Source organism: Gymnoscopelus microlampas (assembly GCF_963454915.1).
Source record: "Gymnoscopelus microlampas genome assembly, chromosome: 3".
Classification (NCBI taxonomy): Eukaryota; Metazoa; Chordata; class Actinopteri; order Myctophiformes; family Myctophidae; genus Gymnoscopelus; species Gymnoscopelus microlampas.
This window is the reverse complement of record NC_139940.1, coordinates 23,814,239-23,958,417: the sequence shown is the minus strand read 5'-3', so window position 1 is coordinate 23,958,417 and position 144,179 is coordinate 23,814,239. Positions and strand designations below refer to the sequence as shown.

Genomic DNA, 144,179 nt, shown 5'->3' with positions numbered 1-144,179 from the left:
ACATAACTAAGGTGAGCCTCTATTAATACTTATCCTGCCATGTGATTCTCAAGCTTTTTCATTTCAAGGACCCCCAAATTATTCTATATTTGGCCGCTGCCCCCCCCCAGTGCCAGGGACCCTCATACAAGATTTGTGCTAGATCGGCTGTTCAAATAGCCGATGTACTGTATATAGGGTTAAAGTGCTTAAACTGATTTTTATGCGATATTTTGCTGGGGACCCTGTGGAACCCCATCAAGGACCCCTGGGGTCCCCGGAACCCACTTTGAGAACCACTGATCCATGCCATGTTTGACTGACTTCCTTCAGTAGCCAGGTTGCTCACAGTGACAGTTTATGAAGTACAATTTGTCATATTCCATTCCGATTCCGAGTTTACTGAGACCCATTATACGGGTGCCACAAATGCTACAAATGTCACTGTTTGTTTAAACATGATTTATTTTACCCCTACCATATTAGACACGTAATTTTTGAGTATCAAATAAATATATATATTTGTGATTGATGTTTGTTTGCCTGTATTTGGCTTTCAAATTTAGTGAAAGGAGCCTATTTCTTACAAAAAACGCTGGATGTCATGAACTTAACATTCAATCAACCCCAAATTGGAATCGCATGTTGAGGGACCTCTATAGAGCACACATCCAAAAAGCACTTTCACTTGCCCACAAATGTGCAAAGTTGCACCGTATGTTGTGGAAATACTATTTACATCTGCAGCTTCCTAGAGTCCTGACGGCTCCAACCAATGACTTACATTTAGCAAGATTATATTTTCTAATGTTTTTTACATCTAGCGAATTAAGGCTTCTTTCTGTCTTACCTGAAAGACATGGAGAACCAGACAGCCATCATCATGTAGGTGGTACGACGATACTCAGGAGAAAAGACAGTCAGGAAGTTACTCCAAACCTGGAAGACGAAAACCATAAAGAAAAAAAGTGTGTCAGAACATCAGTAAACAGATACGAGACAGACAGAGCAAGTCTGTCTCTCTCAGCAACAATAAATAAACAAAAAGTCGAGTAGTAGAATCCCTTTCTCAGTCCACCGTAAACATACTGAGATATCCTCAGCAGCCTACCACACTGCATGTTTAACACACAGCAGCTAGGAGCAACAGTATAAGACATAAATCACACAGTCACTGTGTAGACAAACTGATACCCAGGGCATGGGCAGACAAATTAAAACACTCCAGAGTTCATTGCTCCCACAGTTCAACTCATCATTCAGGGAATGGTGTCATTATAGTATCCTCCCATTTCTGCCTGCTATAAAGCCTTTCTGCACATGTTGCAGTAAGTCTATTATAAAAGGTAGCATACCGGTGGTGGTCTGGCATGTTGAGCCCATTGACTATATGACTTATTGGATTCTGTTCATTTCAGTATGTTGTGAAAATCAACAGTATTGAAGCTTGCTTGATACAGGTAGGTAATCCAATACATTAAATATCAATGTGCGTACATTTTTTGTCAAGGTTTTGTTAGCATTGTATTTAATGCAAGTTTTAAGTGTATTGATTTGAAAGGTCTAGTTTGTTTATGTACAATATTTGGCTCAAACTGTAAGAAAACAATGGCATATATTGAAGCTGGTATCAGACTTTAATTCTCAAAAAGGTATTTGGCAAATGCTTTAAATTTCTCTAAACAATTATACAATATAGAGATTACAAATTTAATTAAATCTGATCGACTTGGGTATCATCAGAAAACAGATCTGCTTATCCTTGTGGCAACAATTCCACATAATTATATATTTTTAGAAATATCTATCTATAAATGTGAGAAATATCTGCAAGTCCATCCGCTGCAAATCAGTCCGCTGCTCCCCACATACAGTGTCACACAACGAAGTATAAATCGACGTTACACTCTCCAATGTAAATAAAGCAACAACAACACAAAGAACACTTGACATATACACCACCTGATGGAAAAGAGTACTGAGTTTCATCCTCCACTTGTGGTGCCAGCTGGTACCTTCTCCCATGTCCACCAGCTCATCCATCGGCTTCACTGTCTTGATGGTGGTCACCTGAAAACATACGTGATCATTCAATCTCAGTGACTTGTGTACAGATGATTCAAAATGTCCTACTTTTGTCCTATAAAGTTAGTAAATACAGTTCCATGCCATAAATGTCTGATATTGTTATTGTATTATTATTATTATTATTATTACATGTATACAGTATGGATGTTACTTTCTGCTTGCAAGATTAGTATTAAAACTGATATGTCACTTATGTAAATTATACAAGAATGAACACAAGAGCTATTTAAGAAAGTCTGATAATAATTGCTCATTCAAAATGCATAGTGCATATAGTAGTGTTCTATTCCATGTTAAAACAGCTTCAACTGCATAGCGGCACTGAATCATTAACTTTGCCCTCAGATTTCTCTGACAGCCAAGTGGTGTTCACTTATGAAGGAAGAATGATGCTCAGCATAAAAGACTGCACAGCAAGGCTAATCTACTGTATAGTCCCATGATAACACACAAATTCCCTCAAAAAATGTGATGACATACAAACTTACAGTTGCATACAAGTTTATAAAGTGTGATGGAAAGTGATTGTTCAGCGTGACTACTTACAGAGAACACCCTCTCGGGGTAGCCTTTGGCCCTCATGTTGGTGTCATGCACCTGCTTCAGAATCATCCATGCCTCATCGTGCTTCCCGTTCTATAAAACACAGGCATTGCTATTAGCTCCACCATGAATATATTAGTCGGAACTCATTAAGTTGCAGACATAAGTCTCTCAGCAGGGAGAGTGAAGGATACACAGAAGGGGGGTGATGCAGACACACAACAGCAACTCTGAAAGTCATATACAATTTTAGCACCTCTCTACTTAAAATGTACCAGTAGCCTATGTTCCTGTCAGTGTGAACAAAGACAGAGTGACAAGATTACCATTGTTACGACTTACGATTATTCTTCTGTGGGGTAGAGTATCTATCTATATAAGATCATGATGGTATAATTTCTTTTAAAAAAATCTGATGAAGGTCCAGAGGGACCGTAACGTCCATGCTTGAATAAAATTGAAGCCACTGAGCAAGAGCATTGTGCAGGACTTTTCTTTGTGAATATTTCTTCCTGAATGGTCATTAGATAACTATAATAACCTCGATCCTGTGTACTGTTAAATGATTTTTCAACAATGTCTCCTTAATATAGCAGTGCAGTTTAACATGCTGACCTCCAGGTAGAAGCGAGGACTCTCAGGCATGGTGGTGAGAGCACAGATGGCTGCCACAGAAGGGAAGGCACACACCAACACAAAGACACGCCAGCTGTGAAACTGGTAGGCTGAACCCATCTGGAAACTCCACCCTGCGCAGTGGGAGAGAGGGACCATTTTAGGGAACATTTGCATTTTGATTTTGGGCATTTAGGGAAGTTGGTCTGTTTTGCCTGCCAACCAAATGTTTTAGCTCTTATTCTATTCGACAAATGCAATTTGGCTGCAATTTCGCAATGGCTGGTAGAATAATGAAGGAAGCCTGTGGAATTTTGGAATAGAGTTCTTAACGTGCCTGAAAATTAAGGCCCAGCCTTTTTTACAGAACCCGAGGCTTGGCTCGGCCCGACTAATTAGCATAATTGTTTGGCCCGGCCCGAAAACGTTGGGTCGGGTGGGGTCGGGTTCGGCCAGAATTTGAGAACTCTATGTTGAGTTGCTGGCCAATTGATTGTATTTACCAGGGCAGACATTTTGAAGTAAGAACATGAACAAAAAACGAAAAGGCCAAATTGTGAATAATGGTCAATGGTGGACCATTTCTCACCGTAGTGTGGGATGATAGCCCAGGCCATGGCTGAGGCGTAGATGCCACCAATCATCCAGAACATGCAGAGCCAACTCAGGTGTTCTCCTCGTTTCTCCTGGGCCAGGAACTCTGAGTAGTAGGAGAAAACGATGGGGATGGAGCCACCGATGCTGAAGAGAGGGAGCAGGGAGTGGACAAGAAATAGAGGGAGGGAAGGAGGGAGGGAGGGAGGGAGGGAGGGAGGGGGAGAGACAGAAAGGAGGTAAGAGAAAGTGGTCAATGGTATACTCAACAAATACAGAACAGTCCAAGCAGAATTAACCCATTCAATCCGGGAACGCATCTGTGTCATTTTAGATTTCTTTGGCTATTCAAAAATAGCAGATATACAAGTTCATAGAGCGCCACAAGTGCCAGGCTATGAGCTTGTAGATCTGCTATTTTTGAAAAATCGTGAACATTTTTGCAAATCTTTGAATATATACAAATTAAAGCGAACATTTGTAACTGTCAAATGTCTCAACAAATGTCTTAATTTTTCTGAAAAACTATTATTATTATAAATTACATGTTTTTGGCCGCCGATCCCCATCAAAATATGTTGTTCCAGGGACCCCCCAGAAGCAAAGATTTGAGTTAAAAATGTTGTTTAAAAAAACTATGTATTCAACACAAACACAAAATATCTTTCAAAAATAGCAGAGCTACAAGCTCGTAGCACAAGCTTGTAAATGAGAGGCCTCAGCACGTATTTCATCCAAATAACTTGTAACCAGCTCTAGGGTATTGTAGTCAAAAAGAGACTCCTGGAGACGTATCACGCGGTACACTGAATTTGGAGCATTTGCAGTTTCTGCAGATTATTTCTAGCGGTGGAAGGCAGAGGTATTCCCCCAGGGGTACAGAGGGGGAAAGAAGTTAAGTATCATACAACAGAGACCTAGACAGTAGACACTACTGCTAACGCAGTACAGGATTACACAAGGGTTCCCAAACCTTTTAGCTCGATACCCAAAAGAGAAATGTGATGTCTCCTCGGGACCAAAACTAGAGAAAATAGCCCATCTACAAGCTTGTAGACGTAGAGCCCAATCAAGGCAAACTCCCATGTACCAATGTGTGTTATCCCTTACCCGACACCGGAGAGCAGACGACAGAACAGGAAGGAACTGTAGCCCTGGACAAAGGAGGAGAAAAAGGCAGCAACGCTGTTGATGGAGAGCGAGATGAGGAGAGTCTGGCGTCGGCCAATTCGGTCAGCCAGGCCGCCCCACACGAAGGCCCCGACCATCATCCCAAGGTAGACAATCAGCCCTGGGGGAGGTAGAAAGGAAGAGAAGGATGTAACTCTTGCGTGAAAAGGAAGCAAAAGGAAGGAATACAACAAGTGAAAGGAAGCATGTTTAATAAAGGCCTGACAGAGGAGGAATGGGGTTGTCCAACTTGTCCATATACCCAGAAAATAAGTTTTAAAGGGCAGAAGCATGGAAATATAGCGGGAGGAAATTGTGAGGAAGGGAGAGAGCCAAACAATGATAACAATAATGAGTTATTATGCAGCATCAGTAAACTCATTTATTTTTCACTTTGCCCCACTCCCAATCTCTTTCGATCTTCACTGTCTAATGAGTGGCTCATTTGGAAACCTTATTGGAATCACAGAGAAATAATGGGAGAAAAAGAAGACAGATTGGACAGAGGGAGGAAGGTATTGAGAGCGAGTGAGAAATCAAGTTTCTCATAATTTCAAAGATGGGGTGGTGAGATCAAACCTTAAATAATGACTTGATTCTTTTTCTACATTTAAGCCTTCATCCATCACAGAAACTTCCTTGTCAGCATCATCATTTTATGTCCTTGTTAACATCTGAAATCACACTAGACAGGATGTCAAGGCCAGACCAATTGTCTTCTCCCGTCAGGAAATCCTTGGCACTAAGGACAGATTGGCAGATAACGGAAACAAACAGCACCTCTGTCAACCCTGGCTCATGATGTGAGGCGCCAATATGACTCACAACAACACACTGAACCTTGCCAACCTCTATGTCTGCCTCTCACTATTTTTTCCTCCCTCTCCCTTTCAACACTGATGTCCCCCTGCAGGTTGCTCTCTTGCAATCAGCATCCCATGGACTTTCTGTCAGCAGCATTCACTCTCACTGAGCATCCTGCACTGACACAGCTTATGGGTGAGAGATCACTGTGAATATCAACTATAGAGGGGAGAGGGCGAGAGCTCACTGCTTGATCGTGACATCTGTTTGAACACCGTTGCACCCTTTTGGGAGAGATTTAATTTTGACTTGGTATAGATAGATAGTGTGATAGTTTGTACTGAATGTTACATGTTAAGATATACAATTATACAGTATTCCGTATTCATTTTCACTCAGACGACACAAATACAAAGTGTGGGGACATCTTTCTCCACACTGAACGTCAAGGAGCTGAAGGGCAGCCATTTTGTGCCACAACACTCACCAGTAGTGTTAAAACAACAACAGTAATCACAGCAGAACAGCTGAGCTGTGATTACAGCAAATGACAAAAGAGAATCCTTGACTATAACAATATTGTTAAATGGTGCAGTATTGGTCTAGCCAGATAAGACCATGTGGACTCATTCACACCGTAAAATAAACAGCAAGGCTTCCCACAATGGCTTTAAAGAGATCTGTTGGATCAACAAGGCTAATCTATCATGCACTCTAACAAGCTCACTGGCTGGATGACTGAATTGGGTGGGGATCGAGCATTAGTGTGATTTAAAACACAGCTGGAAGAAAAAAAGGGGGACATCTATCTATAAAGTCACAAAATCTATGTCCGACTGTCTGCCTGTCCCGGGAATAACTTTGGTGCTGACCGATTCACCTCAAATATGGCGTGTGTCCCATATACCCGTGTGCAGTGCAGAGTGGGAATTCGGTGAGACCAACGGTTTCCGAGAACCCAAAAACCTGACTATCTGTATCTGTCAGTCCACAGGTCTGTGGAGGACACACTGCATCTCTGTGTCTGTGATGGGGTGTAGGCAATGGCATACCTGATGGGTCAATCCAACCCATCGGCTTCATGGATTGGCCGAGCTTTGTGTCACAATTGTGCCACTGCACCAATATAAGTGGTGGTGCACAATAGAACTGCGTACTTGTGTATGGGTTTGCTGATTATTCTCTGTGTAACTCACTGTCTGTCTAAAGCCTAATTTGTACTACATTGCACTCATCGGAAAGAACAGATTTTTAAGTGATGAATAAGTTCTCAGTGAGGCACTGTTGTATGATGAAATATAGATTAGGCTTAACACACTGCAGCTTTGTGTTTAGACATGAAGGTGACTTTGTACCCCTTGCTGAGTCCAGGAGATTCTCTCTCTCTCTCTCTCTCTCTCTCTCTCTCTCTCTCTCCCTCTCTCTCCCTCTCCTCTCTCTCTCTCTGTCTCTCTCTCTCTCTCTCTCTCTCTCTCTCTCTCTCTCTCTCTGTCTCTGTGTATGCCCATAAGCCCTGACAGTAATAGTGCGTGTGTGTGCGTGTGTGCGTGTGTGCATGTGTGCATGTGTGCGTGTGCGTGTGTGTGTGTGTGTGTGTCCACATGTGTGGTGGACGGTGCTCCCATGCCTACAGTATCCATGCGTGCCTCCACCATGGCAGAACGGACAGGCAGCTGTCAGCTCCTGCTATAGACATGAAGTGCTGAGGAGCAGCATAGACCTGGTAATAATAACGACAGGGCTCAGCAGCCATCGCCGCAATGCAGCAGTAGCAGAATTAGCCATAGTAGCCATGCCTGTCTCTTCCTGAGTAGTCTCGCGAGCCAGACTGTTGCTTCCGTCATACAGTCTGGAGCACGGAAGAGCTGAAAATGATCTGGGGATGAAGCGGATGTGACGCCTACTCCGCACTTCCGTTTCGTCTTTACAGTCGCGCAAATGTGTGCTAATATAAATCTAAATAATCAGAACCTATTGCTTGCTGCTTATCAGGAATGGAAATTCTAAAATAAAATTTAAAGATATTTTAAAATGTATTTTCCTGAACGGAAATTACAAACTGACCGCTTCCTTTCTTGGCATTCGGGAGGTGTAGGTCCAGACTCTATAGAGCATTCGCAGATTGTGGCTACGTGTGACCATAGATATAGAAACCTAGATACCTCATTGGCCTCTGCAGTTCATTGGAGAGACCTGTATCGCAATACAAGGCTCTGGCGGCCACCATAGAAGGCAAGCTGCCACTCAAAGTGACTACTGGCCAATCACAGCGCGTTGACGACTGGCCAATCACAGCGCGTCTAACTGACTAGTTGCTGTGCGGCTGCCTCTTACGAAAAGACCCGCCCCCACCTGCCTCTGATTGGCCTACCGAACGTCCCCTTCTGTGACGCACGCGGGTGCTTGCCTTCTCTAAAATGGCGCCCGAAATACAGCTGCCTCAGAGCTGGAAGAGACGTCTACCTTTATATGTCTATGGGTGCATCCACACATGCGATGCAAGTTGACGCTAGTTGTCGCAAGCCCTTGTTCCGGTTCCGGCCAATTCTGGGCGTTACTCAAGGAAGAGCGGAACCTGGATATACGCTTCAGACGCGCACCGTGGCGGTCTTTTCGTTTTTTCCTATAACATGGGAGTGAATGGGACTTCCGTACTTGTACTTCCTGAGCCACACTGCCTTATCCTCCTGCCTACAAGCTGGGGGAACTGTCCATGGTGCTGACCATTGATTTCCCTTTCAGCACCAACTCTCACTGGCTGGTAAAGTTGCCTAGCAACTTTGGTCTGTGCATCATGGTGATTGCCCTGAATGCATGTAAGTGGATATAGCTCAATCATTTGGAGAAAGATTTCATTCTAAATATGTGGCATCAGTAGGAACTACAAACTGTGCCTCTCTTAAGCACAACACATGCTCCTTCCGAAGTTATCGGAAAGGGAGGTGATATAACTTGAAATTGACGTAATTCAGAACTTCTGATGGGAGGTCTCTGAACTTTTTCTCAGAACTCGTGCACCCCAGATGTCCTGAATGTCCGATTAAGCCCTTTAGCCTTAGAGAACTGGACTTGACAGCTTTTTTACATCTACACCAAATCTCTTCGCAAAAAATAGACGATCCACAAGCTAACAATGCGTCTTATTGTCAGCTTGTAGATCTGATATTTTGGCAAGTGTTCTCCCCAGAACTTAGACTTATCAGGATTGGTTTCCAAAGCAGTAGGCAAAGGTTTGTTGTTAGCGCTTATTTCTAAGCCTTTCTAAGCATTTAGAAGATGGATAATTACTGAACCCACAAGGCATAAGGGAGCCACAATATCGCACACGTATACTGCTGCCGTTTTGTTTTCAGTTTACGGTGGTATTATGTCATAAATAGCATGCTTGGAAGGTGTCTGTGTGCTGAACTTAGCATGTCTGCTAATTGTGCAGCCAAAAAATTGCTGTTGCTAGTTGCAGTTGGACTCTATACAAACCCTGTGCCTGACGCCCAGTGCAAAGGGTTGAGGACAGACTAGGAGAGAGAAAGAGAGAGAGTGAGAGTGAGAGTGAGAGAGAGAGAGAGAGAAAGAGAGAGAGAGAGAGAGAGAGAGAGAGAGAGAGAGAGAGAGAGAGAGAGAGAGAGAGAGAGAGAGAGAGAGAGAGAGAGAGAGAGAGAGAGAGAGAGAGAGAGACAGACAGACAGACAGACAGACAGACAGACAGACAGACAGACAGACAGACAGACAGACAGACAGACAGACAGACAGACAGACAGACAGAGATGGAGGAAGAGGCAGAGATGAAGACATGTACTCTAGGAGTGAAAGGGTGCGAGCGAGAGAATTAGAAAGAGGTGGGGAAAGATAGGAAGGAGGAGCCTTCAGACAACAGAGCTCCACAGTACTCTGGAGAGGAAATGGGGGAGGGGAGGAAGTGTAAAGAGAGTGAGAATGAAAGAGAGAGAGGCAGAGAGAGATGGAGGGAGGAGGGGATAGTGGGTGGCCACAGTCTAGAGACTGTAGAGAGTGAAAGGCAGTGCTGTGACAGCGCTGAGGCTTCAGGCTCTAGAGAAGGACTATGAGTGTGTGTGTCCTTGTGAATTTGTCTGTGAGTGAGAGAGAAAACGTGCATTGGGATTTTGCATGTAATGCTGTGTATGCATGTATGTATGTATGCATGCATGCATATCTGTGTGTGTGTGTGTGTGTGTGTGTGTGTGTGTGTGTGTGTGTGTGTGTGTGTGTGTGTGTGTGTGTGTGTGTGTGTGTGTGTGTGTGTGTGCGCGCGCGCGCGCGCGTGCGTGCGTGCGTGCGTGCGTGCGTGCGTGCGTGCGTGCGTGCGTGCGTCTATTCGCATATGAGTGTGTATGGGGAGGGGAGGACGATGGGGCTGCTATAAATAGCCGGTTTTCCACTTTCTGTGAGAGCAGGCAGGGCTTTTTGAAAGAGCCAACGGCAGATGCACATTCAATGGAACAAATTTAGCTGGTCAGCCATCAAGAGTCCCCAACCACCTTCCACCAAAAGGTGTAATGATAAATGATATGTGTGTGTACAATGGCCCCTATGCAGCAACATGCGATTCCAATGTGATTGGATGTTGCGTTCATGATATATGGTGTTTTTGCAAGAAATAGGCACCGCCCACAAATCAGTAGTATCAAAATTCAGTTTGATGGTCATTGTCACGTCACTCATGAGACCATTAGTGCCTAATTTGGTGGAAGAAATCACATTTAGGCAACAGTGACATTTCTAGCAATTTTTGCACCCCCTATGGGTGAAAGCGAAATTGCCTTGTTTTTAGGCGAAGATCGGACTTGTATCATGTTTTGCTAAATGGGTCCCTCACACACTTTGGAAGCCAACCATAGACAATTGGAATGGAATTTGAAACATCTGACTGATCTTGATCATATAACTCTAGTGATAATGTGTACTGAATAGTGATGTGTGGAATTTTGAGACAGAATTAGAAGGAGTACTAGCAAAAAGTGTGTTTTGAAGAAAAAAGCAAAATGGCGGGTGTCACTCTAGCAAATGGTATGACTATAGATAAAACTATCCCTCTTCCTGTCTAATCCAGTATGTCAATACTATCTTTTAAAACATTTCTAGAGTAGTGTAGCTTGGAGATATCATGTGAGGTGACTATGAATGAAGCCTTCAATTCAATAACCACTCTATCCACATTTTTCAAATAGTGGATGTCTCATTTTGCAACAAAATCCTCCAGTTATTATTACACGTCCGCAATGGATGAGGCTGTTCTGTAAAAGTGCAGAGTGTTGCATACTGAAGGCAACCGTCTTGACAATGTGAAATCTATTTTGACAGTTAGAAAAAAACTACTTGTGCTCATCCAGCACTTTTCCTGGCATCTCGTTCCTGTGTGGCAGTTACTGCAACCACCGTCCCTCCAATTATGATAAAAAACAACCACACTGCAGCTGTTATCTCCGGAGCTTCACAACAAGGGCAAATCAATGACACAGTGCGCTGCTGTATTGCTTGCACATGTCTTGTCTTAGCAATTCTCCAACAAAACGACTGGACCATGCACAATGCTGCTTTAACCGCCTAGCTCTGAATGATTGTTCTACACTTAAATCACTGTTATGTGCAAGCGCACGCTGAGATTAATTACAGAATCTTAACCACACGAGAGCTGACCTTTTAGATTGTACACATTTTCTTCACTGACATGTTCCTCTTTCTACAAATCTGCTTATACACACATGCACTCACATACACAAACAAAGCCAGTCTAAAGAAACTCTGACAATGTGACAGCAGAGAGTGTTCAGTATTTGGACTGCTGTTCCAATAGCAGGAAGGGATGGAGGGAGGGGAGAGAGAGAATGAATGGGGACACTAGGACCCATGGGTGGTGGAGCAGGATGAGTGAGAGACGCACTCCAGCATGAGTCAGGCATGTTGTGTAACAGGAAAGAGAAGACTGGGGCCCATGTCTTCCTACTGGCTCCCTACAACATGGCATAGACCCAGTGAGCGTAGGGGGATACATAAACACACTGTGTATGCATGTCAGTGTGTAACCTATGAACACTGGGCCAGGCACTAGCATATGCAAGCAGATAAATCACACAAACCCCATGTGGATGCACGTGGGTAAACAGAACACACTGACTCAAACATGTAGTTGGTCGTAGGAGGTAGACGTTGATGATCAAACCATTTGTGTGCAACATAAAGTCACCATGTTTACCAAAACAAAATGTAGTCAATACTGTCCCCTATTCAATGGAAAGTAAGTAACACTGTTTTTTTATTACAAGGTTTATGTCTACTGTATCACCTGTAAAGTAACTCAACGGTCTACTTTAGGCTCTATTTAATTTAATTTATATATGCTCCCTTTGGGGTCTATTCTTCCATAATATTTCGTACCACTCTTATGCTGATTGCTTAAAGGACATAAGCAATCAGCATAACATGTTGGATGGCAAAACATTTCCTCCAGTTAAATGTGGGTAAGATGATTTTATATTTTATGATACCCGTTTCTTCCTGTATTGATTACTGTAATCACCCGTACATGGGAGTCTGTCAGTCTCCCTCAAATGGCTTACAGATAGTCCTCAGATCCTCTGATCAATTACTTTTGTCCATCTGATGGTCACATTTAAAGTGCAATTGCAAAGGGCAATTGTACCTTGGTACCCAGAAGCCTTGAATTAGTTTACCAGTTTGTATTAGGTCTTCCCATAATACAAACCTTTTTTCCATAGTTTGTGAATTTGCATAACACTCATGTTTTAGTGTTTATTGACTTGACTAGAACATTGTGCAGAATGATAATATAAGAGAAGACTTAAGCCTGAGTTATATTTGGTTGGTCAAGAACCCAAAATAGCAGATCTACAAACTCACAATATGTCACGCTGCAAAGTGTTGTGAACTTGTAGATCTGATATGTTCAGTGCACAACATCGGCATGCAGCTAGAATCACCCTTTAACCACTTGAACCCTAGCGTCCCTATTCTGGGCATGTCATAATAAGTGAAGAATCCGCGAAAATAGCAGATGTCCAAGCTCACAATGTGTCACGTTGCAATACATTGTGAGCTTGTAGTTCAGCTATTTGCAGCGAGGAGATTTAACGTAGAGGGGAAAAAGGAGTGGGCTAAGGATAGACCCCTGGGGGACACCAGTCAACAAAGTGTATAGCGCTTAAGTCGTTAAGTTTCAAGAAGCAGGCTTATGTCTTGAATGCTGCTGCACTGAATCCTCAGACATCAGCAACTGCTGTCAGTCGATTCCCAGTTGGTGCTATATAGCTGTAAAGTGGCCTGCAATATCATAACATAACAGAATCATTTGTGGTTGCATTGGAGAGCTCCCAGGTGCATGGTGTGTAACTTGATGAATGTGAATTTGAAACACATTTGCCTGCATAAATAATTATCAGTTAAAAAGTAATGTCCCCCTTTGCCCATATGTAGATACAGTTCATACAGTACAGCTATTACCCATTGGCAAAAGCAGCAATGTTAATTGACGTGACATTATGATCAACACCCAAGGGAAATGATAACAGCATGGGCATACTGAAGCTACAACTAACATCAATGTTATTTAACTAAACACCGACCGTGTTTGGCACAAAGCATGATGTTCAATTCAATAAGCTCTCATGTTAATCAATGTGAAAAACAGAATCAGGCAGTACCAACCAGTCAACCAGTCGAGTCAATCAAGACACAGGATCTAAATGTCTCAATAGAAGAGCAGGGAGACCAAATACAATTACCCCAATTGAACAAGTTATGTTGTATTAACATACTCTACCATACAGATATACTTTGGATATCCAGTTGTCCAGAACCGCCGATCCAACCAATATGCCCATACTGTATATGGGCATACCAATATATGGGCATATAATGGTGACATCGGGGATCCCCATATATGGGCATAAAAGGGACAAGGACTGACAGATAAAGACATCTCCAGATATGGACATCTCCAGATATGGGCACAAAAGGGACACAGACAGATGGGTACAAAGGGTACTCTGACAAAGCCCCCAACACTATGACTCAGACATATTGGTCAGATCGGCAGTAAGTGTGAGGGCTGCAATTAAGTGGTGGAAAAAGTATTCAAATGTTTTACTTAAGTAAAAGTATCAATACTGCAATGTAGAAGTACTCTGTTACAAGTAAAAGTCTGGAATTCAAAATGTACTTGAGTAAAAGTACAAAAGTATTGGTATCTAAATTTACTTCAAGTACCAAAAGTAAAAGTACTAAATGTTTGAAAATAGCAGATCTACAAGCTCACAACGCGTCGCGATGCGACGCGTTGTGAGCTTGTAGATCGGCTATTTTCAAATAGCCTAGGTATACAATAGGGCTAAAGTGGTAAATGTATGTTCTATAATGTAATAATTCATATCTGCAAAGTAACTAGTAGCTAAAGTTTTCAAATAATTGTAGTGGAGTAAAAGTACAATATTTGCCTCTGAGATGTAGTGGAGTAAAAGTAGAAGTATAGACAATTGGAAATACTCCAGTAAAGTAGAAGTGCCTCAGAATTGTACTTAAGTACAGTACTTGAGTAAATGTACTTAGTTATTTTACACCACTGGGCTGCATAGCGGCCAGAACCTCTAGTACAGTAAAAGCAATTACTGGAGGATAAGCGGCCAAATGAAATGTCAAGATGGAAGGGGAGGGGTGGAGTTTTAATGGTAAACTGTCAATATGTGGTAGAGAGACGGCTGAAAGAAAAGTAAAAAAGGAGATAAAGGAAGTAAGGACAAGACAGATATATGTAATGGTAGCCTGAAGACCAGAGAATCTGTGATTAGGAGTCTCTATACTCTGGGCAGAGACCGGAAACATTTAGTTATTTTGACTGATTAAATGCACATTAAAGGCCCAGTCCTGCAACGTATGTGAACACATGAATTATATATATATATATATATTTGCATACATTCTTGAAGAGCCTGATTTGTCGATGGAAAATAATTTAGGTTACCTGTTGTCTGTCGTGTTAGTCATTTCCATCGAGAGCCGAGTCAATCATCTATTCTAGAGGATAAAATCATGTCTCTACTGCTACAGTATTTCTTATTTTGGGTGGTGGGGCCCATTTGTTTACATTTACATCACTGATTGGGCCATGTTGAAAGACATACCTTTATACAGTATATAGTATATAAGAATTTAGAAAGTGAAATGGTAAAATTAGGAAATCCACTTACCCAGCATGCCTTTGTTGGGCTCAGACAAACACATGTCCTTCTCTGCACTGGGCAAGACAAAACCCACCACGAATATCTCCACACCATCCGCCATCAGCGCCAGCCCTAACACGAAATATAATGTCCACTGGAATTTCCCGTGGCCACACTCCTGCAGGATGGTCTCATACTGCTGTGCTAGCTCTTCCTGGTCCTTCCGTCTCTCGCCTTCATAAGCCGACAGGTCCCTGAACTGTGCCTGGGTAGCAGTGACTCCATCCAAACCAGCAGCTTTGCCTGAATCAGCCCTTGGGATGCCCTGGTACTCGCCCTCATAGATCTCATCATCCTCATCGTGCCCCTCAGTTGAGTCACTGTGGCCGCCCTCATCGTCATTTGCCCGGCTGTCATTGCGGTAGTAACCGCCATCGTTACCGGTGCCGGGCGCTCCAGCATAATCATCATCGTCATCTTCCTCCTCAAAGCGCTTGTAGGAGCGTTTGGTGTACTCATCTACCATTTTGTCCGCGCCGCGGCCTACTTTCTTGCCAACCTGCTTCTTGGCCACCTTGGCAATGTCCTTGGCACCGCGGATGAAGTCTGTGCGGTTGTCTCGGTAGCGTCCATCGTCCTCCATGTTGGATGAGGAATTGGTGGTCAGTTGCTACTTGAATTGGGGATATCAGGAGTGGCCCAGGCACATGGATGTGCGATGGGGATTTCTGCTGACTGTGGAATTCAGCACCAGGGACAGCTCCCTTGTTCCAATGCTATTTTGGCCAGTATGTGCGCTTGGGTGCAGAAACCTATAGATGACAAGAAGATTGTGTCAGCATGATTCAGTATATTTCAGGCAAAAACACAGGCTGCAAGGCCCTTATTTTTTAAAGTTCAATACCAGTGTCAATTAATATAACCAGACAATGGAACACTGGTAGATACTCTACACCGGTAAATATCACATCCATATGCAAGCGTGTGACCAAACAAATGTTCTATAATGACCTCAGAGGAATGGACATGACATTTTTAAGGGGCTGAACCCTGAACAACTTGTTTGAGCTCAGTGGCCTTCATCGATTGTGCAGCAATTACAGTATATCGAATAGCTCTCTCCGTCGCACAGCGTGACATTTACAGTACTACCACATGAATCAAACCAACGCGACACTTTCATCCCCCATTAAAAACTTAAACTGCGTGGTGGTATGGATGTATGGACCCATAATACTGTGCTTTAGATAAAAGCGTGCACTAAATGATATGGCAAACTAATGAGATATGTTCTCAGGAAGTCGTAAAGAATTGTTATTTGACATAAATCTGTCTGCTGAAATATTATAAGCTGAACAGGACAGGACTCCGTTTGAAGGATACGTGCATTAATATTATGAGATAATTTAGTAGAGAAAGCTTGTGACTCTCTAAAATAAACTTTGCTGCACTGAAGCAGAGAAGAGAGAAAAGCTCTTACCATTGTATCATTTCATTAGGCATGGGACTTTCTTTTCTCATTTATTTTCATTCCTTTTATGTCTCTTCCCTGCAGTTTATCTACATGGTGCACATTTCCTACAGCATAGTCTTTATAGCCCCTGTGCTAAGGTGGTGCTTAACCCTGCTGTCCAATGTCAGTCCAAGAATTTAAGGAGGTTTGAAAGAGGAAGAGAGGAATGTAGAGGCAGAGAAACAGGAGAGGAGAGGAGAGAATTCTATCTAAGCCATGTGCGTGTTTCACAGAAACCCCTCTGTCAGACTGCCAGAGTGACTCTGCCCTTGTTTATCTCACTAAGAAGGACAATAACAATCACATAAAGATGGCAACCACTACAAATGACGATGACAAGTGCAGCAGGGAGAGGTTTGTTTATGTATTCCAGTCAACGGAGCAGTCAACAGGGACATTTTTAAATGCTGTCAAAGGATCACACAGGTCCATGATAAATATTCAACATGGATATTAACTTCAGGAATAAACATTTACATGGGCTGCTGTAATTAATATGGTATTGTTACCTGCACTGTTCTTTTTCATTTAAACCAGTTAATATGAGCATCTATTTTGGAATATTCCTCTTTACTTGATCAACACCTTACTTGATATGTCACTCCAGATAACACTACTGTTTGCACCTAGTGTGTGTGCTAGTGTGCGTGCGTGCGTGCGTGCGTGCGTGCGTGCGTGCGTGCGTGCGTGCCTCATTGTCTCAGGAGAAGAGGGTGACTGGACCAATATTGGAGTGATTCTATAGTGGTTTTCATCTCTTTGAAGAGAGCAGTTGCAGCTCTGCAGTCGAGAGGAGCATATTTAGGCTGGAGGGACCCTACAGGGCCTCATGATGAGCACAAAGCACAGTTGAATTTTACCGCACAATGATGCTCAGTGGAAGCAGACAGAACTAGGCTGCAGCATTTGCCTTTTCTTAAATGTTGGCTTTTTTTTTTACATTTGAAAACGGTGTAATTATGGAGGATATGCCTTATACTGTATATGTGACTTATCTAAATGATATACCTTATCATCTACAGTAGATTAGGATCTATCTACATTATAAAATAAATAATGTCAATTGTGTGTTATTTAACATACTTACTGTATGTTTAAGAACACACAATTGTTTATTTTATAATGCTTGACATGCCTGGCAGAGACTACTTAACATAAATTCATGTTTATAAATTCTATGCACAATATAACAATAGCTAGTGCATATTTGTTACCTTTTAAACATCCGTATAAAGATCAAAAGGTAACGATGGTCTAGTAATCAATAAGCCATGTAATTAATACCAACAAGGGACAGGCTTGGTTAAACTATGCATAGCAATTGGCGACAACGCACAAAATATACTTTATATTGTGAGCTACACACACACAACACATACATATATATAATCTCATTTTAACAATAACAGCAGATGAAACAGAGAAGAGCAAAGGCCAATGAAGAGGTAAAGAGGAGAGCAGGTTGGTTATCTTCTGGATCCTCTGAAATTGCCACAAAGCCAACATCTCAGACCCATTGGGTTTCTAAGAACACTCATTGAAAGGAAACTGGTACCAAAAGCCCAGAAGAAAGTTACTTTGGATCTTGCATTTTCTTGCCTTGATGTCCATCAAGTCATGGACATCAGGACGAGTCAACAAATGGATGGATGGATCAAATAAAAACCTCAATAAGCCAACATATTTTTTTGATTTTTCTATCAGCTGATAAAAATGTAATGTGGTTGGTTGACTGAGAAACGGATTCAACTGTTTGAATTATTTATACTACTGTGATCCTCATGCTCATCTTAACAGACATGTGGCTGTGGACGGCACATACTGTACTTTTTTTTTTTTTTTACTTCAAGCATATGAAGAGTTAGCAGTAAATTAATCATTCCAATGCTGACATTTTAGAGTATATGTATAATGTGATAGGATACAGTAGATACAGGCATACATAAGCCTGATGCAAAGCGTTGCATAGATCTGCTGTTTTTGTAAAGTGACACCATACAACAGAGTATAAATTAAGCATAACAGTTGTTTCTCAAGTACAGCACATTTCCCTGTAAGGTGTTAAAGTCTCCTGACTCTATATCGTTAGTGGTTAATGGTCCATAGTTTATAAGCATCCAGTCTGTTGGGAGCCATCTTGTTTTGTGAGACATTTCAATCGAAGTTACTCAAGTATGGCAGGAGAAATCGGGGGAATGGCGGCCATTGATTTCCTAAGGGATTAAAGCTAGAAAAGGTCACAATACTGGTTTTGTACATAAAGGGCATTTGAACCAATAAAGATATAGGATTTATGTTTTGCCTCTTGGTGACATTGATGCAAAGACATCTTAACAATAAAGATATTTCTGGTGTCTCCTTCTGGTTTAGTGTAGAGACATTTTGCTGTAATGATCATATCTTACATGCAGAAATGAGGGGTGCAGCTATTCAGGGCAGCAAATACAGCTCATGCTCTCTAGTTCTCTCTTCAGCTTTGCACAGTGACTCAATCAATTTTCTACACCTCTCAGAAGAGTCAGCTGATTGGTTGGTCATCCTTTGTTACCATGGTCACGACCTCAGTGCCAGGCAACGCCCACCCTTCAGTTTCACCCTGAGCTCCATTTAAATGCAATGAGGCAGCCATCACCATCCGATTACCCTTTCAACAGCCAGAGATACTGAGATGAGAGTGGGTGTAGGCTGACTCTGAATAACAAACACGTTCCTTGTATGAATATGTTGGATTACTGAGCAGCAGTGAGGCTGCATTTTGTCCTGATCACCAAAAGATCACCAAAAGAACACTGAAATTCTGAAATCATTTATGCGTTTGGCTGCAGCTAACCTGAAACTAAACCTAAAGACACAATATATCACAAGGTAACTGCTAATCTAACAATGTCAATGTTTTTCTTAAATTAAGTTAGTCTTCTAACCAATCTGGCATCTCTAATGAAGTGCAAATTGCTAATAAATGAATTGCCAGGGCAGTGAGGGGGTTTCAGAGCAAAACCCCTGGATTAAAGACTTAATTATGTAATCCCATTTTCTTATAGTGAGCTGAGAAGATGCAGGAAGGATAGTGTGGTGTGTAAGGATAGCGAGGTGCATGCGCAAGTGCATGCCCCCCCCCCCTTCCCCCCAACGCACACACGCGCACGCGCACGCACACACACACACACACACACACACACACACACACACACACACACACACACACACACACACACACACACACACACACACACACACACACACACACACACACACACACACACACACACAAACTGTAGGCTAGCAGAGTCATGCTAACAAAAGAGAGCAGGGAAAACTGAAAATGACCTGCCCTGAAGCTAGGAAAACATGAGCTAGCATTGCACTAATGTAGCCTTGCCTTTGTTCTTGTTAAACCTACTTGTGCTCTGGCTAAAAACAGCAAGGGACAGAGAAACTAATGATTGAGATATCCACATGTTCAAATGAATGCCATCACAAGATCATTTGAGGGAAAAATCAGTCTTTGAGGAATAAAGATAACACTTTTCAAGATGGAGCACTATATGATGGCAATATTGAGCAAAGATGAGCAATACTGTTTTTATTCAAAACATTCACTATCGTGTTAATTGTCAAAGAATGCCAAGTCATTTTACAGTATTAAGACTCGGCTCAGTGCTAATCAGGAATCCGGAAATAATAAATAATGTAAATACTGTACTGGAACATGTCCGTGTATGAGCCAAGATACTACAGCATGTAGGCATACTGTACAGTACAGTGTGGTATTATTGTGTCCTAAGCTCTATTTATTTGAATAATGGACGGGACGGGACAGGGGGCATTGCTATCAAAAGTTTGTTTGAGAAAATGTATTCTGTTTCTATTAAGTTGAACAAGAAGTGGATTGTATTCAAAATTCAAAACCAGTAAATCCAGTGTCTTGTTTAAAATTAGACTGCAAGAAATATCCCTGGGCCAGTGGCTCCATGACAACAAAAAAGGTGCAACTCTGTATGGAATATTGCATATCATGATATTCTCAACTTGTTTGTTCTTTTGTTATGTAAGCAAGTGTACAATGAGGTCATTTTGCACTCTCAGCTCTACTGACTATACAAAGCGTGGAGAGTTATGTTTCAGTTGAATCAAGCCATGTTTGTCTACTACAGGCTATAGATGCAATTACAAAACAACAACCTGGAGATTCTGATCATCCTGTTTCATGTCAGTAGATGTAGATGAAGATGACATGGTGAGCAGATCAAAAATGTCCAATCAGATCTAATCAGATCTACTCTCCTTAAATATTTATAAATAATTTTCTTAAATCAAAGATTTTTCATAAGCTCAGAAAAGTGGAGATTCCCAGCTTTCACTGAAAATATCATAGCCACAGGGGCTAAAAAGACTTTAATTAGGTGAGATCATTTAACACGAACACATAACTGATTCCTTAGCCCTCACATAATACCCTTGAGAACTCAATAGTATCTTTTAAACTACACATCAAACACAAGCATCAAATCCATCTGCAACACCAGCTGGCTTAATATAGATCTTTTTTTGCACCAGGCATTGACACTCAATGGTATGGTTACACTTCAAGTGAGGCAGGGATATCCTCATTTGCTGGACATTCCATTTAACAGCAGACAGGTTTTGGCAGAGGCAAATACAAGCAGTAATAGTTTCAGAGAAGATGGATGATGGGTAGTGCATGGTTCATAGATAGAGCATTGACCGCTGGGTGCAGAGGTATCCTCTGGATAAACCAGCTGTGACAAAATCCCTGTTGAGGCAACACTTAAATATCATGACTTTGTTCTTCAGGATATACTGAATTGATTATCAGGCACGTGGTGTCCAAATCTGTCAAAAATCAATTATTTCCTTGACTATACAACCTTATTTAAATCATAATTAAATGGTCTTATCTAAATCATAAAACCTGTTATATTTCAGCTTTTCTCTTTTCTGATACCAGATCGAACCATTGGGGAAATGTTAGGGGTTATTTATAAGATTAAACAAAGCAGTGCAATGAGCTAGCTAGCTAATAAGAAAGGCTACACATAACATGGGCTAATTCTCTATTCACAGATATTATATCTGTGAATGAATGTGTCTGTAGGTGAGGGAAAGGCACAAAATGGCCCTAATAGTGGGTGTTGTCTCTGCTGAAGTGTCCTCACACACAATTAAGGTAAATGGGCACCGGCCAAGGGGGACATGCAAGTTGGGAACGTTGCAAGTCAGGAATACAGGGCCCACCCGTTCTGCAACGCTCCTGTTATCTGATGTACTCATTGTCTCCGCCAGGAGACTATGTTTTCACTTTCCGTCCCCCCTCGGCCAAGCTAACATTGGTCAAGCCTCACGTGACACGTGACAATACGTTGAAAGAGTGTGCTCTGATTGGCTAGTGAGACGCATGACGTATCAGCGGCCTATAAATAGATGTGTCACTTTGAAAGAGTCTTAGCCTCTTTCAAAGTGAGGTAAGACAGGAGTAATCACGAAATAACTGAGAAATGGCGGAGTAACACTTAAGACAGGATTAATCAAGTAACACTTAAGACAGGATTAATCAGGAACAGTACTGCGGAGACCTGTGCTCCGAGGAGCACATCTTCTAGTTAGACCTGTTGTCAGCTCCACGTGCATCGTTTTGCTTTGCGCCACCGCTTTTGTTCGCTGCGTCTTCCTTCACCCATGAGCACAGATCTCGTACTATTTGTTCCATTGCACTGCCAATTATATTAGTGAAGCGGCACAAACGTGACACAATGCTCAGCCAATCAGTGAAGCCAACGGGTCAGGTTGGCCAATCAGGGAAGCCAGTGCCCACGCGTGCAGCATTGAGAGCCCTGACCACAGATATAGAAACCTAGATACCTCATTGGCCTCTGCAGTTCATTGGAGCAACATGCTGGGTATGGTGGCCACCATATTTCCGGGGGGAATGGGCACTGGCCAATCACAGCGTGTTGACTACTGGCCAACCACAGCGCGTCTTTTCCAGGACTTGTCAGAATCTAGTTGTCCCGCCCCCACCTGCCTCTGATTGGCCTACTAAACGCCCCCTTCTGTGACGCACACGGAAATTTCCAGCTGCCCCCCAGAAGCGGAAGCGGGTCCGCCATACACACGCTTCAGAGCCAAAGGAGGCGTCTACCTTTATATGTCTATGGCCCTGACGTCACAACATTTGGAGCGACGCCCATGCACTGCACTCTTGTTGGTTGGGGAAATCACCCACTTCCTATTCCAGGAACGTCAACAGGCTGGTCCAGGCTCTTATTTTTGAGCAAAACGTGAAGGAAAATAAAAGCCTGGAGATCGAGGCTAGACAGAAACAGATATTCGCATTTTTTTGGTTCTCGGAAACCGTTGCTCCTAGCGAATTGCCACTGAGCATTGCACACCCCCAGTCATATGGGACACACGCCAGGTTTGAGGCCATTCAGTCGAATGGCGCCCAAGTTATAGGCCAGGAGAGACAAACACAGGTTTCGTGATAGATATGCCCCTTGACTAAATCAAATGGGCAACTAGGAATAGCATTAGCATTAATATATAGCATTAAATCCTTGGCACGATTCCACTGGTGGAAATATAGTAATAGTACATGGTGTACTGTACGATTATTTCCACTTGAGCTACAATACTGTATTTATGATCAGTTTTTTGTTGTTGTTGTTGTTGTTTGCTTGTTTGTTTACTTGTTTGAGAAACTTTTTTAATGCCATGAAATCATGCCTTCAAACTTAGCTTTTTTCTGCCCATTTAAGGAAAAGTGAAATATATGTAACAGCTGATAGTATTGTTTATTCCAATATGATTCTATACAGACATTGAGTACTATTCGAAAATATATAAAATCCACTTATTGACAGACAAAGTTACCAAGTTAGACCTGAATAGTCTTATTTCACACTCAAATATTTGCTAAAACAGGTGCGTGTACACACACATGCAAGCAAGCAGCAGGCAAGCATGCACGTACGCAACACATCAGAAAGAGAGGATAGCTTCTTTCCTCAAGACTAGCATTTGTAGAGACTGCGCCACAATGATAAGTCCATGATACTGAACGATTGAATGGGGGTCTATGTAGTATGCATTTAGCATTCAAGTTTTACAATACCTACAGTATCCTAGCAATGCACAAGCATTGCTAGGATACAGTAGGTATTGTAAAACTTGAATAACAGCAGCCCAGTACTCTTTCAATAACTGTACGCTACAGTAAGGAACAGATAATTGTCATTTACAATGAAGAAACCATAGCTACATAATGAAAATGCTTACTTAAATATTCTACTACCATCTGCACAAAGACTTCCATTTGCTGTAAAGACCTGTGCTGTTTTACCTACAGGGTGTGCTTTAATGGCAACACAAGATATATTGTGTGATTGTGTGATTGAATGAATGTGTTGGCCAGGTGTTTATTAGAAAGAGGTATTTGTCAAATTATCAAGTTCGTCCAGCTATTACAGTATTTGACATATTTAGTAGATTACATTACTTCTGTAATGTGGTTGCATTGTAGCCCTTGTTTAATTAATTAATCTCCCTTTTTAAATTCTCACAGAAGGATTGCATGACTATTAGTCATATCGTCACCTTATTAAACTAATGGCCTAAGTCATTTTTTCAAGGTTTTCAGGAAAAATAAAAAAACTGATCCAGAACAAAACTATATGATATTTCTTAATCATTTCACCCAAAATGTTTATAACAAATTATGACTATTTAAATAGAAATAACACTGTCTGTCAGTTATGTAACATAAGAGATTTAAATAGGTTTAAATAGGATTAAATCTGTAAATAAAAAGCAAAACAAATTACAAAATGGCCTAAATCAGTAAATAATTTGGCTTAAGTCACAAAAACATGTGACTTAGGCCAAACAAAAGGCCTATTTTGTCGTAAGTCACACTAGGGAGTTAGGCCATTATACTAAAAGGGGCGTGAACAGCATGATCCTTTTCAATTAGGAGATAGGCGATTTTACCAGAGGTGGCCAGTGTCATGAGGACCTGACTTAGGCAAAAATATAATTTCCTCAAAAAATGACTTAGGCCATTAGTTTATTAAGGTGACGATATGCAAGGTGTGAATATAGTTGAGAAAGATGTGACGTAGTCCAAACATTCAGTGAGAAAGAAACAAAGATCAAAGTTGGCTTAACACGTTCATTTAAAAGCTGCATCTTATTAACAGTCAGCCAGGATGACTCACTGCTGGCTCCAAATATAACCCCTGCTTTCATCACACACACACACACACACACACACACACACACACACACACACACACACACACACACACACACACACACACACACACACACACACACACACACGCACACACACACACACACACACACACACACACACACACACACACACACACACTCTGTCACACTGCTCACACATACTGAATGCAAACACACAAACACACAGCTTATGGTGCTCAAACCCTGGCGAATGATACCTTAGACACACATGCACACATCCAGCACACAAAATACACACATTTGTATGACAATCAGTGTCTTGTATGGATGCTGTGATGTATTTTCTTTCTCAGCTCATACATTATTTATCATTGTTGGTCACTTAACACAGAGGCTACAGTTCCCAACACATATTGACCATCTGCACATTATAAAGGTCTGGTTCCCAGAGATTGTATTATAACTCTGTGTGCATTGTGTGTGTGTGTGCGCGTGTGCGTGTGCGTGTGCGTGTGCGTGTGCGTGTGCGTGTGTGTGTGTGTGTGTGAATTAGAGAGAGAGAGGTGTGTGACAAGTGTGTGCTTGCGATGTGTGTGTAAAAGCTCAATCATGTGTGCTCCTGCCTACAGTATGTGCGAGGAAGTATTATTAGGTCACAGTGGACAAACCACAGCACTACAGATTGCTGGGAGTCGCATGTAGCGTTGAATGCATTTCTCTGACATACAGTATATTACGTTCTCATCACTGTGCCACTTGCATCAAATTATCTGTGCTGTTAAAGTGTCTTCAGGCTCTGCACAATACAGATGACACCGTGACCAGCGTTGTGTCAGTCGGATAGGCGGTTCTCCAGAACCGTATATCCGACCGATATACCCATATATAGGCATATGGAGATCCGGTTGTACAGAACTGCCGATCATATGCCCAAATATATATGGGCATATATAGTGATGACATCAGGGATCTCCATATATGAGCATAAAAGGACGTGTACAAAGACCTCCATATATGGGCATAAAAGGGACACATATGGATTAAAAAAAGAAAAAAGCAGGGGTGCAATGCTCACTGGACGGCCTTGCACGCCGTGCCGGAACCTATTTGACCAGGAGCACACGCAGGCACACGCATAGATTTAAAACTACTTTAAATTCCCACCTCAACAAAGTTGTCAAAGGCTCCCGACTCACACCTAGCGAATTAACATAGGAATGAGCCTAGATGCATATCAATTGTCCATTGTGTGACTTGCAGTGTAGGTGTTAAGCGACGTGTGCGTCACGTCATTGAAATAGAGTGCAAGAACATACCAAATGCATAAAAGGGACACAGCCGGGTACACCGGGTACCCTCACAACAGGTACAGTGGGTATTACATAACTGGGTGGGGCATGCATTTCCAACTTGCATTACATGTACTGTATGTTTAATTACAATGTACAGTACTATATCTATTTAAACAATATGTCTCATTTATCCATTTCGCATGAATGATTGTTTTTCAAATATTACAAATTCTGATTTTGGTATCAAACTCCTCGCATAGTTTGTTAATATCATCGGGTCACAGTGCTGTATAGCAGGAGTAAATGTAAATGTGTGCAGGGATCACCAGCATTATAAGTGCTAAATTTGTAGGAATAAATAAAAAAAATATGCCCATTCCCACAATCCCACAAAATAATTCAGGCCCTGCCCTCTGAGCTGGGTGATGGATACATTAACACATATTTTACACAGTGTGCATATTACTGAACTACTGCTTAACTGCAGAGTTCTCTGAGATAGCAATTAATTTCACGAATACTGCTGTTGGGGTCCAGAATATACTGTACTGTAGACTGTGAAATGGGAACAATGGCGATTCAGATATTCCTTGACAACTGGAGTGGACAATCTGGGATGGTGGCAGTCAAGTTTGTGTGAAATGGCTGCACACCTGTGCCACTGCATTGGGAATTGCGGTAGAACTGGTATCAATGTGTGTACTGTAATTCTATGAATATGAAGCAGGCTGTTGCTTAAAAGGAGCACGCAGGAGTACCGTCCTTGGCCAAATCAAGGCTAACAAAGTTTGGTCATCAATTAGTTTGCTATTGGCTTCAAAATAATATGACCCTATTGTAGACATCATGATTAGTTAAATTGCCCATTTCACTGAATTCCTATTAGCCACATGCGCATAAAATCCATTGTACAAAAAAATCAATCTGTGAGTCATGGGTGCTTAAACGCTAAATGTGATAGTTTAATACTGCATTTTGCATATTACAGTTTCAGAATATGCACTCTGAGTCTGTTCTGCCCTTGCCTTGGTGTCATGTGTGTGGCAGAAGCGTTGCATGCTGGGTCATGTCAGCGCAGCCCACCGACTGCTGGCACACGTACTGTACCAACAAGACTCAGTAAACAAACACTGACAATAACATACGGCAATGATGATAAACTCAGACAGAAGATGAGAGCTAAGAGTGGCAGATTCGATTAGGGAGTGTATTCATATCACATCACCAAAATGGATCAGGCAGGCTAAGACAATTAAGGGGTGTTCTCCGATTAGCTGTAGGAATGGCTGCTGCATGTTGAGGACGTGGGTTGCAATGTTCAACTTGGAATTGGGAAGGCAAACACAGGAACTAATTTGAAAAGTGCAGCTCATGATAAGACATAAGGTTTAGGACAAAAAGGCAGAGATGAAATTAAATCAGAAACTATATTGCAAAAGGCAATTTTAGGGAATCTATCATAACTAATTATTCTGCTATTGTGAAATATGCAATATGCCGATATATACATAAATAGACATTTAACTTTAGTTTATTCAACATGTTGACTAGTTGGAATATACAACTAGTCCTCCATAATAACTAGGAAGATAAGAGTCCTCCCTGATGAAGCAATTGAACTGCCCTATAAGCTGAAATGAAATTCATGTCAGGAGAGGAAGCCAAGGTGGTCAAATTTAGCATTTGAGATGGTTAGGTAATAGGTATAGATTATTATAAACACACTTGTGCGCACGCACGCACGCACGCACGCACGCACGTACGCACGCGCGCACACACACACACACACACACACACACACACACACACACACACACACACACACACACACACACACACACACACACACACACACACACACACACAGCGATTCCCCATTTCCTTTTGTTTATACCATCATTGTTTCATCGGCTGCTTTGGTTTGAGCTTCTGGGGGGGTCCTGTTGGCCCATTTCATCATCTATAAATTATTCATGTCTATAGTTTTCAGGCCACAAGGACAGAAGCCAAGCCATTACTCAGCAGTGGCACATGGGGTGATAAAATGCCTGTTCACCAACAGCCTTGGTCCAATATATTTAGCCTGGCCTGTGTGACATCTGGATAGGGTCCCGACTCCGGGGGAAACTGAATCTTAAGGTGGCTGCATTGTGTGTTCCCACCAACTTCAACACGGCACAGGTTGGTTGCCTCCGGAAAGGACATAACAGCTGCCCAAATTGTGAAGAGGGTACAGTGATTGCTTGTTAGGCTGATTAGGTCATAGCTCCTCCCATCCAGACAGTACAACGTGCTGCTGTGCTTAGGGGAGTTCCCTTTGGGAGGAGTTGCAGCCCATCATGAGTCACATGACTATTCCCCTGTGCGGGACCTCAGAGTGTACACTGTCACCCTGGTGGCACTTTAGGGAGGCTAGCAACACCATGTCAAGCAGTGTGACATCAGCTCTCTGCATCCATTTTGGTTTTTATTCACAGGCTAAATGGATTCAGGAGAAATCAGTAGGGAAAAGCTTCATGGTAAAATTCTCAGTGTTGACTTTGACAGCATACCAATGTAGCCAAATAGACCCATTTGGTTACATTTGTATAGGTTACTCTCAGAGTTACAGACAATTTAACACAATGCAATTCATCACCATACACCAGCCAGCAGGAACCATTGCTATCTATATTTCAAATGTCATCTTAATTGTAATCTGCTCAACTCCACTCTCCTTTGTCTTCCTCCAATAGAAGGTGTAGTGTGTTCTCTAAGGATCTTATTTACGTGCTCAGAGACAGAGTTGACATTTCACAACAATGGGCTGTACAGACAGTTGATAAATGAAAAGAAGGCATGTAAGAACGTCCATTTCTATATTTTAAGAGTTAAATGAACACCCCAACTGTTAAATACAAGAATATGCTGCAGGGATTATAGATTATCCAGCTATGCAGATATCCTTAGTCCTCACCACTGACTTCTGCAGCCTACTGTATAGCGAGTGCTCGCCTCTCCCTGTGTCTGTCTGATACGGTTACTGTTATAAGCTATGCACTTGTTGGCTCTCTATGCATTAAGGCTAGTTGTGTTTCCCCATGACCTATATTTTATAGTTATTCTTTTGCCAGCACTTGATGACTCATAATTGCATTCAGTTCAATGGGATTTTAAAGTTAGATACCTCTTTGGGGAGACAGGAAGTGAAGGTGTTGATGTTGATGTTGTTGTTGATGGATGGTTATGTTCTTAACACTAATCTATACTTTGACCCCTCATTTGGGAAACTCCATTGATCACTCTTAGGTGGAGTTAATCTAAGACAAAGAGTTATTTTTTAAGTAATGTTACTCAAATCTTTTCAATCTATGTAGAACAATATAATCTCTAAAAGCCGACTACATTGATTGCTGATCTTCATAAAATATGGATTTTATGGAACTGCAAATTTGAAGTAGATAGTTAGATAGGTAATGTTTGTACGGCTGTGCTACTGCGCATTTTAGGTGTTAAGCCTGATTATGCTTCAATTATACTAATTATCAGTAATTTTTGGTGAGCAACAACACCATTGAATGGCACAATATAAATTATGTTTTATGCTAATACAGCGAGTGCCGTTGTTCTGCAAAGGCAAGTTGTAACTTGTGACGGGCTAATCTCTGCGGGCAGCGATGAACACAGACTAATAAGCAGAGGTAGCAGGCAGGAAATGAGAACACCAAAGAGACAAGCTCCTTGCCTTCGTCCTGTCTTCAACAGTAAGTTCTGTACCTGCCTCAAGCTGTGATAAATGGCCTGTGTTCAAATGGGAGCATTTACTATTTCAATTGTCATCAGGGTGGCCTTTCACTTTCCTTTAGGCAAGCAGCTGCAAGGCATTGTGAGCTTGTAGATCAGTTATTTTCATTGTGCAACACTGATGTGCAACTATATGTATAACTCGCCCTTTATTGTAAACTGAGAAAATAGAGCCAGAGGGAAATGAGTAGGTTTTAAAGAAAGGTACAGCATAGCTCAAATAGGGCCCATATTAACCCAGAAGTTTTGGAAGTCTGTCAATTAGATTAATTCAAGTTCATAAATTGTTTAGACTACAAGTGTGAGCCAATGAGACTAAATCATTTTGAAGCAGTTTACTAATGATACATGTTCTCTGAATTTCAAATGAATTCCCCAACAAAATGTATATCTGAGCATGTTTATATATATCTGGTTTGAGTACCATCTCATCCATTTAGAAGGCATGTATGAATGGTTGTTGAAATCAACATGGAGGATTTTACTGTGTGTACACAACACAGCAGTGGAGTGGTGAAGTGGTTAGAAGCTGAACCACTGATGAAACAGAGAAAACATCATTATGAATCATCAGAGCCAACACAAGTGTTCTAAGACACTGGTTCTCAACCTGTGAGCTGGGACACACTGCTGGGTATTGCAAGTGGGCCCCAAATAATGTTATCATTAAAGGAGTAGTTCACCCAAAAAAATGACTTACTTTCTACCAATTACACACTCCATGAAGCATTGAATTCATAGATTATATATTTTTTTGTCGCATTCCTAAGCCAATAATTTGATGACCGTCAGTCAGTCTCTCCGGTAGGATACTCCTTTGAGTCTCCTACCGGATACATTAGCATCTTTCCACCTGTAATCAAATTATTGGCTTAGGAATGCGAAAAAAAAACAAAAAATCTCCATGCTTCATGGAGGGTGTGTAATTGATAGAAAATAAGTCCTCTTTTGGGTGAACTACTCATTTAATGATAACATAACATTAATATCAAAAAGGTATACCAATAAATAAGAACTTAAAGTATACCATGTTAGATTGATAATTAAAATAAACTTGCTCTGAAAATGCACTCGAAAATGCACTAACATGCATGGCAGCCATTTGGCGGTCAGATGGGTGGGCCCACTGGGCCGTGAATGCGAGAATTTCGAGATTTTCAAGTGGGCCCTGGTCCAGAAAATGTTGAGAACCACTGTTCTAAGAAGCAGACTGACACTGTTGAATATCTCTATCATACACTGTTTTTCCCAGTTGCTGAGAAGAAAAAAAGGGGATTTGGCTCTCTTATTTATTTTGTATACTTTTTTAGTTATTCAAATTTATGATGTTTTCTTTTAGACAAAACTACCCTAATGAGTTAGTTGGCTACGATTTCCAGCCTGAACTAATGCCAAATGAATTGTTTGTCCCTGCACAATGAAATCATCAGTTATTATAATAATTATTAAAATATAAAGCAAACTCTGAAAATAGGCCTAATTTTAGGAATAAAGTAAATTCCAAATAGACCGATCTAGAATTTATAGCTAGCTACAAATAACATAGTCTGCCAGTGCCAAATAGTCTAAATCTAGGGAAGCAAAAAGCTTGCAGCAGGTAGCTACATTCATGCAAGGGGGGTGAGGGACACTATTTGGTCACTAGGTCTACCTGGACTAGCAGTCAAATGTGAATTCATTCAGGACACTTTATTTTTCAAACACTATTAAAAGGTGGCAACCCCACTGACTGTGCCATAACTAGAAAGCCACAGTAAACGAGAAATAATCCTGCACCCCTGGTCGGTCAACTCATCCTCCTCGCTATAGGTAGCCACTATACAAGGTCATTTTGGCGACGTGTGTAGCTTCCAAGGTAGGCTGCATGCACCGAGTCTATTTATATATATGATCTGCAAATGATAGTAACGAAACGCAGCAGCACATCGGCTACATAACTTTCTGTGGATGTAAACAATGTTGTTCAAGGTGAGAGCTACACATTTCAAACGGTCAAGTAAAGCGAAAAGGTGAGGCTATACGAAGGGCATCATCAGCATCCATAGTCCATATCAGCATCAATTAAGACACGTTTAGATAGACCGGGGGAGATATATAGCCTATTAGTCATGTTTGTTCGTGCCATTTAGCAATAAATACTATAGACGATATTCTCACAACGGAGAGAAACCTCTTTCTGAATGACGATGATGATGATAATGGTGGTGGTGGTGGGGATGATGGTGGTGGTACTGGGATGGAGGAGGAATCTCTCTTACGCACGAGACCCCGGGGCCAGTAGCAAAGTAGAACGCTCCCCAAACAGGCCTACACAAATCAATTGATTGATTGAAATCAAAATCAAATGACAAATCAACTGATTGATCTTAATAATTATATTTCAATTTAAATCTTCAATCCACTGTTTGATGTATCCCCCAAAATCGGTTTGGGTCGAGGTTAAGGGGTCGTTGCGTTGCTGCGCATATAAAACCTAACAAGCCTAAAAAAAGCTTATTAGTGTTACGATATCTATCACGATACATTACAGATATAACTGGTATAAACGACACAGTGTGCAGCAGGGACAAATAATGCCATTTAAGTTTTAATCTAATCCCAAAGAACAGTAGCCATATGTCTCGTAATTGCTTACCTTTGGGTGTATAAGCGCAGGCGTGTTTTCAAGTGACCGAATGAGAGGGTGTCAACCTGGCAAAAGAAAAAGGGCAGAAAAATAAAATCCGGTTTAGTGCCAAACTGTGGATGAGACGCACAGCACTGTGTGTGTGTACGCGCGCGTGTGTGTGTGAGTGTGTGGTGCACTGACTCCCCCTTTACTACACACAGCATCCTCCTCCTTGGAGCATCCTCATTTATACTCCGTCGCGAGACGGTGTCGCGCGCCACCAATAGCCAAACCTAAAAGCTCACAACGCGTAGCGAACGCTACGCGTTGACAGTTTGTAGATCGGCGATTTGGGGCGCGCGCGCGACATTCGCGGTACGAGGAAGTATATATATAACCAGGCATCTCCCCTCATGTGTTGCCATATTTTGGGAGAGAAATATGCAACCATGTCTAGGAAAACAAGCCCAAAAGAAGCAAGTAGGCCACATGAGCACTTTAAACCTATATACAAGCTGCGAGCTATTTTCAAAAACTCTTGCAATAACATGTGGAATATTTTTATATATTCACAAAAAAATGCTCCCTGGGACAAAACATTTTCATGAACATATTTGAGAAACCTGGTTTAAATAATATTTTTTAAGAAATGGAGGCAAGCCTAAATAAGCAAGTTCACTTTAGAAACAAGCCCCCCCCCCCCCCCCCCAAAAAAAAAAAACTGCAACCCACAACTACCATTTTTACAAGCAACTTTACAGAAAAAGAAGCCCAGAGTCGCTTATAATAAGCCGACATGGCAACACTGCTCCCCTCCCACTTTCACCCCCCACGTTCCTCTCCTCTTCCATCAGCAGACACCATTCCTTTCAGAAGGAAGGGGGTTTTGGCTCGTTTGCTTTCACATTACAAAAACAATAAGTGTGTGTTAATTTCCTCCGGGGGGTGGGTGGTCAAGTAGCTGGGGGGGTTTCTTTAGCAGTGTGTTTTCATTGTTATACACGGCACAGCGCGTTGGATAATACGCAGTTCAGTCGACAGAACTTAATTCTCATTCAAATGAGCCATATATCTCGCTCTCTCTCCGTCAAGTGGATTCGACTGTCATACTCGCCATATGCACCAAATGGCTGGTGCAATCAAGTGTGCACGACATGCCACGCACGCACTGCACACTTGATTGCACGTCGTGTGTACACGTGCTTAGGCTCGTGCCTATAATTGGCCATGTACAGAAACCCCTTTGGTATGACCCATTACCCATAGTAGCCTAGTAGTAGTCTATAATTTAGGCCTATGCATTGAGCGTTGTGCTCCATGAAAATAACACAAGGCTGTTTTGTGTTGCAACACAATATTTGATTAGATTGATGCAGCAGGCTAAATGAAAGAAACCTCATGATAGGCACATGCACCACACATATTGATTTTAGCTGGTAATTGTTGCCTACTTGCAGGGATTTTACAATTCAAATGAAATAGGCCTAGGCTGAAATAGCATGCTATAATATAATGTTGTTATGTGAACTATATAATGTTCACTTCATGTATTCTTACGTGTTTTATAATTAGGCTACTCAATTCATGTGCACTATATGACAGTTATGCATTTATTGTGTTTGTTGCTATTCAGTTGTTTGGTGTGGTTTATCTGATGGGTTATGCATGTTGCTGCAAGACCAAAAAACTTCTTGATTTGATTTCCCAAAATTACATGTTGTCTTAGTTTCTACATGTTCTACATTATTAGAGATTTTGGATGACCCAGCCTGAAATGATTTAGCAGGAAACAGACTTTCAGCCTGAGTTCAAGACAAAATTATTTGTCCCGGCACAACTCTTGGTTATGTGTATTTCTCTCTCTTCTTGTATAGCAATTATAATTATATAATAGTATTATTATTATTACAGGAGAACACTGTTCAAATCAATTCAGTTGTGCACAGAACTCTTTCTCAAAAAATAAATCTGTCCATTGTCTGTCTGGAAAATTGACAGTTTTTTTTTAATTCATTGAAATGATCTTATATTGACATTGTGTTTTACTGTTTTCTTGACTCTATGCATAATAAGAAAACCACCTGTCTTTGAGTCAGATGTCTCTCACCACACCAGCTGCCATCTCCCCATCATTGATCAACCAGGACCAGATGAGCTCATTCTAATCTTGCTTGAGGGCTTTTAGCTGCTATTGTCTGACGGAAAGATCTATTGACTAACAGGCCCTATTGTCTTGTATCTACTGGACACAGTGACATATCTTCTCCACTCAGCCTGGTACACTTAACAACAGATACCATCCCTCTTTTCAACTTTGAAAGCAATAAGATAAGATAAATAAGGTAGATAAGAGAGAGAGAGAGAGAGAGAGAGAGAGAGAGAGAGAGAGAGAGAGAGAGAGAGAGAGAGAGAGAGAGAGAGAGAGAGTCCATAAGACAGGTGCACAGTGAGACATTCTATGTTTTCCTCAGTGACTGATGAATCTGGTTATAAAACCTTCTCAGAAACAACTGCCAGTGCCAAGTTAATATTGAGTGAACAGTCGCCACCTAAAAGAATCCATCCATCACACTGGTGACTAGAAAACCTTACACTGTGCACATATAGCATGGCATAAAGCAGTGAAGCTTTTTAATGTCAAGGACTCCCAGTTTAATGAATACATTAGGCCACACTCCACCATTTTATAAAAAAAACGTTTTTTTTTTATCTCTGAGACCCCAATGTACTCTGTAGAATCCTCAGGGTTAATGTAACTCTGAGAGTTTACAAATGGAACCAAACAGACCCTTACATTTGAACCAATTTGTACCGAAAGTACAACGTTACAGACCTGGAAGGGCCTCTGAGAGCGAACAAATGGTTACTCACACACACACACACACACACACACATACAATGCTCTCGTGCATCATTTGACAATGACCGTTAAACAGAGTTTTCATACGCCATACTGTTTGCCTGTATTTAGATTGTACATTGTGGACTGTAATTGTGGACGGGCCTATTTCTTAAAACATGCCTTATATCATGATTCATGAATGCAACATCCCATCATCCCCAAACTGGAAATTGTATGTGGAGGGGCCCCTACAGTGCACACACCAAATGCACTTTCACCTCTGTCCTTAGGGAGCGCTACAAATGCGGAAAGTTGCACCGTCTGTGATGCAGCTTACAATGGTCATTTCAGAACTTCTGTTAGGCCTACATACGGGAGTATATGGCCCTACCGGATGTTGGAGGTGTAAACTGAGGGTTCCTTGGGGAAGACATGGTTCCTTGGGGAGTGTTGGCGTTGCTCACCAGCACACCTGACAGACTGACAAGCAACCCTGTATCTGACTTACCTGGTGAGTCTGCAGAGGTATGAATGGGGCACTGCTGGAGAGTGGGGACCCAGGCTGCCCAGCTGAGCTCAAGGGGTTTGAGTGGTCGAATCTTTAGAAAAACTGGTTCAGCTCGTCCGCATGTTCCAAGGTCACCTCAACAGCAAAGAAATGGACACTGCATTATCAACAACTCATGACATCATAGTGTCTTGAGCCATACCTGAAACATGCCATAAGTCATATGACTCATATTAGAAAAGATGTCTCAAGTAAAGAGATAACGAGGCAGCAGAGCAGAGAAGGAGAACAGGAGGCAGAGAAGGAGGAGCAAAACATATGCATGGCCCTCAAGGGGAACCTGTTGTAAAACTGGCAGAGCAGATCAACACTCCTACACAGCTGCACACAGATTGCCTCTGAACCAGCAGGCAGATGGGCTGCTGTTTGACACCCACATTCCTGACAGTGGAAGATAAGGCACTAAAATGTGTCTTAGAGATGAATTGCTCTTACTGCAACAGCAACCAGGGCAAACGCATTGTGATAAGCAGCTATTTGAGTCTAATTTGATTTTAATTGGAGGAAATTATGTCCTGTATCCTCTCCACCGTTGAAACAAATGTAACTAGCCAAGCCAGTGCTCAGTTCACCAGCAGCAGTGACACATAATTTAATTTTCAAAGGGATCCAATTTCCTGGGCACAATAAGGTCGTTAGGGGGGTCAAATCCTCTGCCTTCTTTATCTTTATGCTAATAAATTGTTATAATACCACACAAAGATTAAGAGGCAAACCTTTCTCTTTTTTCTGTAAAGGTGGTCAACAACAAATATTTTGACAATTTGTGTCACAAATGTGGTAGCAGCGGCCACAACAGACATTCTAACTAGGCTGAGATCAAATTATGTCTTGCCCAAAACTATTCATAGGAGTGAATTGTAAATTATGCATCCTTAAAACAAAACAAATGCAGTTTATGGAACAGCACTTGCTTGTAGCATTTTTGTAACTTTCCTCTTCTACCCCGGATTTGGACCCGGTTTCGTGCGCAAGTGCTGAAATATTTACCTTTGAGCTAATAGAGCCGACATGCTTGCTCGGGGGATAAATTGAATCGTGACCTCCATCAGGTCAAAATTTGTGTCAGATCCTGTGTCGGATACAGGATAGGTAGGCACTAGGGACATCTGGGAACCTCGATGTAAAATTGCGTATTTTGTCCAAAATGTGGGCATAAAATCTCGTTTATGCCCCAAAATTACTGGGTATACAGGTTTTGTAGCAATTTGTAGCAATTGTAGAAATGTTAGACCTTAATTGTAGAATGTGTAAGCATGTTCTAATCATGTATACTTTATTTAAAACCATTTTCCAATTGTTTTTATTTAACATTTTGGAAAAAATAGCCAACTTAATACCGAGGTGCCCACTCATCCTTGGTGCCCACCTATCCTGTTACCCCTGTCTAGGTGAGACATGACCTTTGACCAGATCTGAATGTCTCAATAGAAGAGCAGGGAGACAAAATACAACCACCCAACAATAACCCAAGTTATAATGTGTTAACATAGGCAACTCTACCATACAGATTGGACAACATTTAATGTTATTCAGGAAAACAAGTTACATAGTGAGGCTTTAAGGGCAGTGGCCAGTGGGCACTTGACAGAATTCTCACTTGCTACTTTTGATACAGGTATATGTCGCCACATGGTGGTTATTATAGGCAATGGGCATTTTGATCATGTCACCCTCACGCTGACCTACAATCTCATTTACCGAATATCATCTACTACGTTGCTGCTGGTCAATCAGTATTCTTTTCCTTAATGTTCACAGTAGCCTACTGTAAGTGGGCGATGACATTTGTAGTCACAAATGAAAACCTACCACTGGAACACCGACTCCATGCATGATGCATTTGGCCCAATGATCGAAACAAGTGTAAGAATAGGGGTTACACATCGCTATTCCTCCACATCGCCACTTAGAAGATTGACTTCCATTCTTCGGAGTGGAGATGTTTCCCATTTGTTTTAAAGACATCGCTATTCCGACTGTGACGCATTGCTATTTATAAACACCACCATTCCGACTATATAATCACAATGAATGTGAATTAATGTAGGCATACTTGGTAAAGCATCTCATGCGCTGCGCATTAATGAGACACTTGCATCTGATATATTGTCAAATCAGCCCAACATCAAAACACCATGTGTGTATTAATGCTTCATTAATCCTCCTTTATTAAATAATATTAAAGTTTACACCTGCCACAACCATAGGCATATGTCATTTGTGTGAACAGCACTGCTTTCTTTTTGTCGTCTCCAATTAATTCTGGGCCTTTCGTTTGGAGACAATTGAGAGATTCAGTTTTAACCCAGAATGAACCCAAATCTCAAGCGCAATAGTTCAGGGTTCTCTCTAAATCCTAAGTGTATATATCCATGTTACTTTTGTGAATAATTATGATAGGCTACACATGAGCCAAGCTTTCAGAGTCCATTATGGCGGTGCGGGATGGGGCGCGCTGCGCAGGTCGACACGCAACAAAAATAAAATAAAAAGCATTATACCGTCTCTCTCCCTGTCCTCTCTCCTGTCTTCCCGTCTCTTTCCTCCTGGTTGGAATCATCTGAGCTTAATGTGTTAAATGTGTTGCTTATTTGCCGCCTCTAATGAATTAAAAATCATTGCAGAACGACACGCGCATGCATCTCCCGATCCGTTGTCATTTCATTGTAGATTTAAAAGCAGCCTAGTGTTAGCCTACTATTGACTGTACTACAATATGGCTTGGTAACATGAACATGAACTTGGATGCATCTCAGCGCCACGCCTTGTGAACTATAGGAGATTACATATTTTCGAAGAAACTGTAGCATTTAAGAAACTAGGAAAAATAAATTAAGCATCCGTGCGCAACTTGGAGCTCTCCAAATTGCCACATTCAGAAGGATTTTTCTCACCTAATTCACAACAACTGTCGTGAATTCTAACCACCAGAAGTATGATCAAATTAAACTTTCACCTTAATCTGTCCACTTACTATAATAGTCCACTTCATATGCCCATAAATTAAGTCTTCAAGAGGCGTCCATGAGATGAGATTGCGCACAGCTGTCCACCGTCAGCCTAGTTTGGTTTGATATTAGACCAGACTGGACAGTGGACACTGCATGTGTCTCAAACCAAACGAGGCTGTGCGTAAATGCTGTGCAGTGCAATAAACAAATTGATGCTATTATTATTATTATTATTATTATTATTATTATTATTATTATTATTACCCTTATTATTATAATTTACCTGGGTCGGTCGGTCTGTCTGTCTGTTTGTCATGTCAGTCTAACTAACTAGCGTTGTGAGCTTTCAGATCTACTATTTTCACATAGCCGATGTATACAGTAGGTTTAAAGGGCTCATGTGGCCCATAGTCGCGTCTTTTGGGCTTGTTTTCCTAGACCTGGTTGTTAGTTTCTCTCATTTAACCTGGCAACACGGCCAGCAGCGGGCAGTTGTTGGTGGCTGGTTTTACGTGTTTCTCTGTGGAGTGTGAAGCTGTATATTAAGTGTAACAAATAATCGTATGCATGTAGGCAATGTGTAGATGATTTGATAGACAAGTGAGCGCTATGATATTAAACTTGGACTGTGACTAGATCGCCGTAAAATTGAGCTACTGACGTGACCTATTAATGGAGTAATAGTAAAGAATAGGTTCCTATGTATATTCGTGAAATATGAACATCTACAATGGTTCAATAATAATTAGCATGGATTATTACAAACGAAAAACATCTGCCAGTCCGTGCCTGGGTTCAACCCATTCAAAAGGTGCCCACATATCCAAATGAACCCTATACCTTCAGCTTCAGAACGATTTGCACAGTGGGGGAAAAGTTTTTCTTAAGTAAAAGTATCAATATTGCAATGAAGAAATACTCTGTTACGAGAATGTCCGGTATCAATAAAGGACTTTACTGTTCCTGTTCCACTCATCGGCAACAAAAAAAAACAACAATAACAGGTTCTGCAAGTTTTCAAAACACTTGCAGAAGAAAAAAAGAAGAAAAAGAAAATCAAAAGAGCTACAAGCTCACAATGTACAATATTTTCCTCACCGAGTGGCGTAGAAATAAAAGTAGGCCTCTATGAACCACAAAAATATCCACAGTGAAAAATAAAATAAAAAAAATCAAAGCACTTGGGCTTGGTCAATGTAGCTCAGCAGGATACATGTACTCGAAAGACAGACAGACAGACAGACAGACAGACAGACAGACAGACAGACAGACAGACAGACAGACAGACAGACAGACAGACTACACAAAGTTGTGGATGCAGTGCTGGACAGCATGCCAGTACTGGTCCAGCGTTCTCTGTCCACGGCGGTACTGGCGCCGGAGCATCTTAAGCCTGTTGGAGGAAATCGTTTGTTCATTAATATTAGTAATAATACATCAATATAGTAGCATTAATACATTTGAATAGGCAACACGTTTTTGTTGTGCACAATACGTTCTATAATAACTAGCTCCATTAAGGACCTCTCACTCCGCTATACAGCTCCGAGATGATAGAGCCCCCCCCCCCCCCACACTCCCTAAGCTGAGTTTAGGCCAAAGCCTCAACCTGCTCCTTGGATCCCATGCCATGCCTATACAGCCTTTTATTATGTATTTGTTCTTAGTATGAATAAACTCTCAAACCTCTGCTCCAACCGGCGCCACTTCCTTCGCTGGGTAGGTGGTGGATCCCCGCGTTCAACGTGGCCGCAAACGGTCTCCACCAGCCTCTGTTCATCCTTCAATTTTCTGATGAACACCCAGATGGACGGGTGGCGCCTATCTACGCGGACATTCCATCTGTGATGGAAACCTGAAATAATCATAGATTTATAAGAACTAGGATACGTGCAGGACACATGGCACATGGCCCATTTACATTTAATTCCCACGTTGCTCAGAGATATTGAAGCAAATAGGCTACAACAGATTTGGAATAAGAAACTTCTAATGATAATAATAATACTAATAATAAATCAATCTAAGTTCTTACCCTCCACCGCATTGTTGCTGCGGTTGTCAGAGTCCCGGCCATGGACACACCAGACTGGCGGTAGGAACAGTGCCCGCTCCCCCACGTAAGTGTCCTCCATGTAGGTGATGAAATCACCTATCGCGGGGTAGCGGCGGAGCTGGCGGCGGGTCTCTCTGTTGGTGGTAAAGGCCCTGAAGTTCTGCCTCAGGAGAAGTAGAGGGAGGTAGCCGGTTGCCATTGCCTTCCTGAACCAGGCTCTCAGGTGCCTGTCCCGCCTGTATGGACCTGCAAAAGTTGAGTGAAGAAATACAAGTTACTTAAACTACTCATTTCATAAGCACTCAACACTCAATAAAGTAATTTCTTTTACAAAATAAAAACAGCTTCTACCCATGAATGTATATTATTATAACAATTATAATTGTCTACATTACCCTATACATCTGCATATTATTATTATTATGAAATTAAAATATGTATTTATTTATTTATTTATTTAACCTACAGCACCTATACATTTTAATATTTAGTTCTTTATCCTGTGAAGAAATCACACAATGACTTTTTGTTGTGGTCTGCTAACTTAAAACAGCATGCAACACTGACCTGCCAGGCCAAGTTCTTGCACCTTACGCCACATGCTCTGGCACAGGTGGAAAAAACACCCAGTGATGCGTGTGTCCGGCAGCTCCTCCCTGAAGGCATTCATCATGCCAATTTCATAGTCCGTCAGGACTTGGGCAGGGCTCCATCTTGTACATCAAGGGAGGGATGGACAGACAGACAGACAGACAGACAGACAGACAGGTGTTAAAATATAAAAAAGCAAGGTGCAGTGACCAGTGACATATGATACAGTGAGTGTCGAGCAGTGGTGGAAAAAGTACTCAAATTATTTACGTGAAAGTACCAATACTGCAATCTTGAAATACTCTGTTACAGGTAAAAGTCCAGAATTAAAAATGTACTTGAGTAAAAGTACAAAAGTATTGGCATCAAAATGTACTTAAAGTACAAAAGTAAAAGTTCTATTTGAAAATAGCAGATCTACAAGTTCACAATGTGTTGCGTGTTGTAAACTTGTAGATCTGCTATTTTCAAATAGGTAGGCCTATAAATTAAATAGGGCTAAAGTGGTTAATGTATGTTTCGTAATTTAATCATTTAGGCTATATATCTGACAAGTAACTACTAGTAACTAAAACGTTTTCAAATAATTGTAGTGGAGTAAAAGTACAATATTTGCCTCCGAGACACACACACACACACACACACACACACACACACACACACACACACACACACACACACACACACACACACACACACACACTTACCGTTCTTCAGTGACCCGCTCGACCCTCCTCTTAACATGACGGAGGACAGAGCGGTACATATCCTCTGTCTTGCCGCTCATTAATATCATGATGAAGGGGACGACCCTGCCCACGTAGAGGCCATGTATTGTGGCAAACTGGTAGTACGGCCTCGGACATGTTTTGAACGTGGCGTCCATGTATATCTAAAACATTCAAAATGCATTTTATTCATACTGATATAAACTAGACCTGTGTCATATTATTGCGGAAAACCCTTATTACAAATATTCAGGCCTAGCACCTTTAGCTTGATCAAGCATTGATAATCATGCATATTTCAATTAATGATTTGGCTTATTGGCTACATTTCATTTCACTGACTCACACGACGTTTTATTGAAGAGGGGTTCTCACCTGGTCACATTCGCTGAGTTTCTGGACGTTCTCATCCGTCCCAAAAACCAAAAAGCCATGCTGCCTGTTGGTTTTGCTGAGGAAGTCATCCCCTCCCCATGTAACGGCCCATTCCCCCTGCACGTCGACGTCCTCTACTCTGCGGGGGATGGGAGGCATGAGCCTGGCCCGCCGTCTCTCCAGACGCGCTTTCACGGCTTCGAAGGGGGGCACGTGTTGGATCAGAGCGGTTTGGGCAACTATCCGGTCATATACCCGTTTTACGGGGATAGTTGGATCGGATGCCACCAGGTTGAGCATCCGCTCAATTATAGCCGTGGTGGCAACCAAATCCGCCTCTCCCGCGTGGTCATGTTCACCGGGCGGCCTTAGGATGATGATGGCTGGGTTATCTGCCTGCACATCCAGCCACCGTGTGTGCATGGTCACGTTGCACCCAGTGTGGGCACAACGCCAATATATCTTCTCATGGGTGGACTTATTTCTTAGATAACGGAAAGAATCCACCACGAGGGCTTTCCCTCCTCGACTGTTGGCGACTTGGATGTAGGCCATCGTTGCAGTTTGGTAAAAGAGAATAATCACCTGGTGGGACTTTCTTTTATAGAGGTAAACTTGATTGATTACCATGTGCTTCCAATACATTACACGATTGCCTAAAACTCATTGGCCTTGGCAAATTCAACACTTTATTGGCATGTCAACAAGTGAAACGGCTTTTAACGCGCGCACCTGCTGTCTGGTGATGAGGAGCTGTCTGTGGTGCTGAACGTGGGGACGTGCTTGTACTGTATGTCTGTGAATGAGAAACTCCCGACCTCTCCATAGTCCGACCGACATGCCATTTCCCGACCATATTAAACCCACAATCCCGACAATAATGTTCCAACCGTGCCATTTCAAACCCATAATTAAGACATCCTAATATTCCGACCATGGAGTGCCTTGCGCGCACGGCAGCACCAGTGGTGCACGGCGAAGCACTCTCTCCAATGATTATAATAAAGCTTAAACATCATGACCTGTATTTGTTTAAGGTAGCCAAACATCTATAGGCCAACTGTAGGCCTGTCATCTTCATTGAAACAAATAGCCAGCAGATACTGCATAAAGTATTATTGTTGTTAATATTATTAGCATATATTTGTATTATTTTATTACTGTTGATATTGTTATTATTGATATTATTATAATGATTAATAATTATTATAATTCTTATTATTATTACCCTTATCATTATTATTATAATTATTATTATTATTATTATTATTATAATTTAGCACATTGGCGTGAGTGCGCTCCCACGGACGCCCTATCTATCTATCTATCTATCTATCTATCTCTCTGTCAAGCTATTTGCCAAAAATAGCCGATCTACAAGCTCACAATGCCTGGCGCTGCAAGGTGTTGTGAGCTTGTAGATCGGCTACTTTTGGTGCGAGTGAGTGTGCTGACGGTGCTGACTGTGCTCCGACGGATGTCTGTCTGTCAAAGGTCCGCGGCCGTAACACACCTACGCGCCCTCTCTCTCTCTCTCTCTCTCTCTCTCTCTCTCTCTCTCTCTCTCTCTCTCTCTCTCTCTCTCTCTCTCTCTCTCTCTCCCCCTCCCTCTCTCTCTCTCTCTCTCTCTCTCTCTCTCTCTCTCTCTCTCTCTCTCTCTCTCTCTCTCTCTCTCTCTCTCTCTCTCTCTCTCTCTCTCTCTCTCTCTCTCTCTCTCTCTCTCTCTCTCTCTCTCTCTCTCTCTCTCTCTCTCTCTCTCTCTCTCTCTCTCTCTCTCTCTCTCTCGTGCGTCTGTTTACAAACTAAGTGCCTTTGATCCTAACCACCTTTGATGTGTGCGCGCGCGAATGGGCCATCATTCTTTTCTGATCTCCCAGTGGGGAGCTAACGACCGCTGTTGATTCATTGACTGAAGCCATCCACACCTATTTAATTGTTATTGTTTTTTTCCTCTTAAGCAAAGTACTTAAAAGACTCATGGAGAAATCATGATGTCATCTCAATCACCTCAATCAATCATGACTGAATGGCAGCTTGCTCTCCGGTCCCAGCCAGCTGCTGGGGACTATTTGTGGGGAATTAGGAGAGAAGGAAAGCTGTGAACTTTGCCTATACTGTGCACCCAGGCAGGGATGTGCAGCACGCGCTAAATAGGCCCATGGTTTATTCTGGTATAGGTGGAAAGATCACCCCCCCCTTTTTTTAAATCATTAATAATACATTCTTAATTTATAACTAACTAGAGGTCCGGTCAAGCTCTTTGCCAAAAATATCCGATCTACAAGCTCACAATGCTAAGAAGACCCCAAGAATGTTAGCCTACAGTGAGCTATATGTACAGCACACGTTGTGTATTATTATGTTACATGCACTTATGTGCGTAATTACGCACGTGTAAAATTCCGCTGTTACGGTAGTTGTTCCACTCAGAGGATGGGGGGGGGCACCTTCATGTCAGGAACCCCACAAATCACAAATTATATGTATTTGGCCGTGGACCCCAGAGAGGAGGGAGAGAGAGAAAGCGCATGGAATGCTGTGTTCTGCAGACAAGTAGCCTACATTAAATGTTGGGGGTCCTTGGCATGACACACGCTGGTGGGGTCTGATTTGCTGATTTGTTTCGCAGAATCTGGCAACACTGCTAGGCTCCACATTGGCTTAGACAGGTCATGTGACAAGTCTAAGCCAATGGGGAGCCACTAGCAGTGTTGCTTATTCTCTCGCAGAGTCTGGCAACGCTGCTCAGCGCGTCTGCAGAGGTGTAAAGTAGGGTAGTTACTTTACACCTCTGCAGACGCGCTGAGCAGCGTTAAGTAGCCTACATTTACTCAAGTAGGCTACTTTACTTAAATGTTGTCTTATATATTACTCTGTGTCACAGTGATTTGAACGGCAGGCAGGCGTAATATAGTAGCATAGAGGCGAGAGTCTTCAGACATACTTCTATTAGAAGGGAGGTTTTTCATTGAATAGAGGTCACTATTAGAGGATTTACTCACAACGCCTCATAGTGCTAGGCATTGTGCGGTTGTAGATCGGCTATTTTTGGCAAAGAGCTATCGGTGTAGAGAGAAAAAAGAGCAGACCACGTAAAAAAAGAATATATATATATATATATATATATATATATATATATATATATATATATATATATATATAGAGAGAGAGAGAGAGAGAGAGAGAGAGAGAGAGAGACAGAGAGAGACAGAGAGAGACAGAGACAGAGAGAGAGAGAGAGAGAGAGAGAGAGAGAGAGAGAGAGAGAGAGAGAGGGGTGTGTGTGTGTGTGTGTGTGTGTGTGTGTGTGTGTGTGTGTGTGTGTGTGTGTGTGTGTGTGTGTGTGTGTGTGTGTGCGTGCGATGCAAGCTTGTATATCTGCTATTTTCAAATAGCCTAAGTATAAAATAGGGCTAAAGTGGTTAATATATGTTTCATAATATATATCTGACAAGTAACTAGTAACTAAAGTTTTCAAATAATTGTAGTGGAGTACAATATTTGCCTCTGAGATGTAGTGGAGTAGAAGTAAAAGTATTGGAAATACTCAAGTAAAGTACAAATACCTCAAAAGCGTACTTAAGTACATTACTTAAGTAAATGAGTTAAATTCCAGCTGTCTTTATTGTTCTCATTATTAATATTACTATTAATATTACTATTATTGTTATCATTAAATAGCATCATATTATTATCAATAATAATAATGGCATAATAATAATAATAATTGTCATAAGGGTACTAACGGTACTAATAATAATAATATATATATATATTAATAATAAAATAGCATAATAACAATGATAACGAGAAGGGTAATAATAATAATAATAATAAGGGTAATAATAATAATAATAATAATAAATAATACTAATATATATTAAACGCCATGCCTTTCATAACGAGAAGGGTAATAATAATAATAATAATAAGGGTAATAATAATAATAATAATAATAAATAATACTAATATATATTAAACGCCATGCCTTTCGGCCTGGCGGAGACAATAATAAAATAGCATGATGGGGGGTCCGTTTTTCTAAGTGGGGATGTTTCTAAGTGGGGATGTTTCTAAGTGGGGGTGTTTCTAAGTGGGGGTGTTTCTAAGTGGGGGTGTTTCTAAGTGGGGGTGTTTCTAAGTGGGGGTCTGTCCCCAAGAAGAGGCTATTCTTACACTTGTTTCGATCATTGGGCCAAATGCATCATGCATGGAGTCGGTGTTCCAGTGGTGGAAAAAGTACTCACATTTTTTACTTAAGTAAAAGTATCAATACCTACTGCAATGTAGAAATACTCTGTTACAAGTAAAAGTCCGGAATTCAAAATGTACATGAATAAAAGTACAAAGGTATTGGTCTCAAAATGTAAATATAAGTACCAAAAGTAGAAAGTAGGCTACTTATTAGGCAGAATGTCCAATTGTCCCGGCCATAACATGTATAAAAATCCTTTGAAAATAGCAGATCTAAGCTCACTATGCGTGGCGATGCATGCAAGGCATTGAGAGCTTGTAGATCGGCTATTTTCAAATGCCCAAAATGTAAAGGGCTGAGGTGGATCGAGTAGTTTTAAGTATAAGTATTGAACATTGGAAATACTCCAGTAAAGTTAAAAAAAAAAACTAAAAATTGTACTTAATACAGTACTTGAGTAAATGTACTTAGTTACTTTACACCACTGGTAATTACCCAGCTGAACAGCTGAGCCACTTTTTTTTGCATGCAGCCTCTGATGTAGGTGGACTCTGGAGAGAAGACAGCGACATAAAAACAATCGCACAGACGAGCTTTGGTTTATTTATACCTTCATGATCCGCTAACCTCGTCCACCTGACTGGCACATGAAACTGGAGGAACGAGACCGCTTTGTTTTCGTACCTTTTCTTGATATGCGGCTGCGGCTGGATGGCACGCTTTTCGTCTCAAAGAGACTGTAATAATAATGTGTGACCGACGCGAGGATCATAACGTTCCTCAGAATCCAGTGGATGAAATCTTTGCTGTGCCATGACATGATCTGCAACGGAATTATGGATCTGTTCTGGAGGATCTTAGCGGCTCTTAGCTTCGACTGTTTGAAAGATTTGACGTCTTCGAGGTGAGTGACTGTTTTTCCTCTGACAGCCTTCTGGAGAATAGAATTAGTGTCATTTTCAATTCATGATTTTTATTTTTATTTTTGTATTTTTTTTTACATTTTCAGAGATAGTTGCGGTAGTAGGCTTTGTCTTTTTTAAAGACCAATCCTATTATACTCATTGTTCAGTTTCATTTAAAATGATGCCAGGGGAGAATAAAAAACAAATAGTAGCTACGCAGCAGATAGCCTACCTGTAGCTGTGGTCTATATAAATTCCTCAATGGAAGAGTAGGGAGACCATCTCCATTCTCCAACCATAGCCCGAATGGCTGTGATTTTACATGGGCTACAAATGTATAATATCACAGCCACTGCAGGTGTGCAGTGGTTGTAGATATATATAAATAGATATCAATTACGTTTTATTAATTAAAATCCGTTTCGATTTGCAGTAATTTCTTAAAGAAACAAATTAAAAGCCAATCCTAATGGAACAGACCTCAGTGAAATGGCCTTATTTCTTGGTCACTGTAGCTAACATTAAGCAACCAACAGAGGAAGTGTAAATCACATGAGAATAGATGCAACAAGCCATTTAAAAAAATCTGTACTATTTTATTATCATGTATTTGACCTTTAATTGATTTATTTAATGATTTGTTTCTCTTGTACTAGTTGGACTATGCTTATGGTTACATTACATGTAGCCTACTCTAGTTTTTAATTTCTATCACTGAAGTCTTATCCCCTAGGCTACCCCAAGAAAATATGTGAATCGATAAACTGCTTTTGTGATGGGATAGATGAGGGAGGTCAGCAATAGAACAAGTGAGAAAAAGATGTCCAAAGAATATACATTTGTACTGTTATGGCTTAGTTTTTGTGTTTATGTATTTCGTTCTCTTTTTCTTTTCTCCTTTTTCTCTTCTCCCTTTTATATAGTTGTACTATGTTAGGTAACTAATTAGGCCTATTATTATTGATGTAGATTGATGATGATTTCATGTTATTGTTTGTTTTGTCTTCTCTGTTTTGTTATCATGTTTTCTTCTTAGTCATCATGACTACACAATCTACAACAGTGTTTTGCCATAACTCGGACGGTGCTGAGTTGGCTGAAGCAGACTTCTCAACGGTTGGCTCGGCTACTCGCTCGCCTAAGCTTGCTTGGCGGTGCCTCTCATGGCCCAAGTCTGCTTCAGACGGGCCGCCTCCATCGTGGACAAAAACTATACTTTATCCGCGAAAAAAGGGGTAGAAACGGCCAGTTCTTTCATTTCAACCAATCAGAAGAAGGTATGGGTGGTCCTTGGCAAAACACTGTCGTAGACAGTAAATACGCATCATGACTGCATCACTGCCGGTATGTCATATTATTGATGACATAAGCATACTCCATATATGAGGATTTGTGGTTCTAACTATATATTTGGGAGATCCACTGATCTGACCACCTTCCCACTTGGCGCATCACGCCCTTCGCCGATGATGCACGCCGGGTTTGAAGTCGGACTCGGTTGGACCCATATATGGGCATAGTGGTCGGATCGGAAGTTCTGGACAACCGGAGCTCCATATATGCCTATATAATCAGCATAGTGGTTGGATTGGCGGTTCTGGACAACCGCCTATCCTACCAGCTCGATGTGGCACACCTTTGGGTCGTCGGCGATACACATGCCGAGTTTGAAGTCGACACACGCACACACGCTCGCTCATTTATAGTAGGATAAATTACACACGCATGCACAGACCCATACAATTCAGACATTGACATTGTCAGACATTGTTTCTGCCTTTATTGATAGTACACAGTAGAGAGAGACAGGAAACTAGGAGAGAGACAGGAAAGCAAAAGTTTGTCAGGCTCAGGACTTGAACCCTCGACTTATATGGTATGCGCCTTAACCACTAGGCCAGCGGCGCCCCAGACATCTAAGTATTTTATCTCCATCCCTCAGATCTCCCACCAAGCTGAGCTCCAGTCTGGACAGCAGCTCCTTAACTGGCTCTCTGTCCCTGGGACCCGATCTGCCCCACTGCCAATGCTGCATCTCCTATGAGGCCCGCCTCAAACGCCTTTCCTGTGGCCATCATTACTGCGACACCTGCAGTGACCAGATCGTCAACCTGGCCTTTACAGACATTGAAGGCCTGTCCAACTACCCTTGCCCTGTGTGCAAGTCCATTCAGCAGCTCGGGGGTCTGGGGCCGTCCTGCTCAGGCTACTTCTATGGGCCCTACACCATTCTGCAATAGCAGCGTATCGGCACAGAACATGGCAGCCAGAGGGGATAAACCTGATGCTTTTACATATGGAAAAGGATGCTGGGTGACACCTAATGTATGCCTTGTAATGAGTCATGACACAGTTGTGTGAAGTATACATTTTCCATTATGCTGCATACACACTGTAGCGTTGACAAAAGCTATAAAACGTCCAAGCGTGGCCAGCTACATGGCTGCCGAGTCGCCGCTGAAGTGTTGCTCAACCACACTCCGTATATTAACAGGGTAGAGTTAAATAGCACAGGGAAATGGTTAACAGCAAGAATGTGTTTTTCTTCCTTTTATGGAATGGAACAGGAATTGTGGGGAGAATGGTGAAACAAAATATGATTGATTGACATTTCACTGCGTCATTGGAGCGCTGAAAGAAGTTGAAGCCAGCTCAACCTTTCTTTTGTGCCTGTCACGCAGCGGCATATGTTGCTGTTGCTTTGTCGCTGCTAGTGTGAACTGTGAATGCTGCAGTATTGTTTCAGTTTTCTTCTGACGGTAAATCTAAACATTTTATTTGAGTCTGATTTTAATGCATTTCCACTGCCATGCTAGCTATGCGGGTGAGAAGAAATAGTCCGAAATAATGTTGTACAGACTCGATTTCTTTTTACCTGTTATTGACCAGTTTGCCCTGCACCTGAGTGTTTCTAGTGGATGTGCAAGCTCTTTTTTTCTTTTATTATAGCTATGTTGCCATGTAGAGCAAGGTTACCTTGTTTCTCTGTGTTGTATATGGTGGTTAGGTATAGCTAATGGAAATGCTAACATCCACTGGTTTTAAGTGCCAAGAATCGCCTCAGTATATATAGTAAGTGGTAGGAAACCCACACTACCAAAAGTTGTAAATGTGGGTTTTCATTAAGAAATATTGATAATTTTAGTGCTGCACAGCACATTTTCATGAACCTTTACTTTGTTTTGACAGTGAAGGTGGCCTACCACTTAGTATTCTTGAGAGCTATGGACCTTATTAAAAGACTGCTCAGATGTGAGTTATGGTGCAGAGTTCCATATTACCGGTACTTAAATACAGCGGAATCTGGAAAGACACAGCTTTATGTGCTTATTTAATATTGTGTTAATCTGTTTTTCCGTGAAAGAGACATCTGCACTTTAATTCTTAGTTTTAATGATTTGTTTTTAATTTAATTTGAAAGAGTCCTATTGTACAGTAAGTGCCATGCTATTTGTAAAGTGTTGCAGATCCTATTGTAAATATTTATTTTGTTGAAATAATAAAGTTTGTTAATGTCTACAGCTCTTTGCATGCCGAGATGAACTGTAAGTAATACAATAGACATGTTACAAAAGAGATTATGAACTAAATACATTTTTTAATCAAGGTTATAACATGCTGATACAAAAAATATGTACATCTGGCAAAGTGAAGTTTGTACCAAAAACAGTGCAGAACTGCACCTAGAAGGTATATGGGCATACATGCTGGAGAATTCTTTAGAATTGTAGAACCACGTCTTTATAGTCCATGCAATTAAATAGTGTCCTTGTGTTTTTCCATGAAAGACAAGCAAATGCATTGGCATCACATCCAGAAAGCTCTTAAATTGTAACCGACATGTGCTCTGAGTCATAATTCATTGCGCTATCAAGTGAGGTACCTTTGAAAGAGAAGGTCAACATTAGGCATACATTTCTGTCAAATATGGATCCATTTAAAATAACAAAAATACATGCTTGTTAGAATACATACTGCAAATTCATGGTATGATGCCAGTGTATCCGCTTGACATCCACATCATGCAAACAACATTTTGGCTTTTAAGGCCCAGTACCAAATACTTCCCTCAGTGATTTAAATAGTCAACCACATCCAAGTCATTGACCCAAATGCTAGCTGCATACTAATCCAGCACAACACAGGAAGCTGGATGCAATTAAAGTAAACACTGAACCCTTAGTTGGTAATAAAACCACCTTTGGAGATCATGGTTTGTTTCAGTCCCACAATAAGAAAATGTAGAGCAATGCATGATACTGTATAACTCAACTTGGTAAAAAAAACACCTGAAATCACATTCATTCATAGCAATGTAATATATACAAACAGTGTGTGTGTACTCTGTAATGTATATACACTGCAATGGCCCTATATGTGTCTCAATCATGCATTCTAAAATCTATATAATACTTCACAGGCAGTATCACAACCTAATATAATACATGGAACTGAATGTAGGCCTCTCACAGCTCTCCTGCATCTATGCAAGTGGGGAGATACAAGTACAGTACCAAAATAGCACATGCCCTAAATTCAAGATAAAAAAAAACAGTATATCTTTTGTTTTGCTTCTTCCCCTAGTGTCCACTTAGTGAACAATAGTCACAGCTATTGTCTATGTTTCCATTCCAACCAACTGAACACTTTTACACATTGGGACAACATGGTACAGCGAGGCAGGCTAAAAGCTAAGCTGCATATTAAAAAATCTGTCGGTTGAAAGCTTTTGTTTCTGTTGAAAAATGACAACATGCTCACTGAGATGTGCCAAAAAAAAGAAAAGATGTGCTTCTGAAGCCCTCATGTCACCAACATTACTGAGCATCTTCTGTCCTTTTTTTTGTTAGGGAAAACTGACATGGTGGTCAGGTAAAGCTAATGGAATTGCATGATATTAACAACCACCTGCTTTAAGTGCTAAGAATTTCAAATGTGTAATGATAGGCGGTCCACCGGATTGGACACTATTGTAGATGCACCATCATCTTTATTGTAGTTCAGACATCGTTGCAATTACATCTCTCCGTCGGGAGATGGAGACAATGGACATGTTTTTTTTACGTATTGTCGTTTTAACTTAATTTCAAACTGGAATACTGAATATCAGGACTCTGTGTACAATAGTACAATATCATGATCATACTCTTCAATACCTTACAGCTCAGATGATAGGTTGCAGAGTCAAGAGCACTTGTCCTGCTTGCAGCACTAATTGTTTAATCACTACTGCAGTTCAACACACGACACCTTCAACAAGACTCACATCTGGATAAACCCAGTATCTGCCGTCAGTGAGGTGACATGGTCAGTTTGATATTGTGTGGGGGTAAAAGCAGTCCCACAACAAGGGGGGCAATTGTCTAGATAAGTTCTATGAGAAATGAATGAGGGTCAAGTCTCAGGAACCTAATGAAGGGCCATTGCTTTTGGTCAGCTTGCCGTTATTGGGCATCGGGTAGTAACGCTGGTCTTGGCGGGCCTCTGTCACTGAGGCATGGCCAAAGAGAAAGGTGTGCTTGCTGCTGCCACTGCTGTCCTTGTGGCCGGGCCTCGACAGCGGGGCAGAGGAAGGCAGAAGGGCCCTAGAGGTCTGGAGGTTAGTGGAGGTAGGAGGTGCCACTGGTCTGGTCACACCCAGGCCTTGAGACCTTGATGCTGGGAAGAGGAAGGTACCGTTGTTGGTGTTCTGATTGAGGTTGCCATCTGTCCGTCGGGGTTCAGCTCTCTTGCTGGGTGGGTTTGAATCAGTACTGGTGGTGGCGAGTGCTAGCTTGTCTTTGAGCTGTTGCACCTCCCAGGCTAGCTGCTCCACGGGGTGTGGGTGGTTAGACGAGATGGGGTGGGAGAATGCCTGGACACAACACAACACAGAATGTGGTTGATCTCAGTTGGTCCTTCACTATGAGATAATGAGTAGGTCTATTGAATAGCTGCAAATTGTTAAGATGTGTATCTGTTACACTTAAAATGAACCAAAATGTTGCAGATGTCTGGACTATTAATCCTCAAGCATGGCCATCAGTTGAGTTTGAGAACTTTTTTGTTTACCTGATAAGAGTCCTGGTAGGACTTAATTTTACTTTACTTTACATTCATTCATTCATTAAAATCTTATATTATTTCATTGTTTGCTGAATTGCTGGAATTGATTACCAACAGCCGTTGCGTATTTGATATTTAAAAACTGATTAAGTACCCCCATTTTCCCAACATTATATTATTTATTTATTGTTGTCTTAAAAAGGTCCAAATAGCAGATGACTACTTGTGAGAAAATCATTAAAGGGCTTTCAACCTGGCGTCCCTCTTTTGGGCATATGATTATAGGCAGAATCAGGGAAAGATTTGAATATTTGGCGGTCTTCATTTTCACAAGATGGTGGTTGTTGCAGTTACCTGCACTACAATACTTCACCATAGTTTTTCACGATAATGAAAAAAACAATAAAATGTAACAATGTGTACGTTCCGTAATATAATCCCAAAGGTGAAAGTAGAACCGGCGAAGTAATGGCAGATTCGGCCATGCACACGAAATACCCATTATGTGTGTCTGTGTCCCTTTTATGCCCATATATGGAGTTCTGTCAAAAATGGAGTCTGGACCAGTCTCTGATGTCATTATTGATGACATCAGCGTACTCCATATATGAGGATTTGCGGTTCTATCTGACCAACTTCCCACTTGCCGATACGCACACACAGAGTTTAAGTCGGTCGGACCAGAAGTTCTGGACAACCAGATCACCATATGCCTGTATGTATGGGCGTATCAGTCAAATTGGTGGTTCTGGACCACTACCTATCTGACCGACTCGACACCGGGCGATCCGCGCACACACACACGCGCACACACACACACACACACACACACACACACACACACACACACACACACACACACACACACACACACACACACACACACACACACACACACACACACACACACACACACACACACACACACACACACACACACACACACACACACACACACACTCTTGATTGTCAAAAATGTCCTAATTTGCAGCCCCCTGCTTAAACCTAAGTAGAAGAAAAGTTCCACCCACACTACCACTAGTCTATTGTAAACTTCACCATGGTGATCCTCAGACAGCCCAACAAAGGCTCCAAAACATGAAAATCAGGAGTTGTCAACCAACAGCTCCAACTGATCAGCACATCAAAGGGTCTGTATTATTCTCTGTAGGCTACATACATCCTGTTATATACATAGTATAATGTGTGGAGGTGTATGCAACAAATTACATTCCATGCTGGGTTATTGGACTGACGTGGACTTTATTTTTAGGTCACTTTCAGCCATGTTGGGTTGAAGAGTTAAAGAGCCAAAGGCTTTTTTTTCCTGGCCCAGGTTAAGCCAGAGAAAAAGGCATGTAAATATTTTGGTCGAGCAGGTCGGGCCAATCCAAAATAAAATTGAAGGCTAAATTTGACGATCAAACTCTTTTTGATTGACTGAGTAAATGTTAAATGCTCTTAGTTGAAGCATGATTCTTTGTGGCAATAGGATTAAAGCTTCAGAAACACTTGCGCTTTTAAGCCCTCTTCATTGCTGACTCATATTACAATATTGCAGCAGACTCGGGATGGTAGACCTTTGTGTTATCCTTGGCAGTGGACCCAGCACTTGTCCGCCAATAATTTGGGTCTGATGCCCTAAGGATGGTTTGCGCATACATTACTACTGATCACCTACACATGTGATATTGCCATGTGTAGCCAAAGGACAAATTGCCTCATACCTGAGCATGGAGCGCCCCTCGGAGGTAACACTCCTTCCATACACCCACACAGGGACCCAGGAGGAGGGGCAACAGAGGCTCATAGGGATCTAGGGGTCCCTGGGGACCCATGGTGGAGGTGAGGCCCTGGGGCCCCTCAGTCAGGGCCCAGGCCTTCAGGAGCCTCTCCAAGCCAGGCAGGTTCTCTGATGATGGTGCCCTCCGGTGACTTTTTTTGTAAACACCGGAGCTGCCGCTGCGCCAGGGAAGCAGGTTGGCAGGACAGGAGAAGGTGCCTCGAGAGAGGAGGAACACAGAGCCTGGAATAGTATCACTCAGCTGATGGAGGGAGGTAAAGGAAGAGAGGGAGGAATGGTAAAATAATGAATCGTTACAACTAGTAACAACATTCTGGAGTGTTAAATTAACTCTGAGTAAAAATGTACCCATGGTGGCAAATTCATAAATTCATTAAATTCATTAGAACAGAAAATGTTTCATGTGCTTTAATGTGAACTATATGCATAATTCATAACCACCACAAGGGGGAGCAATGGTCTTTTGAAAGTACTCCAGAGCAATTGCAAAAGCTCAGTATGCACAGATGAAACTATTGAGGAGCCTGAGAAAAATATACAATGTTCAACAAAACTCAACTTATGCTGATGACTTATTTTTCCAGTGAAAATTGGCTAAGACCACACGCACAGTTTTTTTTACTATCCTGTTTTACATCCATGCAGTTAGAAAGTTATGACCTGGTAACCACCCAGTTCAACCTCAGTTCTACATATTGGCAGCTCCAGTGGAGGATTTAGGGACTGATGTGTCTTGATCAAGGATATCTCATCAGCACATGTGGAGGAAGGGGAGCGTATTACCTATTGATGGTCTCCACTTTTCAGGTGGACCGGACAATTTAATTGATCACACACCAATTTTAATGCACTGGTTCTCAATGTGTGGTGTGGGTACTCCCTGGGGTCGTTGAGGGTGTTCCAGGGGTCCCTAGCTAAATGACTGATAGACAGGAACCACATGGACCCTTACGGGACTGCAACTCAGAGAGCGTGCAAATTGGTTCCATTTTGTACACTCTCATTTTTATAGATTTTACAGTGTAGATTGGGGTAGGAGATCGTATCAAATGGGGGTCCGTGGCCTCATGCATATGAAACTGAGGATCCATAAAAAGGGTTGAGAATCAGTGGGCTATTGCCAGAAAAAAAAACATCTTAACTGACGACAGTGACGACAAATAATCTGCTTTTCTGTCACACTAACAACTGGCTGGCTCTAGGATTGAGGCGAGCTTGAGAGAGTGGATGACATTATTTACCCTGTGTGTGTCTGGGGTGGTGTTGAGGTTGCCGTTGAGCAGGGGTTGGAGTGGGGGTGTTGGAGGGATGGGTTGGGTGAAACGGGCCCGTCTCTCTCTACTGTACTGCAGGGCCCAGTCCCACACCGAGGGCAGAGGGGGGTCCGAGGGGTCCGGAGACGCGCCTCGAGGCAGCACGTCCCTCCAGCCGTTGACTGGAGTGTAGGTCTGAGTCAGGTGCTGTGGTACAAGTGACAAAGTTGGACATCGTTACGGTATCTTGTACAATGTTGAATCAGACTATGGATTTCTTACAGATGAGTGGAGACAGATGTATGCATAAGAACAGCTACAGTATTAATGTAATCCTGGGATTCTAGTGTGATGTCCTATTTGAGACTAAACATAAATCAAAAGACCCATGTATCCCCTATTTTGTACCTCAAAGCATGATTTGAATGAACATCAAATGGGGTTGTCAGAAACATTTCTCATTGTTCCATTTCTATCACTGTACTCTTCTAAAACACTCATCCAAACACCCAGAGTTGAAAATATATCAACCAGATAAAAAACGCCAGACATGAACATGCTGCTGGCGTTTCCACCAACAATGTCGATTTGTGGTGTGTGTGTGTGTGTGTGTGTGTGTGTGTGTGTGTGTGTGTGTGTGTGTGTGTGTGTGTGTGTGTGTGTGTGTGTGTGTGTGTGTGTGTGTGTGTGTGTGTGTGTGTGTGTGTGTGTGTGTGTGTGTTGCATCTGCACCTTCCAATAAACATAAGCATGTCACAGTCAGACATAATGAAGTGGTCTCGTACCTGCGTGCGTTTGCACCTCTCTCGTTGGCAGTTGGCCAGAAAGCTGCTGAAGAGAGGCAGGTGGACACTGTCGTGCAGAGCCAGCAGGAAGTCACCTGTCAGCTGGAAGCGGGAGGGGTACTGGGCCAACAGCTGCCACACACAGTCCAGGAAGAGGAGGAAAACTGGAGCCTGGAGGGCAGATGAGAGGAGAGGAGAGGATTATGTATTTTAATTATGTATTTCCACGCGTCACATCCTTAAAGGGAAGACCGGCCAGCGGGCGGACCACGCCATCACGCTCATGTCACTATGACTCAGCCATAGTTACCAATGCCAACTTGCAAGAGCTAAAAACTCGTGCAACGTGAAATACTTAACGATCTGTTCACTCGCCGACCATTTCAAATGTCGGGCAGTGTGTAGAGGTCTTAACGGCGACTACCTAGTGGCGACTACCTGTGTCTGATCAAATCGCTATGCATCGCCTCACGTCTTTGGTAAAATCTGCACTGGAACACGCTACAAAGACTACAACTGGTGGTCAGCTGATGGCCGACAGTAACTCTCCAGGAGGAGGCACCTGGTTATATGGTCTTGTATAATAATAATAATTAATAATAATAACAATAACGGTGAATTTAATTTAAAATGCACTTTACATTGGGGGAAATCTCAAAGTGCTACAATAAAAATGTAATGTCTGTGTGACCAGAGCTAATCACACAAACCGCTGGACCGATCAGCCCCTATTAAGTTGTACCACAAAGCATGGCTTGAATGAACATCAGGAGTGTTTCTCAGCAACTTTTTCAGCCAAATGTCTGATTGTTCAAATTGTATCAACGCACTACTCAGTTTGATAGCCTGACTCCAGCCCCTGAATCGCTAGCCTTGCATTCAGGGTCTGGTGACGCTGTCAAAGGCGGGGTTTTCTCGGTTGAAAATCTAACCGTCCCAATCGGGATCAGGATAATCCAGTATGAACCAATCGCCAAAGAGTCCCCCTTTGGCCACCCCCCATCTCAGAAAACGGCTGCACTGAGAGGGCTTTCAGACTGAATAATGAAGTGAAACAAAATGAAAGTTCAGGCTGAGTGTCAGGCTACAGTTTGAGGCACTTGATCACATAATGTTTTATAGGCTGGCCACTTAACTCTTTAACTGCCAGAGGATATACAACTAAATAAGGCCCAGACTGCCAGCGATTTTTTGATTTTCTTACCTTTTCAAGTAGTCACAGAATATTTATCTCCAGTATGATCGACCTGATGGTTGCTAATCACGGAGGGTTTCACTGTGCTTCCGCAAAAAAAAAAAAATGTCATCACGACCTCCCGTTCGCTTGTTATACACCGTTAAAAATAGCATGTTTCGGCAAAAATACATCACAAAAAACAACAACACAGGAACCGAGATACAGGATTTTTAAGTAATAAGTTAACCAGGAAGGAATCTTTGGATCACGTTATGTCCTGGTTCTGTGTGAAAAAACGAAAAAAGAAAAAATAACTTGTCCAAACTCGTCGTTGGCAGTGTGAGTTAAGTCCAAGATCCACATTGGAGCCATGCCGTTTCCATGTATATCCCGAGGGCCACATCTTTTATTAAGACTATCTATCTATCTATCTATCGCAGAAACCTGTGTCTGTCTGTCCGACCGAACTGACTTAAAAAAAATATTGAAGGTTACAGCGAGCCAAGCCATCATTTTCCGATTTACATCGCACCTCAAAGGTTGTACAACATGTCGTAGATATAATACTGTACATTACAAGCACAATGTATTGTCAATGACATGGAGAGAGCATTTTGGAGTAAGTGATGGAAGAACACACACAGGCAAGTGACTATATTGGCATCATGTAACAGTTAACATGACCGTAACAAAAATAAATCTATTATGTATAGGCTTCGAGCCTACCAATACTATCAACCGTTCATACATAATCTCGTTCAACCTTTAGGGAGATGCATAGCCCAAAACATTTCCCAGCCTAGTTGGTTTATTCTCTAATATTACACCATGCGATTGCGATGTGGTATAACTTGTAGATTTACTGAGTGCTTGTAGATCACGCTCTACTTTCTGTTCTTTTTGGCAAGCGACACGGAAAAATAGGATCTTGTCGGCCAGGTTAGCCGGCCAAGAAAGTGCCAAGCGGAAACCCTGATCGGTTGTATGGTAGTGGGTACCGCACTGGGTACCCTGACAACGGGTACAACAACGATAATGGTATTGAATAAATGGGTGGGGCATTCATTCCCCACTTGCATCGCTCTCGAGTAGAGCAGTGATCATTTATAAATTGTAAATTGTAATATCTAACGTTATTAGTACTGTGCTAACGGGTACCCGCACTGGGTACTCTAACAACGGGTAAAGCGAGTACTCTGACAACAAGTACCACGGTTATTGCATAACCGGGTGGGGCATGCATTCCCAACTTGCTTTGTTCCCGACTTGCATCGTTCCTGATGCCCAAAGGGCACCGGTTTAGTTACACTAACGTAGGATACAGTAATAAGCTTGCTATTATTACACTGTAATTATGACAAAGAAGCTACACAAGTTCTAGGATCTCTGTGCATGCACCTGGGATAAAAAGCTAGCCCAAAAAGGCAGCCATCATAGCTGGAATTCTGGATTGAAGCCATGCTTTACCCTGAACATTTGGCGACAATAGCAAATCTATAATTTCACGCTCACACATTGTGAGCTTGTAGATCAGATATCTTCGGTGAAGAGATTTTGTGTAGAGGGGAAAAAGGAGTGTACCTAGACTAGAGCCCTGGGGCACTCCAGTCATTGAAGTATATATGGTTTAAGTGGTTAATCTGATGCTGCGGGGCCTCCCTGCTGAAAGCTGATGACCTCTGTCATGTTGATCGTCTGATGCTTCTTCCCTACTCGGATAACCTACAGCAGACTGCTGCCAAAAACGTCTGCTTAAACTGTGGATAGGTTCACATACACACTCACATGCACACACACAAACCCTACTCACTTTCAAAACTGCCCTAAAGATACACCTTCAGGAGGCTGCAATTCGAAAACGACCCCTGTCTAAGTCTTTACCTACCCCCCCCCCCTCCCCATTTTCTTTCTTCTCTTGTACATATTTTTCACTCTTCATACCAGTAACCTGTAAGCTGATTGTATGACGTTCTATATAGTAGTGTGTATATCTGTCTGTCTCTTACATGTCATCACAGGGTCCCCACACATTTTTAGCAATGAATTTCCAAAACTTTTCCAAAACTTTTCCAGAATATTTAGCCCAATTTCCAGGCCTATATAACAATCATTCGGCGCAATAATGTGTCTCTTACTCCTATGTAGAATGCCCAAAGATAGGCAGTGTAGCAAAAATAAAGTTTGAGACATACATTAGGCTGCCGTCACACAGCCCGTTCGGAGAAAAACTACTTATGTTACATATTTCGTGTAATATTATTCATGTTTATGAAAATGTTTTGTTTTAACAAAATCAATAGCCAAAAACAATGCATAGCCAAATATTTTTCCAGGACCCTTGATAAATTCCAGGACCTTTGATGATGTTTGATCAATTTCAAACCTTTTCCAGTACTGGATTTTTATTTATTTTTTTCAAAATATTTCCAGGAATTTCATGACCGTGGGGACCCTGTCATCATGATTTGTGTGCATGGGGATCTCATTTTAAACAAGCTCAGTGCTTAATGAGTCTTCCAGTTTAGTAGACCTTGTATTGTGAATTTGTACTTCCATGTACTTTTGTTCTCATGTCTTACTAAATAAAGTACATCAATCAATCAATCAATCACAATGCATGTCTGTATTGAGTCAACAGAAACACAATCAACTGCATGTAGACAAACAATAATATGCGAGTGCAAACAAAGTAAGCTGGTAAAAAGAAGGATCACATCCTTACATTGAAACCATCAACGTAATAGCTGTGTCCACACACACGCATGCACACACACACGTACGTACGTACGCACGCACACACACACACACACACACACACACACACACACACACACCTCCTCCTTGTCATTGTCACGGTGGTGGTTGAGGCGACTGTAGAAGCGGTGTCCGCCCATCACCCACTCCTTCTGCACCAGGCCCTGGAAGCCCACCTGCGTCCGGCTATGGGGGTCACACATCACCTGGACGAGGCATGACACCACACAGCTAATATCCCGGTCCTCTGATTCTGTAACACAGCAGGAGAGCACAAACTATTTATGTTTCTTGTGCCTCTTTTTCCATTTCTTTACCTAGTAATAATAATAAAATCTTTTTTTAAAACCCTTTTTCATTCTATGAATGTATGCATGTGTATGTATGTACTGTATGTATGCATATGCATATTCATTAGCGATGTATTAACTCATTCAGTGCCTGACTTATTTCTGGCAGTTTGGCTCCGAGTGCCAGAGCCAAAATTCATAGTAAAAAAAAAGTGCTTAGGAGCCGAGATACAGCCTTTTTCAGTAAGAAGTTAAACAAGAAGTGAAAGGAGCAGAACATTTTCAAATCATGATATATCTTGGGTTCTGAACATTTTTTTTTCAAAAATGTATTTATTTATTTTTTGGACGTCTTAGACGTCCAGTGGCACAGGGCTTATGATACAACGGACGTCTTAGACGTCGAGTGGCACTGAATGAGTTAATATGTTGGCTGTATTATCGTATCGGCCGATATTCACCTCGTTGACTGCCATTAGAAAATTGGAGAATAAGTAGACAAAACGATGTAGCCGATGTTTATCATGCATCAATTTGGCGCCAACTATGTTGGTGTGTCGGTTATCTGCAGCCTACCAAGCTGCAGATATGGAACAGTTTTAATCATTTCCTTGGCACAAATACGGGAATGAATAACAATTCGGAGCATCCATATTACTCGTTTATGATTATTTTATCACAACTAAGTTGTGGATCTCGTTTGCGTCCGATTGTATTGTAGTGTTTGTCTAAATCTCTGCTGGAAAATCTCAAAATAATAATAATATTAAACTATAAAGCACATTACATGCTTTACATAAAACTTTAAAATAAAAATAAAATCAGCAACAACATAGAAACATGATAAGTGCAGCGAGAAATTAAATCATTAAGAGTTTTTTGCTTAAGACATGTTTAAATACCATTGCAATAGTAAAGGCAAATAAATCTCTGGATTCATTGGACCCCTGCCCCCTGTATTAAAGATTATTCTTCAATTTGTGTAATTTTGTAAATGTGGATAAGTTTCATGGTCATACGTACTATTGTGTTGCTACTTGCTACTGTGACACATCTGTCAAATTGCAGCCCTTGCACTCTCCATTGGCATAACACAGAGGCAAGAGGGAACTAAGTGTACTGCTGTGATCACATTGCAATGCTAAGCACTGAGAAGTTTCTCTCCAGTTTTTCAAGGCACACTTAAAGGTTGTTTCTAACCTGGATCACTAGATAGCTTTCACAAAGTGATGCATTCAGTTTGTGCTGGATATTCAAACCAAACAATGAAGTTCTGAATGTTCTAGTTGTTTCTGTCTTATAGTCTATACCCCACCCCCCAATTCACAGCCAAGCATCTGGGGAGCAGACCTCTGGCTTTTTCTTCAACAACAGAATGACAACAAGCTAGAGAGAGAGAGAGAGGGGAGAGAGAGGAGAGAGGAGAGAGAGAGAGAGAGAGAGAGAGAGAGAGATAATGCAAGAATGAGAAAGACAGACCAGAGAGATTGAGAGGGAGAGAGACGGAAAGACAGACAGTGAAAGAGTCTGACACTATACTGCAAGCCTGAGAAAGAGAGGGGGAATATGACAGGGACAGACATTCTGTAAACAGACAAAGAGAGACAGGCATACACCACAAAAGGGGGAGAGAGAGAGGGAGAGAGAGAGAGAGAGAGAGAGAGCGAGAGCAAGAGCGAGAGAGAGAGAGAGAGAGAGAAGGACAAAGGGTTTTGGGGCCTGTCCAGAAGTGCCAGTGAGTCATTACTGCAGTGGCTTATTTACTAGTGATCAGGCCAGTGGTGGGCAGTTCTGCGGCTTGGACTGGGGTCTTAAGACTGAGACTGATATATGAGCCTCTCAGCCAAACAGCCATTCTCAGACCCTGCCAACTGCAAGACACTTACAGCTGGAGAAGAGAAAATCAAAGGCCAGTAGCTAGCAATAAACATTGGCTGAGGCAAGCTCATCCCCATGTTTATGCCTGCACGATAGGCAGCCAGACATATGAGTATCAGTGAACAACAGCCTACTGTCTCTGTAGTGCTAGCAGTTGCTTGTACCATGTTCACATTGTCCCACGTAACTTAAAATGAGAACAGTAGATTACAGGAGAATAACACTAAGTCATTATTAAAGAGTGATTAGAACACCAAAAGTTAAACAACGAGACTATCACTAATCAATTATCCAGTTATAAGTACTGCATAGGCCTAGCAATACCTAACGTGGCAACTTGAATACCAGAGTAGACAGCAGTATTCCTTGTTTGCCTGAGAAATGACAAAGGCCTCTTTGAACATCTACCACTTTAAAAGTCTAGACAGCATTTGGCTACTTTCACTTTTGGACTCTGAACTTTGCTTGAAGCGCCTCAAGTCACAACAATTAAGCTGTCCCGTCCGTACGTGACAACTACAACAATACAGGCAGCTGTAACAGTGTCCTTGACGCTGTGCTCTGGGTCAATTAAGTGACTTCATGTAAGGCCCATTGGAGTGTGCTTGTCCCCAGTAGCAGCTCCTTCAAGGGAGAGCATAAACATGCTCTTAATGACAGCGAGGCGCTGTGAATAATGAATGGATTGAATAACAAGAGCTGGGGTCGAGGGTCACGTGACTCACCTTGCAGCACCACGGTCAGGTGACCACCGCGGAGCAGGCAGGCTACCTCAGCTGCTTTCCTCAGGCAGCACCTGGAGACAGAGGCGTGCAGGTGAACAAGTGCTAGCAGATTACGGTGGGCTGAGATTATAATGCATTTTATTAACTGTAATCCTTAACTGCAACACAGTACATAACTAGTAAATACATTAGGGAAAATAATGCATTGTTCATTCTTATTATTTGTCAGATCACTTGGAAAGATGTTTAAAGACGATGTTGAGATGACGGGCAATTTTGCAAACACTGAAAAGATTTCACTTTCATTGTTATGAATGCATACATGACAGATACTACATGTATCAAAGACCATTATCTGTCTCTACGTAGCCACAAAGTAATACTGTACTTAGTAATGGTGGTATGCTGTGCATTTGACTTTTGTAAACACTAGAAGCATTGAGTTAAAGCACAGATTAGCATAAATCAACGGTATCAGAGTCAGTTTATTGGCCAAGTATGTTCACATACAAGGAATTTGACTTATCCAAGCCTGATTTATAATTTGTCGTATGACGGACAAAATAGCAGATCTACAAGCTCAAAACACGTTGCAATATAGATCTGCTATTGTCGGCACGGGTCACCATCGTATTAATCAGGCATATGATATGAAAATGTGACATCATATCACCATGGTACAATCAAGGCATCATAATCATGGCTAGTGGCTTTGGTCAGACAGGGTTTTAACCATGGTCAAATCAATGGTCAAATCTGTAAATGTGGTCAAAAGAGAGACATTTCAAATCTTTGTGATCAATGTAAAGCCGTGGGTATCCAATCCATTATGGATGATGAATTAGATTTGTCTAAACAGGTCTGTTACCTGGTGTAATCTAGCCAATGGGTGCTCTCCAGGGTTGATAGCCATTTGTCGTCGGGCACAGACACAGACGAAGAGATATCTGCAAGCCAAGACAACAGGACAAAAGAGTGAAATAAAGTTTTGGATATCCCACTACAAATCAGTGGAAGATTTGCCTACACAACAGAATTTCACCCAGAATATTTGTCTTGGAAGGGTGGAAAGGCCTCTCTAACTAGACTCTTGATGATTAAATTAAACTATTGATATTCAATTAAGAGATGCAGCGACTGGCATAGAAACTGTCTCCCAAATGTATAGATTATTATGTGAAACTTTTTTTTTGTAGAAGTGCACCCATAAATGAACATTACGGACAAAGATCTGGGTGTACCTCTCGCACACAGAGCAGTGGGAAGCTATAAGAGTCATTCAAACTATCTTTCAAACTTTGCGTCTGGGTAACTCAGTTGGTAGAGCAATCCCAAGTAGCATTAAGTACATACGAGCTGATGGTAGGTGTTCAGTTCACCTCAGCAATCCATCTCCCAGCGGTCAAGTGCATTGAAAAGGGTATTGACATCCTGAGACAGAGACTGTCAGGCTCTGTATGCTACTTTGTTCTCTTGGGTATTTTATTCCCGGCTCACAGCATACACGGCCTGCCACTGTCTATCGGCGATGGTGCTGAACCATTCGCCAATCAATGTAGAGCGACAGCGTGTGATGTCCTTGGTTTGTCAATGGTATCCGTTTTCTTTTATCAAGCTCGTCTTGTGGCTTGCTTGGCTCAATAAGTGACAATTTGTTTATGATAGGATAAAAGCTATTTTACAGCCGTGAATTTTAAAATGATTTAATGAGAAGGGCCCCCCAAAAGTGCTCAGCCCCTTCAGTGTTGAGTTTAGCTCCACCCCTAGGGCCTAGCTACCGATACAATTCCAATCTGTTTTCATTTCCAATCCACTTGTTATGATGACTCAAAGCTTATTTCCCAAAAGTTCACCAATGATGTGAAAGGGTGTTTTCATAATTATACTAACTCAGTGAGACACAAAAGTCAAAACAACGTGAGCAATAACTGAAGAATTTATGTGCTGTGAAAATGGGACACTGAGCGTACACTTTCTTCCCACCAGTATGTGTGTGTGTGTGTGTGTGTGTGTGTGTGTGTGTGTGTGTGTGTGTGCGTGTGTGTGCGTGCAATCGTGCATGTGTGTGTGAGATAATGGTTAGTGACCCTGGTGATTGCTCTGCCCATGTGAAACAACTGTGTTTGTGTGTGTGCATAATGCACACGCATACGTGCACAAAGGGTGTTTGGTGTGCAACGCAGGCATGCATCTCACACTTCCAGGGCCAGCAGTCGGTTATTTGACCATGGGCTTTGTCTACCCTGTTTTTATTCAACCATGGAATGTGCTGTGTGCGCCTACGCAAGAAAAACAGCAACACCCTCTCCCACAGCTTGTTCTGACTTGTCAGTACATGGTCTCAAAATAATAATTATGTTCTTAGAAATAAACAACTAAATCTGAAGTAATAAAAACAAAATGTCCATCAAAGCCTGTTTGTCCTGAGTAAATTAATGGGTTGACTATGAATCCAAAGCCTGTGACTATTACAATCAAACCGTCAGCAATCTACAGTACTCAAGTCATACTGCATTCTGTAGTACCCAGGTGTGACTGTATGCAGTATATCTTGTATACATATAAGTAGGAATGTGAAGTAGGGCAAGGCTGAAAAACAGCATGCATGCACAGCCTACACAGCAAAAATCCTGAGATAAAAATGGACCTGTAAGCGAGTGTAAAGGTAAGGAAAACAACCACTAGCGTGAAGTATAAGCAAAGCATTGATTTATGATCTTGTTGGCTTTCATCCAGGGCCATGATTTGAGGAGGTCTGCTGATGTTGTGATGTCCTGTCATCTGGTTCTGATCTAAGAGCTCGTTTCTCCTCTTCACTCTGTCCCAGTAGCATGGTAATGTAGTCCACATGGGAGCAGATTAGCACCACCACTTTATATCAGCAATAACGTCCTACCTGCCTGCTGGACCCTCAGGGCAAGAGGTTGTATGCAAGATGAGGCTAAACTGTTTTGCCAACAAATCATAATGACTGATTAATGACGTGTGTTAATTAGATCAAGTACGTGCACTGGCACAACGCCTTGTTCCTTTCCAGGTCTGCATAGCCGTTAATGGTGGGCTGAATAAAGCTTTAAAGCAGGAAGTTCTAAACCTCTGGGTCTAAACCCAAATGTTTTGCCTGCATCACAGACCAAAAACATCAATAGAAGGGAAATGTACTGTATTGTTTCAAGGGACATTTCTGGGTCTCTCTTGAATTTGCAGCAAGATTGCTTACCTACAGATTAAAATAAGCCCACTGCCAGGTCTCTACATAATGGTCAGCTCTGATGTATAGCCTTAACCTACAGCGCATGCTCCACCTTCCTGCTTTACATAGTATTAAAACTGAAAAGGGCAGGCGCCTGATCAAAACACAAGATAAACACGCAAATCAGGCGGTGTCCCTGTAGTTTGGTTTGAGTGACACAGTATGCATCATTAATCGCATAAACCTCTCCCAAATTTGCACGCAAGCACTGCTGCTAGTTCTACAGAGAACTCTTTGGACAGCCACATAGGGAGAATTGATAAGTTATGCCTCGATCTGGTAAATTATTGTAATGTTTCTTAGCAGGAGAATTTACCTTCAACGAGCTCAGGCTTAAGAGTCAACATACATTTTGGTAGTATTTTAGAAATGTGAACGATATACACCATGTCAAGTAAATGGGTTTGTGACTTCTTTGTGTGTGCATTAGTGTGCATGACTGTCCGTGTTTGGCATCTTATCGTACCTCCCAGACAGAGCGCACGCAGACGGCTGTGTGCCAGCTGTATGTCAGTGGGTGAAGGCATCTCCTCTCCCAGATCAACCACCACACAAAGAGACGACTGGCCGCCGAATAGGATCAACTCAAGGTTCCTATAAGACGCGCGCACACACACACACACACACACACACACACACACACACACACACACACACACACACACACACACACACACACACACACCAGAAGAAGATGGTGAACCATGCACCATGAGTGTGTATTGATGCTTATTCATGTCTAACTTCCAGCATGCCATGTTTGTTATCTATAAAACCTTACCCCTTTTTTTTTATTTATTTTTTTGAACCGTTTAGTCGTTCTTACAATTTAGTCATTGCCAATTCCCCCCATGTTTGTATAAAGTAGTCCAACCCCTACTGTTGGTCTGGGGAGGGTGTAGACAACCACGTGTCTCTTCCGACACACATGGAGTCACCAGACCCTGCTTTTGACCCGACAGTGAGGTGTTCTACAGTGAGGTGTTCCACAGTGACGGCGTAATGCGTGCAGAGGAACACACTTCCTTCCCAGGTCCACTCCCTGCTGACCAACCTGTAGGATTCTGTCAATTGTGTTCGTTGGAGTGACAAGCCGAAGGCACCACAGAAGACTCAAAACTCAGTCTACACGGTGGTGGGCAGATCACTTTCTTTTTTAAATGACTGCCACAGGCTATCACACGGCTTGTATCGTAGACATCTATTTTGAATGCATGAGAGTTTGCTTCTTAGCCTTAGGCTTTCTGCCATTAAAGTGCAACATCAGACACATATTTTCACAACCTCCCTGGAATGAGGGGTGGTGAGACTGAGGCTTTCCCCTAGTGATAGTTATAGCCCACAGCTAAAACTACAGAGTGGGTGGTGGATGTGGTGGGGATGGGGACATGAGGAGACTGTGATACTGAGGATAAAGTTGTATTTAATGCTCTACTCGCACAGACACACACGCGCGCACACACAACGCACGCACACACGCGCGCGCTCACACACACACACGCGCGCGCTCACACACACACACACACACACACACACACACACACACACACACACACACACACACACACACACACACACACACACACACACACACACACACACACCTGATGTCATCCTTCTCATGGTAAATGTTGTTCTGGAAGCTTGCCATTCGTAGCAAATCACTGCCCCTAGGGTGGCGCCAACACCAGCGCTAAAAACACACAAAATATCCACGTCTCAGCCTGCACCATTGCAACAGCACCCTTTTTTAATAGCAGGATCCTACAGCTTAAGAGTCCACAAAATAGTAGTTTACTGTGCTCAGTGTGTGATTTATGACATTTGAACGAAAATGAGCAGGTTGCATGTAACCTCTCCGAAATGACGGCAGTGCAGAGGTTACAAAGTGTACAGTAAATACACTGAAAGAGGAACACTACTCATTTTAAGAATTCCTACGCATCATTTTTTATTATCTAGGGTTGCCAAATCACTATGTTTTAACGTGAACAGATCTTTTCCAAAGCCATAGAGCTAAGACACAAACATGTGATGTCATGCGAAGTCCAGGTCTACTCTGTACAACTGAATTTGTGGATTGTTTATGTACCCAGTTGAACTTTAATCCAGTCTGCATCCCCAAAATGTCCCAAGGTGCTCCCACAGTTACTTTTACCATCTTTCTCCAATCAACCTCTGTTGAACCTAATGTAACCTGATCACATTGCAAGTCTTAGATCTCTGGTTTCTGCCTATGGGAGATGGTCTGTGTTCACAATAATGACTGGAATGTTGAGACCATATGAATGATACAGCAACTTTTAAACTGCAGGGTGCTGCCCTTCCCTTAAGTGTACTCAAAATGTCTCTCTATGATGAGTGTGCTTACCGGGATGCGTCCTTCATTGAAGTGGGCAAAAGTCTTCTTCAGCTCCGTGTCTAGAACCTTCTGTGGGACTACATTGAACCTGGGAAGACTGACAGGAGATAAACAAATGATGCTCAGGGTTTAAGCAATTCCTGCTTTATTAGATAGCACACTGGAGTGACAGAATGGGGAAGATAACAAGCTATATGCAAAGAGTTGGAATCATACCTGTGATGTCTCAAGAACATGTCATTAACCGGTTGAACTGACATGTCAATGTTTTTAACGCAAACATGAATGTACTTCAGGATACATGTGTATGTGTATTGCACTTTATATTTTTCACTAGTGCATCTATTGAGCCAATTCCCTGCATATGTTACAGTAGCTATTTCATATTTATGTAATGCAAGCCATCTCAAAATTATTTTGACAGATAAAGCTTGGCAATTGAGGATACTTTATCTTGTCGACTCGCACCACCTTTCAGTGTCACTTGACACCATTTCCTTAGTCGAATACAAGCCATTCATATTCAACTGAAGTTGTCTAGTTGAGGGTGGGAACGCTGTAAGCAAACCTACTTTGTTATGACGCTAGTCCTCAAGTACTCAACAACAAAACTATTAACTTTGTTTACTGCTCTATCCCTAACTTTATGGGGTCATCGTGATCTGGGTGATTTGTTAAGTAGTACTGCCATAGTGGGCCGCAAATGTTATTTTTAACTACAGTTGCATATCGAATAGTGACATCTATTCCCTGCCAGGTGAGGCAACACCTTTTTCCAGAGCTTTTGAGGGCGTTCTCTCAGGGTACATCAGGAGGTTTTATGGCCGATTTTCACATGTCCTCCTCACAATAGAGCGATAGGATTCAGGTTAAAACTACCAATGCTGGGGTTGTCACTGGGAACATTTTGAACTGATAATGTATATATTCAACATTGGAGGTAAACATTTCCACCCAAATAGCATTTTTAATGCACTTTCAATGTCTGTAAAGGGTCTAATCCAGTGGTTCCAAACCTTTTCTGAATCAGGGCCCACTTGAAAATCTAGAAAGCATTCACGACCCAGCCATCTGAAATGGGTCATGTGCATTTTCAGACCAGCTTTACTTTCCCCCTTCATATTAATGTTATATTATAATCAATCTTAAGTGTTTTGCCTAATTATTTGGGGCCCCACTTGCAAAACCCCTAACGGCACACAGGTTGGGAATCACTGGTCTAGTCATCCACATTTAGAGGGATCTCGGTGGAATGGGACTGTACCTGGTGGACATCTCAAAGCGATCGTTGACCGAGCTGACCCTCCAGCCAGTGGCCCGGCAGCGCTCCAGCTCCTGTTCCCAGTCTGCAGAGGACTCGAACCAGTTCATGTGGGCGTCACGACGACGGTTGCTTAGGAACTGCTTCATCTCTGGAGGTGGAGAGAGTGGGACATGGATATTCAGAGGAGATGTACGTGAGTGCTGTTTAGATACGAGAGAAGAGCTGAAGAAAATGATTGCTATAGCGAATATATTGTAGTGCACAAGAAGGTAAGGGGGCTAAACAATAAATTATACTGTAGTTACTTTCTTTATGATGTGAACTAGTACCTTGGGAGGCTGAAGTCTTGAATAAGGACCACAAATTTTGGCATCCATTTGCCTGCGGCTCCATTATATGGAATGGCCATATACTTCTTGCTCTACACTGGTAGTAGTTACCAGTACCATATGAGGTACTTCATAACATCAATCAATTTGATGTGACAACAGATTTGTCCAATTAAGGCTATGGGAAGCGGGAACACCGGCATCATCGTCTATAGACCATTTTCCCGTTAATCTTAATTTTTAAATTTTGCATTGGTTTATACTTTTTCCAAAGTCATTCAAAAGTTACAGAACTCAATTTTGGCTAAACATCACTGCATGGGTAATAAATCAAGGACGTTTGAATTTAGTTTGTCAATTAATCCTTTTTCCAGGGACTACTTACGGATAGACTTTTCAAATAAATCTTTAAAATGCATTAAGGGTCAATAATACGTCAGAACATAACTGCGCAATGACATTTAAAGGTGGTGTAAGTAATATTGTTTGGCTAAAACAAAAACCTTTTAGTAAAACAAATAAATAAGAAAAAGGTTGAAGCTCAATATTCTGATAATAGCAATGATTAAAGAGCTAGAGAGACCCCTATTACAGAACAAACACTCTATAGAGTGTTTGCTGAAGTCTTGAACAAGGACCACTATTAGACATTTTGGCATCCATTTGCCTGTGGCTAATATATGGAGTGGCCATACATAGTGACCACTCTATAGAGTGTTTGTTCAGTAACAGGGGTCTCCCCGTCTCTCCAGCCCTTTAATGAATCATCTAATCAGGAGAGTGTACCCATTTATCAGTGTGATCACATCCAATTTCACATGTTTATCATGTATGAGATCTCTCACCTGATTGAATACAATTGGTATCTCTGAAAATACATTTTATGTTTACAAAAGAGCTGGAGAAAGAGGCAAGGGAGACCCCCGTTACTGAACAAGCATGCTATAGCACTGATTACTATTAACATATAGAGCTATTTTAACACTTATTAAAAAACATTATAATAAAAAGATCACTTAACCAGGTGAACCCCAGAATCCATATTCTGTGGGAAACATTAGGCAAAAATAGCAGATCTACAAGCTCACAATGCGTCACAATGCGTCACATTGCGACGCGTTGTTAGCTTGTAGATTGCCTATTTTTGAATAGCCAAAGCATTAAATAATGGTTAAAGTGGTTAAAAGTTTATATGACACAGATTCTTTCCTGGCTTTAAAGGGTTAAAGAATGAGATCTTGACAAAGTGGTTGAAGATCAAAATGTTACACTCAAACTGTCACTCAGGTGGTTGAATTGAGTACCCTGTACTGACCACACACTGGCCAAACTTGACCCTTGGGCAGAGTTGAGCTGGGGGTCATCTGGTGACATGCTTCAGAGAGGCCTTTACATTATTCATCTGACAGCCAGCAGCCATCTATAACCTGGCCAGCTTAGTGTAGCCTTAACATAGCATAATGTATTGTAGTACATCCGTCCAGGCTCATGTTTCTCTGCATCCGCAGTGGCAACCACAATGGCTAGTACAAAAATCCAGTAAGTCTCGTATTTAAAACTAATGATAAAAGCTGGCTTCTTTGTCGATGGAAATTTTAGACTATATTTCATTGCAAAATGAGATATTCACCACTATAAACAAGTCACCTACAACTATACAATAATTGTTCAAATCAAAACTAATCATTGGACTCTATGCTTGTCTTTGGTTGGCAAAATGTTAACAAAACTGAGCTGTTAATATATTGAGACACACTGAATGATGATAGATGAATTTAAATATTTTTCTCTCCCAAAAACGACGTATTCAATTGTTGTCAAGATAAATTAATGCAGCCTGGGTTTCATACCCGTACAAAAATAAATAGAGTTCCTCGCATCTGGCAGTGGTTTCAGCCTCGGGGGGTTTCTTTGTTCTTTCATCATGACAGAGAACATTTCTCATTTTGTCAGCCACAGCGGATCTGAGCTACGTATACATCTCATCATGGTCTGCCTTAGAAACCAAAATACTTCCCGTTTAATATCCTCTATCTGCATTAAGGTTTTAAAATATGCTGACGATAAGAATTGAGAGAGAACCCCAGACAAAAATAGACAGAGGGATGGGGTAAAGAAATTATGAATATCTTACAAAGCAAGCAAGCATGCACTTTCACTAAAGTGCAAACAAAAGGTTGTCGTGGTGACACTGGACTGGCACCTTTCATAAAGAGAACAGCTTCATTGTGCTTTACAGTACAGATAAATATAATATAAATCAATACACAAATGAAAAACCTTGACAGATGTTTGCATAGTATTTGAGTAAATGTCTGTGATAACCATGGTACAAGACTATAGACACTGTACTATTAACATTAGGCTTTGCTTTATGTGGATGTGATTGAAGGTTTTTTCATGACCCCCAATATATTATGCCCATGAATATAAATTCACTATCAACCAAAGGGTGAATATAAATGAGAATATGGGGGAGGTGCATACATTCAGCTACTCACCCACACTCCCAAGGGCAGCATTCTGGAAGGATAGGACAGTCCCTACTTTGAGAGGCTGATACGTCTTCGCAATGGTGTAGGTTATCTAAAGCAGGATGTCAGAATCAATATGACAAATGTCATTGGTGCTCAACTCTGAGGCTCATTAGCATCAGATTAACAGCCCACAGCACAGACAGGACTTTTTGCCATGCCATGAGATGGTCGTTGTATGATTGCAAATGGAGCATGAGATCTACACCTAAACCCTTAACTGGAATGTACTGTATGTGTACATACACAAATAGATACAGTAGAGTTGATTTGAAAAGCAATAAACATAGGTTAGTACAATTCAAGGATAAGACAAATTGTGGTCCTTATATATATATATATATATATATATATATATATATATATATATATATATATATATATATATATATATATATATATATATATATATATATATACAAATTACGGGTTTGATTCCAAATGGAAATATCCACCGGTTGAGAAATGTGCCATTTACTTACAAAATACACAATGGCAAAACCAACCATTAAATATTACTGAAGCTTTTAGCTATTCGGTATCTGTGGCATTTTAGTGCATGAAGGCATGCGTGTGGTTTGTTTTTTTAGATATTGAGCGATGAACATCAAGTTACATATTCGTTGTCCCAAAATGGATACATTAGCCTCTTGTAATGAATCCACTCAATTGACACGCACACACACACACACACACACACACACACACACACACCTCTACAGCCTGTGTGTCGGGGGTGAGGCGGTCGAAGAGGAAGCAGATGACTCGGAGGTCTCTGCAGTAAAGCACCAGCTCTTCCGGGGTGAACTTCAGTGAGGAGTTAGGAGTCACCAACTTGGTCCGCGATGGGCCCACTGCAACAAAGAGGAGAACACAGGATCTGATACACAGTTGCTGGGAAGAGATTAAATATAGGAGCCCCAAGGGTGTGCTCATCTTTTTGTTTATGTTTTACCCTTCTGGATCTACACCTTCGCACTGTTAAGGTATCCGCTGATGTGGAAAACCCTGGCAATGCTAAAAATCACTTCATGTAAAACAAAAAAATTATATACTACTACTATACTAATGCTATTATAAAATCATAGAAAGAGTGCAGTCCTGCACACTGTCTTCACTTACAAACAAATGTTTGTAGGTGAAGATCGAGATTTTCATTAAGCATGTCTAACAAAAACATGACAACGGGTAAAATAGCAACCTTGCATGTGTATTTTGAATGTATTTGTTTTACACATATTCATCAATATTGATGAATGAGTTAGCTTGCTGCCAACAGCAGCTATGTCACTGGAGGCAAATGGCTGCTGATGGCCAATGTCACCCAAATGCTCAGCTGTGTCCAATGTTCCCCCTCATCAAATAAAAAAGGTCAGAGGTAGATATTGGCCAATGAGTCTGTGGTCACAGAATGTGATGATAGAATGAATTTAATTTCTCCAAATGGCTCCATCAGTGGTTTGCAGACTGAGGGCACACAGAAGTGAAACTACTTACCAGCCACAACCTTCTCTATGGAAGCCAAAGCAACATCATGGTCTCCTAACAGCACTGGGTCTGCATTGTCCTGCAGAACGATATTTGAAAGAATCTACTGTTATATGACAGTTCTAAAATGTTCAACGGTATCACTGGTTCAAAATGTCAGATTGCAAATCAATCTTTGTCTTTGTTTTAAATCTTTGAAATACCAGAAAAGTGGCACGTACTGAAATAGGAAACCGTGGATTGCATCACATAAGTTGTCAAACACAGAAACATTTTCTAAAGTGACTTTCAAATATGCTTGTGCTGTAATGTACAAAGTGTTCTAGAACGGTAATGTCCTACTTGATAAGTCCTAGCTGGCACAAATTCAGGTTAAAACAAACCAAGAAAAGTGTCTTTAAATTCCAGTATGTCATGTCAATGCCACTTCAAGTTGAGAAGGGCTTACATCAGGTTTGGGACTATCCTGAGGCACAAAGGCCACCCTGAAGTGGGTACAGAACAGGGTGCCGGACACCCACTCTCCTCCCTCCCTGGCAGTTAGCTTCTTCCTCACCAGCACGGCCCTCTGAAGTACGCACTCGCCTAGAAGGAACACAAATAGCCACATTAGAGATGCAGTGCAGAGGCCAGAGGCTATTGCAGGATATGGAATATACTGCAGCTCTGTGATAAGTGAGTGGGGGAAATGGTGTTTGTACATGTATCTCTAAGACGGTTGCCCACTCTAAACTGTGCGTAACCGTTCATGTAAAGCAGCCTCAGCATGTGCTTGATTAGCTCAAGTGGATCTGGGTGCATGTGTGATTTACATATTACTATGGATTATGATGGGAGAGAATTCTGCGATAAGGCCACAGTTTCTCTACATTTCTAACCGCACAAGACCAAGAACATAGTCCTGTTTGGAAACAATGGGAGCTAGAGACATTCACACCTGGAACCTGCCTGGTACTACCACAGACTTGTGCTGTTAAACACCGATCTGCTCCACTAGAGCATTTGTGGCTCACTGCCTTGGTCAGATAAATAAATAGTAGAGAGAATGTTACTAAATCTTCCCAGGTAGCCCCCGACTCCCAAGGTGACTCACAACATTGATTTTGACTAAACTGGTTTGTAAACTGGCTAAACAAATAAAAACTTTTTTTTTATTATGGCTATCCTCTATTAGTATGATTTGATGTGCAAGGATAATGAATTCTTAATAATCCTTGTCGAAGATAATCCAGAATCTTGAATTTCAGGACATTGCACCAAAAAAAAACTATTCATTCACCCAATGACACACAAACGGAGACGGGCATTAGGCAATAACATTCTCGAAAGCAAAAAAAAGGCACCAATACACACACACGTGCATACAGTACAAACATGTGAATATGTACACACACTAACATCAGTGAGACAGCATATTTGTACACCTCTCCTATGGGACTGCAAAACCTTTGCCAGGCTAGGCGACAGTTGCCATGGTGACTAGGACAGAGCACAGGGAGAGAAAACTGGCTTTTTCCCCCCTTCCTGACAAGAGCAGTACTTGGCCAGACAAATGATGAGGTAAAATGTTGTCATATTCACTTATTACACCATGAAAAAGGAAAGGCTCATGGGGCCGCCGCTTCCTTGAAATTTAAATAACATTTCAAGGAACAAACAAATTCCTTCACAGCAATTGTTTAGGGACCAGAAATCCAAGAGAAAATTACTGAATGTTTTGGGTGTAGCAAAGCACCAAATAGGAAACGGTTGTTTTACACATGAAATGCTTGTGTATCTAGGGGCAGAGAGAGGAAGAATGGCTGTAATTTGGTTGTACAAGATGAGTGAGAACGTTTTCAGTTAAAGACCAAAACAGATTAGACTGCATATGTTTGATGGGTGATTATGCACACCTAAGAATTAAAATACCCAAACAAAGTGAGAAAACCCTAGTCTTATGTAGTTATAATCACACATAGCTAAAGAGCCTTAAGATGCTTAATGCTGAACACAAGTGAACCCTTTGGCGTTAATTTGTTCCTCCGAGGACAATAGGCCTCAGCAGGATTTGCGCGTTTCGTTTTTATGCCTCCCCAGGGTGCAGCGGAGACGAGAACATTCCTCAGGCGTGCTGCAACCGAGTCAAGGGCTGAATTCGTCGAATGGGACAGGGAAGGAGATGGAGGATGGAGTGTTCTTGGCCTCTGTTTGTTGGCAGATGTCTACACTGTAAAATCCTGGGTGTTAATTTAACTCAGAGTGCACAAATGAACACTATGGATTTTACTGTGTAGCGAGTTTATGCTAGCAGGTAGTTTTAACACAGCATGAGAGCCTGTGAGATAGACAATTGAAGGTGTTTACAAGATGGGCCTCCTTAAAATTGTGTAAACTGTTTTATGTTCTTCTTGAAGACCCTGAGGTATAGCCGCCCACCCACAATCTCCACTCTTCACCCTAGAACACAGCAAAATCCTCAGTGTTAATTTAACTCTCAGAGTGTTTAAATGGTCCTGAACATCCATTTTCACACTCTCAAAAGTTAAGTTAACTAAGGATTTGCTGTGCACAGTAGGGCAGACCCCAACTAACTTAAGTCACCTCAATATTTGATTGAGCTGGTGAGTTTCTGTTAAATTGTAAATTCTGTAAAAAGAAATCTGTGATTATCTATAACCTCACAACACTTCGCCTCGCAATACAACGCGTTGTGAGCTTGTAAGTAAGTAGCCTTGTGAACCAATGATTCCCGAGCCATGTGGCCCATAGGTCAGGAGCCTATCTCCTCTTTCTGTAGCGTGAGGCAGCCTGATGTACAAGTACACCCCCCGACATGACGCTAGTATGTCTCACGTTGTGAGCTTGTACATCGGCACAAAAGACACCACCTTACGATGAAATGTGAATCAGGCTTTAGCATTCTTATGTATGTTTTACAATCAAGTGTGACACAATGCTGTGCCAAACACTAAGACCTAACAAAATGTCTATGCATTACTTTGTGAACAAAGTCATTCAGATCATGATTCGTTTTTGTTGTTGTGGTCAATGATTTCTAGAAGGGAGGGGACAACCTGCTGCTGAGAGTGATGTGTTCCACATGCTTCTTCATACTGTAGGCTACTCTCGCTTTTATTTGTTTTCATTCACATTTGTTTCTCGTTTTCATCTTGGATGCGTGCAGAGCTGAAGGTTACTGCCCTCCTCAACCAAGAAAGGGGCCACTTGTCAAATTGTGGACCACACACACACACAGCAATGTTCGCCTTAAGTTATTTAATCCTATACATCATTTTTTTCCAATACAAGATTATTTTTTTTACTCTTCAAGAGGTTGCATCACAGGTTTACAGGTGTAAAGAAGTGGGTGGTATTACTTTTCAAGTTCCCATCATTTGTAGATTTTAGAAAATGAAGACGAATAGAAACAAAGAACAAGGAAAACAAGTATATACATAAACAAGTAGGTCAGATATTAGATATTAGATATTTGATATTTCTCCACACCTTATATGAGAGTAAGAGTATATGCATACTGCATAGCTATACACAGTATGTCATGATTCAAATTCATTATTATCATCAATATATAGGGTGCATGCATGGTTATAAGAAATGGTAATGGTACGAGGCAGTTAAAATAGCAGCATACTGTATATAGTAACATATATACATAGTACATACAGTAAGGTGCAGCAATAGAACAGTAATACATATGGGACATAGACTTTGTGCATTTATTTGTTTATTTCCTTGTTTAATTAATCATCTGTTTTTTACGTCTGGAGACTCCTGTCCAGGACATGCTTCAGACGCACCTCCTCAGGAGACTTGGCTCAGATCTGAACCCATTTCATTTGGCATTAAGAACCTGTTACGACCGCATGCCCTGGCTGATGTTGACCCCAGGCAGGGTTTGAACTCACGACCATCCGCACGAAAGGCGTGTGCTCCAACCGCTACACCTTGTTTATTTATTTATTTTAATTCCAAGTCATAGAAAGTACAGTAAGTAAAGAAATTTCACATCTACAGTCACCACAGAACCGCCCAGTGAGGTTTTAGTCTATGCTGTGATTTGATTTTCATTTAACTTAGTATAATTAAGTGTGCTTTTAATGACATCATTGGGAGGACCAATTAAAACTCTCATAAAAGGCATGAGTTATTGCGAGATGGTTTATAGTTCTGGGATATGAAAGTTTATGTGCAGAATAAATCAAATGCGTTTCTTAAGGACCTACCCATTTCAAACAATTGGGTTTAGAATAACTTCGGAAAGTGCATTCCACATTACTTTTTATTATGCATTGGAATGCCCTGCCTATATGGAAAATATATCAAAACTAAATCAATCAGGTCTCAACCACTTAAGCCTGATGTTATACTTTCAACATTTTTCAAAAATAGTGAAAATAGCCCATCTACAAGCTCACAATGTGACAGGTTATGAGCTTGTAGATCTGCATTCTCACATTTTTTTTATTTTTTATTCTTTTTTAATGTTCAGCCATAATGAATAATTACATAAAAAAGATACATAATTTTCCACCGCAGTCTGAAAACTCAGGTCTTCATACCTGAGTATGGGCATTCCTCTCTCCTTAGATTACTATGCAGATATATTATGTGCAGATATAAGTTGGTTACTCACATGTTTTTTTGTTATTTAGATTAGTTTTTCTTGACCACAAATGTTAACAATATTATAGATAGATAGCATGCTGTGTAGACAGATGCAAGGCCTGATGTTTACCTGGCATGCTAGTTTCTTTGAGGCACTACATCGTTCTATTTGCACTCTACTAAATGTGACAATTGCCTTGTCGTTTGCTGACGGGTTAATGCTTACTCTGCTTACGCTGTAGACAGGCCAAGGAGCACTTAGCTGAGAGAGAAATGAAACAGGGACTCCCACTACATATTGTAGATTAAACCTTTTCATAGATTCCATAGATAGCTTCATAGACTGACTTGACAGCACTATCATCATCAGTGTAGGGTCAATTAATGTTTTGCGTTTATTTGTTGACACATTATATATTAATAATGTTTGATTCATGTAAGTAACATTAATCCATGAATGAATTTTCAGACATTTAACCTCTTAAACCCTAAATGATTAGTAAACTTGACCTTTGGCAGTGTGTAGATGTGAGCTTGTAGATCTGCTATTTTTCGGCTAATGTTCCCCTCAGAATACGGATGCGAGGGTTCAAGTGTTTAGCTAATGTAAAAAAAGATTTTGCGCCCCCCCTGTAGTAGCACTGAGGGGGGTCCATAGTCTAACTATGAATAGGCTCTATGCACAGCAGCCATATTGGAAAGGAATTGGGCCTTTTCCTTACTTCTTCACAGGTTTACCAATTATACTAACTAGTCCATGTGAGCACTCAGGCGAAAGTAGGGTTTCATGGGTCAGGATTGTCTGTCCCTCTTCCATCCATCTCTTCACTTTCAGTCCTTGCCCATAAAAGGGGACAAGGGCTGACAGATACAGAGATCTGCATACGGCCATGTCAGTCGGATCGGCGGTGCAACGTAGGTGTGAGGGCTGCGTAGCGGCCCGAACCTCTAGTTAGTATAATTGGTAAGACCTGTGAAATGGCTGCTGTGCATAGAGCCTATTGTAATACAATGCTGCTTTCAAATGAAAAATCTAAATAACTTTTTGACATTCTCTTCTCATGTTTGTCACTGAACACAGTGAGCAGGTCCTACAGTTTGAGACTGACCACGCACAGTAACATAAGAACATGGAGAGATGGGAAGGCCATGTTCCTCTGAGGAGGGTCTTGATCAAATGCCATTGTATGTGGATGGACAATATAGCCCCCAACGCGCCATTCAAAAGGCACAATGATCTACCTATGGCTGTTTGCACTGATCCTGATCCATTGGCCCCCCACAGCTCAGCTCGGTTTCTGCTGCCCTGTGTCCTGGTGTCACCTGAGAACAACGCTGTGCACAGTGAGCTCTGGCCATACATCGGGATGATGAAGAACATTTTTTGCCTAATAATGCATTATCGGAAGATAATGTTGTGTGCCGGAAATAGCAGATCTATAAGCTCAAAACGCATGTAGATCAGCTTTTCAACATCTGACACTGTTATACGACATAGTATAAATCGGTGCTTTAGTGTTTGATTAGCATTATGTAGTATTGAAAATGAACACAAATGGGATTTGTCTTTAAGTCATTTCTGGGGTGTTGTAGCTTTGTGGGTGCCAAGTATGTAGATGATTGTGCACAGTGTGTGTGTGTGTGTGTGTGTGTGTGTGTGTGTGTGTGTGTGTGTGTGTGTGTGTGTGTGTGTGTGTGTGTGTGTGTGTGTGTGTGTGTGTGTGTGTGTGTGTGTGTGTGTGTGTGTGTGTGTGTGTGTGTGTGTGTGTGTGTGTGTGTGTGTGTGTGTGTGTGTGTGTGTGTGTGTGAGTGGGAGAGAGAAAACGAGGGAGCGAGAGTGCAGCACTGTAATGTGAAACCTCTCCAAGCTAGATATTTCTCCACACCTGGTTTAGGTGCATTGCAGGAGAAACCTTTCCCTCATTCTGGTGGGAGAGCAGGACAATATTAAATATGATACTGTGATATCATACCTTAATATTGGAATAGAGATGTCAATCACAACAACTGCATATTAATCTCTCACCCAACTCCGACACAATATATTTTATTCAGGGATTGGTAAAGGTTGTTCAAAATTAGGGTTCAAGGGTTTAGGGCTGAAGAGTGATTGTTTCATAGTGTGGCATTTCTCTCTTCCTCTATCCCTCCCTGCTCTGCACTCCTTTATCTAGTCTGCACATCATGAACAGGAATTGTGTGAATATATACATGATGTTAATTTAATTACACAGCATGTTGTTCTGAATCAAATTCAATTATTTGCTTAATATATCAAAATATTGCCAAAAATGAAATATAGAAATGAATAACACCCATTGTGCAAGTATTCAGTAGGGCTACATAATATGGACAAAAAAGATCATCTTGTTTGTGAATATTGAAATAATTGTATCAATCAAAATATTTATTTTGCACATATAACTTTTCTACTCAAAATGTTTGCAAACACCATTGCTGTTTCTTTCTTTTTTTAAATGTATGGAATATTAGCATATTCAACAAAAAAATATTGAGGAACTGGATGCATATTGAGCAGCCCTAACTTCAACAACTGTGAATAATTCTACCACAGTAGTACCAACCTCGCCTTATGATTTGCTGAGAGACATTCTAATGAACAGAAATATACATACCCCAAATGGGCTGAATCAATAGTTAATCCCACTTACAAGTGAGGACCTGGATGTGCAATAAGCTCTTCATGGGACTTAACTTAACTTTCATAACAAGCTTGTGTCATCATTGTCTTGACAGCCAATGATAAACATTGAATAATTGCAATAATACACCTGAGGTCATGCTAGTAGCCTACTTGACACCATTGGGCTGATCTATGGCATTCGGCTTTTTTGCCTCGTACTGTACCTACAACCTCAGAACCCCAGTGCCCGTATCTCACAGTATACTGTAGCACTCCCTCTCTTGTATTATTGCTTAAGTGCAATTGTAGTGAATATACGCTAATGGTAAGGAAGCCAGAGGGCTAACAGAGAGGAAAGACAGTCTGCATTTCACAGTGAACTGTTAACAGTTAAGAATAGGAGCACTGTGTGACTTGTGTAAGCCTGAGAGACCATGGAAAGTATTTGACCAAAACAGATTTCAGGCAAACTAATTTGTCTGGGAAAGTTAATAACATGAGGAATGGATGCCCGCTTACAAAGTATATGTGTGCTGAAAGTATAAGGTATGTGGATGTACTTTAATTTCCCCTCTATACCATACATACGCCCTTCCCTAAAATATCCTTAAATATCCACATCCAATCTCACACCCCGGCTCTCTGATGGATGGTGCTACTGTGAAAAAGTGCTGATATGAGAGGTTAAAGATTAAGCTCGTCTAGGGGTCAGGGCCCTCTGGTATGCCAACATTCCTGTGTAAAGTTGCTGCAGAAGTGTTTTGCTGACCACTACGTAATAGTCAAAGGTCTAGCGAGCCTACCCTGCAGAAGCAGCCGAACTAGGAGGCTGGATGTTCTAATGGTGTGCTCCTGTAGGCTGCAAACTAGCAATCAGTCCAACTAGGTTACCCTGTGGGAGAAATGTCTGACCAAACTCTAGTACAGTACGTGGTTAGAAAGGGATCTTGTATTATTACAGGGGTTGTCCACATTTGCTGAGGCTACTTTAACGTGTAAACATAATACAGGTCACATTTTTCATGGGGGCCGAGAGTTCAAAATGTTTGACAGGGTTGCTGCTAAACACATTAGCACTGAAAAGGTACCTAATCACATATTTGTGGAGGGACTGAGCTACCCTGACATTTAGGATAATTCCCAGGAGTAGATATTTCATCTGAACCTGAACGAACAAAAGGAAGGTTTCTGTAAGGCTTATTCTGTAAAAGGTGTAGTGTATGCGTGTCTGCTCCCTGGCCAGAATGCAAAGCTGTAATACCATTAATGGACACTTGAATTATTTAAATCTCATTCAATCAATTCCAATTAGTTTTACTTTAAAAACGGAAGAAGGAGTGAGTCAATAACTCACTATTTTCAAATTAGGAGGTAAAAAAAAAACATGAATTGGCAGTGTGACCTTACCCGGAAGACAGCGAAGTCCAAACATATCTCGACTCCTGGCATTTACCCCACTCTGACTCAGCATCCTCTCCTATGTGGGAGACACATTTCATGTTAGCATGGTAAAATTCCCTCTGACAAAACTGACTTGGTCTACCCCATTTTAGACATCCCTGTCAAAACCCATGACAAGCCCTTAGCTCAGACGAAAATAATAATGGAGGATGGGCTCTGCAGGGAAATGTATCTGGTTGTGAGGCAGGCGAAATTTATAGTACACATACATGAAAGTTCTTTCAACTCAGTTATTTTGATGTGTATCACGCATCACATAACAGAAACTAGGCTAAACATAGATTTTGTACAACATTATAGCTTGTCATTCTCACTTTGGTACAATAGGTTTAGGTTGTACATTTTAATAGTGTGCAAAGGCATAACTTAAGATACAGAACAGAAAGAAACAGGCAGACAGGGAGCAATACAATTTAAGTAAGTGGTAGTCAGGCCTGGATGGTCCCAATGGACAATCTGAATAATTCATATTCATATTCATTTTACTAGCAGCAACACACATTCATTTTGTTGGATTTGTTCATGTGAGAATAAGCCAGTTTACTGCATGTAGTAAAATCTTCAAATTTAAACTAATTTTAGGCATCTTTGGCCCAGTCTGTTTCTCTCATTAAAGTCTGGTCCTTAATGACCAACCCCCAAAGACAAAGCTGACCACACAATGCTCCATGATTCTACATTTCCATGTTGCTGTTCCTTTCTGCTCTCTCTGATGGTCATACAAGTCTCAAGCACTTCAGGCAGTTCTGCAAGCAATCCCACAGAACCACAGAGGTTGCTATAATCAGACTGCTAGTTTGCACATATGGATCTACTTAAGAGTTGCTACCACCCCTGAGTGAACACCATTTACATTTATCGGTAATGCTCAATTTATACTTAGTTGCATGCTGGTGTTGTGCACCGAAAAGAACAGATCTTTGAGTTCAAAACGCGCTGCACTGCGATGCATAGTAGATCGGCTGTTTTCAGTGCGCAACCAAGTAAGAATAAATCAAGCTTTAGAGATCAGACAGTGTGCTGGCCAGTCAACACACTGTGAATGGAGGATATGGTTATACAGGTGGCAAATAAGCTAAGATTTACTCCAGAACAAAAATAGAGAAATGTCCTTGAGTTGAAGTCCAAGACAACTATACATTATAAAGCCCTAAGCCCCAGACTTCTACCTCAGCAATTCTTTGAGGCTCATAAAGACTCTATTCATCATTATGTTCTATTTGTAGCGCTGACTTTATCGTACAATACTTGCATTTCTCTGAGTCAGCAAGGATTTGTGAACAAAAAACAATGAAGCCACTCAGTAGACTGTGTTATGCTAACACTTTAGCAGTGTGATGAAGTCTGTGTTATCAACATGCTAATGAAAACTTGAGTCTCGCTCTCTCTCAGCACATGTCCTCCTAATTAAAACCAGACATTTGAACAAAGACAACCTTTGCTCTTTGAGAAGCAGTAGTAAAATCATGCTCATTCATAGCTGGGTGTTTTCAGTGCATGTGAAACTGACTAGCTGTTCCATAAAAGGGGTCTGAAAATAGCTGGTGACCCTTTGGGGAGGATGCAGACAGATTTGTTTATTCAAGCTTTTAAATTCCATTTTGCAGAATAATAACAAGTGAATCAATCTACCCTAGTTTTAGTGTTAACCAAAAAAAACTGAACTGTAAGAAAAAAATAAGGAATATTTCATATGTCCTAATCCAGGGCCACAAACAAAGCAATAAGAACTGGTCACAAAGGGTTATAGCAGGATCAAATAATTATGAACAACTTACAGGCCTCATAAGTGAAATCATGTGGGCAACTTGTGTGTGGTGATGTAAAGGCTCCAAAATGTCATCTCCAACATACAACACTGTCTTAAGCTTTATGAGACATTCATGACCAGGGTTATGGTTCCACCAATTTTTTTGATCAAATGAAAAGGGGCCTTAAACCCAAAATAGCAAAAACAAGTTGTGAGAAACAAGGCATTTTCAAATTATAAGGCAGGACACTAAACTTTTACAAGACTTTGGTTTCTGCTTGCTAGTACATTGTTCATTTTATTTCCATCTGGCTTTAAAAGTCTCATGCTTTCCCTCCTTTCAGCTTACATAGTCAACACCCACCGAAAACCCACAGCCGAATTCCTCGCTCCTTTTTCAGAACATCAGAGGCTATTCAGAACATGTTTTGTTATTATTTTGATAAGTCAAGTAGCTTGAATCTGTCCTCTGGGACTTGCCAAGATAGTCAAACTATTCTTGTGTCTCAGGGTCGTTCCTCACAAGCTGAAGTAAGTTAACTTTTCTAGATAACACTACAAGATAGCAACTCACTTACAGTCACTCTGCTGTAACAAGGGGTGCAGTACAATGTCAGTACTTGTACAAAATACAATAATTGTATTTTGTGTTGTCACTGTACAAAAACAATTTCCCTGTGCCTTAAACTTTGAAACTTGGGTTTCAAACATGATAAAACTGCTCAACTCACCCCCAACACCTCAAGTCATAATTAGTTGTAGAAAATATGAAATTTAGAACATTTTTGATCTCCAAAATGGAATAGGCTACAGGGAATTTTGAAGGTTAACTCTTGACATCCAATAGGATAGGAGTGAGGAGTCAAATTCCATCAAATGAGGGAAGCCTTTCATTTGTCAACTTAAAGACTCAAGTAACTTTTTCAAGGAGTTACAATATAAATCACAGGCATTCTTCTAAAATACTAAATGCACCGTTTTAAAGTACAGCACTACTGTTAGAATTGGCACTACAGAAAGACAAAACAGGTACACAGGCAAATTAGATAAGGAAATCACACATGAGATAATATCTAGGCAAAACAGTCATAACAACACTGACTGTCTGCAAGTCTCAGAAAGGGAAAAGAACACATTTCATTTCTACTGAGGTTTCACTATTTGCCTTGCTTCGTTGTATGGCCTTGGTGTACACATTCTATCACTTTCACTACTTCTTTCTTCCTTGTGCCCCCGCCCCCCCCCCCCCTTCTCCTTAGGGATGGCAGCCAAGGCCTATTGCGTTTTCCATTGCTCACGGCTTCCCCTCGCTACTGCGGCCAGACTTCTGCAGTCAGCATGCAGTAAGGGAACATACCTCTTCTTCCCCAAGAAATAGGCCAAACTCACGACAGTAAGAGCGAATGGGGGGCGGCAGTCCCGTACCACATAAACCACACGTTGTGGAGGTTTAACATCCGTTGTTAAGAGCTAAAGCACAAGAATGGCTCCATTTCGGAATCCAGTTGGTGAGTTATTACACTTACCATGGGGGCAATAAAACTCAGGGCTTTCAGCTGCTGTTTGCTGTACAGAAATAGGTCATTGCCTGTTTGTTTGGGGTGTACTATTCATTTCCTCACATACACAGAAAAGGTTGAATGGCAGAGTAAGAGAGCTTTAACAAAATAAGGATATGAGGTAGTTCAGCTAAATAGGGGTTTGCTTAGAAGTGTTTCGCGTTCCACCCCCCCATTCAGGCTTCAGATATACACATCGTTCTCCTGACAAAAGTTAGATTGTTTTGGGTTTTTGTTGTTTCTTAAACTCCATTCTACGGCAGTGTTGTGCACCAAAACTCTGCTGTACAAGCTTGTATATCTGCAATTTTATGCAATTTCTGCCGGTAAGGCTGTAACGATCATGACGTTTTACTTGCATGACTTAATTGTGTACTTGGCATTGAATTTTGAGCTTGTAGAAACCATTCTAAAGTTAAACCTTCATCAAATAGGCCTGTCTAACATACAGTTGTATTTAACACTGACCTCTTTTAAAATAGTAGCCTGTAAGACAATATCTTCATTTCTGTTTGTGGCCTGTAATAGACAGAGTCATCGCCTAACTTGGAATGCTATTCATATATTTCTACACTCAGCTTCCTAAAAATGTGTTTCCATGGCTTGCCTTATGGGTAGACAGACAATCCAACAACAGCCAAAAACATGTCTAGCATTAGCCATGCGTCTTGTCACTGTGATTTTGAGCAATGCACCACCAGTCTCCTATCTGTTTCACTTATATAAGGTTAATCAACGCTCCAGATATGTACATTAGTTTATAGAACACTCAAGGTTGACATTCTCTCGAAGGATATTGACTCACTTCTATTCTTATTTCAGCAGTCACTCATTCCCCACAGTTAGACTCATACACTAAAAACAACCTAGCCCCTAGAGCCGAACCCCTTTCTCTTGTGAATAGTGGTCCTGGTTAATTATCACCCAATGCCAGATCAATACACCAACTAAAGAAGAACATAAATCAGCTCTAGGCACTGAGAGGAGTTCATTGTTTTGCTCCCTTCCAACATTGGGAGCTTTGGTAGCCCAGAGGCTGGTACTGGATCTTACATCTGGGCCCTGTGGGAATGGGTGTGGGTGTCTGTGCCGTTTTGGCCTGCTGCTATCATGCCTGAATCTCCAAAAACTAGTCTGAAAGGAGCTCAGCGGAACCCTTCTTTGGCATGTTCAGTGTGCTGAGCTTTGTGGAGTGCTTCAAATCCAGCTGACAGACATACAGATAGAATAAAAGGGACAGCCAGCCAGACGAGCGCGGTCATACTGATGTTACACATCTGAATATCATATTTCACACATTATATTAAGTTGCCTTTTCACTTTTCATGATTCACTGCTGATGCCACACAATTAGGTCTGGTTACCAATGAAAAAGGATGGATGAATGCATTCTCTCCTGAAATGAGATCCTAATTAGCTAGATTCCCTTTTCCCAAGGCACTCTCAACACATCACTACGGAAGTGACAACCGATGGGCGTTTGGGTGATCCTACAGTACATATTAGCCATACTGTTTCAGATTATGACTTAACATTACCATATCTATGCACAACCACGCTGCCCTCATCAGAACACTTGGGATTTGTGTGTGTGTGTGTGTGTGTGTGTGTGTGTGTGTGTGTGTGTGTGTGTGTGTGTGTGTGTGTGTGTGTGTGTGTGTGTGTGTGTGTGTGTGTGTGTGTGTGTGTGTGTGTGTGTGTGTGTGTGTGTGTGTGTGTGGTTGGGGTGGGGGCTCTGTCATGATTTAAGCCAGGCAGACAAGCCTGCACATCTCATTTTGAGATAATCAAATTCAAAACTGCTGTGCCTCGCCACTGCTGTCTCCATGGCGACAACCAGATGTTGTGCACATCACCCCCACTCCACATGCTAGCAGTGCCTGGGGGCGGAGTTATGAGGCATCTGTTACCATTTCCCCCTGTGGCTGCTGAAAATAACTGGACACAGAGAGAGAGAGAGAAAGAGAGAGAGAAGCCAGGCAACACAAAGCCTAATTTATACCCTGAGGGATTGGTGACTCTGAAGGAACTCATGACGTGTGCACTGCACATGCTTTGTGTTGTCTATCAAGTTCACTGTATCCCCTCCAAGGTACTTTTAGAATTGCATCTTATTGGTTGTTTGAAATTCAGCAATCCAACTACTGTGTCTGAGGCATTTCAAATTGTTTAATTGCAGTGTTAAGGACCTTTCAAATGCTGCTAAGTTACTGTCAGAGTAAAACTGTAAGTGCACATCTGGACATGATGAGCTCAAGTCCCATTATTTACTCATATAATTGGGACCCCTCACAATAAAGTCCTTAGCCCCCTATAGTGTAAGAAGAGCTTGTACTCCAAAACCTGCCTGTCCATAAACAAGCACAAAGATAGAGATCCCTTGTTAAACTACAAATAGACCAGTTTTGCCCTGTTTTCCCAGTTTACAGCTGGGGGACATGTGATACACATGCAGGAATTAAACCTTTGACCATTTGTTTTGGAACAGCCTTTCAAAACAGTAACACTAGATCACTGGCATACAATTGCACTCCTGTGATGGACACATTAAAACCTGAACACAATCCACACTGTACACTTAAAAAATGTTCTGATGAAACACTGCAGGTCTCTAATTCAGACTGCAAAAAAACACCTGAGGTTCATGTGTCTACATTTATAGCTCTACAGCTGAATGATCTGCTTCCTCTGTCATTATGGTTGCTTCCTGACCACCCAGGGCAACAGAACATAATGAATGTAAGTTTTTTTTGTGTTTGCTTTTTTGAATCAAATAAACATATTGTTTAATTCCCACAAATAACGTTTGAAAACTGACTCCAACTGTATCCAAAATACATCTTTAGTTCACGATGAAGCCTATGATATGTTATGCATCATACATAACATATCATAGGACACATCATACAGTATGATGTGTCAGTCAGAAATGATCTGCAAAGAATTAACGACATAGCTCCTCCAGATGACTATGGCAGATTAGAAAATGCTTTGCTTTAGGCGTTTATATGATGTTTTTGCATATATTTGTTTGTCATTAAATGTTTCGATGTATTGAATACCTGGACCCCAATGGAAACAAGCCATAGTGCTTTCTTGGGTTTAATCCATTTAGCATCCTTCTGTGTTAGAACTGTACTTTCTGTGCTTTTCTTTTTTGCTAACTGTTAATGAAGTATTCAATCAATCAGGCTTGTTCATTGGATCATCCGATAAAGTCCGATAAAGTCGGTGTTTGGATGGACTATCGTGTAGCCACTGTATAACCTTTTTTGACAATCGGCTACAAACTTACTATTCCCGTCACATAATGACTGATATGAGCCTCAACGTGTCCGCTTAGCGGGCTGAGGACTCCGCTACTGTTCTATGGAAGACTGGAAGTCAGTGTCACCCAAATACTTTCCCCAAATGTGATTTGAAGATTATTATTAATATTTTTTAAACGAACCTACCTTCATATCTGGAACCATTTGTCTCACTTTAAACGTGGTTTTAGATCCTGTCAGCATTTTGAAGAGCGACGACGAGGGAGTTTGTCCACAGAAAGAAAATGAGAAAAATGCTAAGTTTTTTTTCAGGAAACTGTAACTAGTCTTTTATGCAGTTAATTCCACCCGACCCTTCCATTCTACTCATACACCGTCAGATAAGCTCCAGTTCTTCTACGAGCAGCGGTAGACCGTGTGTCATCATCGGCTGCCTGCTATAAACAGAGGTGCTCAGTGTGGACATGCAGCCAAACTATTCTCACTCTTTTCATTTGAATTGGCTCTGACAGCATCCATGTCCTCAACAGAGCACGCCCTGTCCAAAACCCTCCTTTTAGACACTGGGCTGTTATTAATATTTACTGTAGTTGGTGGTTACTAGCTAGTAGTAAGAGAAATGTGTTCACCGCAACTGCCAACCATTGCTTTCCATTTGTTCATATCCCTTTGCCATAGTGAGAATGAAAAGGGACCGAGAGAGCAATGGAGCTCTTAAAGGGCCAGCAGCGGGGTCTGGTCTGGTAGGTGTACCTAGTGGTGGAAAGTAACTAAGTAGGCTGCATGTACTAGTTCGGTACGAGTACAATTTTGAGGTACTTTTACTTTCCTGGAGTATTGTCCAATTTTCTATACTTTTACTTCTACTCCACTACACCTCATAGGCAAATATTGTACTTTTAGTCCATCATAGCCGATCTATAAGCTCACAATGTGTTGCATCTGCTATTTTCAAAATATATATTTTTAAATTTTGGACATGATAACTTGTGAAACGGGACATTCTACACAATGAGTACTTTTACTTTTGGTACTTTAAGTATATGTTGACAGTTGATGCCAATACTTTTGTACTTTTACTCAAGTAAATTTTGATTACCGGACTTTTACACTTTTACAGAGTGTTTCTGCATTGCAGTATTGATACATTTACAAAAACATTTAGTACTTTTTCCACCACTGGGTGTACTGTACCAGACAGGACAGTGAGGACACGTCTAGTAAAGGTGTCGCTGTTGTCCAAAAACGAGTCCCATCGCAACCAACACTGTTGTGGTTGTAGATCTGTTATTTTTGGCCACTCCAGGACACCCTCATGTCATGGAATATACTTCGCTGCGCACTGGTGTGGCACGCCTAGAATAGCCGATCTACAAAACAACAAACATTGGATGCATTGGACTGAAGTAGAGCTCTATACAGATTTGAGATTCTCAAGATAAGTCATCATAGCCTGAGTTAAACATTGGACATGTAGCCTATAGCCTGTAACTGCTCCTTTATAAGTTCATATAAATATATAAATATAAAAAATATCAATATTCATATATTAATTTACAGTAGGCCTAGCCTACTGTAAATTACTTAAATATGAATATTATATATATATACACGTTGCATTAAGTGAGCCGCTTTCTTCAGTTCCTCAGTTTTATATAGCTTAATTTAAATATGCCCCCCATCACCACATAATTCTAAATGCAGGACTGATATCAGCCCTGCATTTCGAGTTGTAGGCTATTAAACTCAACATGATCTCAAGTATTTAAAAAAAATTGTCATAATAACAAAGTCAACACACCACAAACAACCTTTGGTAGCCTAAAAATGCAAATTATGCATTTTTTCTTAGCAGTCCTAGTCCATGATTTAATACCTTCTGATGATCCTTCTGTATGGGGGGACTCCTCTCTTCTCTTTCATCCAAACATAGTAACATTCTGGAAGATGACATGGAGACAAATTCAGCATAAATTCCTTCCAAGAAGAAAATGGAAATTTTGAATACTTTCCTGAGGTACAGTCTATCCTCCCTAAATGAACAGGTGGAGAGACTCTGTCTCTATGTGAACTATAATAGAAAGAGGTCTGGATTTTTTACCACATGGGAAACTGTTCAATATTACATAAGGGTCTCCGATTTCTCTAATACATAAAACAGCCCCAGACACAGGACCTTGCATCATCTGAGCTGGAGTTTTTCAGTGATATATAATGCAGCAAGGTTAAGCAAATACAAAAAAGACCAATAACAAATTAGCACTAACAGTGAAACCTTGCTGAAGTTACAAATGATCTGTCAGCAATAACTATGATGAATGTTTTTTTACAATTTCACTGCATTGCATTCAAGTTTGTTTACGATAGGTTAGATGTGTAGCAGCAGAAATCATTTATATGTATGGCCACCTTAGGGTCTGAAAGGGTGCCTTTTCCAAATGATCCCCAGATTTGAGTAGCACTCTGTGTACCTTGTGTTTTAATACAAAATGTAATGTCATTATCAAGTACATTGTAGTAACATAGTATTGTTAAATGGATGCGTGTAAATAGTTTTAAAAGTAAAAAAGAGACCAGATTCTTGAAATACCATGAGAATTTATTCAAACGGTGCAAAAAATTAATAACAACCTAACATAAAATCTGATGTTCTTCTATCCAGATTGCACGTTCACACAGCCTGGGCTCTCCTTCCAAAACATTAATAGATAAAACAATTTAAAACAACAGGTCAGAAAACCAAGACAACTGAAATCATCTCAAAGTAATGCACAAATTTGGTTAATTGGATTGCCATTTACATGCAACAGTTCCAGTCCCATGCAGCTAAAAGAATCCCATGTTAATGTTGCTGATGATGACTAACCTGTCCCATACAAATGACAGCAAGTGTACAAAATTAAATTAAATAAAAATAAAAACGTCAGTAACTGCTTAAGACAAATTCTGTCACTCTGCTCTGATTCGGAAGAAATTGGCTGGGACAAAAAGAGCATGAATTGAAAAACCACCCATCCAATTGTCACTCACCATTATGGTTTAGCATAGCACAGATTGGTGGCTGTAGAAAAAGGAACTTATAAAAAAATCTAATGAACTCAAAAACAAAAGCCAGTCTGCTAAACAGTTAATCCTAATTTATACTCTGTCACATGGTGGTGTCGCTCATCAACATCAGTTATTTTTGCCATGCGACACATCGTGCCATGAAGTATAAATGAGGCTTTAGCCATATAAGAAAGAACATCCTAAGTAATCTCAACTAAACATTCCACAAGGAGACCTCTGAAAAGAAGAAGAAATGTCTTACTATAAATATATTCTCATTTCATATCTTGCCAGGTCAGCAAAGAGGAAATTTGTTTGCCACAGAGAAAGCCTTGAGTTTGAAGGGGCTCACTTGGGAACTGCCATCGACAGCCAAAATGTCACTTCCTGATCCAACACTGATTTTCCAACTGAAATTCAGGCGCTTACAAGTCAATCATCCACTCTTTTAGTGTCTGACAATATACATTCTTATCTTTTAAAAACACTGTAAAACTTTGGGTTTACAAAAATAACTCAAAAAACTTGTTTATACAACCTCTCATAGTTTTTTTCTTTTTTCTATTAAATACAAAAAAAGTGTTTGCAGTCAGTAAAGTCCAATGTTCCAACATGTTCTGTGAGGCATCCACGTTCTTAATGGACAAAAAAATTAAAAAAATTAAACAAAATGGAGCTGTGGTCATAAGCCAATAATCTTATGGGAAGGGAAGTGAAAACACATACACAAACATAATTTTAAGACAGGCATTATCCCACGAGTTTTTGCTTGTGCCTGCCTAATTTGTTTGACAAAATTCATTGCAGATTTAGTCAGCATTAGTGTGAGTGTACACCTCAACACACACACACACACACACACACACACACACACACACACACACACACACACACACACACACACACAGCATACTGTGCGTGTGTGTTTGGGGGGTCCTTCCATTTTACATCGTTAACTGAAATGCAAAGCAGAAAATACGTTAATTTCTTGAGGATTTGCCAAAAAGTAGTAGATGGTCTCGCTCATATTTGTACTAGATGACTCCAATATTTTCTATGTTATTTTTGGTATAGGGCATGACAAATTCCTACACTGAATAATAAAAATACAAGTGTGCCATCCATTGGGCAAGGCAGTGAATTGCATACTCAATTGTGCTTTGAAATGTTCAAGACTGATCAACCGATGTCAGAGATGATACAGTCAAAAAGAGTAGGACAGCTACTTTTGTTGTCAGCTTCTTTAAACAAACTCTTTACGAGTTAACATGGCTCATTATTAATAATGTGTGGAAAAATACACATTGCTACTAAATACACTGAGTACCATTAATATAGACTGAATTTAGAAATAATAACATGGAAGACTTTCTGACTGCAGATCAATGAAAGTATTTAGCCAATATCATCCATTTGATATGCCTCACTGAAAAAACATGACACAACAGCAATAAGTTCAACATTAAAGGGGGAGATGTTTCCATTTGCTTTGTTTTGTTTTTTTGAGGGGAGAAGGGAACAGAAATGAATCTGCAGCAAATAAAACTAGTAGTGTAAATACTTGGTGCTTATCTTGTATAACATACTGACAAGATTATAATGCCACAAGGACAAAGACTGAAAAAGGCAACGAGGAAACTGAGCTAGACGGTGACACTGGCACCAAAAACGTTGTACACAGTAACATCTTCAGTGTTAATTTATCCATTTGTAACTTGGAGCATGTACAAAATTGACCCTTTTGTACACTGTGACTGAGTTAAATGAACACTGAGAACTTTACAATGTAGCTCCACAGCAACAGAGCCCCTCTTTATAGAAGGTTTCCACTCATGCACCTGCCCTCCAGCACAGGAGGTGGCAGTGTATGCAGTTCTGACATGAGCAAAGGACAACAGTCACACCCCTTCAAAAACAGTAACAACATGTCTAATGGACATCAGGAAAGTGCTTGAATTTGTGCAGAAAAGAGGTTAAGCGACTGCTTTGGGTGGCTTGAACACTTGGAAGTTGACAAATCACCCTTAATCAAAGTTGGTAATTTGGGGTGAGCATCCAATCCAAACAAATATAATTAGGAGGATGTCCCTTTAGTCAGGATAGCATACAGGTATCATTTACATGAGATGTTTTTCTGATCGCAACAGGCCCAATTAAGGAAATGTATGTTAACATGTTTAACATTCTAACCATAAGAGTAAAGATGTTTTCTTTAGTAACATCACAGTGACCGTTACTGCATACTATATAGTCACTGAATACAAAATATGTTAATGCATTGTAAATGCCATTTTTCAATGTCGGTACACAAATATTGGTGTTTTCATATCACAGTGGGATATAAAAACACCAACGGAAGACAGCTGTCATAACTGGAGACATCCCCAATTTTCTATTAGCAAATCTGAACAATTATTTGTTGATTCTGTTAGTTTGCTCTCAAAGTTAATATCACATCAAAACAATATTTTCCTTGTCTTTCACAGAAAAGGAAACCAGTGAGAATAATTTAGTATATCACAATAGCATTGTCTTCGGTAATAACAGGTGTCTCCAACATGTGTTTTGAAATACGGCCCAAGCAACATATGTGATGAAATTTACTTTGGTTGCGTATAATTGCAATATTATAGTTACATTGGCTACAAAAATGAAACTCCTATCCACTATCGTGGATAGCAAAACAGGAAGACCCACGTGAGGGACAGTAAAGCCTGATTTATACTTCGTCGTACAGCGTGTTGTGAGCTTGTAGATCTGCTGTTTTCGGCAAGCGACACGTCATGCGACCCTTGTGAGCTTTTAGATCTGCCATTTCTGGCAAGCGACACCGTCGTACGATGGAGTATAAATTAAGCAAAGCATTTCATCTGCCGTAAAATAAAATAAAAATCCAAATCAGGTAGTGTGGACAGCATTTTTAGTTCTCTGCTGCTGCACTGCAACACCCATGTCACTATTCTATATTTGCAATGTTCTTAATCTTCAAAATGTTGACATCTTGGCCTCATTCAGGAAGAAAAACAAAATGGTTTTGACAAAGCATGCCAGAGAGATGCCATTAACAGTGTAGAGCAGATGTGCTGAATGCATGGTGGTTTATCTGTTGCATTCCGGAACATTAGCACCACCGCAACACGCGGTAACTCAACTCATTAGCATAGCACGATAGCCTGGCTTTGCATTACGTGTATGATGACCAATAAATAACTCAAGAAGGAATAACCCTGCTCTTTCCCGAGGAACATGGAACACCAGCATCTTAGTAACAGTAGTGTAAAATCTGCAGTAACGCTGAAATAACCCAAAACTGGATGTGTCTTCAAATGGTCAAACAACCATCAATTTACCAAGCCGTATATTCTCACCACAAATGGAGTGAAGGTACCCAAGCTTTTTTCAGTTTGTGCTTATTTTGTAGTGTATTATGTGTGTGTGTTTGCGTATTAGTGCATGTGTGTGTGTGTGTGTGTGTGTGCCTGTGTGAGTGTGTGTGTTAGTGACTTTATTTGTGTGGTGCTGGTGCCTGCCGTATACATTCTCTCCACCAGGAGGAGACAGTAGCAAGGCGTTCAACAAAGATAATGAGGAGAGCCTGCAGCTCACACACACGCACACACACTCACACACACATACACACACAATGCCTGTATAAGAGCCACAGCAAAATGTAACAGAAGTGCAGTTAGTTCTATAATCTAATGTGGGACCCTGGCCGTCAGCAACCATTCCTTTTCCTCTATGGTCATGTCGAACCTGTTTGCAACACACTACTGTTGCCTTCTCTCTCCAACAGGAAGTGACGCAGCGGAGTAGGGAAAAGGCTGGTCTTGCCTCTCCTGTCCTTTCAGAGGTTGACCCACGTAGCCTTATTTTATACTGAAAAGGCCACTCTTACGGAAAACTCTAAACCCAATAAAGTCTGTTCAGAACCTATGGATAGCTGGTTCTGTCTCCCTCCTCTTCAGCTCTTCTCGGTAGCAGTAGGAGCAGTAGTTGCCCGTCTCTGGGTGTCCATAGTAGGTGCAGCTGGGTGTCCTGCAGCGGGTGGACTGCAGACCGGCGAGACCGCCAGCACTGCCCAGTGAGTAGTGTCTAACCGGGGGTGGCCCGCTCCGAGAGTCCAAGGTGGAGCGCATGTCCCGGAAGCCATTGCTGTAGCCTCCACCCGCCGGCTCGGACACAAGGTAGTCCGGCGTATCGTGTTCAGGTGGGTAGGAGGGGGTGAGGCGGGAGGGGCTGAGGGAGGCGGGGGCTTGCGGGGGGTAGTTGTAGTGGGGCTGGACAGGGCCCTGTGCCGTGGGGCAATGGCGGGGCAGGGTAGCGTAAGAGGGCAGACCTGGGTAGGAGGAAGCGGGGGAGCCGCCAGCTAGCTGCCGCCGTGTCTCCATGTAGCCGTGCATATGAAGGTGCTGAGTTAGGGGTGCCGGGGCAGGTGGCTGGTCTACAAAGGAAGGGCGGGGGATAGGAACAACACCAGAGTACATAGAAGGGCTGAAGGAGGAAGACTTAAGGTGGTTGAAGGAGGCCACTGAGCTCTCCGAGAGCTCCTCTTTGGCTTCATAAGGCCGATAGCCCACTTCGGTGCTGCCCAGGGCCTCCTTCTTGGGTGGCTGGATGCCGTTGGTGACGCCTTTCCTCTCCACGTCCCGGCGCTGCTGTTCCTGCTCAACTCGGAAGCGTTCCTCCGCATCGGCCAAATAGCGCTGGATCATCTCTTCCTGGAAGGGCTGGCGGTTGCTGGTGGTGAGAAGGCCAGCAAAGATGAATTTCCTCTCGCCCTGCATAGCGCCACGCAAGATGCCCAGGCTCACCTTGACATCAGCGCTGTATTTGTAGGGGTCCCCCTCAGTGCTGCTCCCACCATTGCTGCTGATACTGCTGCCTGTCCCATTGAGCCGTTCACTGCCTGAGGAGGGTGAGCCTTTCCCAGAGTCTTCGGAGGCGTGGGCTGAGGGTGAGCTGTCCTTGCTGCCTTTCCTTCCCCTCAACGAGCCCTTCTTCTTCTCCCCACCCTCCTGCTTGGCTCCTCCTGCTCCTGCGTTTTTCCCTGTCATCAGCCCACCCACATTTTTCTTCAACTTGCTGCCCAAGCTCTTGCCAAAGCTGCCAAGCTTAGTGGCCACCGTGTCTGCCCTCTTCTTGTCTTTGTCTTTGTCTTTATCTTTCTCCTTCTCCTTCTTGCTCTTGTCCTTGCCTATTGTACCTGTCCCCGAGGAGCTGTTGCTGGATGAGCTGGATGAGGAGGAGGAGCTGTTCTTGCTTGAGGTCCCGCCTCCATTGACCGTTGTTGTGGTGGTTGTGTCTCCATTGCCGTTGGAGCTGCTGCTAACCGACTCTTTATCTGACTCTCCTGAGTCTGGGGGCGTGCGGGCATCCTCTCCTGCAGACGCTGTGGGAGACTCAGGCTGGGCCAGAGGAGCTTGCTGGAGGGAGACAGATAAGCTCTCATTAAAAGACATATGTATGGGACAAAGAACCCCCTAACCCAGGACTGGCTAGTACAAAACAAGCTAAAGCTAGCCCATCTTAAGGCAAGCTATCATCAATGGGTCTAATTTTATGAAACTTAAGCAAAGCAATTTGATTGTGAATTGTTAATAAAAGGAGAATTTAAAAAATCTTGGTATCCGTTTAACTTCTAGTAAAATTATTGTATGTTAGGGTTAACAAAATGTACACCTGACTGAGGCCGTGCGTACTTGGTGTTTACGGTAATTTTTTTTTTGTTTGCTTTTCATAGTAATAGATCATAAATCTGAATTGTTTAATTCTCAATTTACAACATGGAAGCATTTTAAATGCTCTCTGTTATTTCTTAACAAATTGTGAGCTAAACTAAGTGCATTACACTAATTAACTGATTTGATCTAGACAAAAACACAGGTAATATTGACAGTACACACAACAGTACAAACAATAATCCTCATTAGAAATTGGTTTACCGTCCTGAAATCCTGAAGAAAAAAAAAAATCGAACTCGTGCATTTTTATAAATCTCAAAGACAAGCAGTCACAAGTTTAGAAATAAAGAGAAAATCTGCAATGGGGCAAAATGTTGCAGGGTAGCCAACCGAGAAAATGGAACAGAAAATCAGATGACTGGGAGCAGAACTGTTCCTTCTCATTTCTGCCAGTTCCTTTGAGAGGCTCTAAAATGAATAATGCTATACTGGGAAACCGTATAACCTAGATGATGACACATCATTCTCATCTAAAAAAACTATGAGTAGTCATAAAATATCCCCCTGTTTGCCAAGGCATTCCGTATGGCTAGCATAAGTGGACACAGCTCCTATCGTAGAGCTATTATTAATTCTTAGAAGCAATTCTATTACAGGAAACTCTCCATGGCTACTTCTCACTTGCAAGCTAACTGTGAAATTGCCATGAACTTGTTATCCTTCCTAACTAGCTGGCATCAGTGTGTGGCACACAAGAGGGCCATTGACACAGTGGCTGTGTGGCGTCATTTTATGACCGTAACAGCTCAGTGTGGTTTGTTTTCACACAGAGTTTATATACCAGGGAGAAGACGACAGACCTGATAAAAAATACATTAGGGCCTGCTTACAATAAAAACACGTACTGTAGTTCCATACAACAAAAACACAGCTCTCACATCTGCTTATCATTCCTTTGGCTTGGATGTCAGATGCATGTTGAGAGGGGAGGGTGGGAATGTTTTTAAAAAGGAAATTATCATACTGATGAAATAAACATCCTCTGATGAGGCAACACTGCAAGCTTCCCTTTAAAGCCTAATTTATATTTGCTCGTCCAAAACGACTGATGAGTGTCATGGCTGTACCACGAGTGATTCTTCCTTCTATGACTTTACATGTGGTTTTGGCAAAGGCTGGAAGAGATCTCTCCGGCTTTTATGTGAAATGTCACCTGTACCTCACAAGGCAGGGGCAGCCAGGTGACCGTCATGTAGCTGTGCAACATCTGGAGCTTGGCCTCCAATGACAAAGCCACACTGGAAAGAAGATAGAGATGGAATAATCATGGTGTGAAACATGTCAAAAGTTCTTCTACCAGAGTCCCAGTTAATGTGTACTCGCACACATACAGTATATTCTGATGCTGCTATTGAACTACGATTGACATTTTGATTACTTTTATTGACATACAATCCTTGAACAATTTTGATTGTTTTTTTTTGACAATCCTAAGCTTGTTTTTGTTACAATGGAAATACTGGGATACTATTCTGTTTATGTAAATGGCATAAGTAGTTTAAAAAATGAGAAAACTGCCATACCCCACTTCATGAGAAGCCTGAATAGATTCAACAACATAGCTAATCACTTTATCATTATTACCATTGTTTTTCTGTTTGCTTGTTTTTAAACCACATGAGTTTAGTTTCTATGGCTGTTTTCAGAACAAATCTGCCCAACTTATCCAGCAAATGACATTGATCAGGATATATGACATGAGATCCATATGACTCTCTGTGTGTATGTACACATCCTCTGTGACGCAGATGGCTTAATATTAATTCAGTGGCTTTGTCCAAATGACAACATAAAAGAACTGCGCACGTCTACTATAGGGACTAAGTGGCCAGTATCAACATTTTATATGTCAAGCATAATCCAAGCATTGACAGGACAGTGACACCTGGACATCAATCCCTGTTGCAGACAAAAGTGTACACAGTAAAAATCCTGAGCACTCATTTAACCCAGAGAGTTTGTGCACTCTTGGGACCTTCAAATGGATAAATTAACAATGAGGATTTTGTACCAAATATTAGGAGCACCGGTTCTTTACATGAGATAAAGTGCTGAACTAAATCTCTTTGTATTTGGACAGGCTAGCAGTGAACCACTCATTAGTTTTGCTTTAGTGAAGCACTCATCTCAATATATCACTGTTAATCCTTATTAAGTGTTAAATCAATACAGATAATTTAGCCAGGTTTCAATGCAGGCACTTGCATTAAACCACACATACAGTAGTTTTTATAGATCTTACAGTACTATGTATTGTCTACAAGACTATGACGTTTCTAACATAAACAGAACCTACGTTTATTTATGAACTCATTGCCTGCCATGGACGAGTTAATTCGTCAAATTCTGCTATGGCTCAGCCTGCCTTTTTTTTTTTTTTTTTCACACAGAACCAGAGATAACGCGATCCGAAGATTTACTGCTCCATTCACTTCCTGGTTAACTTATTACTTAAAAATGCTGTATCTCGGCTCCTGTGTACTTTTTTTTTACCATGTATTTTTGGCCGAGACATGCTATTTTCAAAGGCGTATAAAAACGGGAACGGGAGGTCGCGATGACTTATTTTTTCCCGAGGAAGCACAGTGAAACCCTCACAGTGCCCCCCTCCCGAAATATTCTGTGACTACTTGAAAAGGTAAGAAAATCTCAAAATCTCTGGCAGTAGGTGAGTTTTTTAATGTATACACTCTGGCAGTTAAGAGTTAAAAAGTGATTAAAGTGGTTGTAAAGAAAAATGTAATATATCAATTTATAAATAAAAATACACAAACGTAATCAACTGAAGTAACCAGTCCACCTAGTTATTTTTACCTAGCTGCTATTTTGGGTATTCTCTGCTCCATTCATAGAAGGCGTTTACAACTAATCTCATTGTCACTGGCAGTGAGTGTCACTAATCTGGAGTCAGAAGTCAATCCTTAAACACTGACACTATGTCCTTAAGGGATAGCCGTGTGTGCGTACTGTATGTGTGTGTGTGTGTGTGTGTGTGTGTGTGTGTGTGTGTGTGTGTGTGTGTGTGTGTGTGTGTGTGTGTGTGTGTGTGTGTGTGTGTGTGTGTGTGTGTACACACATTTACAAGTTAACATGTGCAAATTCAAACAATACACATTTTACTTTCTAATAAAACGCTTGGAGGTAAATGCACTTTCTTTTGAAAGATCACCATACCTTGCCAGCATCACGTTGTCGGTGTCATCCTTCCCCCACTCCCAGTCCTTCCCAGGGTCCACGGCAAAGTGCACAGGCAACATCTTGTGCTCCGAGTCAGTAAGAGGGATAACCACTGTGAAGAGAACCATCACAAATGCACTCAATCTTCTCTGGAGGCAATCTTTCAGGTTGCCCACAAAGCCAAATGTTGGTGGCAATTAACCATGTAGTTGTAGTGGTAAAAACAAATACATTTTACTTCAAACGACTTATGATTGCAGTGGGAAATTGTAAGTCACACCACTATAGTAACAAGGTGGACTTGGTCAATTCCCACAAAGGTGATGTTGTAAGTTCAAGTCAAATCTTTATTATTCCACAATGGAAATTGCATTTGTAAAATTCAGGTAAAAGTTAGTTAGATAGTTTTGAGGTGAAAGATTCCTCTCGTTCACCTTCACCTATGAAATCAAATAAAAAACAAAATGTTAACCATCTAGGCCAGTGACAGCGTTCCTCTGGATGATAGGAACAGATTTCCTGCTTCTGTACATTCATTTGTTTTAAAAGTTTATCCATGTTGGTTCTGGAATTAATATTTAGCAGTGGTTCTCAAACAATGTCATGTCATTGGCTGCGGACCCACATCACAAAATATTGTGGGCCAGGTAGTACCTCCTTACAATATTTGTATTGTTAAAATGTTTTTAAATCTTGAAAAAGCATTCAAGATTTAAAAACAATAGCAGATCTACAAGCTCAAAACACGCCACGATTGTAGATTGGCTATTTTCAAATAGCCGATGTATATAGGTTTAAAGTGATTAAACTGATTTTGATGCTATATTAACCAATTTTGCTGAAAGAACTTACTTCTATGCCAGACATGGCATGGCATCAAATAAAGCCAATGATGCTTTCAGCCCCCCCCCCCCCCCCCCCCATGTATATGTATATATATACAAATACTTAGTATTTATGTGTGTACATTGTGGTTTCAAAACTGGTGCTGTGGTGGCAGATGGCTGAAAGATGCAGATTATAGTGATGAATGACATAAGAATATTACCTTGCTCTTTGGAGCTGTCCTTCTGTTCCATGGAGACGAGGGCAGAGAAATGTGCCTGGTCGTAAGCCAGGACCAGAGGCGAGCGATGGCACTTAGCAGCAGGCACCTCCAGTGGTAGGTAGATGCCTCCGAACGGGATGGGAGCAAAGGCTGTGAGGAGAGTGATGGGCAATGAGCAGCGGTGGGAAAAGTACTCACATTTTTTACTTAACTCTCTCAGTGCCAGACCCCGAGTTATCCCCAGTTTTTAATGTATACCCTCCCTGCCAGAACGAAAAATCCCGAGTTTTTAAAACATTTTTTTTTTTTTTTTTTTTAAGTGTTCAGAACCCAATATATCATTATCTGAAGATTTGCAGCTCCATCCACTCCTTGTTTAACTTACAACTGAAAAGGCTGTATCTCGCTTCCTAAGCACTTTTTTTTTACTTTGAAAAAAACTAAAGAAATCTTGGCACAGTTCGCAATACTTTTAAGTAAAAGTTAAGTTAAAGGGCAAGACCACTTTGGTAGAGGTTTGGGTTGTGTGGTTACCTTGCCATGATGTAACTCCAAAGGTGGACAAGAAATCAAAAATAATTGCTCCATTGATTAGAAATTGATAATTCAAAATATGCTCCTCATTGACTTACATTGTACGGTAAAACTGCTCTCAAAGTAACTCTTTTAGCACAAAAACGAACGCAAACAAAGTTGATTCAGACAATATAGAACATCACCAAACCCAGTACTGTTTTTTTTTAAATAAAAATGTCAAATTCCTGTTGATTTTGGCATTTTTAATAAGTAGAAAACCCGGACTGGATCGGCGGATCCGGATCCAGATCTTCAAATATTAAAATCAACAGGAAGTTGACATTTTTATTAAAAAAACAAACAGTACTGGGTTTGGTGATGCTCTATATTGTCTGAATCAGCTATGTTTGGGTTCATTTATGTGCTAAAAGAGTGACTTTGAGAGCTGTTTTACCGTACAATGTAAGTCAATGAGGAGCATATTTTGAATTATCAATTTCTAATCAATGGAGCAATTATTTTTGATTTCTTGCCCACCTTTGGAGTTACATCATGGCAAGGTAACTACACAACCCAAACCTCTACCAAAGTGGTCTTACCCTTTAAGTAAAAGTATCAATACTGCAATGTAGAGGTACCGTTTTTGAAAAACTTTTGAAAATAGCAGATCTACAAGCTCACAATGCATCGTATCGCGACGCATTGTGAGCTTGTAGATCGGCTATTTTCAAATAAGCCGAAATGCATATAGGGCTGAAGCGTATGTTTTGTGATAATAATGAAAATCTACAAAGTAACTAAAGGTCGTAAAACACGGCAAGCGGTTCACGCGGGCGGTACCGCTCGGATCAGCGGTGATCGCGCCGCGATCATTGTTGTTTTGTCCTCCTGCGCGGTGCGGTGAAAAGAAGACAGCACTTGCCGCCCGTGCGCGCGAGCACAAACGAGCACGTGCGCGAGAATTTCACTGGGCCGCGCCCGCCTGCCTCACCGCCCCTCAACTTCTCCGCACGTCCCAAATAATCGCCCGCCGTCTCATTGAAAATGAATTACATAGGCGCGTTGGCCGCTTGCCGTTTGAAAGGACCTTAAGGTTTTCAAATAATAGTAGTGGAGTAAAAGTACAATATTTGCCTCTGAGATGTAGTGGTGTAGAAGTAAAAGTATTGAAAATTGGAAATACTTTAGTAAAGTAAAAGTACCCCAAAATGTACTTAAGTACAATCAGTACGAATACTGTGGTGTGTGTCAATCTCTTAACTGATGACTTTATGGTGGCAGCCGTTTTGCTAAATGGAATATAGACTTTAGTGGATCGACACCCTTCATCTGTAAATACAGTATAGCCCAGGTCCGGCATGTGGCACTTACCCTCTCCTCCAGAGTCCCTGAGCATGGTGTCGGCCACCACCACTATGGGTCTCCTGAGGACATGGGCCAGTACAAACACATGAAACTCCTCTAAACTCTCGTAGACGGGCTCCTCAGTGGACTCCACCCTGCACACAATACAACAGAACACATAATGAGGCATAGACATAAGTCGCTCTACGATGTGGTCAAGAAAAAAACAAGCAGAGCAAACTTCGACCTAACAGGTTGATTATAATGCGTTAAATCCAACTTTTATCTTAGAAGAGACCTTATGCATAACCCCTTAACCTTGAACAAAGATGGAAGGAATGAATTTTCACAATCGCTTATTTTCAAAAGACATAGACATTTTTGGGGCTTTGTGGCCTGGTCACAAAGTGAAAACCCACAGACATGCAGGGAACAGCATAGGAAGATGCCAGCATTTTTTTCAGAGGATCTGCTAAAAAACAAAGAACCACATTTAGACAAACCTCAATGTGAGGGTTGGGGTTACGCAGGGTTAACATTCGCTAAAATAAACTCTTAATACATTCCTCTCGTTGGCCTTACACTAGGCACACAACAAAATAAAGCTCAAGTGCCTCTTTTCTGTTACAGCAAGCAGCATACGGACTGAAGTAGGGCCGCCCAGTCAGACCCTATTACTATGACTATCTCGTTGTGTTTGTTCATGCATAAAAACATGAGTGGGACTAGCTGTGCAGGACCAACAGTCCCTGCGTTGTCTGAGCCAGGCCTTACCCGTTGGTGGTGTTGGTGCTGTAGTGTATCCTGGGTTCACTGGAGGCCAGTTTCAACAGGTCGTTCCATTCCTTCTGCCACTCCTCCTCTGTGTACAGCAGGCCAGACTGAAACACACATACACACACACAGTTTTTTATTAGGATCCACATTTTAACATTTGCCTTTGAGCAGAGTATGCACTGTACTGTACGGATACAGAAAAAACGAAATATTAAAATCCTTTCTTAACAATAAAAATAACACTTTTCCTCATGGAGACCAGAAAAATGTCCACATGTGGCCAATATCTTTTCTGGTTTTACTATCCTTATGAGGACTTATGGTCCCTACAAATATAGTAAAACTAAAGAAACACAAGTACCTTCTTTCTGAAAATATCTTCTCATTCAGTACGTTTGTCTGCTTCTTTTATTACATTTTGCCATTACCAGTAATTATCTTTGTCTATTTGCTGTGAGCCATTGAGATTTACTGTATTATTGATTCCACTTCTACTTATCTTAATTATCTCCTGGTATGCATAGATCAGTTATATTGTTGAAATTGCCTTATTCTTTGTATTTTTCAGATTTTTCTTTTTTTATTCTGGCATTCTATGCAGTTGTCAGTCTAGTCTTTGTTCCATGTTGTGTGTTTCCATGGACCCCAGGAAGACTAGCTATTGCATGGGTGGAATGGAAGCTAACGGGGATCCAATAAAACAATAAACAAAGTAACACACCCAATGTGGGTGGCATTTAGAAGTGGAGAGATAAAAGTCAAAAAGATATTGAGTAATGGGCATCATAGAAGCTCAACATGGATTATGATAAATTAATTTCAAACTGGCGGTGCCGTCTAAATTGTGCATCATTCACACAACAGTATGGAGAATCCTATTTTCAGTATTATTACTTTCCATCCCTCTTTACTGTGAATGTGTCCTCTTTCTCTCTAACATACTGGTTCCCATTCATACAGTTAACAAACGACGTATCCTGAGAACTGCAGTTTTCTAACGTTGACCGCCGAACAACTCCTGTGGAGCATTTGTGGGTTCTGGCCAAATGCACCTCAACGGCAGTTGTTGAGTGGAATAGAGAGCATTTCTACAGCAACTCACTTTCTCCCTGCTACACACACAAACAGGTTTTCCAAGCTGGCTACAGGGGGTCAAAATGACAACCTCACGCTCCACAAGCCTGCTACAACTGCCTCCATGCCATCAATCTAGAGTTATAAAGAATTATTTATTTAGCTACAGCGCCCTACATGCCCTAGGATGTGCGAATAAGGGAAGGGAATCGATGTCACGTGAGTGTGTTGGAGGCGCAAACAATGGTGCTTCTTGTGTGGATTTGGTTCCTTTTCTGTGGCTCGGGAGCTTGAAAAAACAATATTTGGAAGTCCCATCGTAAGTTTTTATGTTGTAGGTCCCTGCACTACGATACTTAGGCCATAGTTTTGCTCTAGGACATAAAAATATATATATCAAAGTATACGATCCGTCTCACAAACTCAATGCTGATACCCGTGTTGTTTGCACCTACAAGACAATGGCAGGCTTGGCGATGCCCCCAAATACCCCTATGTGTGTCTCAAAGAATATGTATAGAAATTGACCCCCTTGTACCTCTTTGTTTTGCTGTGTCTGCTGCCATCTCCATCTGCGCTTCAATGCTTCCCTCTCCTGGCCATGGTCCATCAGCGCGTACAGAGACTTCCGCAGCATGAGGTCCCGGTCATGGAAACCCCACATACCTGCATCAGACATAAAAGCAGCCCGTTAGCATATCATGCTAAGGCTCAAGGTAGAGATGAAGAGGCGAGCCCAGGAACCCTGGTCAAAGCCAGGTTTTCTGTTCTTTATGGTCACAGCTCACAGCGTTATAGTTCCTTGCTAACTCCCAACACATTTTCCACATTTTCCACATATTTCAGGGCCGGCATGTGCTTTAGTGCACCGTTTTGAAAGTGTGATCCGGGGATTTGATTGCCTTTGGCAATTTGTCAAGTGTTGTGGGAACCCTTTAACAACAATATCCAAAAGATGCAAAGAGTGAATGCTTGGGACATGATGGTGGTTTATGGCCTTTACCCAAGGGTCAAGAGTATTTGAGGAATATAAACACTTATTCCAAATCTGCTATTTAGAAGCGTCAAAACAATGCTGGGAAAAATGCTTGCATATCTGTCATTTTCTGGGTTATCACTCTCCAGCGGGTGGCACAGGTTAATTCAAGTTGTGCTGTAACATGACCTGCAATTATCGGTAGTACTTAAGCTAACAGGGACACGCTTATAATTAATGTTAATGGCATGTGAGCTTCCACTGTACTGAGGTCTTGTTGAAGGGTGTCTGATACTCACCAAGCGAGGCAGCATGCAACAGGCAATTTCCATCTCCACTTGTTGCCAAAGGTAACAGACTCTGACAATGAGGTCCCACTCCCAACCGTGTCCACCAGTTCAGTCGACCTGCCAGCAAACAGAACTATATCACTTTCTGTTTCAAAATATAGAAACTGGAATGCTATTCATGAAAGACTGCATGTCATTTTTTATTTAATAACTGTAGGTGTCACTTTACACAAATGAAGGATATCTTGGAGTGTAAACTCTTCAAATGTAATGTGAACGTGTCTGGATTCCCCTGGCAGCACTATACAGGGTAGAATACTGCACTGGAATTGGCTAGTTGGTTGTCTTAGAACAGCTGATTGAGTAGAATTATTTTAATTCAGGTTTAAGCTATTTAAATATATTGGTTTATATAATACAGAGCGGCTTTGATCACAAACTGCACACCTAGTTAGTTACCTAACTATCAATAGCTAAAGTTTGCACAGGGCTGTCATTAGACTTCATGTCTGGTCTTTTTATATAATAAGATCTCCTTGTTCAAGAGATGACAGTGAACACATGTCCTTATGAAGGAAAGAAAAAGGGAACTCACTCAGCAAGGGACACTGCAACCCCAACACTCACCGGCATGCTCCAAGGCCACCATCATTGACTGCTCGATGAGGTCCCTCTCGATGAAACCCCTGAAGTCGTCGCGGTACACAGTGAGATCTGGGAGTTGAAAAGTGCAGAGTGGTGTGTCCAGGAGGAGCTCGCTGCTGCTGCCACTCCCGGCCGTACTGGAGACATGAGACCGGGCCAGTGACACAATGGTCGAACTGGCGTGAGAGATGCCCCTTGACAGACGCTTCTCTGTAGCTGTCCATAGAGACAAAAGTTGAGAAGATTGTATGCTTTATTTCAATGTACACACCGGAGAGACAGATGAGAGTCATAGGGAACGGGAAGATGTTGGTCATGAGCAGTGATGCTGATAGGCCTGTGTCCTGCGTCTCTGACGCATTATGATTAAGAAAAGACGCATCCAACTCACCGTCCGTGCGTGGGACGCACACTGTTGTCAACAACAAATTCCATGTTACATATACAATATAATACAATATAACCGTATTATAACAATATAAGATCAAACACAAGTTAAACGCTGCACTTGGTTAAGAATTACACATTTTATTGGGAAAATGTAATTCATCATTCACCCATCTAAAAGACCACCCTTGGGTCCCGGGACCCATTACATTGAAAACCTAGCAACATCACTGCATGAGTCAAGTTTGTATTTTTTAAGGCATGGCTCTGCAAGAGGCTAGCTGTCTTTGACAGTGTCTGTCCATAGCTAATCAGTAGGCTACAGACGTACCTCCACTATTATTATTTTATATATTGTTTATACTTTTTGAAAAATGTAACAAAAAATGTAAATGTTACATTTTATAATGGAAGTCAATGGGGATGATTACACTGAAACCTTAAACCAAATTTGGAGTCATACGTCATAGATTCGTCATAGATGATTGACGTCAAAGATATATGACATCACAGGGTGGTCACATGAAGTCTGAGATCCACATCGGAGCCAAGTAGATTCTTTGTTTATTCCGAGATCCACATAAGTTCCTACTTTTCTAATTTCCTACTTTATATCTAAATTCAAATTGTCGCCTGTATTTTCACCTAACAAGAACAGGCTACACTTTGAATTTAAATGTTGCTGCAATTGTGCAGTCTTTAATCCATTCTATGGTGATTTTCAGTGGTGAGTTATGCATCCCAGCACCTCGCCTAACCTGCTAGTCAAACCAAATTATTGAAGCTGGAGAAAGGTAAATAAAAAAAACATCACTTGCCAGCGGCCTCACCTTGCACCACCTCATCTTGGCGGTGGAGGAGGGGCCGCCCCACCCTGGCCATCTCCTTATCGGGAGGTGTGTATGTCTTCTCCTCGGCAAACGAGTACGACAGGTTCCCAGCATGCACCTGTCGCAGCTGCTCGAAGTCACTGAGGGCAGCAGTGAAATCCCAGTTTTTACCTGCAGAGAGAGACAGAAAGAGAGAGACAGAAAGAGAGAGAAAGAGAGATAAAGCGAGAGCGAGAGAGAGGGAGGGAGGGAGAGAGCGGATGAGCGCTGCATCTATCTCCGCTAGCAGGTCCAACCATACAGACAGACCTAGATTCTGTGTCATGCAGACCGGCCTGACACTTGTTAATGAGTTTAAATATTTACCACAAGTCAACACAACCATATGCACTCTTATCTTGTGTAAAGGCCACTGGCACATTCCGTTGCTTGAATAAATATCAGAATTTGGAACACGTCTTGGCTGCTCATTGCTGTAGCTGTACACTGCGGCGCATTATATTTTTAACCCATATTCGTATCTGCAGCTTGTGCTGCTGCTAGGCAACAGTCGATTCAGTCTATACCTTCCTTCCGTCAGTGTGTGAGAGGCTAATGAACCAGCAGCTTTGACTCATAGGGCGGTCAAATTACAGTCCCCTTCCTATAAGCTGTCGTTCACAAAATCAAAATTGAGTTTTTTTGCAGTGGTCAAATTACACCTATTCCCCAAATCCTCATTAAACATGAGCCCTATGTCCTGAAACCTTAGTGTATAATGCTGCCATCGTGAAAAAAGGAAAAGGAATCACAGCATAATGCCATTTGTTTTTCGACATGAAATTTGACATGGACATTTAGTTACATGTCGAGATCTATATATCTTGAGATCTTGAAAGAGTGAGTTGAGTTATTTTCCTCATGTCTGAAATGACACATGCGGTTGTTCATTCACCAACCATCATACACGAATCAATGCCACATCACTCACCCTCTAGCAGGTCTCTGGCCAGTCCTGGTTCTGCTCCAGTGGAACGGACAAAGTCGGACAGGACTGCGTCCATATCCACGGTCATGTGATCATGAATTTAAAGGGTGACGGGGGGCATCAGGACAGAGAAAAAATAAACTGGGGATCTGACCTCCCCAACAGGATCCCGACAGCAGCGGGGGGGGAGGGGGGGGGGGGTCGAGGGTGGGAGTAGCTCTTTACCTCAAGTTACCACACCTGGAATGAGAAGAAGAAAAAGAAAAGTCAGTATAACACTGAAAGTGAAAGGGTTTCATTTGAGAAAGCTTGAGGCCTACATCTTATTTGGAAAATTGTTGATCCACGAAGTGCATCGTTCAATATGTCAAAAACACTGATGTGTCTCTGAAACATATGAAATCTCTTAAAAGCTAAGGTCTTAAAATGACTCATGTTGGAGATGACTAACGTGGTTTCTAGAATGTTAGCACTATAAGCCAAGCAAGAGAAGAAAGGTGTTCATAGAGTTTAAACAAGGACAACAACAAACCAGCTAGCTACACCAACATGATAACCCCATCGACCCCCCTTTCATGTGCAAATGGAACATTGCTTTGGAACATTTGACTCCTCAGTCACATGCTCTCCCACGACAACAGCTATGATCCACTATCAATAAACTTATGAAAGTGTTTACTAAAATGTGCATGTAATCCCAATAAACAAACAGATTAGCATGAAGTTGTTTGGTTGGTCACCGTCACTCTTGATTACTACTGTACCTTCACCTTGTTTTTTTTGGCAGCAGCATGTCAACCTTTGCATTAGCCAACATTGCTGTCAAAACGTATTGCTTCATTCATTATTTTGTATATTTGTTTAGCTTAAATTATGACTTCACAAAAACAATGACAGGGGTTTAGATAGAATTCAACTCTATTGTATATAAACAAAACTGTATTATTGACATCACGATGGAAGTATTTTGCTACATAGTGAAATATTACAGAAATTTTGCTTTAAAAAGAAAAAAGGGGCAGGTAAGGGTTGAATCTCTAAATTGATATGTGATTTAAAGGCTTAATATTTACATACTGTACACAGGTATCATTAACACTAAAGATGTTGAAGTGTTCTCTAAGACAACTTTACTTTTTTTTTTATAATTGTATTGGCCTGCATGTATGTTTTGTTCAATTCAATAACGTTATCGGGGGGGGGGCATGTTGGCATGGTCGAGCTTTACGGATTTAGTGTTACCTATGACAATGATGAAAAAGAAATGGTGGAAAAAACAGTGACTATGTGCAAGCACTATGCAACCCGTATGGCTCATGCTAGCAGCAATAGTTCCAATGATGACCCATTTACTAAGATATTTCCGTTGACAGCACAAGGAGGAGATAGTCGGATACTTTTTAGGAAAGCATTTAAACAGCATCTCCTTGCAGATTCAGATAAGGCAGACTCCATAGGTGAAGATATGCCGATTGCAGCCCTATATTGTGAAGGAGGCAGGATTTAAGCATAATGATTAAAGTACCTAATGTTGGAATTGACAAAGAATTGTCAAACCCAGTAGCTCTTACTATAGACTGGTGGACTTAATTTAACATAGGCTATAGGCCTTGCTAGTGTTGTTTTACTTTTAGCCAATAGGTCTACATCAGAACACAAAAAATGACCAGTAAATGCCTGAGACACGTTGACTAGCAAAGAACTGTGTCACTGATAGAAATATTTTGATTAATCATAATTTGTCTAATGTCTTAAACCTGCTTTAAATGTCAAATTAATATAATGCTGTCATTTTGGCCTAAATTCTGTCATGTACTCTATTCTCCCTATTTCTCCTGTCTCTGTCTATGCAAGGTCGAACTAGTTACAGGCCTTTCTGTGGTTATCTATTGTTATGAGAACACCATATCTCGGTGTTCCCCTCCAAATGCATAACCCTTCTCGCAGTGTCACGAAGTTACCTCTGACCAGACAGGTCAGAGCCGAGGCTAACGTGTTGTTCGAGACATGTCGACGCTGTTTGTTCAAAGATAAACTGTCACACCATCATCATCATCATCATCATCTACCATCATCATCCTCATCTGACGGTGACGTACTCATCCTATCCACCAATAGCAGGACTACTCCTCTGACGGCTGGACGCTTGATGTATCTTCAATGATGTCATATGTTTATGTTAACGGACGCTGTTAAAGACCAGTGCTTTCTCTGTTTAACGCAGAGAGAGACGACGACCGATGATGCCTACCATTTCTGTGATACTGTAACCTTCCCACTCTCTCTGTCTGAATACAAGATATTTCATTACATCCATGGCTGCCTGTGTCCTGAGTCTGTTTTTTTCTTTGTCGCCTTTGAAAGTTACTGGTACTTTGTATACATACTGATGTGATGTTTCGCCCTGCATTGGTATCTATACATATGGGTGATAAGGAGAAAACCTACTTTAACAATTGGTCCGATCGAAGCCGGATATGTTTAAAACAGGGTGGACGGGGGGAACTGAGCTATTGACCGGAACTGTACGGTCAGACTCTCTTCCCCTGGCAGACCATGTTTTAATACGTATCAAACGAACCAGCCCTGGGTGTAACGATTTATCACTTCTATTCAGATGAAGGTTATCTTTGAACAGTATCACATTTTTATTTTATTTTATTTTGTTTTGGACCTGGACGCGATCGCTGGACCTTTGGACTTGCCCCTTGACTCTCCACATGTCTCAAATTCCACGTGGTCCAGCCATCGGGGTCAGGATCCCTGAACCATCGATTTGATGAGTATATCTTTTTATTTTATTTTTCCATGGTCCAGTGATTGGGATCTCCACGTAACTTCTCCATGTAAACCTTGATCTGATGAGTATACCTTTTTATTTTATTTTATTGTCTTTACCGAACGATTTGTCTCATAAATTATAAGCCTGTTTTTAAATTACTGTTTAACACAGCTCCGCCAGGGAGTCAGTCAAGTAAAAATGTTTTATCACCTTATATTCCTGGGAAGACATTCCTAATGTCTCATAAATTCTCTTATCTAGTGGTCATTTATTAAGGTCCTTTCAGCGATTTCTTACCTACATGTATAATTCACAAGTCAGTCCTTTTGTTATATACTGGTTACTGCTTGTTGTTACTACGTTCTGTTTCGGTGGATTTCGTATTGATTACTATATCTTATCTGTCTCTTTCTGAGCGTATATAGATTTTTTACCTTTGACCGGTTTTATTTTGACCACTGTAGATTAAATCCATTTAATATTGTGAGCTTTAAAAATAAGCCTTAATAATACATTTTATATTCCTTTCTTTGAACCTTCTGTTCTAAATTCAGTGAACCAGTAAATATATTTTGTTTATGCCCCATAAATTCAGATAATTGTAAATACTTTTCAAAGCTTTGTCGCTGATTTTTCTATGTAACTTTTAGATGACTTCATTTCCCATAAGTCATTGCGGGCTTATACTTCCGGGTCGATTTATGGGAAACCCCGGTAGCTTCTGTTTTCCGGGGTCATCTAGCATCTAGCATACAGTAGCTTGTAGAACTCGCTCCCTCGAAACAAATTCATGCTAAAAATACAACGCTAACCTTTATATCAGATTAATGCTTACAAGGAATCTTTTGGTGAACCTTTTTCTAAATACAGATATTTTTTATAGATCGTAGATCTGTGTTTTTTTTGTATATATATACATACGTACAGTATGTGTGACCGGCATGGGTCTACCTTGCCTGCAGGATGCGTACGTATGGATATAAATACCAGTAGTTCTTTGTATCTGTGGGTATATGTATATCGACAGGCATATGTATGTATGTGTGTATATATAGGTATAACTGCAAGATACCATTTATGGTCAAATCGCTCATTTTCCTGACTTTTATGTCGGGTCAAAAGAGGGATTGTGATAATCATTAGACATTACGTTTGAAGAGTTAAATCTTTTTCTTTTAATTGTAATATTGTTTCATTTATGTTACACAAACAAGACTTTATGAACAGACTACTCCTTAATTTTGATTTAATTTAATTTTATTAATTTTGATTTAAACTAAAATGTTTTACAACCCTCTTTAAATTCATGAAAAACATTCTTGAATATATATATTTTGTATAATATGGTCTAGACGGTCACTTATATAACTCATCATTTATTTTCGTTCTTCAAAACTTTTTGAACGGGGAATCTTTTCAGGGCTTTGAGCGTGTCAAACTTTAACTATAGTCTGTTAGAGCGCCCGTATCCACTGCCATAAATAGATTCTAGACTAAACGTTTTTAAAAATACAATATTTCACTATATATCTATCTCTCTCTCTCTCCATCTCTCCATCTCTCTCTCTCTCTCTTTTTCTCTTCCTTCCTCTCCGCGGTAAACATTTAGGCTGCTCATAGTTGCTTTTGTGCTGTTAATGTTGTTGACTGACATGCTCAGGGTAATTTTTTTTGAGAGCAGCCCTCTTGTGCTATGGAAAAGTGTAGGATAATGACGTAAGAAGGTTATATTAACCGCACGATCTGTACTGGACATCCTCCATATTTTTTTACACTGGTGTTTGACTAAGCAGCTGGATATTCTCATTTCTGAATATTTCCAGTTCTTTATTTATATATAGATACTTGTGCTAGGTTCCGCCCTGTATGAGTATGTATATATGTATATGGATTTATGGTGTACCTCTGATCATATCATCTAGAATAACCCCCGATCCAACCTTGGGGTGTTCGATGAGAACGTTTTAGGTACATGTATAAATCATTATGCTGGTCTCACACCAGGAGAGGGTGGATCAAGTATAGATAAGTGTGCGACCCCTCGTCATTCGCGTAAATTAATTTTGTGTTAATGTTTGTCACGAGAACTAATATATCTATTTTACTCTGTAGGATTATGAATATTGGTCGACTTGCATTCACAAATTATTGATTTTCGGGGATATGTTTTTCATAAATTATTGTACGTGTGGTAGACCATTAATCGATAAAAATGGTTGATTTAAGCAATCACAAGAGCTCATTCGTCTGCTAGACAGACTAAGTCGACTAATAAACTCAACCCAGGAATGCTGATTATTTTCTGTGGTTTCATTGTATATCTTAAACTCAGACCTCTGTAACCATATTTTGACCGTTCTAGTTCCCTCCCTCGCCTCATGTATGGGTATGTCTATATATATAGACATATACCTTAAATAATAAGTTCTAATTTTTTTTTGGTTTTCTTTAATGGTCTCTCTTACACTCCATTTGACTCAATTACCCAGAATTCATTCAACAGGAAGTATCAGCTTCCCTGCCACGTGACTTTACCACGTCACTCCTACACATTCCATTGAATTCAATACTTATCAGTGAATATTAGATTAAATACATTACAATATTATAATATTCTTTATACTATTCTTTGGAAACATTTTAATGATGAATAAGAAGAATTATTTTAAAGTTTTAAAGATATTTGATCATTTTTGACTAAACTTGTAGATCTGCTATTTTATTTTTTTCCAAAGTCTGTGTTTTCTTTTCAATTTATTTTGATGTACTTTATCTAACTCTAACTCTTCGCAACGAATATGTTTATTTTAATTTTGTCATTGTTATATTTTAATTTTAAACATTTTAATCATAATTCTTTCATATATTCTGTATCCATACGATGTAACGCCATGTATGGTTATAGGTATCTGAAGGTATTGGAAGGTTTAAAATTATTATTATATATATGTATATAGATATATGAATATATGTATTTCTTTATTTGTTTTCTTTTGTACTGTCATTTTTTTGTTTGTCTATTTTCAGAACAAAACACAGTATGCCTCACGTTCCAGGCCAATTCGTATTGTGCTGTAAATAGACCTCGGAGGTGGTAAGTGGGGTACAACCCCACAACTGATTTACATATTAATACGAATCCTGGAATGCATTTGTTTGTTTTTAGTTTAGATGAAGGATAAAAGAATAAATCAGTGAAGAGTCATTCATTTTCACAGTTGTCCTAAGCTCGGTGGAAATGAATGTACCCTTCAGAATAGAACCTCAAATAAATATTTCCATATTTTCTTTTACATTTTTCATGTTCCCATTGTGTTTAAATCTGATTTTGTTACTTTTCCATGTCACATCCATTCCCCATTGAATGTGACAAGGGGAGAGATTTGTAGATGAATAATTGATTTGATTTGCTGAATATACTTAGATTGAAAACATTTGAAAATTACACAAACAGTTTGTATTTACTCAGGTTGTACTTACTTAATCCATTAACATGATTCCTCCTACCAAAATAAACCCCATATACATGCAATCAGGAGGTATTACATTCGGGGAGTATTTCCTGGGTTTTGGGGCCGTTCCACTGAGTTTTTCCCTAAATAAAGTAAAGTTATTTGTTAGTGGGGATGTGAATGGTTAATCAACTGTTGCTAAAGGCCGCAGGTGGAAGGCTAGACACAGCCCTACTACCAACAAGTAAAAAATACAGGTCAGAAGTGTACCGTTACATTTTAAATACTTAAAAACTTGTTAAAGTATCTGGACCAGCTCAACACGAGGAGGGGTAATTCTCTTATCTGAATTGTCCAGAATCGTCTTTGATCAGTTACGTAGGTGTCTTGTCAAAGTCCAATTTCAAAAACTTGTCAGCCTGGTCAATTTTCCCTCACTCTATCAACCAAAACGGGCTATGGGTCAATAACAGGTGCTAAACAAATTGATTAAATCCAAACGTATTAAGAAGATTTGTTTTGGAACGGTACATTAGCTGAGATTTTTTGAATTATAATAAAATTATTTGTTAGTGGAGGTGTGAATTGTTAATCAGCTGTTGCTGAACGCTGCAGGTGGAGAGCTAGACACGACTCCACTAAACAAAAGAATACCCGGGAAAAACTTTGTCGTATGTGTCTCGAAATCTCATGAAATATAACCCTGTTTTACTTCCTAATTGAATGAATAACCATTATATACAGTCCTTTCAAAGTAATATCTGTTGATAACTTATACAACCCCTTACATTTTTTTAAATAATATATATCTATATATATTAAATACGTAACTAACCATTTATTTTTCAAAGGCATTAAGCCACTTTGTCACAATGTAAGGTTTATTAATCTACAATTCGATTTAAATTATACAATCCTTAAAATATATTTGTACTTCCAATCCATTTGCCCTTTAGGTCATTTGAAATCTCTGTGTCCTCACTTAGTCACTGTAAGATTTGCCTGTCTGTGTCTGGTTTGGTTTGAATAATGTCACAAGGTACAATCAGCTTGCCCTTTGACCCTATCCAAATCATGATGAAAAGGTAGGCTTGATAGAAATATTTTGATTAATCATAATTTGTCTAATGTCTTAAACCTGCTTTAAATGTCAAATTAATATAATGCTGTCATTTTGGCCTAAATTCTGTCATGTACTCTATTCTCCCTATTTCTCCTGTCTCTGTCTATGCAAGGTCGAACTAGTTACAGGCCTTTCTGTGGTTATCTATTGTTATGAGAACACCATATCTCGGTGTTCCCCTCCAAATGCATAACCCTTCTCGCAGTGTCACGAAGTTACCTCTGACCAGACAGGTCAGAGCCGAGGCTAACGTGTTGTTCGAGACATGTCGACGCTGTTTGTTCAAAGATAAACTGTCACACCATCATCATCATCATCATCATCTACCATCATCATCCTCATCTGACGGTGACGTACTCATCCTATCCACCAATAGCAGGACTACTCCTCTGACGGCTGGACGCTTGATGTATCTTCAATGATGTCATATGTTTATGTTAACGGACGCTGTTAAAGACCAGTGCTTTCTCTGTTTAACGCAGAGAGAGACGACGACCGATGATGCCTACCATTTCTGTGATACTGTAACCTTCCCACTCTCTCTGTCTGAATACAAGATATTTCATTACATCCATGGCTGCCTGTGTCCTGAGTCTGGTTTTCTTTATCGCCTTTTATGAAAATGTTCTAATACTTATATAAATATCGATATGATGTACTGCCATGTATCGATATCTATATATTTGGTTGATAAGGAAAAAACCTACTTTAACAGTCACTGTGTAAACTTCCTCAATTAATAGTTGTAGATTATGATGGTATAGAAATGAGAAAAAGAACCAAACTCCTGTTTAATCATTCAAAAGGCCTATTTTTGCTGAAAAAAAAAAAATGAAAAAAAAAGTAATTTCACACATTTCAGTCTCTAAAAATCAATGAAGACAAAATGTGTGAGGCAGCGTGACTTGGCTGCGGATACACTGGATGTAGAGTAATCAATACACACACCCAGACAAAATGTACTGTCTATTAAACTCACTCAGCTAGATAATTTATTTATCCAGAGAAGGTTTGCTGAGCACACATGCACTTTTCAACAGCAATGCTGATTCAAATGAAGGATTTTTTCTTTTTTTCTTATTTCAATTTGGCTCTCTCTCTGAATAAGCAGAGAGTCTGCTACTATCTCCAATAGCTACGTACGAACCTAAGCTGAATGCCTCACTTGGTGTTACCCTAAACAAGCTGGAGCCAGAATGCCTGTGGACTCGTGAGCCTGCCTTTCCTTGCTACCTCCAGTCATCTCCTCTACTGTATATTCCCACCGATCCCTTGGCTCCTCCACCCGCCAATGTTCCTGCCTCAGATCTGACTCAGTGAACTGTTCACCACCGTGCCCGATGAGTCACCAGTTTATTCATCATTATTCAAATCAGAATCAAAAACAACTTTATTCTCACATCACAGGTTTACAGGTGTAAAAAAAAGTGGGTGAAATTATTTTTTGTGCGAGCTCTATCAGTTTTTTTTTTGTTATTTCCAGAAAGAGAAAGAACAATAAAGGGGGGGGGGGGGGGGAGTAAGGGAAAAAATAAAAGACAAATCAAACAAAAGATATCTATATACACGTAGCATATCCATCCGGTACAGTATGTACCGGAGGTACAGTATGTACCGTCGGTGAAACATGAGGTGCATGAACATAGCATAATACTATTGATTAAGGTTCAACCACATAGTCCACAAAGGTAACGTTTCACTGGTACAATCCACATGGTAAAAGCCACAAGGAGAAGGAAAAGTCTATGGCCAGCCTGGTGACATGCTCACGTAGAGCGTAAAAGTCCAAGGCCAGCCTGGTGACAGGCGATGGTCATGCCTTGTTCAACATTCTAATGGTAGCCGGGTGCGGGTGGAAGCTGTTCATAAACCTGATAAAAAAAAAGAAGCACAGGAAACGGACTTCAGTACTTGTAGAGTTAAGTACTCTCTGAGTACTCTGCAAAAAGCTTCCTATGCAGGCTTCAGTTTGAAAACAGCTCCCATAGGACCAAAAGCTACATGTTAATCCTGAGTGCTTATGCTACACTTCCCTAATATTCTTGCTGCGTGGAAATTAGCCCTAATGTATGTGCATGGTCATGGTCTATCATTCTCTCTCTCTCTCTCTCCCCCCAACACCACCACCAGCTCACCACACATACACAGTAGTTTGGAGATGGACCATCAATAAACAGCCACAGTAGTTCTGTTTCCCAACAGAACTGGCTATTTATGATTTTAAATTACTGCAGTCTGTCAGTTCTGTTACTGTATTCAGTGTAGTTGTTTATAAAGTATAGTACCATTCCTTTCTTTGTTGAACAGAAAATAGAATGGCATATATTGCCTTAACATATTGTACTAATCTGAGCTGCAACAGATTATGCCCCATTTTCTGCTGCCCAGCCCTTCGGTAGACAGTTAGACCTTTTTTTTAATACAGGAAGAAAAAAAAAGAACAGTATCACTATCAACACAGTATCAGTACAGTATACAGTATCAGTAGAGTAGAAGAACACTCTCATTCATATATTGTCATCTGCGATACAGCCGACAATGACGGTGTCATCAGAGAATTCTGGAGGCGATACGCTTCCGATTTGTAGCGTAAATTGGAGGTGTAGCGGATGAAATGCAAGGTGACAGCATTGACTTCCCATGCTCCAAAGTTATATTTATGCATGCATTAACAGTAAAGCATCTCTCCACAGTAGGGCTGTCACGATCACAGATTTAAGTTGACGATTAAAAGTCACTAAAATAATTGCGATTAACGATTTAATTGTGTGTTTGGCATTGAACATTGGAACATTTGACGCCTTTTAGGCTTCGTAATGCACAGGGCAGATATGACAAATAACAAAGACATTATTGACATATTTAATAATTGTATACAAAATGGCAGATATAACTGATCTACAAGCTATTTGTGCTTTTTTTTATATTTGAAAACGTGTGAACATTTTTCAAAAATGTTCAACATAATCTCAATTGTTTTTGCGATTATCTCAAATAATTGCGATTAGACGATTATGTAATAATTGTGACAGGCCTACTCCCCCGGGCCATGGCCTCAGGTAAAGCCTCTTATGTTTGAGTTTACCGGATGTCATGGAAGTAAATGAATGGCTTGATTAGTGTAAGAAACACTTATCACACCAGGTGCACGGAATGGAGTGCTTCACCTGACTGACATCATAGGACATTTAGAGATGAATCAATGGTACAAAGGCCTACAGATAAATCAGTATCCCTATGGAATAAATGTATCCAGACGGACCAAAGAAAATACTTCTTACATTCCGTACTCCTAACGTCAACCATTCCTGAAAGCCTACTCAACCTCTGATGCTTTGTTCATGAAACCATTCCTGAGATTGCTGGGAAAAAAACTACACAAGGCCCATTTGTAAGAGCTGGCCTACATATTTTTGTACGTGAGTCAGTCAAGCACCATTCATTTTTAATTTGTGATTAAATATAGCAGACAAAGAACACACAATGCGGCAGTGCTGAAGCACAAATAACTTCATGTCCGGTCTAATTCTCATACTGTACTCTGTCATTTCACTTTAAGATTTTAACATATCACTGCACAACTGAATCTTGTTGTTTCATTAGTTTTGATGGAAGACCATAGTCTGCTTATACCAATTCCAGAGATCTTATATCAAAGATAATCTATGCTAGCATAGCTAACCCTAAAGCTTGTTTATGTTTCTGCGACAAACATACCAGATGTGGAGGTGCCTGGTGGCTCAGCCAGTTATTGCACATTTAACGGTCCATATGCTGGGAGTCTCTCTACATTGACAGTGTCAGTGACCTATCTGAAATGCTCCTCGGAGCGCAGCTCATTCTCTGCCAGGCGGGGTTTGCGACACAGGGCCCACAAAGTTTGGAAGTCAATCATAGCCAATGAGAATGGAATATGAAAGATATGACTGATACATCTTGATCAAATGAGTCCAGAGATGATGTGTACTGATTTGTGTGAGTTTGTGTGACAAAATCTGTAGGGGCAGTAGCAAAAAGTATGTTTTGAAGAAAACACAAAAGGACAAGAGGACAAGAGGACAAGAGGACAAGAGGACAAACGGACAAGGGTGAAATCATAATCTCCGGCCTGGCGGAGATGAAAACAAAAGCATAACAGATGTGTCCTCAGAGTCCTAAAAAAATAGATCAAAATAGTTTAGAGCACTACTGCACCAACATGGGCCAAGTAAACTTCAATGTTTACGTTTTACAAGAGGAGACCTGGGCAGTGGCTTGAGTTACTGGCTAACATTAACTACCCCGTTGCCAGTACAGAGCAGTCAGTGATTTGTGCCGGGCCTGGCTGAGCTTTTGTCTGACAAGGGGGAGTTGCATAACAGGAGCTGCTGACAACACGTGGGTGCTGAGCTGTGCTGAGTTGCGCCAAGGGCTGGGAGAGTGGCCTGGATCACTGAGGCAGACATGGAGAGGCTGCCACGGCCTGCTGAAGCCACTGTAGGGGGGTCATTCATTGCAGGGACTCAATATACTTCTCACATTTACCAAGGAAAGGTTTGCTGAACATGCATGTTCTTTTTCACTGACATTGTCATCGTTCACTTTCATACAGTTACACCTATAGTACAACAATAAGGGCTGCCTCAAACAAACTGCCGTTCAGTACATCACATACCATTGGACAGCTCCTTTTTGGGGGGTAAAATCGGAAGGGGTCTGTGTCTGCTGATTTCTGCAACTTTCCGAAATGATATTCTGAAGTGAGCTTGTAAGTGAGCTTACATAGGCAACATAAATATTTTCTCCTTTCAAAAGAGGAAACATAAAGCATTTTAAAACAACACTGAGCTTCTTAGGATGTGCAAGTTGTGCAACCGGACCCACTTTGTATATTATGCTAATATCTTACAGTTGGAAAGCTGTTCTTATGATTTTTTTTATTTGGTGACAATTCAACATACCTTGTGGGTGCACAAGGTACAAATAAAACATTGTTTATTTTCATTATTTGGTTTTAAATCAGAAAGTTGAAACTTCCACTCTTCATCTCTTTGTTGTTGTGATGCTGGCCAAGGCCAACTAAGGTCAGCACTGCAACAGAACTCAGACACATTAGCTTCAGTGGAAGTCTCAATTATTCTGTTCTAGGACTTCAGTTTTGAATGTTATGCAATAGAAACAAATTAGGCTAATTAATTACAAACTCTAGTGTCTCTCATCTACCTTAGGCTTCCAATAGATGAAAAGTAAATTCTAAAAACTAGGCTATTCAATGTTTAGCAAACAAAGAGCAGGACAGCATGGCTTGTGCATGTGGTGGTTGTGCTACAAATGCTTTGTCATGTCTCATTGTGTATTCAATTTGTGCAAGGTCATTCAATATGACATGGCCTAAATTGTAAGAACAGGAAGACCTATATAAGATGGAGAGAAAGGAGTGTACTAACCTACCTTTTCAAAGCCTGAGTGAGCATCAACTAAATCCATGAACTCATTCACCCTGTTTTTTTATTCAACAGCACCAGCTTTTGTAGAGCTATGCAAAATTAAGCAGAACTGGGCCTGCAGAAAAAGAAGGCACAGGGTCATCAACTGTCATTCTTCCATAACAGAGAGCTCGCCATTTCATGTTTGGCCCACTTAGTCATTCATCATGTGAAACATGAGCCTCACTTTACAGTTAAGAGCGAGAGCAGTGAGGGCCTGAGGGCCAAAAGCAGCACTGTTCTGCTTTACCTGAAAAGATATCCGACTGTATTCAGCCATGAATCAAGCTTTAGAATTATTTTTGTTATCTGCATCGCCTGCAGCGAGACTTCACCAAATGAGGACGGTTGAGCTATTCTTTTTCCCTTTAATGGTCAGGATATGATGGATGACTTGGCCTATAAATGTGTCAGTTCTATTTTAACTCAATCACATAAACCTCTTCTGTGATCTCAGTGACTGTAACAAGTGGCTGGCTGAGTATATAAAATGACCAGACACAGCAAAAATATACTTGTCTGATGTGGTACAGTTTGTAGAGTTGAAGTCGATCGCACGTTAACGGTACCGGCGGAGATGGGTTTGGGTTTTTAGAATGACTAACGTCAACATAGGAGTGGGCAGAGCCCATCCTTTCTCAGTGACTCCAGTTCTGAGTGAGTCAAATGCGTTTTTTCCAGGATCTTACCGAAATAGGGCTGAGACCTTGGTGAGAAATCAGTCATGGACAGACACCTCCCTATTGAAGGAAGTCAAGAGACAGAAGAAAACAAAGGTGTGGCAAGATGGCCGTCCTTCAGCCATCTATCTGTGGATGTGACATAATCTGGTTACTGGCTGAGCCCAGCCAGCCCACACTGGCACATTACATAACCTCAGAGGCCAGCATGAGGAGGCTGAGGAGGAGGCAGAGCTCTGTCTGGCTGATAAAGGGACCGGAGAGGAGACCCAGTTTTTCCTTAGTTTCTCAAGTCTGCAACTCAGCTGAACAGAGCACCATAGCAGAGACTGAACAGCAGAACACAGCTTTACTGAAGGCCGAGGACAAGAGAATGAAGAAAGAAGGCTTGTCAAGGTTCATGGGTAGAAATATTTGGAAGATAACGTATTTCAGAAACTCTGATTAAATCCCTAGCTAAATGCAGCAGAATTCTTTACATGCTGAAAGGCATTTTCCTTGATGACAAAAATGTTGATTCTCAACATAGTTCTGAAGTTCAGAGCTAAACAGAGTAAAGCAATTACTTCCACTTTTTCTTTGGTCCTACATCTTACTGACAGACACAGCTGAACAAAAAGCAGAGCAAAGTGTTTTTTGAAGGTGGAGAGTGTTGTATAATGCCCAAGCATCTGATAAGCATCACTGTGGAATGGTCCCCCAGGCTTGGAGATGACTGCTGTAGAATAGGTTCGGATATCCATTAGCCAAGCATGTCATTGTCAATGCACTGCCTCCTTTCTCAAAGTCAAGTAAGATATTTATCAAGCCATTTCAACAAACAGCCTCATCACAAAGGGATTTACAGATGATAAAAGGCCATGGATGTAGATCACAACATTTAAGATTCAGCTTCAGACGCATTTAGACAGTTGTTCTGATCGTAAACTGCTGTGTCACTAATGGTATTGAGTTGAGGAAATGTGCTTCACCAGGGCAGGTGGAGAGGACCACTGTTTTTGTTACTGAATTACATCTCAGAAATCAATACGATATAAAGATTTTGACCATTTCCCTGTTTGGAAGGAAATACTAGTAAGCAGGTCATTGGAGAAAAATCAATTAAACCAACTGAACTGCAGTGGTGCAGAACGTTTGCAGAGGCGTGTTCTTCCAAGTGAATTATAGGGACCAGCACATTGCTTTCAAGTCTATTAGCGAAAAGAAAAGAACTGCTTCTTCATGTGAAATGAAGACCACTTAAGCTTGTAGTTAGTAGAGCAAATAAGCCCATATATGGCTACAACAAAAGGATGGAAAAGGCCCACCTTCTTTTCTCTCCACAGGCCTTTGGCCCTGCAATGCAAAAATGTCTGTATGTTTCACAGAATGTTTGCCTATTTTCGACGAATGTTCGCCTATTATGATATGCCCAGAACAGGGTTCATGTGGTTAATATTAACCATTTGAGCATGTCATTATAGACAGAAAATGTTCACATATTTTCAAGCATTCATCAAAAATAGCAGATCTACAAGAAAGAAAGAAAAAAAGAGACATTGAATAGTTTTTATAATGGACATGTAAGGAGTATTAAAACACGTGGGCAGTTTGGGGATTCTAAACCTGAAAAAGACACAACCTCCACTGCATGTGAACATGCATGTGAATGCACAAAACAAGACACTCGGCTGATGTCAGAGATTCCACTGCATGCCCGCCCTGTTGGTGGCCATGCTGCCGTAGTTGGCCTGGTTCAAAGCTGGCCAGTCACCACGCAAAAATCTGCCCAGTTTAACTTCCCCCATCACACACACTACCTTCCATCCATGGCTCACAAGCTTCCAGAGCTCAATTTATCCAAAAAACAAACTTTTTCCTTTATCTCAGGATGAAAAAAGGATATTCACAAATGAATCAGGATTTGACATGGGCCTATGCTAATTTCACATTCTAGAGCATCTTTCATCCAGGACAGAAAACGAACTGTTCAGTCGCTCTCTCCCTAATCTTAAGCTTGTTAATGCTCCATTCATTTGCTATTTGGTTAGATTATTAATATTTATCCAAAAAATTTGGGAGCATTGATACAACCGCACAAATAACAAACATTGCACACTGAAATTGACCACCTTATCTGAGGTGGTAGAATTAGCAATAGCTTTCTTAACAGTCTAAAAATAATCCTCCATAATCATGATTTAAAGACAGAAACTCTGCAGTGCAGGGAGTTCCAAAACAGCAGGCAACTGATATAAATAGGAGTCAAATGCTCTGGTGTGATGTGTGACAAAGCTCAAATAAATGAAAGTAGTCAGTGACATCATGTGAGCTCTTGCATAGCAAAACACCCGAGAGACTTGCCAAAGCTCATTTTCATATGGCCAGTAAATTGTAGCTAATCCCATAAGGCTGCTACACTGTATGAAGACAGCATAGCATGAAGAGTAAGGATGTTTGCTAGTTAAAAACACCTATTTGATCCCGCAGGAGAAATTCAGTTTTCAGCTTCACCCAGCTGATTGCTGCCCAAGTGGTCAGACTTGAGCACAGAGGGAGCAGTTCGGGGATTACGTGTCTTAACCTCCACACATGGCCAGGAATGGACCTTTTTTCCCCAGGTGGCCTCTCTACCCATTCAGCTATGGCCGCTTCGCTGGTGGGTTTGGGTCTGCCCGAAGACAGCATATTAACAGCAAGAGTGCTTTCCTTCTTCCTGGGGACAGCATTTTAGGGTGCTTCAGAGTTGATTTCTTACGAGGTAATACCTACAAAAATGCCTGTTGACCGGGACCACCGGGTATTTACGCTGTACTCGAAACACCAGCAATGTGATGAGTCGCTTAGCGACTATTCTGCGCTGCGCGTTCTCGTGTGGTGTTGTTATCTGCTTGCTGAGAGTTTTAATATTTTCCAATCGGGCATTTGGAAGCATTTTTAGGCGAGAACCATGTGTTTGCAGCTGGGAAGAAATGCTTTGGTGAAGGTGAACAACACAAAATTTCACATACTGTAGCTTACTGCTCTTGTGAATCCTCTAATGGACCTCATAATGGTGTATGATAATGATTTCTAGTGAAGAATTAACTATGAAATTACTGAAGGCCAATCATATGAAGAAAAGAGAATTAGCAGAATTTGTCCTTTCTGCTTGTGTACAAAAGAGCATTATACTGGTGGTAAATGCAAGACTTCCCTTCTTACACCTGAGAGCAGCTCTTGGATGCTATGTTCAGGTCTTACTTTGCTTGTTGTTCTGCCCGACTTTTATTTCACTTATTCTTTTCTGGGCATGACAGCCATACCACAAGTATAAATTAGGCTTCAAGCATTCTTTTAGAGCTGGTCTCAAAGGTCTCTGCCCCGTCACTGCAGTAGGGCCTAGAAATCACCAGTCGAACAGTGCTAATTAACAGTCATGCTGGGTAGACCACTGCAGGGGGCCTTTGGCAGCAATCCTACATTCCATGCAGTGCCATTCCATGTTATGCGATGCCATGTTGTCCCCACATCAAAAATCAACAGCAGTACAGAACCTATGTTGTGCACTGTTGTATTGAGGTGGCGGGCACACCTCACATAGCAAGTCTAAGAGGAGATAATATAATGAACACATTTGGTCTCTGCAATAGTGAGTTTAAATTCAATCTGTTAGCAATGCATCACATTTGTATGCTTATAGCAGTGTCATAAATACATAAAAATACAAATGAATCACAAATGGAAAATGGTTACTGTAGCGAGTGCAGCTGGATATTGTTGCCTTACCTCTGAAGGACTGCAACAGAGAGAGTGAGATGAGATGGAAGAATTGTTTTACTTCATGAACAATATGCCATGGTTTCAGTGTTCCAGAAAGCTGCCAACCTAAACTCCAGACTCTGTGGGCGAGAAGCCCTCGTTCTGCCCTGGCTGCCTCGTTATTGATTTCTTGCCATTTTGCAAAAATGCAAGCCTCTGTCTCATCTTTAAGCTCTGTTTATGTTCATCATCAAATGGTGAAGAAATGTATCTGTAAATTACAAGAATGCACAGAGCTGCCCAGGCATTTAATAGTAGTTATTAAAATCCCAATGTTTACTGGAATCTAATTCCAATCCTGAATGCAATATTCTTCTTCAAATCAAGTGTTTTATTCAGACTTTGCAAATAATACAAATCACTATTATATTTATTCCACCTCCACATAAAAATATTTTCCTGAATGCATTTAGGTTTTTTGTCAATATGGCTGGAGACACTCACTGTCACACTAAAAGGTTAAAGATATTAGCTTAGGCTGCAAAACATAACTCTCACATTGCTGCTGTCAAGCTTTTTCTTAGTTTCAACTATAAACAAATACCATGTTGAGGCTACCAACGAGACTTGACCATACACTCTGGTTTGTTGACTGTACAAACAATGTCCTTACCATTACATAACTCCCTTTTAGAAGACAATGGATCTTTTACTGTAATTTATGCATTACTCCTGGAGGCATGGAAGACATTTCTTGGTTGCTAAACTGAGTCTTGTATATCAGCTCTGTTACAGCAAAATGAGATGATGTAAAAGAGAATGTAAATAGTTGATCATTTTACGCAGTAGAACATACATGCAAACCAGACAACGATGAGGTCTGGAAGATAACCTTTCAGAAGATGCAAACATTAAGCCATCATATGTGTAAAGCCAACCAAGCCTGACTACGGCTAAACCCACTGCCAGTGGTACAAATACTCATGTGAATCCCCACGTGCTGTGGGCCTGGCAGTCTGCACGGCACAGCAGCTTTATGTCAATCTCTTAGTGATGTCATCCTGGGTGAGAGGCATCAGGGACAGCATGTAGGATTACTGTTGCTCTGTCCAGGATCCAAAAGGAAAAGTGGTCAGAATTTGATGCCATGCTCAAGAAAACAAACAGAGGTTTGACTATAGGCAAGGCCACATGGTAAATCCCAAGACTCCAGCCAACAGTAACACTGCATGTCAATTCTAACAGTAGAGAATAAGTCGTCTACTCCACTTGGGTAGTTTACTAATCCAATCATGCCCAAGAGTTGAAAACTTTTAATCCCTATCCGAGTGGATCAGATTTAAATTTGGGGTAGTTCAAAACAAAAAACAGGATTGTGATCCAAGAATTATCTCAGTAAACACTATGTCAATGAGAAATATAAGTTTGATTAATCAAATAATATATTTTACACCCAAAATCCAAATCTGAATCACTTGGATAGGGATTTAAAGTCTTGAACTCTTGGGGTCCTGGGCGCCCCATTCTATAGGAAATAATGGATTAGAATCAAATGGAAACAAAGAATGAATAGATTAAGTTTTAGCATTTGTTTGGTGGATAGTCTAAATTTTCCAGTGCCCTGTACTGGAAAAAAGGTAAGCCAGCAATTCTCTCAGCATGTGATATTTACCACAGCTGCTTCTCTGTAATGGTCTCTAACATGGGATTATGGATGCTTTCAGTTAGAGAACTTTAAGTGTGTTTGTTTCAAGGCAAATCTTTTACCTAACAAACCCTGACAGCCAATGAATTCCAACAGCGACGATAAATGACAACAACCGTGCAAAGCTACCTACGGCAACATACATTCAGAGAGCATGGCCAATATCCACAACTTATTGGTTAAAGTCAAGCATTTACTGTCTGGCACACAGGTAGAGTTGACAGGGGTTGGATGGATGGTGGCTCATTTCTAGGTCTCTCCACCCTGAAACAAACAGCCCTGGGCACTGGCTGGCTGCTGTGTGCAGGCATCCAGCTATGCCGGGGTGGGTGGGGCTCGACTGGGTTTTATGAGTTGATGTCTGGGTGTGCAGGCCTCTCGCAGACAAGTCACCTATTGATCCCCGTCTCACGGTGGCAGTATGGGGACGGAGGCAGTTTTCTCTTTCACATTGCATCTGTTCTTTTCTGGTTTGAAGCACAAGTCTCAGAGATAAGCAAAATGGGGTAATGGATTTTATGGTTATGACATTTTCTGAAATCTGGTCTCTCAAATTTTTCATCTCGAGCTACACATACTGTAGGTATAGCCAAGATGCTTAAAGTAGCATGTCTGAGAAGGGACGCTTGTTGCATTAAGCATTTAATGATTGATTTACTAACTTCAGCATATGACAGTGTTGCGTGGCGAAAGTAGCCGATCTACAAGCTCACAACTTGCTGCAAGTTTAGCCTGGCAATAAAGGATGCAACGACAGTGTAACACAGCGAAAATAACCGCTCTACAAGGCAAGTTCACAATGTGTTGCAGCGAAGTGTTGAGAGCTTGTAGATCTGCTATTTTTGAAAAAAGAAAAACTATGCCCAAAAAAGACACCAGGTTGAAAGTTGTTAATACGTATGCCCTCGGCTCACACCCAAATTAAGATAAGCCTACATACTGAAAAGGTATATCTAAACTAAGTGTATTCTGGAAGTGAAGGATGCAAAAAGTCATGCGTTTGTCCCACTAACCTAGAGAGGCACACATCTCTTTACTTATTAATCTAAACATGTTTGTAGCCCCAAGTAGAGAGATCCCATGGGAAAAGCTCCATGGCAAATGGGTCTGTCTCTGAAACCGACACAGGATCCCTCACACACACACATAGCAGCTGTGTGGGGGACCCTAGCAAGCCGACTTTAAATTTTCATCCCCTATGTGTTGCTGAACCAGCATGGTTCCTTTAGTGAAACATAATATTCACCAACGTGCCCACATTGGCAACTAACATAATAAGACTAGGTAAGATAGTAAAAGGAAAACAACTAATTTAACTCAAGAGTGTTAAAATGGCAAAATGTTTACACTGTACTGACACATAATAACCATAATGTTTTCATGGGAGACATGGGAGTAAGGCTGACGGTCGGCCTACCTCGTGGAAGGACCAAGACTGTAGCCTATTTTGTTTAATATGGCACCATCATGTGAGGATGACTTTACTATGTATCATACAGGATACCAACACATCTAGTGGCTGTCTTGTAAGCTTCCAGCTGTAAAATGATAGACCTATAACAATTCTTATAAGACAGGGAATTCAAATGTCATCACACCCTTATGCGATCCTTTTGCTTTCAGACAAAGGTGATGTTATTTATCTGTCATTCTGAGCTGTGTCATATCAACTTTTTATTGTATTTATTTTTCTGTTATTTTTATTTTATTGTATTTCGTTTTTATTGTGATATGATCCCTTGGGTGTGAAATAAAGATTGAATTGAATTGTTTCCTGTGGCTTCTTCTGAGTTCTGACGTCAGAAAATCACAGTTGTTTTTGTTGAATGTTTCCCCTAGAATAGGGATGCTGGGGTTCAAGTGAAGATTTCCTGGTGGCAAATGAAGTTTAAATTATGAAACCAAAATAAGATGTTACTAAGTGCTTACACTGCTTGGCTGTATACTATATTGGCAGAGTTGGAGTCCGACTTGCATGGCGATGGTGAGGGATGCTACACTCTCCTTAAAAGATGGCCTCAGGTGTTCTGTGTGCTGCTGTATGCACCAGTGCATTCTTGATGTGCTGAGGGCTTGCGTAATGGAGCCTGACAGTGCAAACTTGTCTCACACACCCTCAAAGAGCAAGAAACTAACCTTCTGATCTACCAGCCAACCTGGATGGTGCATCCCAGGCTTCAAGGGCAACTTTTCTAAAACACGCTTCTCGGTTAATCGACAAAGCAATCAATAGAATAATCAGTAAGAAGATAATCTCTCTCTCTCTCTCTAGGGCTGTGTGTGTGTGTGTGTGTGTGTGTGTGTATATATATAATATATGTATATGTGTGTGTGTATATATATATATATAATATATGTATATGTGTGTGTGTGTGTGTGTGTGTGTGTGTGTGTGTGTGTGTGTGTGTGTGTGTGTGTGTGTGTGTGTGTGTGTGTGTGTGTGTGTATACATACATACACACAACACATATATATGTACGTGTCTGTGATTTGGCTAGGCTAAATTAAATACAAGGCGATGTTCATGCTCAGAGGCATGGGCTTTTTGGGTGAAGGGATTACTACAGTACATGACACACAGACCCTGAGCCTGGTGGCCAAATGCAAGAACTTGTACCCCCTGACTGACTGTCCTACTTTCATATCAAGAGCTCACTGCTGGGCTCCCCCTCCCCGCACAACAAAAGAGACCATAAATACAAGACCTAAATAATTAAAGCCAAAGTGTAATGCAACCCATCCATTGTAGTAGTGATGTTGGAAATGACACAAGCGGCTCCAGCCCCAACTTAAAACACACAAAAAGTAACAAAGAGCAGCAAGCACCAGGTTCTGCCAGCAAGCATATGTAGAGATAGGAGGATTCACGATGACTTTATTCACTCACTATAAACTATCAACTTAGACAGGCCAATCTAACTTAAAGTAGAGAAGCCTAATTGTTTTGCATTTTTGTTGCAGGTAGGCAGCACTAACAGCGTTACAGCGATGTAAGCAAAAGGGATAGTGTCTGTGCCCCAACCAAGTGTTGCCAGATTTTGCGAGAGAAACAGGCAACCAGGTCTATGAAAACAAGCCCAAAAGAAGCGAGGACTGAGCCACATTAAACATATACATTTGGGGGGTCCTTGACATGAAAATGTTTGAGAACCACCGACATTAAACAAGCCCAGATAACAAGCAACTTTCCAGTAAAACAAGCCCAAAGTCGCTTATAATAAGCACACATGGCAACACTGGCCCCGACGCCGGGTCCCTAGTATTAACATGAACCCTGCAACTTAGCAAACCTGCACCCCGCTCAGCTTTTACACATTAAAGTACACTCTTAGAAGTTTGAAACGAATTTAATAAGGATGTACTTAAATTCAATGGTCCTATGTTGCAGTTCCATCTATTGAAATTCTCCAGAACTTGACAGAGGATATATAAAATAAATCAATATAAATTGTCCCAGCCAAGCTGTAACAAAAGCTAGAAAGACGAACCAGCCCCCCTCCTCCTCTCGTCAACCTGTTCTCTGTTGTCACTCACATTGCGAGCAGGTTATTAGTTTCAAGCCAGCCTGCTGACGATGCTGGGCTTGCCAATGTTTGATTTTGTGCCTGCTATAATGGATCATACGACTATTCGCAGCAACCAACTTGCCCAGAACATTACTATACACATGCTTACATAAACGCGATTCAGGTGGCCAGTTGTAGCATGTATATATGGAGCCATTACACGCATCCCGATCATTATAAGCACGCTCCTAAAGTGACAAGACGATTACGGTTACATGAAGTTGATCTCATGTGTTCATTCCAGAGAACTATTGGCTTTTAGTCAATAGCTGAGTCTCTCAGACAGCAGGCTAACAGGCAGCTACTTCTAGCTTGGCTACAACCTGCTAACATTAGCTAGTGGAGTGTCCCTTGTCTGCTTACCTTGAGCGGCCTCGCAGATGTGCTTTTCATCGTCCCATAGAAGTGTTCCGCTACCTTATCCCTTATGAATCGCTTCTGCGCTTACAGGACCAACACTTTCTAACTTTTTAGCCTCTTCATGGGTCGCAATTTAGGTAGAAATCCCTAACGGGACCACCAACGAGAAAGTAATTTCTTTAGCCACTTACAACAACAACAATGTCAACCAAAGCATTCATGAGCCCGCCCCATAAAACAGAGAACCAATCATGGCGAAGAAAGCTCTTGATTGACGCCCAGATGAGCCAATGGCCGTCATTACTTGTTTTGAGTGATGCTCTCCAACAGCGTCAATGCCAAATAGGAGTGAGTGAGTAGAAAGCACTGCTCTGCCAATTGGCTGTAGAAAAATAATGGGCTTGGAGTTTTGTCCAAGTAGCCTATGGGTGTGTACTGCGTCCAGAGTGACAGGTGCATTTAGAGTTGACAATGTACTGGGTGGGACCATTCACTGGGGTGAGGTCATCCAGGATGATGTAACGTGTACGTCACATGTGCTAAAGGAAAAAAAATGAAAACACACGGGGGCACAGATAATACCATTTTAAAAGTTTTATTTTATTCCCAAGTAATATAAAACAAAAACACAAAATGCACAAAACATGCACCAAACCTGAAATCAAATATATGAGGGATTCAAAAGCACAAATTTACTAATTTAAAAACAGCTGGTCTTGAATGAACAAAAAAAAGAAGTTGAACAAAAAATGCAAGGTTGACCATTTGTGCCAATTAACTGAATATGTTTTTTCCTCTGTAGAACATCTCATGTCTGAGATTTAGAAATTTCACACAACTGGATAGTTATTACTCAATTATAGCGCCACTGCGCTAAAATTAACCTCTCAAGTGGTTGACAAGTTATTACAAACTGCCTGTGGAAGTGACAGACACCTCCTACAGCCAATGAAAGGTGAGAAACGATAAGATCAACGCCGCCTCCTGTCTGGACTTCTGCTGCGTCTCCGTCCACCACCCCTGTGAGAAAAAACTCTGTCATGTCCATGCAAAAGATCACCTGAATCACAGCTCAGACAGTGAAAACTGAGGGCAATTATACTGCCCTGTATACATTTGAGATTTTTTTTACCCAATTTTCTACCACAGAAATCCAGAACACCAACATGACAAGTAAATAATAGTATGGATCATATAATTGAATGAAATGCACAAAAGACTTTGTGTATACACACAAGTTGCTTGGTTGCATGTGATATACCAGTGTTTCCCAAACACTGGGTCGGGCCCATTTGTGTAGAATTTCAAAAGTGTCAGAATTTTCATAAATTTACGTAGTGAAAGTAGAAGATCTCAAGCTTACATTGTGGCACGTTGTGAGCTTGTAGATCTGCCATTTGCACTAGCTTGAGTCCCGGAGAGACATTTCTGTTTTGGGTCTTTAACGAAAGTATAGGGAACCACTGTGCTATACCACTGACTTGAATGCCAGTCAATCACTGCCTCACCTCCTTTTGTTCTTGGGCGGCCCTCTGACGAAGCCCCAGTCAACACTTATCGGCTGGCCCATCAGGTCCTGGCCGTTCAGCCCTTCCATGGCAGCCTGGGCCTCCTTATATGTCTCGTACTCTACCAGAGTGTAACCCTGAGGAGGACAGGTAACACAATGTTGTAATGATGTAACTACCTAATTTATACTCCACAAGCTAAAACGTGTCAATGGAGTATAAATAAAGCTCAACAGGGAATGCTGGCAGTGTGCAAAATTCCCCATAATTCAGTTGATTCTTTTGAGGTATTAAAAGAATGTTTTCTGTAAACAGCCCCTTTAAGATAGGCATGTAATCCCAATCTCACTCATGAACACCATTTACTGACAACGACAAAGCAGCACTGTACACTTAGGACATTCTGTAAATTCTTTCAGTTTCCCCTGTACATCTTGTACTTACACATGTTTTGTACAGAGCATGTAACATTAATAGGTTATGTTGGTCATACCTTACTATTACACTTGTTTGTATTAACTTATGAAAAAGTACAAGTGGCCATGTGTGCAGTAATATAGAAAATGTAGATACATCAGAATCGGATCAGAATCGGATAATTAACAGGTGAATCACAATCTGATGCCGGTAAAGTTGCACACCTTTACTTGTAACAACCTCAATAGTATTTACAGCCTGCAGTTAACAGTACATTGTCCAGCCTGATTCTGAGGAAAGCCACCTTCTTTAACAAAAGGCCAATTGTATTCAAGTACATAATTTAATCAACACTGCCACCTTGTGGCTCAGTTAAATACTACAATTCATGTCTGTGACATAAGCGGTCAATATACTGTATATACAGTACATCACAGGCAGCAGACAACATGTGTGCTGGTAAATACACATCAACAGTAACACTCAATTATACAACAGGTCAATTATTTTTTCATTAATTCACTTTCTATGTGGGTGTATGCATGAGAAGAAACTTCTCCATTGTTGGGATACCATTTCCTAAGAAAAGTGGTTCCAGAGACGGGCAACATTAACAAGATGCCATCTATGTATTCCTGGGACATTGGTATTCCTCGGACATTGGTGCCCTCCGATTGTTTTTGTTAGATACCGGTTCCACAGACGAAAGACTTTCTCTATTCACCGATTGTATGGCAAAACAAGTCCTGTCACTTAGTCTTGGTTAGGGTAAGTGAAATGGCATTATTCATGTTATTATTACCCTTTTCATTTGAAATATCAGTCAGTGAGGCCAGAGGGTGCCAATAAAGTACATTACATTGGTGTTATTATATATGTAGTATGTTATATAGATCATGTTAAGCATATTAATGCATGCTTTTACATTTTCACATTTCTCACCTTGAGGTAACCTGTTCTACGGTCCAGATTGAGATGCAGGTTCTTTATCTCTCCAAAGTCTGCAAATTTGTCATGGATGTCCTCCTCTGTGGCTTCTTCATGGACGCCAGTTACAAACAGGATCCAACCCTCCACAGCTACAGCACCAATACAACAGATGGAACAGGACGTCACGTCAGCACACATTTAACACAGGGCACAAAAACAACATCACCGCTGTCAGGTGGAAACCTTGTATGTCCAAAACGGATACATGTGGAAAAAAGAACCTGTGTTCCAATGGATCCAATGTAGTCATTATTTTGTTACACTCTTCTAGTTAATACTTCATTGATTTAATATTTATAAACCCCCAAACAATTTCATAAATAGAAGTTTTACAAGCATGCCTAATTTTGCTACTATTGTGAGATACTGTAGCATGACAAAGTCGAGCATTAATTTACGAAAAAACTTTAAGTTGAAATATGGAGATACGAGGTTTCTGCCCGACAGCAATGACATTCAGGACTCAAACTTAGCCGCAAGCAACTCTTAGATCCTATTCTTAATATCTGGAATCTAGAGTTGCAATACCAACCCTTGACAGCCCATACATCCAAACGGAAGAGTCTGATCTGATTGTATTAAACGATGTTAAACTCACCAACATGGCAGCTGTACGGAAAGGTTGGATTATCCTCTTTGTATCTGCCACGTTTTTGTTACATAAAAATCCACCGTAGACGTGTTATGAGCTACTACTACAGAACAATAAATTCTGTGCAAGTGATTATTTTTAATTAAGTGTTAGTAGTTTGGAAGCTCTCCTTGAAAATCACTCAACTGTCCTGCATACCAACAGTTTCTAAATTGCACATAATGCAGGAGGCATCAGTCAATTCAGGATGTTGCGTTATTGAAAAAACGAGCGATTCCAAAATCCAACACTTAGAAAAAAAATCACCTGTACAAATGTATTGACAGAAAGTAGATTTTTATTAACCAAAAACTTGGTAGATACAAAGAGGATAAAGTCTGGCCTCCAAGTACTCTGATAACAGGTACTGCAGTAATGTATTATAACTACACTTAGAAAAGATAAAATGGGTACAAAAGATGGAAAATGTTCCACTTTCGTTATTTTTGTTTTGTAGATATCAATGTTTGAAGAGTCGTATGAAAGAACTATACGACTCTACATTGTCCATTTTGACTAAAGTACAGAAGCATTTCGACTACACGGCCTTCCACAGGGAATGCCTTTCACTCCCCGATGAAGGCCGAGTAGCCGAAAAGAGTCAGCTTTCTTATCAGTCTTCCACCTTGAACACGCCAATTTAATAGAGTAATTCTAACACTGGTAGAGTGGCTTGGTTTTTGCTCATCTGCTTATTCTCCCCTAAATAAGAACACCTCAAAGCCATTTTTGTTGCACCGAATGGTTACCAACATCTTCATGTTGTGAGTGACAAACATGTTTTTTCTTTTGTCAACAAAAGTGCTCTCAAGACACCAGCTGGAGCCTAATTCAATGCCATTTTGATTATTCTTGCACCTCTGGGCTCTCCAAAATCTCAATGTCACTAAAAACTAAGCCTTACTGTACCACATGTTTACATTTCTGACTAATTAAGTATTTCATCAATAAAAATGTTTAAAAAAAACATACATAACCCACTAGGAGTGATGCTACATATGCTTGACCAAACAGTTTCATTCCATTGAAGGCAAATCGCTCAAATCATACCACCACCTTAACTTTCTTTCTTTATTTTTTAATGTTTTCCATAATACTGGCCAGTAGGTAATTTCCATAATCACAAATCTTTAACAATTTACAAAGCACTTACATCTCTGAGGACCTGGCTCATCTCCATCCTGTTCCACTGTATCATAGACGTCCTCTTTAATTCTTGACCTGGCTCCTTCCTCTGGAAAAAAAACCAAACATGGAAATATAGACAGGCTACTCAAAACACAGATCAATTATTAGCTCCATTAAGAGGTTCTTAATGGAGCTAATCAATTATATCACTGCACTAGTACTGTCATACATTATTGTCACGATTATGGAGGAGAAATGCACTTAAATGATTGATACTTTAAAAAAAAACTTACCTGAACCAAAGCCCCTTCCCTTCCTTTTCTTCGCCTTTTCTTTCAATTTATGGATGCTCTCTATAATATATAGAAAATAGAAAACAATAACAGTTACTTGATGAAGTTTTCAAGGCCAGCATGTTAGTTTAACTCATTTAGCTCACGTCGTAGCTCGTTGTTGTACGGTGAAATATGTATGTTAACTCTGGGGGCTAACATTCCGCAGCAGATCTACAAGCTCACAACCGAGCTCGCTCGTCTCTAACGTGTGTTGAGAGACAAAACCCAAACCCACAATCTCGACCTCGTTTAACTGCCGAATAGAGTATGCAATAATATGAGCACAAACTATATCTATTACGTTTCCAGCTCATGGGCAAACGAGCCAATATGTTTCAATATCATGATGGTTAGCTTAGCAACGTTAGCTAGCATCACACAAGGCCCGCCACCACGCATGCTGCGGAGCCTCCCAGACAAGGAGGACTACGTACTTGGTTCTTCAACCAGCTACCGAAATGTGAATTACTGTAGTAAATTTTACCATCACCATCCTCATCCATAGGAAAGTCCTCGCCTCCCGCTTCATGAAGGTCCAAAACGTCCGCCATGGTGTATTTCTGTGTGTAGTTTACAGCTAAACAACGGCACTACACTGAAGTAAGTTGTTCTTCCTTCTGATCGGCTTCTTCCTCTGTGTTTCCGGCTGCACACAATAGACTCTCCTTTAGGTGTACTGCTGCCTCCAACTGTTGGTCTTGGGTACTGCTGCACACTGTTTATAGTTTGTTTGTTTTTTTGTTTGTTTGTTTGTTTGTTTGTTTGATTGATTGATTGAATACTTTATTAACAGTTCGCCAAAACAAAGTACAGTTTTATACAAAGATGCTAAAAGGATAAACCCAAAAAAGCACACTGCACTATGGCTTGTTTCTAGTCCCTTTCGGAACTCTGAATACCTTTTTATATCTTTTTTTATTTGGGAAGGGCTCCCAAATAAATAAATAAATATTCAGGGTTCCGAAAGGGGCTAGGGTACATCAAAATATGCAAAAACATCATATAAACGAGTAGTAAAAAAAGAGAAAATATGTACAGTAAACAGTTGGGGGTCGGGGGCATTTCTGGAGATATGCTTAGACTTCTTACAGGGGCCAGTTGCGAATTGCAGCCATCTGTAAGTGCTCTTTTAGAGTGGTTTTGACTTAAGGAGATTAAAGGAGTCACATGTTTTATGACTGTTGGTACTAGGGCATTCCACATTTTGGTGGCATAGCAGTAGAACAAATGTAACACTTTGTTTGAGCCTATTCGGCTTGAACGTGATTTGTAACGTTTTTGAAGTAGTTTGACGATATATTATAACTCTGTGAGTTTGACAGGTAGATGGGTGGCTTTGTGGTGTAGTGTATCTTGTAGACCAGGCCCATTGCAAGTTGCTGTACTCCAGTACTATTAAACTGGCGTCCCGTGGGCCTAATCCGGCCCCAGATGAGCTTTCTTCTAGCCCCTGGAACATATTCCATGTTCCAATGTAAAATGAAATGTAATTTTTATTTGATGGTTGGTTGTACAGGTTAATTGTTAATCAACCATTAACAGATACGAATACCATGTAGGCTACTATTTAGAATGGAGTAATCTTAGTGACTCACTCAGGGTCCCAAATTAACACATTGCAGTCAAGACACTGCTACAAGAACCCACATGCGCGTTTGGTGAGTAAGTCACCCACAAGAAAATCATGTGGGTCAAAGTGTTAAAGTAGCTCACCTCATACTTAAGAAAAGCATCTGGTGTTAAAATATGTATTAGTATCAAAAGTAAAAGTATGAGTATGAAAAGTCAAAGTATAAATACCTTTTCATAGTACATAGCAACAAAACAGCCAGTCTACTTCTACTACTTCCCTACTGGCACATCAACGTAAAGGAGTACAACAGGGGTTTTGAGTGCAGTTCATCCATCAGCCATCCATCCATTTGCAACCGGGTGCTCAAAACTAAATGAAAAAACCTTTCTTTCATACGCACATGTAAACACCTCCCCTTGCCAGCCTGCCTCCTATACTCTTCACACAAAGACGCTTCCACATCCACAGAACACACTGAAATATCTACTTCCTATTTTCTTAATATCAAAATCTGACACAGGACTGACACATTTTTCTATCAAACATCAAAATGCATAAATGCAGTATGAAGCAGGCCCTAATAAGTTACCATAATGGACATAATGTGTCCATTATTGTGTCCTATCGGACCTACTATAGCACACAACAAATGGTTTTGTTGTCACGGTCTTGTGGCCCCTGACTTCAAGTCATTTTACATGAGTGGCCCCCTGCCTAATTTAGTTGATTGTAGTTTAGCTAGTATGGCCCTGAATAGTGGCCCAATCTCCTTTCCCTCTCCCACTCACTCAAGTTATCTCCTCCTTAAAATGCTTGCAGATCCCCATGGCTATACCCATATATACCTACTCCCTCTTCATACTTTTTGGCTGCCACATCGACAGCCTCATTGTCTTTCACACCCAGTCACCCACATGGAACCAACAAAGACCCTACTTCCAGCCAGGTGTACTCTGTGAGACCCGTGACCTCCCCCTCCACAGTGCAGAGCCATCAAAGCTTACTGAATCAGAGGAGAAGACCTTCTGTTGTCGCCTCACTTCTGCTAGCCATTGTACTACCATTGTCAAGGTATAATTATACTCCTGTTCAAATATGACTTATTTACAAGTGAAAGTTGCTCTGACAAATTTGTGCTTAAATTAAAGTACTGGAATTAAAAATTAAAAATACTTTTACGACCTGGCTCGAAGGCCATAACAAAAGGGAGGAAGACGTATGAAGAGGAAAGCGAGGACTTCCCTATGGATTTCCCCCCAAAATCCAATATTTTCCAAAAATACTCAAACAATATCACATTCATTAGATGTTGCTCCCGAGAGGACGCTGTTAAAATGTTGATACTGAAAGGATCAGAATTGTAGTCATTTCAGGAGTAAGATGTTGTTTTTAATGTCAAAATCATATATTCTGCTCTTCCGTATTCCTCTTATAGAATGTTATAATAAAACAATTGTATGAAGGGAGAGCTATAGTTTTTTGTTTTCTTAGCAAAACTATATGTTAGCTTTGCCACAAAAAAAATCCCAGTTAAGGATGCTTGTCACATTCTCTTCAGGGTTGGTTGCCAACCCCTTTGTTGGTCTGTTCATGCATGGTGTGATACAGTATATCTAGTCCTTTCTTTCTTTTCAGATAGACAAATGAAGGAATTTTGTCAGGAAGACAAACTAGGGCCAGACTGCCTGATGTAATGCTCAGGGCAGCGAGGTGAAGCTGCACAACAAACAGTCAGAAGCACTGCCAAGGACTTTCAGATTAACTATCGAACACTGGCAATATATTGCAGTAAAATAAGTCCATCAGAGCATGCTGGAGATGGAATTTAGTACCATCCCTGCCAGTAGGGTATATCAAAAATGGTTTAGCGTTAAGTGAGGAGCTGGAGCAGGAAAGTCATCTGGCATATTACATCAAAACTGCCTCAGACATTTATTTTGGCCTCTCTCCTATTGAAGACCAAATACTCAAATAAAGAGCATGCATTAAGAGGTGTGTACTATGGGATTCACTAAGCTGTAACATTTCTCCACAGTAGGTGTACTGTAGGCACCAAAATTCATTGAAGACAGCAGATTCAAGAACAAGTATGTTGTTGTTTCTACTAAATTCGTATTAGGCATTTCTAGCTTTATATCATGTTACTCCTCATCCCTCAAAGCAAAATCATAGCCTCCACAATGGTCTTTGTAGATTATATGGTGGAGAAAAATTATATCATGCTACGCTGAACCATAATGAACATTAAAATTAAGAATTAGACTTAGCATGGATGTGCTCTGCCTGAACATTTGACTTGTCCTTATATTGGGAGCTAATATAATATATGAGTGAATACCCATTCATCGTTATCTGATTTTAATTCTCAAAAGTGGTCCAGGAGTGTAAAATGTTTCAAAAAATACTCAATCAAAGCTAATTTGTTATTGAATTGTGACCATGCTTCACTGACACTTTCTTAACCAATCTAATGTAACGTAAAAAGTAAAGCACAAGAAGGTTAATAATGCAAATGCATACAATAAAAACATGAGGATACCCCCATAACGTATTACTTATGACATAGGTGCTTGAGTAGAGTAAAAAAGGATCACAAAGGACGGCAAGGCCCAGGCAAGATGGGCAAGATTCTTGATTAACACTGAGCATTTGCTCCAAAAATAGATGAAAGTTTAGTTTCAGTCAATTTCAAAGGACATTGACCAAATTACTGTATAGAGGATATGTGCATGCTTAAAGTGAATGGCACATCGAGTGGCAAATCGAGTGGCAAAGAAACATGCAAAATGAGTTTAACATTGTTTAATGTTGTTTAATGCAATCAGATATGACTTTTCTGTTTGGATGCATGGGCTGTCAAGGCCAGAAAGTATTTTTTTGACACTCAGTAGGCATTCCTGCATAACTTCCGGGTTTGATGATGATGTCACACGCATATCCTCTATAATATAAAACAAATAATTAACAGCGCAACAACATCTATAAAAATCTACAAATGAGATAAATTACTATACAATACTGAAACAGTACAATGCACAGTAACACAGACAATAATAAGTGGGG

General features: G+C 41.0%; 6 protein-coding genes across 10 annotated transcripts in view; 1 reads left to right on the top strand and 5 right to left on the bottom strand.

Moving 5' to 3' along the window:
• The window catches only part of sv2a (synaptic vesicle glycoprotein 2A), a gene marked incomplete at its 5' end in the record, with an annotated part of 21,525 nt that extends 5,898 nt beyond the window's left edge, over positions 1 to 15,627 (bottom strand). The window contains 7 exons of the mRNA XM_084052695.1: positions 830 to 918; positions 1,942 to 2,049; positions 2,614 to 2,703; positions 3,226 to 3,359; positions 3,815 to 3,966; positions 4,930 to 5,110; positions 15,012 to 15,627. Coding sequence (XP_083908821.1) covers positions 830 to 918; positions 1,942 to 2,049; positions 2,614 to 2,703; positions 3,226 to 3,359; positions 3,815 to 3,966; positions 4,930 to 5,110; positions 15,012 to 15,627 — 1,370 coding nt within the window. The remainder of the gene's footprint in view (positions 1 to 829; positions 919 to 1,941; positions 2,050 to 2,613; positions 2,704 to 3,225; positions 3,360 to 3,814; positions 3,967 to 4,929; positions 5,111 to 15,011) is intronic.
• Positions 15,628 to 42,104: 26,477 nt separating this feature from the next.
• On the bottom strand, positions 42,105 to 43,081 carry LOC311041779 (uncharacterized protein; the record flags this gene model as incomplete). The annotated part of the gene is made up of 2 exons (XM_084052266.1): positions 42,105 to 42,315; positions 42,527 to 43,081. 2 exons carry the CDS (start codon positions 43,079 to 43,081, stop codon positions 42,127 to 42,129), a joined length of 744 nt encoding a protein of 247 aa, XP_083908392.1. The 3' UTR covers positions 42,105 to 42,126.
• Positions 43,082 to 47,345: 4,264 nt separating this feature from the next.
• On the top strand, positions 47,346 to 50,690 carry LOC311042392 (uncharacterized protein). Its single transcript, XM_084053088.1, has 2 exons — positions 47,346 to 47,625; positions 49,569 to 50,690. Exons 1-2 carry the CDS (start codon positions 47,516 to 47,518, stop codon positions 49,864 to 49,866), a joined length of 408 nt encoding a protein of 135 aa, XP_083909214.1. The 5' UTR covers positions 47,346 to 47,515; the 3' UTR covers positions 49,867 to 50,690.
• Positions 50,691 to 51,239: 549 nt separating this feature from the next.
• On the bottom strand, positions 51,240 to 91,512 carry mtmr11 (myotubularin related protein 11). The gene is made up of 17 exons (XM_084053087.1): positions 91,045 to 91,512; positions 84,227 to 84,296; positions 76,016 to 76,152; positions 75,577 to 75,646; positions 74,794 to 74,933; positions 74,047 to 74,131; positions 71,217 to 71,364; positions 69,962 to 70,049; positions 69,195 to 69,283; positions 68,057 to 68,184; positions 65,206 to 65,284; positions 64,338 to 64,408; positions 61,525 to 61,697; positions 57,514 to 57,684; positions 56,717 to 56,935; positions 55,399 to 55,716; positions 51,240 to 53,480 (listed from the first exon to the last, which is right to left on the bottom strand). Exons 1-17 carry the CDS (start codon positions 91,099 to 91,101, stop codon positions 53,028 to 53,030), a joined length of 2,496 nt encoding a protein of 831 aa, XP_083909213.1. The 5' UTR covers positions 91,102 to 91,512; the 3' UTR covers positions 51,240 to 53,027.
• Positions 91,513 to 93,436: 1,924 nt separating this feature from the next.
• On the bottom strand, positions 93,437 to 134,748 carry otud7b (OTU deubiquitinase 7B). Of its 4 annotated transcripts, none has more exons than XR_014600500.1 (13): positions 134,538 to 134,748; positions 111,685 to 111,921; positions 110,715 to 110,885; positions 109,480 to 109,713; positions 108,862 to 108,969; positions 108,125 to 108,252; positions 106,510 to 106,616; positions 105,763 to 105,890; positions 103,876 to 104,025; positions 102,825 to 102,939; positions 100,810 to 100,888; positions 94,783 to 99,332; positions 93,437 to 94,742 (listed from the first exon to the last, which is right to left on the bottom strand). XR_014600500.1 is itself a non-coding variant. In XM_084053086.1 (13 exons), exons 3-13 carry the CDS (start codon positions 111,767 to 111,769, stop codon positions 97,833 to 97,835), a joined length of 2,805 nt encoding a protein of 934 aa, XP_083909212.1. In that variant the 5' UTR covers positions 111,770 to 111,921; positions 117,944 to 118,058; positions 134,538 to 134,748; the 3' UTR covers positions 93,437 to 97,832. The 4 variants fall into 4 exon arrangements, 2 of the variants coding, with proteins under 2 accessions (XP_083909212.1, XP_083909211.1); XR_014600501.1 differs by having other exon boundaries at positions 94,791 to 99,332; XM_084053086.1 differs by adding an exon at positions 117,944 to 118,058 and having other exon boundaries at positions 93,437 to 99,332.
• Positions 134,749 to 135,113: 365 nt separating this feature from the next.
• Positions 135,114 to 140,176, bottom strand: rbm8a (RNA binding motif protein 8A). Of its 2 annotated transcripts, none has more exons than XM_084053353.1 (6): positions 140,028 to 140,176; positions 139,502 to 139,561; positions 139,234 to 139,314; positions 137,402 to 137,538; positions 136,043 to 136,179; positions 135,114 to 135,554 (listed from the first exon to the last, which is right to left on the bottom strand). In XM_084053353.1, the coding sequence occupies exons 1-6, from the start codon at positions 140,092 to 140,094 to the stop codon at positions 135,506 to 135,508; spliced, it is 531 nt and encodes a 176-aa protein (XP_083909479.1). In that variant the 5' UTR covers positions 140,095 to 140,176; the 3' UTR covers positions 135,114 to 135,505. The 2 variants fall into 2 exon arrangements, with proteins under 2 accessions (XP_083909479.1, XP_083909480.1); XM_084053354.1 differs by having other exon boundaries at positions 140,034 to 140,176.
• Positions 140,177 to 144,179: the final 4,003 nt, after the last annotated feature.

Bases quoted from the DNA above. Each gene is read 5' to 3' on its own strand.
- LOC311042392 (XM_084053088.1), top strand. From the start codon at position 47,516: ATGAAATCTTTGCTGTGCCATGACATGATCTGCAACGGAATTATGGAT. The intron at 47,626-49,568 runs GTGAGTGACTGT...TCCATCCCTCAG, and splicing joins AAAGATTTGACGTCTTCGAG to ATCTCCCACCAAGCTGAGCT.
- mtmr11 (XM_084053087.1), bottom strand. From the start codon at position 91,101: ATGCTGACAGGATCTAAAACCACGTTTAAAGTGAGACAAATGGTTCCA. The intron at 71,365-74,046 runs GTGAGTAGCTGA...CTCCACCTCCAG, and splicing joins TGCTGCCCTTGGGAGTGTGG to AGATGAAGCAGTTCCTAAGC. The intron at 53,481-55,398 runs GTATGAGGCAAT...TGTTGTGTCCAG, and splicing joins GAGGGGCGCTCCATGCTCAG to GCATTCTCCCACCCCATCTC.
- otud7b (XM_084053086.1), bottom strand. From the start codon at position 111,769: ATGACCGTGGATATGGACGCAGTCCTGTCCGACTTTGTCCGTTCCACT. The intron at 105,891-106,509 runs GTAAGGCCTGGC...TATTGTGTGCAG, and splicing joins AGCACCAACACCACCAACGG to GGTGGAGTCCACTGAGGAGC. The intron at 99,333-100,809 runs GTACAGGTGACA...GTCTCCCTCCAG, and splicing joins GGCTGCCCCTGCCTTGTGAG to CAAGCTCCTCTGGCCCAGCC.
- rbm8a (XM_084053353.1), bottom strand. From the start codon at position 140,094: ATGGCGGACGTTTTGGACCTTCATGAAGCGGGAGGCGAGGACTTTCCT. The intron at 137,539-139,233 runs GTAAGTGCTTTG...TTGGTGCTGTAG, and splicing joins TGAGCCAGGTCCTCAGAGAT to CTGTGGAGGGTTGGATCCTG. The intron at 135,555-136,042 runs GTGAGGCAGTGA...TTTTTCTCACAG, and splicing joins CCGCCCAAGAACAAAAGGAG to GGGTGGTGGACGGAGACGCA.